Source organism: Thermobia domestica, chromosome 1 (genome assembly GCF_964235325.1).
Source record: "Thermobia domestica chromosome 1, izTheDome1.hap1.1, whole genome shotgun sequence".
NCBI classification, from domain to species: domain Eukaryota; kingdom Metazoa; phylum Arthropoda; class Insecta; order Zygentoma; family Lepismatidae; genus Thermobia; species Thermobia domestica.
In genome coordinates this window covers 231,442,017-231,565,718 of record NC_137454.1, presented here as the reverse complement: position 1 = coordinate 231,565,718, position 123,702 = coordinate 231,442,017, and the positions used below count along the sequence as shown (strand labels likewise).

The 123,702-nt window shown below is 35.3% G+C and overlaps 2 protein-coding genes across 3 annotated transcripts; both read left to right on the top strand.

Moving 5' to 3' along the window:
• The first annotated feature begins 16,975 nt into the window (after positions 1–16,975).
• On the top strand, positions 16,976–83,536 carry qm (geranylgeranyl pyrophosphate synthase quemao). 2 transcript variants are annotated; one of them, XM_081770941.1, is made up of 9 exons: positions 16,976–17,184; positions 51,556–51,585; positions 59,776–59,851; positions 62,300–62,454; positions 67,537–67,681; positions 78,841–78,961; positions 79,294–79,433; positions 81,578–81,680; positions 82,548–83,536. In XM_081770941.1, the coding sequence occupies exons 2-9, from the start codon at positions 51,563–51,565 to the stop codon at positions 82,757–82,759; spliced, it is 975 nt and encodes a 324-aa protein (XP_081627067.1). In that variant the 5' UTR covers positions 16,976–17,184; positions 51,556–51,562; the 3' UTR covers positions 82,760–83,536. The 2 variants fall into 2 exon arrangements, with proteins under 2 accessions (XP_081627067.1, XP_081627076.1); XM_081770950.1 differs by lacking the exon at positions 51,556–51,585.
• A 31,331-nt stretch (positions 83,537–114,867) lies between these two features.
• Positions 114,868–115,287, top strand: LOC145678962 (uncharacterized). Its single transcript, XM_081749568.1, has one exon. The coding sequence runs from the start codon at positions 114,868–114,870 to the stop codon at positions 115,285–115,287; it is 420 nt and encodes a 139-aa protein (XP_081605694.1).
• The last annotated feature ends 8,415 nt before the right edge of the window (positions 115,288–123,702 follow it).

Sequence of the window (123,702 nt, the reverse complement as noted above, 5' to 3'; positions counted from 1 at the left end):
GAACTTGGGAATCCTTGGGCCAAAAATATACAAGAGAGCAATATAGGCCTATAACTCCTTACCGTCAATGGAAATGGATCATAACTGATCAAAATCCGTATTTATTCGGATCTGCATTACCGCTCCCAAAATCTGAAGTTCAGGGTAGGGACGGATGACCTCTAAACGAACGCTCCTTGCTAGCGACAATTGTGTAAAATTCTAGACTGCATCTTGTCATATATCTTTTCATTCTTCCATCTCGGATTCGTGGTTATGAAAATATGACGTTTTCCTTCGGTGTGTTCTTTTGGACGGATCCTGCATTTATTTAACGTAATTATGCATCATTGACTATGGCATTCGGAGCTTGATTTGTTAATCATTCCCACGCGGCAGCGTACACAATATAATGTTGATATCTTAAATTTATGAGCAAGAAGGGGGAAATTAGCCCTCCTCCCCCATTCCATCAACGCCCTTGTCTAGCAGTTGTCCTATGAAACTCTGGACCACACCCTTTCACGTGGTTTTTGTTTAATTTATTTCGTACCCTTGGCTACGAAGTTACTACGTTTGCTAACCAAAAGTGAACCTTTCTGAAAATGGACTTGGATCCCTTGTGATCTGAACGCCCCATATCTAAAAATATTTTATAAAAACTGAGTTGGAGCCAAATTTATGTTGGAGCCAAATTTTTTGGATCAACACTTTTACCGTTTGGGTTTCCAGTTTTTTCACTGCGTTGCAGTTTTCATAATGATTCTTCATTCTTTGAACTAAACCAACCTTTTCTTTCTTACACGTTTTGTAACGAGCTCGTATGGTCGTTTCCTTATATGATGGAGTTTGAGTTACTTTAATAAATTTGCTCCAAATTATGTCCTTTTTTTTTTCTTCCTGTAAAACTCATGTTAAACGATTCCAAGTTGTACGGAGACTGAGAACCAAGATGTATTGTATCAACGAATGCTTGCGATATCTTAATTTCAGAACCGCAATTTAGCAAATAAGGCTTTATTTTCTGAGCACAAAAAATTGTTTCCGTGATAATTATTTTATTTAATTTTTAATATCTGTTCTGCAAGTAATCCAACCTTCGACTACGACACTTTCTCACAAGTTAGCTGAGAAGCATTTAAACAATACAATATACTGTACATTAAAAATAAGGGTGAAAAAGAGACAAAATAAATTGTAGATCGCCACATTGACCTGTTGTAGCCACGAGAAATCAGAACATTCACATGGGAAGAAAATAGTCTTCTGAATGGGATCACTTTTTTGACAATTTTCTATCTCTGGTAGATTTTTTAACAAAAATAAAATAAAAAATAAAGCATGTTTAAAACAAATCTTAAAAAATACACGTATTTGAAACAAAATGTTTAAAACGTATACAAAATTTGTTTTAAACAAAATCAATTGTTTAAAACGAGTTTTAATCATTTGTTTTAAACATTTTGTTTTAAACAAAAAAAAAAAAAAAAACTCTGGTAGGTGTATAAAAAATTAGAATTCTTGTAATTAGACGTAAGATATTGCGCCATAAGACTTCTGTACATTTTACAATTTTATTTCCATAAAAAAAAATTAAAAAAATACGCTGTTTATGGGCAAGATACGTTATCAAAAGCAATAGCTAAAAGATTATTCAATTGCCTTCCTTCTGGAAATTTATATGTCCAAGGTGATTCTAGCAGTGGGCAATGAATTACAGTAAAAGTGGGTAATACTCTGGCAAAAGTCTAGCAAGACCGGCATGTAAGCCATTATAATACAACCAATGACACGTATGAAAAATGAAAACTATCAGTTCAACCTCAGTCGATTATCCTCTTTCGGGTAAAGAAGACTCATGATTAAGGCAAGTGAATGATGATGGAACAATTTGTGGATTGAGAATGTAGGAGGAAACGGGAGTCTAGAGAAAACCCACGGGCATGATGTTGTCCACCACAAACTCACTTGGCCGTTGACAGAACCAGGAACCCCACGGAGCAGATGTAAGCGCTCTACCACTATAATTGAAACAAATACTTAATAACTGTCGTTAATATTTAAAATTTCATAATAAGAAAGAATATATAGTGGCTAAGACTTAGTTCCTTATTTCTTTCATTGAAAGATGCTCAAAGTTTATTTAATGTAATAATGCTCATTAGTTATTTTCAAATCACTATCTTGTTTCACTAATCGCGTACATGTGTGAAAAATAGCTACAATATAATCTGAATAATAAAATAATGTAATAAGAAAAAGGTTCATATCATTAACGAGGCATTCATTATACTGAAAGTTCCAAATTTGTGAAAAAGTAATGTTTTAACATATGAAGTATGGAGAAGGAAAATAATTTCGTAATTCTGAATATTTCATTGTACTAGCATTCATAACAGATTTAATTGTAATAGTAATTTTTCCAGTTTACAAAACAAAACTACCATCATGTAGTCCTATAAGAGAAAATATTCTTAATTTTTGATAATTTGAAGTTTATAAGCCTAAGAATGCTCAAATATGCGAACACGAGAGTCATATTAAAAGTAATAGAGCATTCATGAAACCAAAATTTTGTTTTGTTAAAGACAAACATGTTACATCTTAATTTTCAGACTTTTCTTTACTTCCCAACTAAGTCTCCATTTCTTTGCACAATATCGTCCACTTTTCTGGAAAATTTAAAGTATTCTTGCGACATAACTCCGTTCCAACTGCTGACACTGAAACGTTGCTTTACATATGTTCTCCGTCGATTGGTAGCATTGGTCTAGCAACTGGTTCTTCATAAAACTATCCATGTAATAGTTAAAGGTTAGGCAGAATTATTCACTCTATTTTCGCAATTCCATTCCTAGTGAACTGACAAGGAACGGACATGAACCTGTCATCCGAACATCCGAATCAAACCTAGTCCATTCGATAAACAGAACAAAGATATGTTCATGCACAAAAAATTAGGTGCCATGGACAACCGAGTAAGCCCTTGTAGCCCATATAGTGTGGAGTGGCCCAAAGTAGATATACAGACCAACATCGATCAAGTATGACATTTTATTAAGATAATGACTGTATTTGCTTTGGTTTGTTCCGAGCTTAAGGTATAAGTGAAAATAAATTAAGAACAGATAAGAAAGAAACTAAGTCAATATCTGTATGGATAACAATAAGTAAATGATATAAAATGTTATGACCGATCAGTACGGGATTGTATACCTACTTTTGGGCCACTCTGTAGTATAAACAAAATTGTAGACTCGCAGTGAAATAGCTATTGCATCAACACTGTTCATTAAGTCGTGGTTTATAATTAATTTTCTTCAGCATAAAACAAGCTTTCCAGAGGTGCTAGGTATTGGTGCTCATAACGTACCTGAACAGGGGAAATTGGGAGAATGTGAAAATTCCTTCCAGAAATCCCTCCCAACACCCAACCACTTTGACCCCCTTCTGGAGTGGCCCCGGGTAAAAGCATCAAATCGTAACTTATCTCGAAAAATACTATAGGCGTTAGGAAATGGATGTACCAAGTGTCGTTTTGATAGACAATAGGTATGAGGGGAATAAACAGAATTTGCACTTTCGGGCTAATAATAATTCATGATTGTTTCGTGAAAAAACATAATCATGGTCTGAAGATTACATATGGGTCGCAGTTTCCATCCATGAACTGACCAGATCTTTTTTCTTCGAAAAAAAAGATAAAAAGTTAGCAATACTTGATTATGCTACACAATGACTTTGTTCCTCAGCTGCTTAATCCATCAATACGCAGTAGTTTATGCAGGATGATGCAAGACCATACTGTAACATTACGATGGATTTCTTACACAATATTTTCAACATGTGGATCATTTCCGATTTATGAACCCAACACGAGTAATAACAACAATATATTTCAAGTTATATAATTAATAATAAAGATTTGAAACAAATTTTAACAATAACTTCCGAATATGCTAATATTAGTGTTTACACTATTTATAAGTTAGATAAATCATGTACTCTTCATGTAGGTAATCTCCTAAATATTTTATAGTTCTCAAAGTAGTTTTATCGATATTTCCTTAAGATAATTCATTAAAGCCTTATTTGTTGAGTTCTAAAATTTCGGTGAATACAACACTTAGGCCTATTTAGTCATAAGAACTTCTGTAATTCTTATGTAATTATACACCTAAACCACGATTATAGTTTTAAGTTTGATGAGTTGCGCCTTGCCAAGTGCTTTTCGGGAACAATGTACACAGCGTAAATATCATTTAGTTATGATTTTGTGGCGGCACCTACAGGTTTTTTCTGTATAACAAGTACAACATAATTCGCTCAGTACTATCAAGTCAATAAGATTTATTTTTGAGATGAGTTTTGGATTTTTTTACTGAAATATTTAATTTCGTATGAGTCTTAATGATTCTCTGATAGTACATACCACCTCATTGAATAAAAAAATATATAATCTACAGTGGTCTAGTATTTAAAAAGTTTTATGTTAGTGAATACAATCCCTTTCTGGAAAAAAATATTATTTACCGATGTAAATTTTTAAGTAGAAACATGTTCAATCCGGAAGCCCATTGGGAAAAGCACTATTGCTGACGAAAGCTAGAAGATGTATTGGATTGATAATGTGTGGTCAGCACATAGAATTCAAATTGTACTATTTGCAGTTTCTTAGATTGTAGTATTCTAACTGTTTATGTATCCAAATTCCAGCATCTCACTTTGGGGGATGAACCATTTTTTTTTTAAATTTTGATTCAACCTGGAATCACGCTTACCAAAAGCAGCACAACATGGAAGCTTATACACAAATAATTTATTTATAATTATAAGAATGATAAAACTGGTTGTGGTTTTTCCACATATTTAATGACTCTTCATCGCCTATAATGATTAAATTGTGCTCATACATAAATCAATTATGATTACTAGTGAGAATATTTTGTGTACAGTTTAAATAAATAAATTCAAATCTCTCTAATTCCAGAGGCACATAAGAGGCGAGTAAATCGTTCTTAGTATTTTCACAAAGTAATTTATATAAGTAGTAATGTTCAAGTATATAAACTGCAATTTTCATTTTTTCGAGTGTAGAATTAAATATAATCTTTTGAAATTAACTTGCGTACTTCTAATCTCAACATCATATGAGAAGTGATGATTTTTCTTTAAAAACAAATTGGGAGTGAATCCTTAGGTTAATGTTTACAATTTTTAGATTTATCAATGTTTCTTGGACGCAAAAAAATATACACACTCCTTAAATATTAGCGCTACTACTTAAATGTTTGCGGTATTAGGCCTACTATTGTAAGTACTATCTCATGGTAGCATTACACTTCTCTGGTGTTTATAACATGAGTAACTTGGTTATTTATATAATTTTAATAAATAGCTAAACGAACTCAACCATATTATTCAAAATTTCATCCGAAATCTTTAAACTATAGAGATAATGCTATTCTTTTGTTTAAAAAATTATAGTGCTCCATCTAAAAAAATGAAAAAATAAAAAATAAAAGCATACCTGATGATATACTCAGCACTTTATTTTCTGGCAGTACGGCGTATCAGCAACTTTCTGACATTTATACATACCTAAAAAACAAGAAGAAATTTACAATTTGATGCTTTTTATTGAGAAATAAACTCATAATATGTTAATTCAATAAAGCTTGTATTACAACTGTTTAGCATATATATTGCAAAGTATGAGCATTAGGATGCACCCTTTTTCAGAATGAGACCACAATAGTTAACTCTACTTTAGCTCTAGAAAAGAGTGCTTCTTACAAGTGTGTAATTCTATAATTGGAACTACGTTATGTTTATGATTTAAAACATGGAAATATTATTAGTTGCAGGATTAATAGAAAAAAAATATTAAAGTATTATACAATATAATTACATTTTTTTTCATATAACTGGAATCTTGCTTTCCACAGTCAGATTGCAACATTTCAAAGGGTTTATTAAAATTCAATTTCTGAACATTCACAAGAGATTTTTCTAAACTGTTTGAAGTTTTATAGTGCATAAAAAGTGTCATCTTAAAAGAAAACCACTTGATGATATCTTTCACATATTAGAAATTAAATTCTAAGAGATTTATTCCCATTTTGTCCTATTTTAAGCTACACTGGGATTGTGTAAAAATAATTCTTATATTTTATATTTTATTGTTCTATATCAGTGGCGTATTTAGGGGGGCTTCCGGGCTTAAGCCCCCCCGAAATCTTACTTACTATAGTAAGTATATGAAATATCTTGCAGAATTTTCACATTTTCAGGCAAAGCCCCTCCCGAAAGTTAGCAAAGTCCCCTCGAAACAAAATCTTAAATACGCCACTGTTCTATGTAAACCTATTTTGAAAAGAATTTTCTTATTTCATTCTTACCGATACCAAGTTACTTCGTATACATTAATGATTAAACGTAGTAGGCTGTTCATACTTTGACAGTTCAGGAAATAAAGTCATATCACAGATCACATAGCCTAACGGCTATATTACGGTCATATTACGATTACAACTAATTACTATGGAGAAATCATTTTATATGATTGTTGTTGTTTTCCATTTACATTTAATTAATGTTTATTTAATTCAAATTATAATTGTTACATAATTTGACAATATATCACAGTATGTTTGAAAAAATATCTCAGCAGGAGATGTGATAATTACTTTATAAATTATTATTATTATTTTATTATTACTATTAAATTAGCTAAGCAGACTTCTCCCTTCGCAAACTTTCCTCTGCTGTTCTTCGGTTTCATCGATGTATGTAATTGACCTTACTTGTACAGTATGTCGTCGAGTTGTATAAATGTTCAGTGCTGTCCTTTATGTTAGAGAAGAAACATAAACGTCTAGTTCCTTTCCATGTGATAAGGTGCCAAGAACCAACGACATGTTGTCAATTTCGATAGCAATAGCTATGCGTAGAATGAATGAATATAACAGCTATGATTGTTATTATTGCTGCTGAATAAATTTATTTTTCATTATTTAATGTATTTTTAAACATTCATAATATATTTTGACCAGGATATAAAACTCCAGACCCATTTTCAAAAATTTATTTCCAGCAACCTATGAAAATTATCACCATCAGGAACAAGGTCGATCTGCTAGGTCGACTAGTCGGCAATCACCGAGTGCTTTTGATCCTAAAGGCTCAAGGAAGGACCCCTCGAATTGAGAGATAAAATAAATAAATAAATAAAACAAGTGAATCTCGTTTCACAGTGTGGAACTACGATAGACTTTTGAACTACTGGCACTGGCGCAAATTCCGGGGGGATGAGGGGGACATGTCCCCTCCAATCTTGGAACTGGGGGGACTATCCCCCAATAATCCTATTTAAAATGTGTTTTTTGGGGAGATATGTGATGATTTGTGTCTGATTACCACAAAGGAAAGTGAATGAAATTGATGTCCCCTCAGAATAAGCCTCAAATCTAATCTCCTCCCAATGTTGAAATGAACTCTGCACTCCTAATCCTCCACAGCATTTTCTCAACTTCATAAATATTTTTAACATTGCTAAAAATAAAAAATAAAAAATGGAACTGTCTTATATATACACACATCGTTTTATTTCTAAAAGTAAAGGTGCCGGTACGCTAAACATCAATTTTATCATGGTTGAAAAGTTGCATATTTTTCAGGATATTATTATTATTATTATTATTATTATTATTATTATTATTATTATTATTATTATTATTATTATTATTATTAACGATAATACTTGTATTGTCTAACAGCATATCATTGTACCCTTGGAACTAAAAGTTCTTACGTACATATATATAAAGATGCTTTAAAATGTCTAATTCTTACATCTTAATTTTATAATATAATAAACATAATGATAATACTTCTTGGTAATTTGTTTCTTGCTGTTTCTCGTTTTGTATACAGGTGAAAGTAAGCTGCTTTGTTTTCAAAAGGCATCAAGAGTTCCACAAACACTAAATTTTAATAACAACACACATACGGTACATTGTTCACATAATGTTCTTCAGAATACTAATCATGCTACCAAAATGTTTTGCGAACCTCTACTAAATTAATGGATAAATTTACGAAAGAAATCTAGCAGATGTTTCACTTAATCCTCTTCCTAATAATGAATAAAATCAATTAATTGAATACATTAAAATAGGAACTGAGCTAAGCCTCCTCAGAGGAGAAAGTACAGAGGTGGAGTCCCATCATAACTTTTATACTGGGTTTCAGTGTAGCCCAAGTTCAGCGACAGACAAGTTTATTGGAATTATTTCCTTGTGGGCGGTCAGTCTTTTCAGAAAAATAAATCTGGTTGGTTCAGAGTCTTTATGGTTTATATTATCGTGAAAAAAAAAGAAAAAGAAAAAAGAATGAAAAAGAAAAAAAGGAGGCGCAAGGATGTGCCAGCTAGCGAGAGACAGAAGGGCCCAAATATTTCTAGTCCCTGAATGATTAAAATGATAACAATTTCCTCTTAGTCCTAAAGTGTCAATATCACATTCCTTCACATCTTCTTTATTTTCAACTGTTAAGGCCATTTTCAAGTTTTATACAATTCGATCTCTGCTGTGTTTTTGTTTTTAAGATCATGAATGTTGTACAAAAATCCGAAGATAACACATACATCATTTAACTGGGAACTGCATTCATAGACGTGTCTAAAACAGCAAACTGAAAATGGAGCTTGAAATTTTTCGCAGGGTCAGCTACATTTGCAGATTTATCTATTGATTCATAGTCAAACGTTGTCTTCTTATTTCGAAGGCGGGTCTTCTCTTTCTCAAAAAATGCTTGCGTTCCAGCTTCTTCTGCTATGTCACGAGCATTAACCAGAGTTCTCTCTCGAATTTCAAATCGCTTCTAGCACTGTTTAAATACTGTTCTATTCTTTTCAAGTGACTACCTGCTCTTTGGAGGGACAAATTCTTTTCTTGTAGTATGCAAATTCTTTTCTTGCTAAATTGACTTGAAACAAAATGTTGTGCCATGTGACAGGAGCAACTACAAACTTGAAGTCTGAGGAGCTTCTAAGTAATCCAAGTGCTTCTGCCTTTGTTCTAATGCCACTGGAGCCTGTAAGAAAGGTATCTTCAGACATTTTTTACAAAGCATCACACATACTTGACAACTGATAACGCAGAGGAGTAAGTGCATCAATTCGACTGGACCATCGTGTATCACTCAGGATTTTTAGAGTCAAAGGTAGCAGGTGACGCGTAAAATCTCTCATTGACGTGTCGATGCTGAAAAGAACATATAAATTCGTTGACCACATCAAAAAAGAACGTTACTTCCAAGCAGCATGAAGCCTGCGTCATTGACCACGAAGTTTAGAGTATGCGAACAATATAGAACATAGAATGCACTTGGATTAATATTTAAAAAATCCTTTTCTGAACACCACTTTACTTTACTTTCATATTACTGCCATTGTCGTAACCTTGTCCTAGAAAATTCTCAACACGTAATGATATACCTTTTAACTTTTCAAGAATTATCTCACACTAGTGAGTCATAGATGCTCCAGTACTTTATTGCAGGGGCATAAATAACAAAAAAATCTCTTTCACCAGAACTTGATTAAATTCAGATTCGTATTTTTAACGTTACCTCAGAAGAAGAAATTATTTGCACGAATTTAATGATCATAGTCATTTGCTCTGTATGGCTAACGACTGGGTTGCAGTCCAATATGATGGGAAAATATATAGCTTTTTAAACTGAGGACAAGATCTCTCTACATGAAAACGTACTATGGCCAGATAGATGTTTCTCCACTTCATATAGGTGAGCAGTAATCGATCTTGGGTGATCCCACTTTTCATTAACTTCCTCTTCCGAACTGTGTAGGGCGCTGGCACACGTACGTTTTGGCTGATGTTGAAAAAACCGCACATAAAAAAAAAAAGCCTTTTATTTCGCACCTAAGTGTTTCCGTCCTAGGCAGCTGCCTTGGTTGTCTATATGGACGAGTCGATCCTGTGCATATGAATATCCGAAAGCTGTTTTGTACGCCTTGTAAATTTTTGAATTGTTCCGCTCCGTGACTTATTTCAATTTTATTTTCTTTATTACTTACAAACTCATTGGTGCAACCAGGATTTTATTTCGGGAGGGGCCAAGACTACCTAGTACAGCAATCTGCAAACGACGTGCTGCACCATCTGATACGGACAAGATTGACACTTTGAATTCCCCACTTATAATAAATTTAGTTATCCCCCCTATTATTAACAAGCTAAAAGGCCTTAAAATTCAAATTCACTATTAATAACGGCTACAAATTTTAAAACTTGCACTGTAGTTAGTGTTTTGTACATCTTTATATTTACATATGATTACGCACTCTTTACTAACATTTATTACTACAAGAAATTAATTTTTTTTTTTTTTTTTTTACTGGGTTTATCCTTTTATACACTGCTTTGACTTAATTCAATATTCATTTATACATTGATCTATTTTAGGTTTATTGATGCATTACAAACTTTGCAATACAACTGAATAAAATTTACAAAAAATATATTTTACAATTTAAACGACGGACTTATAAATGTAGTCGTAAAATAATCGACATTTTCAAATCCTATGATACAGATGCGGTTACTTTCCAAGATCAAACACTTTAATAGTTATGAAAATACAGTAAAATGCTATAATGTTATGAACAACCAGGGCCATGCCGTGGGAGGGGGGGCGAGCGGGACAACGGCCCCCGGGCGCCGAAGTAAGGGGGGCGAAAAATTCGGGAGAGAAAAAAGGAAAAAGATAGGAAAAATTGCTTGGAATATATGTATGAGGGCGCTGTCGTATTTTCCACAGCACGGTCCTGTGAACAACCTACAGGCTATCAATTTCAATTAGGAAAATAAAAATGGATAGTAACTCTATCAAGTGTTAATATGTTATCATCATCCTCTCAAAAAACTTAATAGCCTATTCGAATTTTCAAGCATAAAACTTTATATTGATTTTTTTTAAGGGGCCTGCTAATATAAGTTGTATTAGCATTTTTTGGATCCAGTATACGCAATTGAGTTCGCCGTTCGCGTTTTCATTCGCATTCGCATTCAATTCGGATTAGGATCTAATGAAGACGCAGATTTTGTCGGATCATTTGATGCGTGGGATAAACCCTATTTCTACAAAAGTCTATGACATTATGGACAGCAACTATATTCTACATTTACATGTTTTTGGTTGCAACATAATTACAATGGCTTATTATTATTATGGAATAAAAACGTTCTTCGGAACCACAGGAGTCCAAAAATATTACGATGGTTGTGGCATCTGATGGCGAGAAAACTAACTTCAGTCTGTATTGAATGTGTGAATGTGAAACAAGCTTGCCAACTATAGATAATTAATTGTGATATACGCAGTGGTGCTATTCAGCCGGTTCGCTGGAACCGGATGTTAAAATATTTCGAGTTCGCAAAACCGTTTGTTATACCCAGACAAACATACACACGCACGACCTAACCAAGAGTGAAAGAAAGAAGTCAAACAAACTAGTGAAAACACCTCTGTTCTTTTCCCGCTCGCTTGTATTGTTGTGAAAGCAAGCAACTTTGAACTCTTTCAATTCAATGGGCAGAGAGAAATTTGAATATGAATTCCGGGACACTGGGATTTGTGAGTGTAATGAATGTGATACGTATTTAAGGGGTCGTCCACATATTACGTAACACGGCAAAGGGAGAGAAGGGGTTCGGCCTTGGGTTACGAAATATGACACGAGGGAGGAGGGGATTAACGTCTTCCTTACGTAACATGTTTTTCCTTCGTAAGCTTTATTTTTATTCTCAGTTTTATATGCAATCTTTTAAACAAAAAACTTTATTCAGCTCTTTTCATTTTTATAAATAAATATTTATATTGTTTTGGAAAATTGAGAACATACAGTCTGTATAAATTTAATCATACAGAAGGGATTTGAAGACGCCACTGGACACCAGCACGACTGGTGCCGAACCCTGCTTGTATTACAATACAATAAAGCTCTGTTTTGTGGCTATCGCCGTAATGCATTTACGGTACACGCTTTTCTGGTGTTAGTTGTTAGCGATCGTAACTACCACTTGAAAATGACCTCGCGTTCCCACTCGAATCGCTATTTCTGATAATAGATTTAAAGCTTTTGATTTGAATCATTGCCCACTCTATTCTTCCAAGGGGTTTAGTATGTGAAATAGAAGAAACTCTTTTTCGTGAAATAGTATTTTCGGCGACAGAACGATAAAAGCAAAATAAGATATTAAAAACCGAATTCGTCCGATATTCATCTCATACTGCATTTTTAATCTTTAGATTTGAATTTTCCAAGAGAAATCAAGTTTTTTTCGTATTCTGGCACTGATTTAGGACAAGAAGAATTTGAAAAGGGGTAAACTGAAGTCCAAAGAAAATGGCCGAAAGCTTGTTTACAAATGAGATGTTCCTGCTCCTTTACGTGTGCAGCCATCGAATCTGTGGGGAAGAGAACTTCTTTGTATTGTCGACACTGGGAAACTTCAAATACAGGATTTCAGAAAAAAGAGGTCAATGTCAATTCTCTATATCCTGCTTCATCTGCATCTTCCTGTAGCACTTCCTCCTTGCCTATCATCAGTGACCTAAGAGATTGGGTGCGATCTTTTTGGGAAAACGACAGTATGGAATTTCGAAGGATTAAGACTGGTTAATTAAACAACCTTATGGGGTTAAAATATTATTACGGTATTACCATTTTCTAATACTTTGATTTATTGGCGAAAAAACACTACAAATATATTCAAAATGTAAGCATTTTGTAATGAAAAGTTCTGCCATTGAAATTGTCTTTTTTATTATGATAACCCCAATAGGCTAAGCAAAATTGGTGAAAAAACAAAAATCAAGAAGCGTTACGTAACAAAGGGAGAGGGATTCAGCCTTGCATTACAAAGTGTGACCAGGGAGACTGGGCGGGTAAAATTGATCAACAACAGCATTGCGTAATATGTGGACGAACTCTAATGCCTATTACAAGTGCTACCTATCTGCAACATGTTTTTGAATGACTCCAATGTCTTCATTAGTTCTCGAGATATGCACCTTCGAAGCAATGTGTACCAAAAAAAAAAAAAGTGTCTTTTCATCGATATTTCGATCGATCGATTGCTATCATGACCAATACTATCATTCCTCAAAATATGGCACTTTCTTGGTTCGACAGAGAGAGAATCGGTTGTTAAAAGTTTGAATACCACCACTGGATATACGATAATTTAAGCCTTAATACTAGGGTTTCTCAATCTTTTCAACCGGCGTACCACCAAAGCATATTGTTAATTAAAACTACCATAAGTTGTACGTACCAGTGTTGCCACAGTCCAATCTCTGGAGTGGGCTGAAAAATAGTACCAAATTGAAACAAAAAGGGCTGAATTCATTATTTTATACCACTGTAATACATGGCTCTATAATAACACGAGACTAAAAGAGGTGAAGTTCTAGAACACTCCCACCCCCCTCTCCCAAGAGTGCAAGTCGAGAAAGTACTCTTTAAAAAAATACTTTTTAAAAACATCTAAATAAGAGGAACCCGAACAACCTTGGAAGTAGAAGAAACTTTTGTTGCGCATAGGAAGTATAACAGAGGCCGCAAATTAAAAGGAAAAACAATTATCATCTTCGGTATGTATTGTAAAGAAACCAAACGCGCCTCTATTTCAAAGTGACCAATAAATCAAAACGGTATTATAGCCATATATGAAAAAATATAAAACTAGGAACAAATCAATCATCTCCGAGTTCGAGTGTACATTGTAAATAATAAAATATTAAAATATAAATTATTGCACTTTATTCTCGCCTGTTTCACGACCGAAGGAGGATAATAGACTGTAAGAAGAATATAAGGTAAGTAAACTGACATTTGTTAAAAGATGTACAATCGGTCCAGGGTCCTAGAAGCTTCCCTGAAAGACATCAAAAGGAAGAGATGTAGAGAAAGTCTTGCTGACACTTTTGAATATGTGACAAGTAGGCCTATTTTTAAATGGTGCTGAATTCGGTAGAAATGTACCAAATTTTTCACAAAAGGGGCTGAAAATGCCAACGTGGTACCAATGACGAATGACAAAAAGGGCTGAATTTGGTACAATTGTACCACGTGTGGCAACAGTGGAACATACTACCAACAGCGTCTCGCGTACCACCAGTGGTACGAGTACCAGGTTGAAAAATCTTTGCTATATACGATAGTGCCCTTGCAATACGATAAATGTAGAAAGCACACATTTTGCAGTTTTTGAATGTGCAAATAAAGTGTAGATTGCATTAAATAATTATAAAACAGACACTGAGTTTTTAAACAGTCATTCCCGCTATTGGCAAATGGCAATCCCGCATCCATTCATTAAATTCAATTACGTTTTACGAGGGGTCGGAGATATTGTTTTGTTCAGAGTAGTGTTACTAGGGTGACCAAACGTAGGCTTACTGATTTTCGCAGTATAGTACTGTTTTTCAAAGAGCTGTCCTGCGTGTTGCGAAAAAGTCTAGAAAATCGAGAAATGTCCTTTTAAAAAATGTCCTGCGAAATGCCCTGAGTTAATTTATTTGCAATATTTTAATGTTTCATTCTTTATTCACAACATTGTGAATCACATTCACTCTTTTCCTGAATGATCAGTGTTGGGTAAGTTACTTGTAAAAATGTAACGCGTTACAAGTTACTTTACTTTCTCTTAAAATGTAACGCGTTTTCTTTGAAACTCGATTCGACTAGAAACATACATCTTTGAGCTTGACCCAAGAACTCGGCTCGAAACATTTCCTCCAACTCAACTCGAATTGGAGTCGAGTTTAGAGTCGAGTCGAGCCAAATCTAGTGTGTAGTTTCGAGTTCTCTCTTTAAGTATATTACATAGACAATATAATTATTATCAATGACACTACTACTACTACAACTTATTATTATTATTATTATTATTATTATTATTATTATTATTATTATTATTATTATTATTATTATTATTATTATTATTATTATTATTATTAATTATAACAACACTCTATATAAACATGAAAGATAGGCGGTTTGTATTTGAATACTAAAAACTCGTTGATTGCCGACCTCGGCAGTCGTGAAGTCCAGAAGTCAAGGATATTGTTCACGAGATTTTGAATTTGGGTTGAAGGTCTATGTTGAGTATTCGAGCTCGACCCAAACACTGTTAAAAGTTATAGGGCACTCTTCAAAACTGGTCGGCCCGGGTTTAGAATTATCAAAGACTCAAGCAGCTCGGCTCACAGCTCATTCACTATCGACCCGAACCGAGAAGTGAGCCGAGCCAACAGATCACCCAACCGACTCGGCTAGAGCCCTCGGCTCAGTTAAGCCGAACCGAGCAGATGGCTCATCCCAATCAAGCTAGCTCGAATCGATGGTTCACCCCAAGCGAGCCGGCTCGAGCCATCTTCTCAGTCGAGCCGAGCGGAGCTGAGCTTGTTATAAAAAATCTCTTGTGGTCTCGCTATCGAAACGAGACGAGACGGAGATGCGAGCAGTTCCCCTCTCGTGAGCAACAATAAATGTATTGCACATTACTGCTTAGCTTACATTTCTTATGGCTTTCGCTTCCCAGTGTAATCAGGCCATGATTTCAAGACGAGTTAAAACGAACAAGCCATTTATCAAACTCGACTGGACTCAAAACTCGATGCGAAAAACTGAATCGGCTCGGAACTTGACTCGAGAATATTACCTTTGACTTGACTCGAAACTCGACTTGAATTCGAGTCGAGTCGAGTTTTATCTTGACTCGTGCTCATCCTTATGCGTTAGAAAAAGTGGTTGCTTATTATTATTCTGCTAAACTAATTATATAATACTAACAATGTTGTTATGTAAAATTAAAAATACAGAATATAGAGAAACATTACACTACAACTGACAAAATGATAACACATGAACTGGGGCTGAATCAAAACTTGCCAGTAATTCTAAAATCGATACGTGCTTTTTAAAGCTAGTTTCAAACTCTATAATCATCGGGACTCTAGGATAAGCAAACTGATCTGAAAGAACTCCAATATTACATACCATCAGACGTTAGGTCCTTGAAACTGTAACACATTGTAAGTATAGTTTTTAATATATTTCATTCTGCTCTGGTCAGAACTGTGTTTTATTTGTTACGAAGTTTCACTGTACGTTCATAAAAATAACTATACTTACAATGTGTTACAGTTTCAAGGACCTAACGTCTGATGAAGAGGACGTTAGGTCCTTGAAACTGTAACACATTGTAAGTATAGTTTTTAATATATTTCATTCTGCTCTGGTCAGACTGTGTTTTATTTGTTACGAAGTTTCACTGTACGTTCATAAAAATAAACCATTTTGTCATTCACCAAAGCATTTGGAGTTGTGTTGAATTATTTCAATACTTTTGTTCAGTACTTAAAAAAAGAAGAACAAAAGCGAATGATTAACTTAACGTTAAATGAAATCAGGGGCGGATCCAGGACCGACTTCTGGGGGGGGGGGCGGTGGGTTGTCATACTGCTACTTTTAAGGATTCCAAACTTTGGAATGTGTTTTATTTATATATATAAAATAAGAAAGTTTCCTCTTCTGGGGGGGGGGGGCGATCGCCCCGATCGCCCCCCTCTGGATCCGCCCCTGAATGAAATAAGGACATGCGTATCCGACGCGGTAAACTATCATATATACTATTATATTTGTGTCCTACTTTCCGTTTATCAGAATCTGGTCACCTTAGTTAATCAGGATTAAAACATGATGAGAAGAGTGACACCGATTTGGAGTTCGAAACTGTAGACTACTAGATACGTTTATTATATATTATTGCTATTATTAGTAGTACTATACTTGTTTCTATAATTATCATATGTATAACGAATATACGATATTTTGTAATATATAATAATTTCAAAGAAGAAAATCGATAATTTTGTTCTCTGAAGTTGGCAACCTTGATCTGAAGGCCGGCAAGTTGTGATGGGTTGTGATTGTTGTAATGGTTGTCAGCAGAGCGTGAGTAAGCGTGTTATTGCGGCAAAATTTTAATGCTATTAGTCATCTCACATGTTGTGAGTTGTGGATAGCACAAATCGTATTGTCTTTTCTGCTAGTCAATAGTTTACAAATTTGAAAAGTGTATGTGGACTCCATTAAATTTGTGCATTGTAAGTAATGTAATCGCTTTGTTTACATTTAATAAGTATCAATATAGTAAACTGTTAATTTTGACATTTCATAAATGATTCAATATGCGATGTGAGTTTTACATTATACGAAACTTGATAAGTTTAGTGTACGAGCACAGAAATGAGAATATCAATATTTTAGTCTATATAAGCCTTGTACTAAAAGTAGCATTTTGGAAAGCAAATGCACGTCATGCCTCAAAAGCAATATAGATAATGCATTGATATATTTGATGAATAAAATTATGGCCTATGTTTAGCAGAAGGGGTCCAGCTCTTTTCTCTAAAAAATGTTACAATTTTGGTAATTTCTGCTCACATTCGGTTAGTTTGGGGTAGGGTTGGTTAGTTTAAGTTAGGTTAGGCTAGTTTAGGTTACGTTAGGTTAGTTTAGTTTATGTTATATTAGTGTAGGAGTCTCGCTTATTTTTCCAAAAAATGATAGAATTTTCTACTAATACGGTATTACGTTAGTTTAGGTTAGTTCAGGTTAGCTTACGTTAGTTTATGATAGGTTAGGTTAGATTTGGTTACGTTATGTTACGTCTAAGTACTTGTATCACTCATTTCTCCTGTAAATTTTGCGTTTTTTACGTGCTTCTGGACCCCTTGTACTAAACATACCCCAAAATTATTGTGGCAGTCCGTAGTTTTGGTGTTGTGAAATATCAGTTACAAATATTCTTGTAGGTACTAATCAATTGCAACTTGAGAATACAATGTCATAAAAATTCTAATTTTACGGTTAAAATTAGTGAGTGCATATGGAAGTGGTATTAAGTGCTTTACGATGGTTAAAATAAGTGAGTGTATATGAAAGATAACTCTATTAGATGTTATTTTCCACTGGCAGTGTACTTTTGTACAGTGTACAGAAGCTATATTTTATGTGGTAATTGTTTAGAAATAGGGGGCTAAAATTAGTAAAATAGTATTTACAAGTGTAGGATTACTAGTGTAAAATCATTACAAGTGGTGTACGATGCTTTAAAATGAGTGAGTGCATATGAAAGATGACTGGATTGAATACTATTTTCCACCGGCTGAATATTTCTTCACAATGAAAAAATCTATTTTACAACTATAGCATTACTAATGTGAAATCATTACAAGCACTATTGAAGCTCATGTTGTTGTACAAACCTACGTTTTTTCACTACCCTCTCTTACGGTATACCCACCGTCGCTCATGCGCCTCATCACTTCGGACGCGTCCTGCGCTCGCCAGCTTCGCCCTACCTTGACTGTTAAGGATAGCATTCGTACTTTCGTGTGACCACCTAGTTTTTTACGCTGTAGTTTTTATGGCATACGTCCGAACATGTATTTATATTCGAACTGTATAGGAGTTGTAGTTTTTTAAACAATTATTTCTAGTGGTTCCCTTTAATTTCATCTATGCAAAGTTGGATAATGTTATGTCACCCGGAGCAAATCTTCTGGTGGAAAATAAGAAGGTAATTAGTAAAAGAATTATAATTTTTCAACAATTATTTCGAGTGTTGTGCCTAAACTTAACGGAATCATTTAGAGAAAAAGAAAGCTTTTTTTTTTTCATTTTTTTTTTTAATTGACTGTGTATTGTCAATTTGCAAGATCATTAAGAGAATGCGTGAAACTATATTCACTATACATCAACTTTCAAACTACGTCACCAATTTCCAATGAATTTGAAAGTTTAAACGTACCTATGTGTTCGCTCTTTGTCAGTTTAATTGAAAGTACATGCAAGAACTGTACTTGAGATTTATACTACATAATAAAGCTCACGATTGGCGAAAATAATTTTATAATGCGGGAGATGTCATTTGGTATGAGGGCCAAGAACATTTCCTTGCAGAAAACTTACTCAGTTATTCAGAAGTAGAACATTCGAACTATTATGCAACAAGTATTTGTCTTTTTCTGTGATTTTTTTTCTTTCTTTCTTCAGGTGAAATTTGTTTTATGATAAAGCAGCCTCCATCGTTGCTTAACCCTTGTTATCATTAGGTATATTTCGAACAAACCGGGAAAGTGGGTCCAATGTAGTCCTAGAAAGTTATGAGGATAGTTATTTATTTGAATTATTAATCCCTGAAGCTTTTGTACTTTCTTCTAAAGATTCAGTTGGAGCAATTTAAACATTTTCTGACATCAAATGAATATTCAAAACACATACTATATTTTTCTTACGAATGACATAAGTTTGTCTTCGCAACAAACAGTCTTTCGGATATCACAGGTAATATATTTTTCTTTAAGTTGACTTCTTTTCATCAACACGTGAGACAATGACATTTCACAATTCTTTATAGGATGTTCAAGTGTACTACTTGTCGTTAGAACAGGTCTCTGCAATCCAACTTTGCACCTTCGACAGATTTGTGGAAAAATTAAGGGCAAGGTACTAGAACATAGGTCCTCCTTTCCATTTAGCTGTAATAAAGACAGAAAGAAACGTGCCCAAAGTTTTATTTATTTATTTTTGTTTATTTGTTTATTTTAGCTAATGTGCTCTGCGGGTCTCTAACCCGCCTTGACTCGCTAAAGCTCGCTCGGCAATACTATGTGAATTAAATAGCTAACTTTGGCACGGAAAGGAACCAACCTAGCTACTAATCTATATGGGAGACCTGTGTTCTAGAACCTTCCCGACTTAAGGATTCTGCCAAATCAAGAGAAAAATGTGACGACGTCTTTTTATTTTTATTTTATTTATTTATTTATTTATTTTAGCTAATGTTCTGCTTAAGATTCAAATTCTGCCACACAAACAGCAGCACATGCTGCGTCAGCGAGATTTATATATATAGATATAGATATATAAAAGTCGAGGCCATCAGTTCTTTCTTTTGCATGAAAGGGGTACCACCTTTGTTTCATTAGAGTCAGGGTTGGCAAAAACCATGGTTTTGAACACAAACTATTTGCTGAGCAAAACAATATATTCACATAATAAACTGTAACACGTATGTAGTTTATTATGTGAATATATTGTTTTGTTCAGCAAATTGTTTGTGTTTAAGTATATACAAAGCAAAGCTTCTACTTATGGAAAATATTACGGCTTTTTTGGTTTAAATCATTTTTTAAAAAAAATATAATTTGCTTTATGAATTTATATCACAGATGTACAGAATAAGTTTGTTTCGCCTTGGTGTTATTATGCAACAACCGGGTTATGCTGGAAGGGGTAACATAAGCTTAAAGCGGAATCTAAATGGCTTCTCGACTTACATCCGAGAGAAATTGTTCTCCATTTGAACTAGAAACCGGGACTAATGCGATACGTCTGCCGACTCACTCACGAAGGATTCCCGATAAAAATACGTTGTGGTGATCTTTACGTGCTTATTAATATAATTGTCAAGAGTCATTTCAGAAGGACAAAAAGATAAACAATTGCACAAGTGAAACCATCATACACAATTACATATGGACAGTTTCAAAGTACTGCAGAGGACAGAACTAATTTAGTCCAAGTTAAAGAAATACAACGACTTACTTGGCATATCAGTAAGAAAAGTGAATAAAGATACGAATTATTTGAGTCAATTTTGGCTCTGACTCCATTTATGCATAAATAGATACCAAAGATACTTTTGATTTCAATAAGTGCCTTTCGTGGGTTTGTATGAACCTCCCTCCCAAAAAAGTACGGCATTTCAATTTATTTTATCAATAGTAAACACAGGGGTGCCCACAAGGGGGGGCTATGACGCAAACTGCGTCATTGAAATATTTGGGGGGGGTTAAAATCTATATAAATGTTTGATGAGGGGGGTAAAATTAATCGAAAAGAAGATTTTTTCATGGAAGAACACCTACGGATAGACAATTAGGGGGGGTGCGTCATAGACATAAGGGGGGGTGGGCACCACTGGTAAACATTATTGAAACGAAACAATATTTGGAATTTTCTTTGATTGCAATTGCATAACAATAATACAAACTATTAAAAATCACAAGAAAAAATCATAAACTTGTTAAAAAAAATGTGCTTTTGTAGTATGATCTCTTTGAGTTATGAATGGAGAATGTAGGTCTGAATACAATACGAATAATATACAGGAGTGAAACGTGATAACCCACGAATGTGTGTTCATCAAGTTCTTAGGAAGACTTACACTTTTACGAGTATTTTTCGTTTCTTGGTTTTTCCGTTTCTCTTTATTTGACTGTAGTGTATACTACACAAGAGGATTACAAATTATTTTTGAGCTTGGAACTAGAGATGCATGGGGCTCAGAAAAAATTCGACTTAGAACGCAAGGTTTTTTTGACTATCTATTTTGGGCTTTTTAAACATTTCAAATTTAGTGAAGAAGTAAGAGAGCTTTTCCCATTTTAACAGGAAAAAACATTTAATACCTGCTTTCTGAAGAAATAAATAGTGAAACGTGAAGTAATCAAGAATAATAAGTCACTTGATGGACGAGGGCAGTGTTGGGAAGTAAAGTAACGCAAGTAACGCGTTACATCTTTTCCAAAGTAACTGTAACGGTAATGCGTTACAAATTTTTAAGTAACGTACCTAGTTTGCGTTACTTTTTCCGCGTTACATTTCGGATGAGTAACTACAATATATGTATATTTTTTTCGGAAACAAATGTTTCTTTCCTTTAAGTGAATTTCTCAGAATGAAACAATCAAGTATGAACTACGTATGTCACCACCGACAGTCACAGACACACAGAGAAACACATAAGTTCGTAGTGTCACTTGCTGTTTTCTGAAGATGAGGACAGCCTTAGGGAAATCACGTGTACTGATTGCAAGCACCTGGAAGATTTTGTCGTAGATTTTGACAGCTCCAAATCAATACATTCAGTGAGTGAAATAGGAGTGCAATGATACTGGTAGTCTATTTTACTTTGATTGGTGTTTTTTTTTTATAAAGATGGAGAACGAAAATATTTTACTGTTCGAACATTTGAAAGAATACTTTTTCTTAAGAGCTGAGAATGATGGTAGACAGAATTTAAAAGTAAAGTGTCTGAAGTGCCCCGGCGGAAAATATTTATCCACAACTAGGGTGCCATAATTAACGATTTACAGTCAGGGGTTAATATGAATAAACTGTGTTCTGATGACCAGGCCTACTTTATTACTAGAAAATAGTTTGCTGATGGTATGTAATATTGGAGTTCTTTCAGATCAGTTTCAAGTCGAGTCGAGTCAAATCAAGGGTAATATCCTCGAGTCGAGTTCCGAGCCGATTCAGTTTCTCCCGTCGAGTTTCGAGTCCAGTCGAGTTTGATAAATGGCTCGTTCGTTTTAAGTCGTCTTGAAATCATGGCCTGATTACACTGGAAAACGAAGCCATGAGAAATGCAAGCTAAACAGTAATATGGAATACTTTTAGTGTTGCTCACGATAAGGGACACTGCTCGCATCTCGTCTCGTCGGGCCTAGGACAAATCTGCCAATTACCAAATGCGCCAATCGTGAAAATGGACAAATCTGCCAATGGACAAATCCGCCAATGGACAAATCTGCCAATTGACAAATCTGCCAATTACCAAATCTGCCAATTACCAAATGTGCCAAACGCGAAAATGACCAAATGCGCCAATTGTGAAAAAGGACAAATCTGCCAATTACCAAATCTGCCAATTACCAAATGCGCCAAACGCGAAAATGACCAAATGCGCCAATTGTGAAAATGGACAAATCAGCCAATTGACAAATCTGCCAATTGACAAATCTGCCAATTACCAAATGCGCCAATCGCGAAAATGACCAAATGCGCCAATCGTGAGAATGGACAGATCTGCCAATGGACAAATCTGCCAATGGACAAATCTGCCAATTGACAAATCCGCCAATTACCAAATCCGCCAATTACCAAATCCGCCAATTACCAAATCTGCCAATGGACAAATCTGCCAAAGGATAAGTCACCGAACTATCATTTTATTTTAGATGTATTCTTCAATCATCATCCTACAATATTACGAAAAAGAAGAAGAATTATTTATGAAAGAAAGCGGAAAAGAGTATTTTAATTTTGATGTGTTTTACTTTAATTAATTCGCAATTATGTTTCAAAATAAATGTTTACTGATGTTGGTTGTTGGAGTTTAGTATCCCATTGCTGTACATAGGTTATATGAGACGTGAAGTAACGCGTTTGAATTTTAATGCCCTCTTACTAGGAATCGAACCCGAAAAGACTAATGTTTGTTGTAATTATTCGATAGCCAACAAATAATTTTCAGAGTAAGTTTCTCTTTATGTAGTTAATACGTTTAAAGTGGATTGAATATGATCCAAGATTAGTTCATATAAAAGGAAAATTAGTATAATTGAGTTCACTTCGCATCTATTAGTAAATACACATTAGTAACTGGTGTTTTGTAACTTGTATGCTTAGTGATTTTGTAATAATTTTGTGATCCTGATTACAGATTTCTAAAGTGAAAAATATTAACTGTTAACAATCGGATTGTACCTTTTGTTACTTGATTTCCTCTTAACACTGACACACATATTTCCAAGAATGAAACGCGTAGTTCTAACAGTCTTCCAATGACGAGACATATATCATTCCATTGATAATATTGAGGTAAACAAAATGTTATACATGCGTGTAAAAACCCATGTAAACTTTTCTAGAACATGTAGTAAAATATCGTATTCGTAGATATGAACATTGATGCTCTGTTACAGCTACTTACTGATATAAAAGTGAAATTGAATTACATCGTCATTAACCATGCACACTGATCTTGGAGATTGGCCTCCCTGAATGTAGATATCTTTATTCGAATTTGTGACAAGGAAATACACATATTTCAATGCCTCCCCAAAGTTATACAGAATTCGTCGTTGCTGTCATTAAGATCTTTATTACATCAATTCTAAGATTACATTACTCAGTTAATGAGATATAGTCCACACTGTTGATTGATTTTCTTCCTTTAAAAATACCATTGTCAAACACATTATATATGTATAAATCGATAAATCACATCGAACCAAATAAAATGAGATGCTCGAATACAAGTTTAGTTTATATATATATAAAAAAAATATGCTGCACTAACAACTGTATCTTTCGTTGTCAATAATCAGTGACAGCTTTCATTCATTGTCCTGGCAGTAGTGAACTAGCAGTTTCCTTGTCTTTTCGTAAGGTGACAAATACAGTTTTTCGAACATGATAGCTAGTTGTAATCGTAGGTAATAACAATCAGGTTAATTAAAAAGTCTTGGTAATAAGTATTTTCAAATTGGTTAAAATGAATACGAACCTGTTTTCGGAACGGGTAATTTGAATAGGGACATCAAAATATAAGCCGTCACTTTAGAATCTTTTTAAAGAAAATTACAAAAGTGTTTACTTAAAATATTTACTTTATATTTTACAAGGCTATGAAAATATTTCTTCACATTCTTTCAAATATTCACAACTTTCACAATTACAAACTAGAATTTCTCACCAAGTACAAGATCGTATAAAAAATAAATACCAAAATTTATAGTTGTAAAAGAATTTTTTCTGTTATAACTTTCGATTTTAAAATTCACGACTGTAAATCAGGTCAACAGGACAAAAGTTACTTGTAATATGGGCAAAGTTCCTACAATCTAAGAACCCCGCAAACTTGACTTAATAAATTATATATATAAAAAAACTATATATTCTAAACGTTCTAAATAGAGTACTCAAAAAAGATCTCAAGATACGTGTTTGCAAACAAGTCATGATTATACTAACTACTGCCTACTTATTAACGATGTTATTATTGCTAAAATAATTGCGTTTCTTCTTACTTTCCTTATTCATTTTCTGTTAAAGATTAAAGCTTCTTGTTCAAGACTTTTTATTATTAACTTTTACCGACTGTATTTTTCTACTTATAATAAGGAATACATATATTGGTTTATTTCGAAAATGTAAAAAAGAAGCAGACATCCGCTTAATGAATTAGGTCAGCCATAGCTCGTAGATTTCATGGTCTTTCACACAAATTCTATGCGAGGTCCAACCAAACTTGTGAAATCTCCATCCCCGTAAAGGTCGTCAGCACAGTTGCAACTTCGTTTTTGTTGAAATAGTCAAGTAACAATATTTATATGGTTCAAGTCCTTTTTCTTTATTATTTCTTCTACTTCTTTTAAATTTGAAAATTGAAAGAGCTTTTGTGTAAAGTGTATCCCTCTCATAGTGGGCTACTTACATGATGATGCACCACAGGCACTTCGTCGGTAACTTCAAACTTGAAATACTCATAACGGAATAAATTGAGTTGAGTTGATTTTAGTTTAGCGTCCCTTTCAGCAGCGAGGCTATATGAGACGTGGACCTACTGATTAACGTGGAATCCGAACCACATGAGCTCCCGCCGGGAATCGAACCCGGGTCTCCCACGCCAAAGGCGCGTACGCTAACCGCTTAGCCACGGAGGATCTCTCATAACGGAATAAACAAAATAAACAAAGAAAAGAAATAAACTGGCTCCCCAAAGACCACAATATTAGCCACGGTTACCCCCTTTGTGGTCATATTAGTAAAGAAACGCAGTTTGTCCTTTACAAGATAATATTTCCTCGACATACATTTAGATTCTTTTTAAGAATAAATAATATACGATAACCCAACACATTACTCACATATTTATCTTCGTATTCTCTTGTATTTCTTTCATTATAATATATTCATGGGCATATATAGATTGATTCTTTGGAACAAATGCTATAACTTCAATAAAAGTATCACAAATTGCCTACTTATAATACAGCATATATAAAGTATATATATTCTCTTATTATTTGTGTAGGTGTTATTCTCTTACATACAATTTTTACTTTATGGTTTTCAATGAATAGGTTAGGTTCTCTAAAATAACGATGTGTATGACATGTTCCCTTTTCTGTACTTATAAATTTATTCATACAAAACTTAACATTTCGACTCATATTTCTTTGATTTACTAACTAGTTATATATTTTTCATTATTCATTTCGATAACCTGAGAATAGTTGTAAACTATAAATTTATAAAGTAAGTAGTCATAACTTCGAAATCAACATGTTTTCTTCTTCCATTTCTCATTCAGTCACTTTCTTTTAGAAAAATGTACTGTGTCTTTTTTACAATTGCAAACGTAATATAGAGTTACAATGATACAATTTAATGGCATATAAATATTATAATGTCTTATAAATGTTCGTTAAAATGTCATACATTAAAGCTTATACATACCACGTTTTTGATAAAGTTATTACAACCCATTATGTATCAATAGTGGCGTCTTAGGAAGAAGGGCAATGCATTATACGACATTACATTAGAGTTGGGGAACCGGTCAAAACTCCCACAGTCAAAACACCCACACTCAAGAAATGTCAAAACGCCCACACAAACGGTCATAACTCCCACACAAATGGACAAATCTCCCAAATACACGAACGGTCATAACCCCCACAGCCAAAACCCCCACACTCAAGAAATGTCAAAACGCCCACACGATCGGTCATAACCCCCACAGCCAAAACCCCCACACTGGTAATCGGTCATAACCTCCAACGGTCATAACTCCCACACAAATGGACAAACCAGTCACACATAGCAACGGTCACAATCCCCACATAAATGGACAAAACCCCCACACAAATGGACAAAACTCCCACATGCAGAAATTGTCACAACTGCCACACAAATGGACAGAACCCCCACACAATCGGACAAATCTCCCACACTCTGAAATGATCCTGGTTGTATGTCTTGCCCTTGTACTTTTTAATAACATTTTTTATTCCACTTAAACTGATGTTGCAACTATTCTTCTTGCACTGTTTTCTAATGACAGAAACACTAAAGTGGGCGTCATAAAGAGCCGCAACAAAGACGTGCAATCACGATCATTTCAGAGTGTGGGGGATTTGTCCGATTGTGTGGGGGTTTTGTCCATTTGTGTGGCAGTTGTGACAATTTCTCCATGTGGGAATTTATGTGGGGATTATGACCATTGCTATGTGTGGCTGTTTTGTCCATTTGTGTGGGAGTTTTGACCGATTTTGTGGGCGTTTTGACATTTCTTGAGTGTGGGGGTTTTGGCTGTGGGGGTTTTGACCGTTCGTGCGTTTGGGAGATTTGTCCATTTGTGTGGGAGTTATGACCGATCGTGTGGGCGTTTTGACATTTCTTGAGTGTGGGGGTTTTGGCTGTGGGGGTTATGACCGTTCGTGTATTTGGGAGATTTGTTCATTTGTGTGGGGGTTATGATCGATCGTGTGGGCGTTTTGACATTTCTTGAGTGTGGAGGTTTTGGCTGTGGGGGTTATGACCGTTCGTGCGTTTGGGAGATTTGTCCATTTGTATGGGAGTTATGACCGATCGTGTGGCGTTTTGACATTTCTTGAGTGTGGGGGTTTTGGCTGTGGGGGTTATGACCGTTCGTGTTTTTGGGAGATTTGTTCATTTGTGTGGGGGTTATGACCGTTTGTGTGGGCGTTTTGACATTTCTTGAGTGTGGGGGTTTTGGCTGTGGGGGTTTTGACCTAGACCCATTAGTTGCATCGCTTTTGGTGTTCTTTTAGGTACCTCATTGGAACCACAACCTTGAGCTACACCACGAGATGTAGAAAGAGTAGAAACAACATTCTAGATAAGTGTGTTAAGTCTGGTGAAGATACTATTATAGTATTGAAACTTTACATTTTATAGTGTTTTTACTAAAAAGTGCTGTACCTTGTCATGACAATTGAGTTAAATATAAAATTTATTTACAAGGTCTACAGGTGGTTTATTTAACGTTAGAAATATTCTTTGAACATATCGTTGTGCATGTTAAGGAGATGCAAAGAATTTTCACCTATACAAAATTAAACATCACTTTCATTATTGCTTACAGTAACTGTTTACATATACTTAATTTTCAACTCTTTTCATCTCTGAAGCAAAAAAAGATAATTTTTCTAGATATATTTATTTCCTTTCTACAGAAAGTAATTTATTACTTGAATTATTAAAGGTAAACTAAAATATTGCTCTGAATTTTACCACTATTTTACGTATTTATTTATAGACCATTCTCGTGGGTAATGATGTATATAGTTATTCGCTGTAAGTCGTGAGTAAGACACGTGCGGATAACCATAATTGATAGGACGATCACTACCAACTTCATTGGAACATGTGTGGGCCCATGTGAACGCACGAACAGTAACCAATCTACTATTGAATCGCACGTTTATGTTTTTTTCCTACGATTTTTCTCCATCTGTTCATCGCTTACAGGATCTTCGTCATTGACTAGGCACATAGAGGACGCTGATATTTCGATAATATTGTCCTTTTACCCTTTAACACAATGGCGACTATTAAGTGTGTATGAATTTCGCATATAGGATGAATACCAAAATTTTACTATAGGGCATTAAGCTACATATCTCACACATCTGTTGTTCCGCTATGGGTACTTTGATCCTCAATTGTCATCTCTATAAATATTTGAACAACTTTTTGCGATTTCATCTTCGAAGAGGGTAACACATTTTCATAACATGAATCAGGTGTATTCTAGTCACTGTACACCTTCTACTCTCGTTTGATAACCTACCCTTGGTTCATCAAACGTAGCCCTAGCATGCGATTCTGACAGATACATGATTATGACAGCATTTCCTACGACCACCACCTAGCTACTTTAAGACTATATACCTGCTCAAATATCAGTTTGTATTTGTGCTGGAAGGTGATATTAACATGAGTACTATGCGTTTTTTTACAGCCTTTATAACGTATGTCTGATGCGAGCAAGTGATGCAGTCATGAACACCAAGTTTTCCTTCTTCTTTTGAGCAAGCTTTCGTATAGATGAATGAATTCTTATTCTAAGTACTTATCTTGAATGGGGGCAGACATCAAAGGGTATAAGAGTTAAAATGGTCTAAAGCAAATATTGTAATCCTCGGAGTATATAAGAGTTAAAATGGTCCTAAACTAATATTGTAATCTTCTGAAAGTCCTTTTTGCACATTTATCTACAATATCTATAAACCCTCCCTTTGAGCTTTCGCGTTAATCTAGTCGCTAGTACGTGAGCATTTTGTATAGGGGGTCCCGGCCTTGATTCCTGGTAAGAGATACTTTGTGATTTGGACTGTCCGTTATATTTCTGTTTGTCACTAACGTGTATGCTTAAGTTGAATTGCTACCAAAAAAGATGACTACACAGTCGGGTGTCGCTGTTGCAACTAATTAAAGGAAATTAAGCTGGTATAGTGGCTGGTGGGTGGGTTTTTGGTGTATGGGTCCGAGGTTTCATCCGCAGTGGAGATTCTCTGTGATTTTAACTGTCCTCGATCTTTCTGTGTCCGTGTCTCTGTCATGTCTCATTCAGTACAATTAGAATTAAAAGATAATTACAGAGAATATTGTCTCACTTGGGGCGAGTTAAGAGACTGACAGCTGCTCAGGAAATGCGAATTGCACATTTAAGTCTACCATACATTGATGTATTTTTCGGTCGTAACCATAAAATTTCATACGCTAGTCTTGTTAGCAGCTGTCAATACGTTAGTGTATGGGACCTGGCGTAAGTTTACGTAACGAATTTTTATACGCTGGAAAAGTCTGTCTGCTTTTAACTTCGGGCGTAAATACGGCGCGTAAAAACGGCTCAGATGAAAGAGTTTTCAAGCAGCAGGTGGTCTCTTGCCCTTTTCATGCCTTCTCCCCGTTCTGGTTGTATTGTTTTCAGAAGAGAAAACCTGTTCTTGTGTTGTCCTCGCGGATCGTTGCTGAGGTTTGCTAGCAGACTCACCAGAAATCATCATTCCAATCTAGTTTCAGTCTTTCTATACAATACATGATTTCGGCTAAATTAATATTTTCTATTGCACAAAACGAGATATTATTTCCTAATTAAAATTCATAATTAATTTTCAGTACATAGAGAAAAAGCTATTTAAATCCAATACTTCCTAATCAGAATTCGCAAATGATGAGAGCTCCTCCGTGGCTATATGGTCAGCGTACGCTTCTCTGGCGCGGGACATCCTGTTCGATTCTCGGCAGGAGCTCATGCAGTTTGGATCCCACTTCTCATATAGCCTCGCTGTTTAAGAGGTCACTAAATTGAAACCCAATCCAATCGAACATGATGTCTTTCGATTACAAATTTAACATTAAATTTAGTATTTGCATATTAGTCCCCCCCACACACACAGACACAGAGTTCGAGATGGTTATAAAGATGAAGTCACACCTTTAGAATTGCTCATGTTCTGCTATTAAAAAGAGAAGTATAACATGACTTTTAATAGGGTGTGACCAATTCTCGGCAAACTGAAAATGTCACGCTATTTATAAAAGAGAGAGAAAGCAAGAGAAGGGAAAGAAGGAAGGTTAGGGCAACCAACAGCAATGTTACTTCCAGATAAACTTTCGGGCACTTGGTTCTCTCAGTCGAATATGAATAAAAATGTCCCCAGTAGCAAAGATAAATTACATTTCACTCTTGTGAAGAACACTTCACCAAATAATGTCCAAGTGCAGCTTTCTGATAGTTTGTTTTGTCCCACACTACCCATACAATACTTTTAGAAGAAATCATCACCAGTATAGAGGCTAGAGGTACCTACTAGGTATATTTAAGATAAAAAGTAGTAATCCTGACCTTCAACAAGATACTATCTCGATATCTGCCTGATAACACTGAGCAAAAATTTGCGTTTGAGTATCGAAATTCGATAAAAGTTTTTTGCTATTTCGACCACCTGCTTCTTGTTATTTTAAGTACCTTCTCAATCTTACAAGAACTTGTAGCAAAATGGGTTCAGAAAGTCACTATTTTTTTTCCACGTGACTTTACTCGTGAAAAAGAAAATGTGATAAACCACAATACATAGCCTAATGTTTCTTTCTTTGAGTATTATTTCAAACCTCAGAATGTATACATATTTAAATTTAATAGACCTAATAATCCTATTTCTCTATTAATGCTCACATACTAAGTATAAATAGAAAAATCATTGTACCGCTTGTTTTAGTGTGCTTGCTTTCCAGTGATAAAAGTTCTAGTTCAATCCAGGATACCAGCTATGTTGAATATTTTTCAACATTATATTATATCTCGTCATGATGGGGACTACCACCACTTACTTGAAAACTTATGTAGGTTCAAAACTTAACATACCTAACATCAAAATTTAAATGACACCCATTTGCAGGAAATAGGAATACACTCATAATAATTCATGTTAACTTGTAGTATTCCATTAAAGCATTTCTCAACCTTTGTGGTATGGTTACTATCAATCTTTCCCAGGCAAACGTTAACTTAAGGTATATTACCACAAAATATTAAATAACAATGAATACCTGACACTTAAATAATTTCTTTCCTGAACAACTCAATCGTTTTACTGAGCTCCTATGTCACTAAACGGTTAGCGTACGTGTCTTTGGCGTGGAAGACCCGGGTTCGCTTCCTGGTGGGAGTCATGTGGTTCGGATTCCACGTTAATCAGTAGGTCTCATATCATATAGCCTCGCTGTTGAAAGGGACGTTAAACTCAAAATCAACTCAAGTTATATCGTTTTGCTATGTTTGTAAGTAGCATGTCCATCACTGTCAGGAGAATTGATATAATAATTGACGCAACTTCCTACTTAATAGTGTGTTATTTTAGTGGTATTTTAACTACTAGAGCTTCGAAATTAATTGATATTTAATTGTTTTCAGTTTCGTATAACATACAAGTTTGTTTACATTTTTCTTTTTACTTTCTCCTTAATTCCTTATAACCACGATTTCTTACAGTGAAATATGCCTTATGTAATGAATATAAGAACTATGAGTATTAAAAACATACAATTCGACGGGATCTTTACACTGAGAGAAATGAAAATTTAAAATAAAACAAACCTGTTTATTTTCTGAACCAATATGGAAACTCTTTCGACTTAGATTCCTTCAAACTGATTGGTTCATAAGTTGTGAAACAAATGTAGTAAAAAAATAAATTTAAATCAACGAATGGATTTGGTTCAAAGTGTCTTTAATGAGTTAACAGTTTAAACATTTGAAAGAAAAAATCTGAACCAAAATTGGGTAGTTCTCAATTCATTTAATTAAGCAGTTAGATGTTTGTACCAACATGTAGTAAAATTTAAACAAACTAGTAGTTCAGAATAGTTTAACTTTGTTTGAAAATAACCTAATCTGAGTTGAATTGTAGGATAGAGAGTTGTGAATGGCTAATGTTTGAACGGAATTTGACTACTATAAATTCGAAATTAAATAGGCCCTAAATTAAGGTCTATATTATGGTAAAGCTTCGTGATAATATGCCAAATATCATATCTACGCCAAATTCATGAAACAGCTCCAATGATTTGTAACAACCCTACATTTTATTATATGTTGTTCCCATATAACATACACGTGCAAACCTCTCTTTTTAGAAAAAATCAATATATAGTATACTAACTTACTATAACAATTTTAATAAAGTGTTAAATTTATCTTACTTTCCGTGATCGATTGTAGTTGCGCAAAAACAGATCCATTCACTTGTAATAGAAAGTACGGCAATTGGGTATGAACACTAAAAAGGGGGACAAAACACTACTAATATAAAGGGGCCATGTAATTAGGTTATAGTGTAAAGCTAAAAAAATGAGAGCAGCAATTACCTCCACGCACCTAATCGCCGATGGACAGCAAACTTGTTAATATTATTCCCAATTTAACTGAATTTTAAGACATTGTTGAGGAATAATTTTAGTAGTATATAATTATATCTATACGCTTTTATTTGAATCACTTCACTTCAGATCTACAATTAGTTTCATTATATTTTCATTAATTGATAGTCATCCAACGATGCGTTCAAACATAGAATATTCACTAACAATCATTGCATTGGCCAACAACTTAAATTAATTTGTTTACAGTTAACTAAATAATTTTTAAAAAAAACACCAAATTTGTTATATTTAATTTGAACATGTGGTTTAGTCCAGTCATTTGAATTAATAATTTTTCAATTTAAAAGTTGGTTTACATCGATCAAAAGTGTCTGCTTACTGTGTCAAAATGTTTTCAGTAGACCTTATATTGAATGCTGTAAATTTCTTGTATCTTATACACTAACATGAGAGACGGACATAGGGCGTATTGTGAAGTTATACACTCAGAAAAAATGTATGTGGCGTACGTAAAAACGTAGGTTACATGTTTAAATCCTGTAGTTTTTGGACTTAAGGTAGAACTAAAAAAACGTATAACTAAAAAAAGTATAACTAAGACATACTTTCCGTATAAATATTTCGAATAAACGTACTTTCTGTACGAACGAAAGAACTGTATATAAGTGATCAGGATGTCACATACAGATATACGCATGTAACATACAGCTGGCGTATGTAATATACGTATACGTATGTGATACATGGAAGACTGTTAGATGTCATACATCCTAAAACGGCATTATGTAGCATCTAAGTGAGGAAAATCTGTAGCATATGGATAACGTGTGCTCCTTGCAGATTCCTGTAGTAAACAATGATTCCGTATATTTGTACAATGTATCGCTGTCCGGATAACCGACTTTTCTCAGTGTATTAATTAATAAGAATTTGCGTCCGGTGAAGGGGAATGTTAAATGTTCGAAAAATTTTCTATATATATATATATATATATATATATATATATATATATATACAACAATGAGGAATATCACAGTCGAATCGATAAGTGTCAGTAAACTAGACAAATGTTTAGAAGGGAGATGAAAAACAGAGCCGTAGCTATAGACTTCGGCGCCCCTACACTCACCTTATCGAGCTTTTCGTTTTTTTTTTTTTTTTTTTTTTTTTTTTTTTTTTTTTTTTTTTTTACAAATAAGACAAACAGCTGTTGTCTGGTTGTCTGGTTGCACAGATTATTGCAACAGCCAAAAGTGATCATTCTCTATTCTTTTACAAATAAAAGCTGTTTTCAAGAGGCTTATTTTGGACTTTTTGTTGAACTTACAAAACTGCCTCTGGCTGTACACATCCACCTTGAGAACAGTTATGAAAATTTACAATGTTTACGTTTCATACTATCTAGAAGAAATGAAATTTTAATATGTTTGAAACTATGTGTTTAAAAAGAAATGTTCGAAATGGGTAACAGCTTCAATTTCCAGTAATAATTGTAAACTTTTGTAAATTTATTCTGTATGTGACCACATAAAGAAGATTTTAATTTTGATTGTTTTACAGTAAAAAATATTTTGTGAAATGTAACGGAAGCTCTGAATGGACCTTCTTTGCGAATTTCTTAATATTGATTGATAGAGGTGAAGAATAGTTTAATGTTTGTACTTGAAATCCAAAATATGGTTTGGCTACTATATACATTTAAAATTATAGTACTTACTTAATTTCTTAATGACTGAAAATTTTGAATTTAAGGTTACTTATTATTAATAAACATACAAAATATCACACAATTAGATACGTAAACACACACACACACACACACACACACACACAAAAGAAATCCTGGCGATACAAGTGGTTGATGGGGAAATGATCCCAATCGTGTCTTCACTGTTCGCGTTTTCCCGTTTTGCTTTATGATTCTTATCACAGGAAACGTCAACCAAAAATTGGTACTTAATGACTTGTTATCATAAGGCAAAATGGGAATTCCCCTTTCGCCTTACAATAATTTTCATATATTGGTAGCCCTGTTTTAGCAAATATAAATGTAATTAAAATGTTCAACAGAAGGATACTGAAAAACTGGAAAGAAGTAAGTTGCATTGAAAAAGAAGGTAACAATGTAATGGATTCGAAATCAGAACTAAGAATTAATTATCACAGAACAGGGGTGGACTGGCAAACTTTGGCCCACCATCAAAATTTTGACCCATGAATCCGACCATTATGGCTCACGAATCCGGATTTTCGACACCCTACTGCAATTCATGGGAACAAAGTTATACCTAATTACAAATAATAATAATAATAATGATAATAATAATAATAATAATAATAATAATAATAATAATAATAATAATAATAATAATAATAAATAAATAAAAAAGAAAGAAAGAAAGAAAAAAGAAAAGAACAAAGAAAGAAAGAAAGAAGAAAAGAAAAACGGCATAAACATAGTCCTACAAGTTCTGGAGTGCGTAAGTGTTTGTTTTTGTACGTAAAACAGTAGAATCTCTTTTAACAAGGGCGGATCGAAGGGGTGATAAGGGGCTATAGCCCCCCTTGACGCTCAGCTTTACACTGGATAAAATGGGCTTCAATTCTGCTTTACACTGGATAAAACGGCAAATTATGGTTTAGCCCTTCCCTTGATCATATCCTGGATCCGCCACTGCCTTTTAACCTTACATGTATCCACCTTACATGGATTTTATTTCTTTTACCTCAATATAAATCGTTTATTCTGCCTACAGAAATAGAATTGTAACTCCTCGAAAACAACTTAATTTGGATCAGGAACGCAGAAAATTTTTGAAGAGTGAAAAAAGTCTTCACCGATGCTCAATGCTTATGTGTAAAGAAAAGAGACAAACTAAAATGATAGTTCTCATAATCATGTTTCATTTATTGCGTAATGAAAACATTTTTGCACAAATTCCGATTCAGAAAACTTCCCAGATATCAAACAGTCTGAGCCTAACGTTCCATATAGGGATGCACACGAGACGAGTCGAGACAGGATTTTTCTGACAAAATTCGAATCGAGACACGGCTCTTCCAATGAGAAATATACATTTTTCGAGTCGAGACTTCACTTTTACAGCACATTTTCAAGACGAGACAGCCACAAATCTTGTCTCGTGCGCATCCCTAGTTCCATAGTATACAAAAAATTTCAAGCAAGAAGTGTACAACTATACTTAGGCAGAAAAAAATATAAATGAACTCTTTCACAACCTAAAGGGAGGATAGGTTTATTTGGTGAAGTTGACATTAAAAAAATGCAACAAGGAACTTGCAATAGGAGTACAATACAGAAGGGTAACCAGAGAGTGGAACGAAGAGCTGGACCTTCAAACCATATCCTGCCAAATAGAGTTCGCTTATATTTAATTAAACTTTTTTAATACTTACATACAGCCAGGGACGTGAGTGAGCAGGAATTCATTTCGGGGGGAAGCTGTCCAAATTCAATATGAGGACAAATTGTATTAAAATTTGTAATATCGCCCCTAAAATTAGACAAAATTTAAGAAAAGTCGTGATTTTGGGGAGGGGTTTTCGGATCCCCAGGCACACCCCCTGCCTACAGCAAATGAAGAATATAGTATAAAATGAAGTACTTTTTAAAAATATGAACAATGCTAATACGTTAAAATAGTTGAAAGAAATGATTGCCGGGTAGCCAGGTAGGCAAGTCCGCTCTTGTCAGTGGGATAAATTATTGAAAAGGTATAAGAATTAATGTTTATATTCATGTAATTAGATTATTTCTATGTATTTGCGAAGGTAGAGCAGGAAAGGGAAGGGATTTTAGAATTTTTGTGTAACTTTGTTTTCTGTAAGATTATTGATTATTACGAGTCAATCAGGCAACAGGTTTCAGATTAGATGTCACATTTAAAGATCTGTACGTTGCTCAAGTAGTTTCACACTGTGTATGATGAGTAAAAGTTCCTGATTAGTACTGAGTTCGTCACTGGAAAGTGTATAAGTGCAAGTGTGTTAAAGTGTGTTAAATGGCTATATCTTTCATTGCATATAAACGAAGGGGAAGGTTACTGTGTTAGGAAGAACATATTTATCGGATAAACTATTGTCGTGAGTCAAAATAATATTGCAATTGTAGTGAAGGGTGTAAGGTTACTGTTATTCTAATTTGTGTTGAATTTAAATCTTTATCTGGTGAATACACACATCCTCCAAGAAATGAGCAGATTGAAAGTTCTCTCATACGAAATGAAATGAAAGTTTTACGTCCCACATTTATGCCGGCTAGGCTAAAGGAGACGGTGATGATCAGAAATGAATGAAATGATGAAATGAAGAAAGTGGGAGGAAACGGGAGAACCTCAAGAAAACACACGCACAGGGTGTTTGTCCACTACAAGGCTCACTTGGCGTGAGCTGCGATCAAACCAAGGATCCTACGCACCAGAGATGAACGCTCTACCACTGAGACACCAGAAATAGAAGTGAAAACAATTAAACATTCGCCTGCGTACTTTGAAATGTAGAATGAATAGTAAACAGATTTCTCTAATGCAATACTTAGATGCTGTTGCTCATTGTATATGTACCGAAGATAAACACCATCTTGTATAGGTGTTCTGTACTTCTTGTAGTTACTGCACTTATTTTGTTATATGAATAAACAAATTAAATTATATCTATGAATGCACTTGCAAGCCTACCAACATAATGTTCGTAAGGCGAAACGGGATAATTCACATCGAGATTTCCCGTTCCGCCTTACATGAAGATAGAAAGTGATAACAGGTTTTACATGTAAATTCCATTGCTAGAGGTCATAAGGCGAAACGGGAAAAGGCGAAAAGTGCAGGAATCATCCCAATAAATTCCTTGAAATTGGAAGCATTTCATATGCAAATGAAATTTAAAAAATCACTGGTAGTGATCAGTCTTTGAAAAAGAGGCAAATTCAAGAACGTTATTACTCCCCTTGTTTACCTTTATTTTTAATATTCCCGAGCAAAGAGCAACTTGCGTGTGTCTCTTAACTCCTTTCATTTTTCATACCTTTATTCTCATCGTCGTGATTAAAACAATTGGGTAGAAAAACGTGATTAACTAACCAAATTCATCATCAGCAAAACGCCAAATACGTTCGTATTTAACACTTTGACCGTTTCTGATTTTGAAAACGTTCTTGTGTATACTGTAAGTCATTACTTGGCAGCATGTATGTAACATCGTCATTGATAAATCATATATAATAGCTTTTTTTAAAGTGATAAGTAAAAACTTGTGACTCTTATTGAAACGTTTGGATTGCGAGCGTAGCAAGCAAGAAAATTTTTAACAACTCTATTTCTTTCCATACCAACAACAATATTGATTTAATAGGGCGCCAATACTTTTTCGGGGCGACGCGTCGTTTATTCATTTCCAATACCTTATCTTTCTTCTTGCTCGTTCGGCACCCTCTTGTTATCAGCGCCCAGGGCAACCGCCCCGCTCGCCCGCACCCTAACTGCGGCTCTGATGAGAACTTTTCTAAATATACAGCAATCTATTCTACAGTTGCTAAACGAATAATAGATAACACAAGCACTTACACATTTAAAAATTAGTTGTATTTAAGGTAAAGTATTTTTTTTATCTTAAAAAGATATTTTACTTCCAAGGAACTTATTATTATGAGCAAATGTACTATCCAATGTAATGTAGCATGGTGCATTTATACCGTCACTGTTAGAACATGCTTGAAAGATTGGGAAAGAAAACAGGAGAGTGAATTAGTTGCCGCCTTTCATATTAGTAAAGTACAACAACATAATTAATATTGTTTTGATTTGGTTATGTTGTACTTCAGATCAAGTGATAGTTCGTTTTCTATATATTAAATTTTAATTATTCTAAATGTGCTTTTGTAACTTTTAAATAACTTGTCAAGTCACACTTCGAAATTAAAACCTTAGTTTGTTTGTACTTAGAGACGGTTGACTTTCCTTCTTTTTCTTGACCCTTTCATTAAGGACTAGATTCTACAAGAGCAGCAGATGCTGAGCATATATTACCCAAAAGCAGTGCGCGAATTAGGTTGTGTATATTTGAAGGGGGATAAAATAGTTCCTAACAGGATAGTTGGTTGCTTTGTGAAGAATCAATGTTTCAGTTTGTTGCTTTTTGAAAGGGATTACATAAAATAGAAGGAAATTCCGCCCCGGGATTCGCACCCTACCCTAAAGACATGAGTGGCATAAGCTGAATGGTAGGCCCTGTTTCCATGAGATATGTGACGCCACAGAGGGTAGATTTATTTGTTTATTCGAGAAATCTAACAAATTTAGTGGAAAAAAAAATATTAAATTCAATTACTGCTTTCGCAAAATCATGCATTTAGCTTTTGTTTTTCTTTCTTTCTTTTTTTTTTAAAAAAATGTCTGATTTAATTTTGTTAAGACATTTTACGGGAATTTCACATTCCAATACTATGAAAAAGAAACAAAAAGTACTCTTACGTTTGAATATCATTCCCTAGTCCAATTTTCTTTTATTCTTTTCTTCTTGCTTTTTATTCGTTTCCTTAATATCATAATGTTTATAGGACCTGCACTTAGGTCTCTTTCACATTATCCGGCGATTTGCCGGATCCGTTTCCGGCTGTTTGCCGGATCCGGTTTCGGCCCCTTTCATATTATCCAGCGTTTTGCCGTGGATGAAAAATATGCGAGCAGGATTGCTGTGCAACGGAAGAAACAAAACTCTGTGACTCTTGTCGTGTTGTGGTGGTTGTAAGGGACAGACGCAAAATGTGTTTTCTACTCGCCTTGTTAAGACACAGGCAGAAAAAAAAAACGTCAGAGACACATATGGGTTCACCCTGATTTTTCTATACTGTTTCCACAATTAAGGGAAGACGAAGGAAAATTCTTTAATAATTACTTTCGTATGTCTATCGCATCAACTATTGTCATTCATTAGTTTTGTTAACGTGACTGCAGTGGACAAATGCAAAATAATATGCATTTTATTCGCTTTGTTACAAGGCCCGTAGCCAGCCCAAAAATTTAGAGGGGTCCGGTAGAAGTTAGGGGGGCCCGACCCAATCATAGTATACCGGTACTTCATCACCATATTATAGTTCATTTGCAAGCCTACCGTGAAACTTTTAGGAGGCCAGCCAAAGTTTAGGGGGCCCGGCCCCCCTTGCCCCCTATGGATACGGGCCTGTTTGTTACCGAAATGAGAGAACATGCCACATACAGAAAACATGTGCACTTTTTATTAGAGAAGCGGTATTTTGGAAGAGATTTTTCTATACTGTTTCCACAATTGATAAACTTGGGCAAAATAGCGGCCCGGTTCTGGATATTTAAAATACCGTTCCGGTATTCAACTGTTGTGACTGAGAAAACCAGACTAAAGTCCTCTCGGGATAGTCAACCGTTGAGGTCTATCCGAGAATCTCAAGCCAACATTCAGTCACTGACCCCAAGACAAATTCCGGAGAAATGGGGAGACATGTCCCCCCCAACATAGGAACTAGAGACTCTCCCAATAATCCGATTTGAAAAGTGCTTTTTGCAGATAAGTGTGATGATTTGTGTCCGACTGCCACAAAGGAAAGTGAAATTAAGTTTGTTTCTCTTGGCTTTTCCATTTTTAATGAAAATGAAGGCGTGCAACTGTGTGTGACGTAACCTGATATGAAATCTTATCTCCTCCTCTCCCCTAGGCCCTAGCACGGGAAGAGTATAGACTATCCAATGTCAGTAGAACCCATCTTTTCAGTAAATGCGTATTTAATCTATTTGTAGTATCAGCCTAGGCATCTACTCATGCTTCGTAAGCTAACTACCTCTGTAGCCTATGGAACCCGGAGGTTCAATGCTGCGTTCACAAAAGCTCTCCACTGACTTCTATCCTTAACCAACTGGATCCAGTTTCTACTTTGTATTCCTATTTTTACGAGAGCCATCTTAATATTGTCTTCCCATCTGCGCCTAGGTCTTCCTAATAGTCGTTTTCCGATTTGTCTTACCGCTAACACTTTGAAAGCGTTCCTACTTTCTTCCATCCTGGCTATATGTCCTGCCCACCTGAGCCTCTTAGACTTGATGACCCTAACTATCTTTGATAAGAAGTATAATTTACGTAGTTCCTCGTTATGAAGTTTCCCATTCCCATTCCTCTTGGGTCCGAATATTCGTCTGAGCATTTTGTTCTCAGATACTTAACGTCTATGTTCTTCCCTCAGAATAAGCGACCATTCCTCAACAGAATTCGCGACGACAAGAGATTTTGAACTGAATAATAACACGAATTTCCTGTTTTTAGTCGACATTTAATTTCTTCGTGAATAGATTTTCGTCTGTTAATATTGATCCTAGATATTTTAAAGTATCCACTCTATCAAAAGTATTATTTAATATTTTAACGCATTCATAATTTCCCGTATTACGGTCCCGACGCACTTTCATGTATTTAGTTTTCTCTGCATTTACTTCTAAACCCTTGTCCCTGCAAGCGTTTAATAACACCTCTGCATTTCTTTCTATTGTTCTCCTATCATCTATTAAATTTACATCATCAGCGTACGCATAACCTGGTGAACACCGTTCAGCTCTAGGCCCTGGTTGCTATCTTTGATTTTCCTTGTAGCGTATTCCAGGACAAAGTTGAATAATAATGGCGACAACGCATCTCCTTGTTTCAGGCCATTCTCGACGTGAAAGCTCGTGGCCAAAAATTTTCCTATCCGGACTTTATTATGGGGTTTATTTAAACATGCTTTAATTGATCTAATTAGCTTTTCCTGCATTCCAAATTCTGTAAGAACGTTGTACAATGTTTCTCTCCTAACCTAGTCGTAAGCCTTTCTAAAATCAATAAATAGTTGATGTACCGGGCTACTGTATTCCCACTTCTTTTCGAGTATTTGGCGAATGGTAAATATTTGGTCGATAGTTGATCGATTTCTTCTAAATCCACACTGATAATCTCCAATAATTTCATCTGCGTATGGGGTCAATCTTGCTAATAGAATGTTCGAAAGGATTTTATAGGATGTTGACAGAAGAGAGATGCCTCGATAATTATTACAGTCAGTTTTGTCGCCTTTCTTGTGGATTGAAACAATGATTGATTCTTTCCACTCTTGTGGCAATTCTTCCTTGTTGTAGATAAGGAGAATGAGTTTGTGTATCTTGTTCCACAATTTTTCGCCTCCAGCTAAAATTAACTCTGCCGGAATTTCGTTTACATCCGGAGATTTGTGTTTCTTTAATTTCTTTATATCGATTTCTACTTCTATTCGGTTGGGTTCTGGAATATGCGGTTCTGCGGTGAGTATCTCCCTTTCTCCACGCACATTTGTTTTTGACTGGGTGTTAAGCAAATCGTCAAAGAAATCTTTCCATCTATTTAAAATGCTATCTGTATCAGTGAAAACTGTTCCATCAGCTTTCTTTAATGTATAAGCACGAGGTTGATAGCCTTCCTTAAATCCGTTGATCTCTTTATACATGTCTCGAATGTTTTTATTTTTACTATTATTTTCAAGTTCTTAAATTTTAGCTTTCAAAAAATCGCGTTTCTTTGTTTGGAAGTTTCCCGCCTGATATCGACGAAATTTTGTGTAGTTATTTCATTCGAATTTTTTAGCCAACATAATTTTGCCTGTTTTCTCTTCTCTGCTAGATCGAACCATGGTTTGTTCCTACGTATTTCCGTGTACCAATTTTACTTTTGAGAGAGGATGCTTCGTAAGCAAAGAAGAGAATTCAATTGCTGGAATATTTTTCTCCATAACCTTAAGATTACATCTGTTAACTAAAGAGTATATGACATGCGTCAGATTTCTGTAACGATTCATGTAGTGTTATTGAGATTATCATCATTTTGCTCAAACAGTATTGTTGCGTCATACATAATTGATATTCTTTCTTCATAGTTTTGGGGAAGTCATTTATATTATTATATTATTATAAAACAATTTTAACGTTGATCTTTGTGGATGCCTAATTAGAAATATACCAATTATAAATATGCGTGTATTCAGATTTAAGAATGTGTTCACGGCAGTGATTTGTAATACTGATATGTACAACTACTTCACCTACATCGCCTAATATATAATATACTCCACAACAGTTGATCAGATTCATCTACCGTAATATGAGTTTCATCTCCCTTCTCTAGAATAAGGCGTACTTAGTATTTTGTTTCGAGGGCTATGCCCAACACAAGGAAGGAAGTCGGAGTGCAATTGCCCATCTGAGTTTGAGAATTAAATATATTTTAATTTATACATAAATTGAAGTTATAGTGGCAAGAATTGCAGACCGATAAATCCTATATATGATATGATACAAAAACTTATGAGTGAATCTAACCCTTTATTCTATTCATACAAGAAAAAGGAAGCATCCTCTTGGCCTTCCCCTTCTTTTAAAAATAACTAAACGATATATTTTTTCCTTTATTATAATAACTAAAGTCCTGTCATGTTGATATCCGCGCAAGTTGGTGTGGAACACCAGTTTCGCTTATCAACTCCTCTTAGTTTTGGTGTTACCGATGACGGCCGACTTGAATCACAACTGACAACGGTCGATAAAGTATGATAGGCGAAATGAAAGAAAATAACGTCCAGAAAAAGAAACAGAAAACTAGAAAGAACGAAAGAAAGAAGAAAAGAACGCAGTTCTTACATGGAATGAAATTTGACAAATACAGTATTATTTCTAAACAAAGAGCATAAGAAAATGGAAAGTCAACTGCATTCTTAGAAATGGTAAGAAGGATTATTGTTGTACGTGGAATGCGAAAAACTAACAAATTTATTTCGGGGGGGGGGACTTGAGCCCGATAGCCTCCTAAATACGCCACTGAAGACAATTCTGCTCCTGTGATTCTTCACAGCATTGTTTTTCAACTTCATAAATATTTTGAACATCGCTTATATATATATATATATATATATATATATATATATATATATATATATATGAGAACGGTGTTACTCGTCCCAACCAATGTTGAAGACAGATTTGCGCCGATGCGTCCTACCCTTATGCCGTGTAAGCTAAAGGATATGGTAATGATAAGAATGAATGAAAAATAGTGTAATGAAGCAAATGGGAGGAAGAAGAACTCCGAGAAACCTCAGACACACTGTGTTTGTCCACCACAGAATCCACTTCGTGCGAGGAAATTCTGAAGTTCAGGAAACACAAATATAACATCAATTTATAATTTTTATTGTGAAGATCCGAGAAAGTAGCTGCACAGAGACTGACTTATATACTTGTTTCTCTTTGACAAAATTACAACTGAAGTCATCAGGGTAGATTGTAATTAATTTCTTAATTGTGACACTGTCATCCAAAGTGTTTACTCTGAGAATTGCTTGAAATGTCAAGTAAATATATCTCATTTCTGTACACCGAGAATCCACCTGAGATACGATCTTGTGTACGATTACATCAAAAAGCCAATATTTTAAATTGTTCTTCTCTGATTTCTTCTCGGAGTGGTTCAGTATCAAATGCGGGATTCAATTTCTTACATTGATATGATCTAGATTTTATCTTCAAACGTCCGGAAGAATTAATGGTTGTAACTTAGAGAAATGTAACCTACCCGTTTCTTCTGCCATAGGTTTTATAGTCTTAAATCGTACACAGGGCTCCCTTGTGGCTATGTGGATAGCGTACGCGCCTTTGGTATGGGAGACCCGGGTTCGATTACCGGCGGAAACTCATGTGTATCGGAAACTATGTTAAGTTGTAGGCCCAAGGCTCATAGTCTTCTGCTGAATGGGATGCTTAACTCAAATCCACTCCAATTCGTGTACATTCCATCTTGTTTCAGAAATGCTATGGAGGGATTGCCGACCCTTGTATTTTAATAATCTCTGTGGGACAAATTTGATTTTCAGTCTTAGCGTCCCATTCATCATTGAGGCTATATGAGACGTGGACCTACAATTTAACGTGGAATCCGAACCAAATAAGCTCCCGCCAAGAATCGAACCTGGGTCCCTACGCTAACCGCTCATCCACTAGGGAGCTCTTTGTGTGGACTTGAAAATACCCCAGTAACTATACATAAGTCACTAAATTTTTGTATTACCAATAGACTAAATTTTTCTCCTTTCACCAAAGGTGTTTAAAAGATCGCTAAATCCAGATTTTTAAATCTAATTTTAATTTGATCTCTAGAAAGGTTATGAAATATATACATATATATATATCTCGCGTATCGCGCTCCCTCTAGAAGGTTTGGGTCCCCATTTATCGGGATTCCTATACCCTCTTATTGTTAGTCCTGATGATATGCCTAGATTTAACGTTGGCTACACAGTCGAACACAAACAAATTGTAGGCAATATCAATTTTGAAAATGCACTTGGAGAGTTTCTAAGCAAACAAATTATTATATTGAGTGCTTGAACTCACCTTGAATAAATTTAACTGTGTCGTGAACAGCTGATAGCGTAGTAACCCAATAATGTGCTTGGGGCAATTCGTATTGTATGCATTCTGTTTATAATATAATAGATTTGATCATTAAAATATGCTCATCTGGCAACCCTTAGCTTATAAGTCGATTTTGTATAAGTCTTCACGATTGTGGTATAAGATAAGCAAGAGAGAACAATACCGTGGCAAACAACACCAAAATGGAGTCATGGCAAACAACACGTAATAGCAATTTGATATTTTACATGGTTTAGGAGATGTGATAATGAATGTTAATGTTGGCAATACTGCTAAAAGTCGTGAAATTAGGAGAATATGTAGTAATCACGACTCCCAAAAACTGTTGATCAAGTGTCAAAAGTACGAAAACAAACAACGATCGTTTTAAAAAATTTCTCGCAACTACGTCATTTTAAGAAGTATTGCCAACTGTAACAAGTATAGTGTAATGTCCAAGAGGTCGGGCACCCGAAAAATATAACCTCAGTGCGAGAAATGGGGCAATCACTCCAGCAAATAACAAGAACATTCATTTTTAACAGTTATAAATTCATCAAAATTAACATATAAAAACAAACAAATTATCTCATTGCGTTAGAGCATGTACGATTTATTAAACTTTTACATCATGTCTCTCCGGTCTTCATAAAATAACCAACTTTTTTTTAACATATACTGAGTAAACGTTAATGTTATTTTAAATGGTTACCTCGTTCAAATCCTCAAATATCTGGGATATGATTTGATTACTTTCTATTAATTACTTTTAGTTTGTTGCTTGATATTCATAAATACTTTCTTTCTATATGCTTTTTACTAGACTATCCAGTTATTTGATGATAATACAAACAGAGTTCGGTGTTTTCCGTTTGGCAGATTTGTCAATTGGCAGATTTGGTAATTGGCAGATTTGGTAATTGGCAGATTTGGTAATTGGCAGATTTGGTCATTGGCAGATTTGGTAATTGGCAGATTTGTCATTTGGCTGATTTGTCCATTTTCACGATTGGCGCATATGGTCATTTTCGCGTTTGGCAGATTTGGTAATTGGCAGATTTGGTAATTGGCGGATTTGTCAATTGGCAGATTTGTCCGTTCTCGTCATTGGCGCATTTAGTCATTTTCGCGTTTGGCAGATTTGGTATTGGCAGATTTGGTAATTGGCAGATTTGGTAATTGGCAGATTTGGTAATTGGCAGATTTGGTAATTGGCGGATTTGTCCATTGGCTGATTTGTCCATTTTCACAATTGGCGCATTTGGTCATTTTCGCGTTTGGCGCATTTGGTAATTGGCAGATTTGGTAATTGGCGGATTTGTCATTTGGCGGATTTGTCCGGGTCCCGTCTCGTCTCGATAGCGAGACCACAAGAGCTATTTTTATAACAAGCTCAGCTCGGCTAGACTCAACTGAGAAGATTTCTCGAGCCGGCTCACTTGGGGTGAACCATCGCTCGAGCTGGCTTTGTAGGGATGAGCCATTTGCTCGGTTCGGCTCAACTGAGCCGAGGGCTCTAGCCGAGTCGGTTGGGTGAGCTGTTGACCCGGCTCACTTCTTGGTTCGGGTCGATAGTGAATGAGCTGTGAGCCGAGTTGCTCGAGTCGTTCACAATTCTAAACTCGGGTCGAGCAGTTTTTAAGATATTTGGCCAGTGCCCTATAACGCTTAACAGTGTTTGGCTCGAGGCCGAATACTCAACCTAGAACCTCAACCTAAATTCAGAAGCTCGTGAACAATGTCCTTCACTCCTAGACTTCACGACTACCGAGGTTGGTAATCAACTAGTTTTTTAGTATTCAAATACAAAGCGCTCCTTTCATTTTTATATACAGTGTTGTTATAATTAATTAATTAATAAGTAATAATAATATAAGTTGTAGTAGTAATAGTGTCATTGATAATAATTATACTGTCTATGTAATATACTTGAAGAAGTACTCGAAACTACACACCGGATTTGGCTCGAGTCGAGTTGGAGGAAATTTTTCGAGCCTAGTTCTCGGTTCGAGCTCAAAGATGTCTGTTTCTAGTCGAATCGAGTTTCAAAGAAAACTCGCACGTGTCCATCCCTACAAGTAACGCAGTATGGCATTTTATCAATGTTACATTATATTGAAATGTTCATCTATCAAGTAAAAATTTGTCCTTGCATTTACATAAAGCGATTCAGATCGTGCAATAATAATAATAGCGGTAGTAATAGTAGTACGGAAAATTGTCATATTTTTCACATTTTTAAAGTTTCGGACCTAAAAGTAACGCGTTACTTTCGAAGTAAAGTAACAGTTACTTTTTGGGGGCAAGTAACGCGTTACATTTTAAAAGAAATTAAAGTAACTTGTAACGCGTTACATTTTTGCAAGTAACTTACCCAACACTGGACGAGGGAAATATCAAATCGGTGAACACAATGAGTTTTCTAGTTCGAACGAGTTGTTTGTAGAGCTATTAGAGTAATGTTCTACGAGAAGAATGTTTTAGTGAAAATTCAGTAGTGTGAGGAATATCTATTCTGAAAAAGTAGTAATTAGACTTAGTGAAACAAAATTGTAATTTAGAATTTATACATGAACTAAAACTTTAGTTAGTAACGTTTTTGGTGCTGAAGACATTTTTTCATGTCTGCCAGTTTGAGTTTAAGTAACCAGCAAAATAGCTACATATCAAAGTTTATAACTTTAAGGCACTTCGTAAGATGGTTAGGTAACCAATATGTCAGTTGTAGTGTTTTGGGTTGCATAATTTATACCTGCTGACTACCAATGATATCCCAGTCGACCTCGGCCTGAACATACAACTCATAAATAATTAGTGTTTTAAATACATTTTTTTAAATTGTAGAATTCCCAGTATAGGAAAACAAAGGTGGTATTTGATTTGAAACAGTGAAAAGAGCTAAATTTCAGTTTTTCCTTTGGGTCAGTATGGTACTAGTGTAAGATTCTTTATAAACTTAGAAATAGGTTATTCCACTTGTCTAATCTTGTTTGGCTTGAATTCTTCAGGAATAAATGGCTTTCTTTTCTCACGATGTCTATCATTTTTTAGACCATTCGTTAATAAGATTCTTGCAAGTTTCAAATCTGTACGAAAGAAGTTGTCACATGTAATATTCCTGTTTGTACGACAATACGTTTCAGCTAAACATAACACCACCTTCAGAAGATAAGTTTGTTGCTCGCCCCATAGCAAAACATGCCGCGATCTGCGATGTGATCGCAGAAAATTTGCCGCGCCCGTGCAGAAAAATTGCCAGAGGAGAAAAGAGTAGTCAACAGAAAAGTAAAAAAAACATGCCTGCTATATGTAGATGTCTTAAATGGACGGACTCCTTTCATAAATATAGTTTGAACTGTTATTTACGTCGTGTAAAGCGTATTCTTAAGAATCACAAGTATTTCTTCTGCAGCAGATTTTTGCAGAATTCCTGCAGCAAACTTTTGACTTACAAAAGCTCATCGCAGAAAGACAATGAAAGTTCCGTCATCGGGGTTGCTCATGTTCCTCCTTCTTTGCCTAAGTAGGGATGAGTGACATCACCACCATATTCTCATGCTATAATTATCTGGTTTATAACGTATTACTTCAAGGAACAACGTTCTCTGGACGAAACAGGTTGTTTATCGACTGTTCGACAACTTGCAGAGAGATAATGTTTCATTAAGTTAGTACAAATTTTCTTGCAAATACTCCGGATTAGAGCTATTTTTGTATTTTTTTTTTCTTTCTTCTTTCTGACCTGGCTGTTTTGTTCTTGAACCACATAAAATATAGCAGATTTACAAATCTACTGTAATCCATAGTAACACGAAACAGCGGGGGTCATAGTTTTTATTTTAAAGAGACTCAGCGTTTAATATTCTTATATCAAGGGTCAACTGTAACGAGTAATCCTATAAATACCAAAATTTCTTCAATATTTTCAAGCCTTCCCATTGTTCTTGTTCCGTTAAGCACGGTTAGCTTTTGCATTTGTAAGTGTAGCAATGTCATATTTTTGTAGTTTGACAATTAGCCGGAAGTACTACTTCATGCACGCTACCTCTGACAATATTTCGCGCCATGATTTTAGTACTTGTCTGTATCTTCATTGATCTTTATTTACATATTAATTAACACTAGGCACAGACTATTTTTTTATTTTATTTTCCAGGGTTGGTTGGTTTAAACCAAAGTACGAAAATGTACGTGAAAGGGTACCTATTCGTAAAATCTTGATGAACACACATTTGTGGGTTATCTGTTTCACTCCCGTATATTATTCGTATTATATACAGACCTAAATTTCCCATTCGTTACTCAAAGAGATTATGGTACAAAAGCAACTTTTTTTTATACGTTTACGAATGTTTCTCTTGTGATTTTTTTTTATCAGAAGTATATTTGGTATCTATTTATGTATAAATGGGTCAGAGCCAAAGTGAACTCAAATAATTCGTATCTTTATTCACTTTTCTTACTTATATGTCAAGTAAGTCGTTGTATTTCTTTAACTTGGACTAAATTAGTTCTGTCCTCTGCAGTACTTTGAAATTGTTCATATGTAATTGTGCATAATGGTTTCACTTATGCAATTGTTTATCTTTTTGTCCTTCTGAAATGACTCTTTGACAATTATATTAATAAGCACGTAAAGATCAGCACAACGTATTTTTATCGGGAGTCCTTCGTGAGTTAGTCGGCAGACGTATCGCATTTGTGGTTAGCATGCGCATCGCATTAGTCTCGGTTTCTAGTTCAAATGGAGGACAATTTCTCTCGGATGTAAGTCAAGAAGCTGTTTGGATTCCGCTTTAAGCTTATGTGACCCCTTCCAGCATGACCTGGTTGTTGCATAATAACACCAAGGCGAAACAAACTTATTTCTGTCCATATGTGATATAAATATATAGAGCAAATTATTTAAAAAAAAAAAAAGGTTTTAAGAAAAACGGGTTTAAACCAATAAACCGGGATTTTTGGTTTTTTCAATAAAAACCATGGTTTTTGCCAACCCTGTTATCTTCACTGTTAGAAGCAGTTTCTTCATTTTCATCTTTACTTCCAGTACTCAAGTGATCTATTTCATTAGTCATTTTCACTTACTTTGCCATGGTTCTTCTGAATTTATACTACAATTTGAAGACGAAACATCATCAGTAAGGATATGTTCTATTTCTGTCTCGTTCAAGTTTCTTTTCACCATATTACTATTGCACGATCACTACACTGTCAGATACGTGAATCAACTTTTTCGTAGCACAGAAACTGGTAGCATGTAATACTTACATATTTTTTAACCTATTCATTCTAAGTGATCTAATAAGTCTCGGGTTAGAAAAAAAAAGTGACAGAAGTGACAAACAACGAACTGACACAGAACATAACATAGGTGAACAACACAACATGTATCATATAGAGCTTCTTTTGCTCAGCTCAGAAGTTGGACTAACCACATAAACCTTTCTTGTGTGTGAAAGAAGCACATCAACCTCAAACCTGGTCATGTTAAGGAACATCTCCAACTACGATGTTTGGTCCAAAACTTTTATCCAGACTGAAATAGGTTAAAAAATAAAACTGTTGCTGATTTAATTTTTAACACAGATAAAACTTTAAACCACGATGATAGTATAAAACGTTCTTATTTCAGTGTCCGTTAAGAATTAAAAAGACGTTAGATTATTTCGTCATTTTTTTAATGTCTTCATCAGTAACACGTAGCCTTTTTACATTATGCTCCTTGAAAAAAAAGATCCTAGTGTGAGAATATTGTACAAGAGGACGTGAATTATTGGAACATAATTAAGGTTGAGCGACCATAAGTAAATGATGATAGTAAGCTAAATTGTATACATTTGACAGAAGGAGAAAAAACTGTTTTATAATATGCTGATAGTGGTCGTGTTATTGTGGGTAACATGCCTCACCGACCTTCCCCCCAATTATCTTATTTTAAATTTAGTTATATGATAGTATGCTTTTGCTTGTTATTGTTTTCCAGAAGTGAACCCATCTGGTGTCGTAATATATATATATATATATATATTTAAATACTTGTGTTGGCATTTGTTGGTCATATGAAGTGTGTGTGTGAATGTATTTAAATTGGATTGATGTATAAACTTAAGACGTGCGTAGTTGATGTCAACAGTTCGTTTATATAGAGAAATATCTTAATGAAACTATTCATAAAGTAGTTGTGTTTACAGAAGGTAGTCTGATATTTACGCATTAGTGTTATGTTAGTATTATTTTAACTTATAGGTCTGACATGGCTGAGGAATTTTTACTAAGGTTAGTACACCTATTTTAATTACAGATGAGTACAGTTGTTATTTTTAACATTTTGACGGCATTTTTGTAATATTTAAAATAGGGATTGTTGATACGAATGTTTTCCTTGAACATCTAGTACAGTTGTTCTTGTTAAGCTATGTTCTTCAGTTAATGACAGTCGATGGTAACAGGATTGGTTACCGAAATAATTCCTGGAAAGTAATCATCATTAGATAAGGATCACCCGGCAACATAAAAGAAGATTAGTAGTTGCTGTCAGTGGCTTATTTAGAATTTTGTTTCGGGGGGTGGGGGTAGGCACAACACAGGGAAGCGGGGGGGGGGGCAATTGTCCATCTGAGTTTGAGAATTAAATATATTTTAATCGATTGTCTACTAATATACTAGAAAAAACGTGAAATTTGTATGTCGGTGGAGGATCTTACTCCCAGGCAAATCTGAAATGACGCTCCTGCAAACACACGTTGAATATTGTAATCTCATTTCAACTTAACTAATTTCATTTTAGAAAAAAATGGAAATGTTTAGTTTAATCTGTGTACGTTTTTACCTGGAAGAAAATGTTGAGACAAGTTGAAACTGAAATAAACTGATTGCAGTTTTAATGGCAAGATTTGCAGACTGGTGAATCTTACGTGATATTATATACACAAAAATTTAGCAGTGAATCTACCTTTTATTCTATTCATAGAAGAAAAGGAAGCATCTTCTTGGCCTACCTAATTTCCTGAGCTACTTATTCTCCCGTCTTGATTTTCTTTCAGTTTAAACATTTAGCTTCCTTTATAACTAAACGATATAAATATTCCTTTGCTATAATAACTAAAGTCCCGTTATGTTGATATCCGTGCTGGTTGATGTGGAACACCAGTTTCGCTTATCAGCTCCTCTTAGTTTTGGTTACTGACGACGACCGACTTGAATCACAACTAACAGCGTTCGAAAGTATGATAGGAGAAACGAAAGAAAGTAACAGCTACGAAAAGGAAACGGAAGAATAGAATGGACGAAAGAAAGAAAAAAGAACGCAGTTCTTACATGGAATGAAGTTTGACAAATACAGTATTATTTGTGAGCAAAGAGCATAAGAAAATGGAAAATCAATGAAATTCTTAGAAATCGTAAGAAGGATTGTTGTTGTACGTGGAATGCGAAAAGTAAAGCCCTTCCCTTAAATATGCCAATGAGTACTGTGTATTATTTTTGATGATTCTAAGTGTACTACATACGTCCCGAAATAGAAGTAGTTCAGATTATTTGTCTACTTCTGATGTTTTAACATTATTTTAGATGTTTAGTATGTCAGTTTTTTTCGTAGAGAAGAAAATGAAATGGATTGAATACAGTAAGCACATATTGTAATATAAAATCTAAACTAAACCTAAATGAATGCTCCAACTATTGATTGAAAGTTTAAGACTACATTTTTGAAGAATTTTCTAGTTGAAAAAATATATCGAAGCGTACTGGATAATCCTAAAGCCTCGTAATATGGAATGTCCCTTTTTCTTGACTGTACTCAGAAATACTTTTCATGAAGCATGCACAGATTAAGTCAGTTAAGTAACTCATGTCTTTTGTTTAAGTGTCCGAAAAAATTTATTAATTCTACCTTTGTAGTATTGTACGTACACTAAGCAGCCATTTCTAAATGGGTGTTCTGTGACGTCACAGTGCGCTGCTCCCATTCACGGAGAGAACCAGGAACAGATTGGAAACGTGGCGTTGAGAAAGAACGTTGGTGGAAGGAAGCAAGAAAATCGATAGCGTATTCTATTGTTTTCCAGGCATACTACTCATGGCTACAGGACTACTTGTACACTGCGAATACCTTTTTATTCGATTTTCCTACCTCGTCCTCTCCCCTTTTTTGTCCTGCATGTTCTCCCTTCCCTTTCTCCGATCGTAAGCGCGTGTTTCTATGCCATACATAGGCCAATTGGAAAACACTGATTAAACGATCAAGCAGGAAAAAATATTGAGATACACTTCTTCAAATATACTACAAAATTGTATACAAGATGTCTATAGTTGAATTGGTGCATAATTTCTGTCTATTGTGCATCGTAGGTGTAAAGTTTGGCGTTAACTTGAAGTATAAACACAAACTGTGAAGGCTTTAGAAAATAGCCTGAATAAAACTTTCATTGCAAAAAGTTATGAACAAGCCGGTAAATGCAGATGTAATTTATTTATTTAGATTATATATGGATACGAATATTTCTTTTGGCTTTAACGTCTTTATACACAAGTGGAGTTATGAAGGACGGGATCTACAGCTTAAAGTGGATTTGAACCACTACTCGGTTTGCTCCCGTGATAAATTGTCTACCAACTTGTCAGTGGATGACAGCTGAAAGAAGTACGTTCACTGATCTTGCGTACTTATGAATATTTTAAGAGTTATTTCAGAAAGGAAAAAACTACAACTGCACAAGTAAAATTACTGTACAGAGTTAAGCCCATTATTAAAATAAATTGAGAATATCAAAAGACTATAGAGTAGAGATGATCTAATTTAGTCCAACTTAATTCTTTGAGCCAGAAATATAGCAACTTAATTCAATTTGGATATCAATAAAAGAAGTGAATAAAGATACAAATCATTTTAATTCACTCTGACTGTGAACCATTCATATATATAACTAACTAACTAACTCTATGGCCTATGGAACCCGGAGGTTCAATGCCGCGTTCACAAAAGCTCTCCACTGACTTCTATCCTTAGCTAACTGCATCCAGTTTCTACTTTGTATTCCAATCTCTGCGAGATCCATCTTAATATTGTCCTCCCATCTGCGCCTAGGTCTTCGTAATGGTCGTTTTCCGATTGGTCTTCCAGTCAATACTTTGAAAGCGTTTCGACTTTCTTCCATTCTAGCTACATGACCCGCCCACCTAAGCCTCCTAGACTTGACGACCCTAACAATGTTGGGTAAACCGTATAAATTAGGTAGTTCCTCGTTATGAAGTTTCCGCCATTCCCCATTCCCGTTCCTCTTGGGTCCGAATATTCGTCTCAGGATCTTGTTCTCAAATACTTTCAGTCTATGCTCTTCCCTCAGAGTAAGTGACCATGTTTCGCAGCCATACAAAACAACAGGCATGATTATCGTTTTGTATATTTTAAGCTTCAAATTCCTCGACAGAATTCGCGACGACAAATCCTCGACCGAATAGTAACACGAATTCTCTGCTTTTAGACGACATTTAATTTCTTCGTCAATATGATTTTCCTCTGTTAATATTGATCCTAGAGATTTGAAACTATCCACTTTATCAAAAGTATTATTTAATCTTTTAACGCATCTATAATTTGCTGCATGACGGTCCCGACGCACTTCCATGTATTTAGTTTTCTCTGCATTTACTTCTAAACCCATGTCCCTGCAAGCGTTTAATAAGATCTCTGCATTTCTTTCTATTGTTCTCCTATCATCCCCTATTAAATTTACATCATCAGCATATGCCATAACCTGGTGAATACCGTTCAACTCTAGGCCCTGGTTGCTATCTTTGATTTTTCTTATAGCGTATTCCAGAACAAAGTTAAATAATAATGGCGACAACGCATCTCCTTGTTTCAGGCCGTTTTCGACGTGAAAGCTCGTGGACAAAAATTTTCCTACCCGTACTTTACTTTGGGATTCATTTAAACATATCTTAGTTAATCTAATTAGCTTTCTCGGTATTCCAAGTTCTGTAAAAACGTTGTATAATGTTTCTCTCCTAACCGAGTCGTACGCCTTTCTAAAATCAATAAATAGTTGATGCACCGGGGTATTATATTCCCACTTTTTTTCGAGTATTTGGCGAATGGTAAAAATTTGGTCGATAGTTGATCGATTTCGTCTAAACTCGCACTGATAATCTCCAATAATTTCATCTGCGTATGGGGTCAGTCTTGCTAATAGAATATTTGAAAGGATTTTATAGGATGTTGACAGAAGAGAAATGCCTCGATAATTATTACAGTCAGTTTTGTCGCCTTTCTTGTGAATTGGAACAATGATTGATTCTTTCCAATCTTGTGGCAATTCTTCCTTGTTCCAGATAAGGAGAATGAGTTTGTGTATCTTGTTCCACAATTTTTCGCCTCCAGCTAAAATTAACTCAGCCGGAATTTCATCTACACCCGGAGATCTGTGTTTCTTTAATTTCTTTATAGCGGTTTCTGCTTCTATTCGGTTGGGTTCTGGGATATACGGTTCTGCAGTGTGTATCTCCTTTTCTCCACGCACACTAGTTTTTGGTTGAGTGTTAAGCAAATCGTCAAAGAAATCTTTCCATCTATTTAAGATGCTATCCGTGTCAGTGAGAACTCTACCGTCAGATTTCTTTAATTTATAAGCACGAGGTTGATAGCCTTTCTTAAATTTGTTGATTCCCTTATACATGTCCCGGATGTTTTTATTTTTACTATTATCTTCAAGTTCCTTAATTTTAGCTTTCAGAAAATCGCGTTTCTTTGTTCTAAAAGTTTTGGAAGTTTCCCGCCTGATATCTGCGAAATTTTGTGTAGTTATTTCATTCGGATTTTGTAGCCAGCGTAATTTTGCATGTTTTCTCTTCTCTGCTAGTTTTATGCATTCCTGGTCGAACCATGGTTTGTTCCTACGTATTTCCGCGTGTCCCAATTTTTCTTTTGCTGAAATTTTAATGCTATCTCTAATTTCAATCCAGATATCCTCAACACTGGTGCACTCCGAATCTTCTAAAGCCGAGAATCTATTCGACACTTCAATCTGGTATTTCTCTCTTACCTGTCTCTCTTCTAATTTCTTTAAATTGAATCTCTCCGTTTTCGGACAATGAATATTACCTTTATTCAACGATAACCAATCTCGTATTATCGCTGCTACGAGGTAATGGTCAGTGTCACAATCATCCCCTCTAAACGACCGGACATCAATTATGCTAGATTGCCTTCTTCTATCTACTAAAACGTGATCAATTTGATTGTGTGTTTTTCCGTCTGGTGATGTCCAAGTGTATTTATGAACGTCGCGATGTGGGAATTTTGTACTCTTCACGATTAGGTTTTTGGATGTTGCAAAGTTCACGAGTCTAATACCGTTGTCATTACTTTCCTTATGCAGACTTTCGTTCCCTATAATCGGTTTGAAAATGTCCTCTCGTCCTACCTTCGCATTGAAATCCCCTAATAGAATTTTCATATGGTATCGCGGGAGTTGGTCAAATATCCGCTCCACTTCTTCGTAAAAACTGTCTTTTATATCGTCATCCTTATCTTCGGTTGGGGCATGTACATTTAAAACAATAATATCACACCATCGTCCCTTGAGAGTAATGAAAGAAAGTCTGTCGGTAAAAAAATCAACCCGTTTAATTGCTGGTAATATACGTTTATGAACGAAAAACCCTGTTCCTAACTGGTGATTTTTATTTCCTTCCCCGTAAAAGAACGTAAAATTTCCGGAATTCACAGATCCATTTCCATCTCACCTAACTTCCTGAACTCCTACTACGTCCATCCTGTATTTCTCTAACTCACTCGTTACGGATTTTAACGCGCCTGCCCTATAAAGACTCCTAACATTCCATGTTCCAAATCTCATGTCCATTTTCTTTTGCTGAGGGCGTGCCAAGTTATCAGTCCTTGTCCGAGGCTTTTGTGAATATTTCTGAACAAGTGCTTTTTTTTTTTTACAGGATGAGGTTGTTAGCCCTACCCAAACCCCCAAGGTGGAGGACCACTCCTAGTCGGCTGTCTGCGACTGCTTATTCAGTATATTCGCAGCTAACTTCTATATCTAGAGGCCTTCTCCTCGATCCGCAACCTGAGAACGCGCCATGCCGTGGTGACAGGAACCCATGTTACACGGATTCATATATATACAAAATACAAATTCATACATATACAGAAAACACAATTTTAACACACACATATAAGACATAGCAAATTAACAAATTTTTATGCTGATCGGTGTGCACCACATGTTGCCCTACAAACGTCCAGATGAAATTGTATCTCACGCCATGTAATTTTAAACATCTGCGATATTATGGTTTCTCAAGCACCAACAATCCTTTTGACACAAATCAACCAAATCGAGTACTGAATTTCTATAATCATTATCCTTTATGTACGTCCAAAGAAAGAAAAAAATCAATAGGAATAGATCAAGGGATCTTGGAGGCCATGGTACAGGCACGCCACGTACGATCCAGCAATCATTGAAGACCTATTTAAGCGACCCCTCACGTAAGTTGTATAATGTGAGGAATCGCATACTTACAGTGTTGCCTGTATGAAATCTTGTTGAGTTACTTTGTCTTTAAACAAAACTGCAATGAAATTAACTTATTATTTGTTGAGTTATAGCATTTTTTTTATTTTATTGATAGTGTTAGTGCCGGACACCCTTTATTTAAATTTATCTATACACCTTCAATAAATAGAAGTGTGAATTAATTGCATTAGAGAAACTCGCAGCATCCAAATATTGTAGGTACCTACCAACTTTGTAACGGACTTTTTCAAGAAGTCAAGTCTTACACAGTCCTGAGAACTGAAGATTTCATTTTACCTATCTCTCTGAAAGATTCTACCGATGACCGATACAGATGACACCGGTCTTGGAAAAGGTATTAGTTAATACCGATGCAGTTTAAATTAATCTCGAATTAGTTGTAACAAGTAAGATTTTTCTTTCTTTTAGATATTCAATGTGCATCCTATAGCATGTATGAGCGAATATGATCATGTTGTAGAAAGTACAGTGACATATTTAGAATTTAGTATTTATCAGAATTTCTATGTATATACCGAAAATAAATTATTTGAAGACAGAATACCGTCGACAAAAATTTGGAAGAAAAAAGAAGTATTAAATTTTAATATAATGATAGCACAAATTCACCTATGTAGTTAACGTGAACCTTTGTAGTTAGCGTGTGTCATGTTGCTTACAGCTTCAGTGGCTCTTCTAAACTATCACTATTATGAAAGGAATTCAGAAGTGTAGATTAGAGAATTTTAAATAATACAGAAGGCAGATTTTTGAGAAAAGAAAGTTGTTTGTACCTTGTTGTTGTTAGGTGCTTAAAGAATTAGTTACGTTATTATACCATACGCCATCGTGTAGCTTTTTTTTTTTATTTACTGAATTTTTATCAGTATTCTTAGAACATCAATTATTTTAATTATCTAAACTGAAATTGTAAGTATCACACTTGTGTATTTTAATATAATGGTCATTATTATATTGTATTTATTATTAAAGCTCTTTATTATAAAAGTATCTCAGTCTTTATTTAAATTTTGTTCTGTTAATGTTAAGATTGGAGGTTTTAGGGAATAAATAATTTTTAAAAAATATATCAAAAGTGTTCTTTTCGATATGTTACGATGACTTATGTAAAATATCTATGGTATGACCAAACATATATAGGGTATATCAAAATTCCGGGGCCATAGGCCAACTTTGTTATGAATAAAGATATGAAAAATGGAAAGAAAGAAAGGTTGTTGGAAATAGGTGGTTTTCAAAATCTAAAACAGTGGAATTTTTTCAATTGTACCAGCCATTTGGGCTCCACACTGGTAAGGCACCCTATATTAAATGAAAAAGCAACGTTGCCATTTCGACTCTATCCTTGGATCCTCATCGTACCAACAATATATCATAGTTGGGAAGCGGATTCGAAAGTGTTTTAGATTTCTTCACATACCTCGTTCTCCATGTCATTTTTGGGAGCTCTTACCGTTACCGTTCGAGAAAATGTTAAACTGCAAACATTGCGATATATCATTTGTTCTGAATAAAAGTTTTGATAAGACTGAGACTTTTCTTTTGGGTTTAACGATTAATTCTGAATTGCACGTTCTGTTAATACTAATGAACTTCAAATAAAAGAAAGTTCAAAATGGTATCATAACAGAAATGATTCTTTAAGGTCAGGATTGTGATTAAGAATTTAAACTCGTAAGGTAGGAGCAATTTCCTTTTCTTGTATATTTGGTTTTTGTAACCTCCTTTCCTAATTGCTCGGTTGGAAGTGATAGTTCAGAAAAGTCACTGAAATTATAAGCAACGTAAAATGGGTGTAGAGTATGACATATGTGAGTTTATAGTGTTGTTTTTTTTTTGTACCATAATGTACTATACTGCTAGTATGTTTTATTTCCCATTAGTATTTAATAATTTATTTTTATCATTTCAGACGAGTGAGGATGGATAATCAGGCTAACGGAAATGGATTACCTTACAGTCGGACTGGTACCAAAGAACAGGATGAGGTATGAGGTGCTATTTATTTACATTAAGAGTTGCGTTACTACCTTGCCAAAAGAAAGGGTAATCATCAAGTCAGTATATTTGAGATTTATGTATTCCCATCCTCGGACGGACATACACAAATCTCAGATATACCGTCTTGTGCTTACACATTGTTTACGAAACATAGACTGACATATATACACAGATACTTATCAATTTAATGGAAGCACCTGAAGGAAGCGCAATTTACCAGATGAATATGATGCTGGACCACCTTTCGCCCTCAGGAAAGCTCTAATGTGACGTAAAATGAAGTCACAGAGGTCGTGAATGCTATCAGGTGGAATATTGGACCACTCCGCATCAGGGTTGTTGGAATTTTCCTCTCAGAAATCACCAGCTTTCCCAGCGCCTTCCAATATTGTACATAATATGCAGGGTTCCCACCTGTCCTGGAAAACCTGAAAATAAAAGTGTGTTGTGAAAACGCCTGGGAAAAGTCATGGAAAGCAAAAAAAAAGGGTGAAAATCCTGGAAATTATTTTATAAACTGGAAAATGCCTGAAATTTATGTTGTATAACATTTGTTAGAAGTATATATATAATTTGCAGAGTTATGATGTATGAAATTCTGTTAAATTGAGAGGGAAATACGTTGATCATTTTTCCTTCATCAGTAAATTGTCATTTATGTTAATCAGATTCTTTTTCCCAAAACAATAGAGCAGGTCTATTAAGTTTAAAAAGCAAAAGGTTATATATACTCTTATTCTGTATTAATCTAAATCTTGTTTCCAGTTGCTTATTGGGATGAAGGGTGGCCTTTTCTTACAATACATTTTTTATTTTATTTTATTTTTATTTATTTATTTATTTATTTGTGCTTCAGAACATAATATTCTGTTGTATAAACCAAACTGTCCTATATTTTTTCAATGTCCTGCTGGGACCGACTATATCACTTGTTTCCAATTATCAGCAGTCATGCTGCATGTTCACTAAAGCGCTATGATCCCTGATCAAGGGTTTCGCCCGTGCAACCTGACCCCGTATGCCCATGTCATAGAACTTGTGGCAAACTGCGATTGTCGACACAATCTGTGGGAGATGCTGTTTGAATCCTTCGTCACTTGCAACGCAATTGTATATCGGTTATAAGTGAAAATTCGCTTTAATCTTCAGCGAGACCTGTCACGGAGGGTTTTCTTCTGACCACTGTTCCTCTTTGTCGATGTGGTGGTATCGTGTTTTCGTAGACCATCACCACCTTGGACGCGGTCTCCATGACATATCCAATTCACTTACCACTTTCGTCACGCTCGCCCCACATAACTAGGACCAACAATGTACCCTCCTTGGAAGTCTGCGAGGTCATCTATTTTACAGTTATCACCGCCTGCTCATTCGCAGCACATTTCTGTTCTACTATTCCTCACCAGTACAGAGTTTGCCCTAACACACCATCACCAACAGCCAGACGCTGCAATCGCCGCCGCCTGACCGTTAATATCGATGCGTTCCCATTAAATTGATGAGGATCTGTATTTTCTCTCTTATGTTTTGTTCTCTCTCTCTCTCTCTCTTTTTTTTAAATTTTTAATTATCTATCAGTACACAGAGCTGTTGTGGGAAAATATAATTTTCCCGAACCAAAAGGATAAAGTAGAAAAATGGCTGTCACTGTTTTCTCAATACCATTGTCGATTATTTCAAGTTACTACCTAAAAAAATAAACTATTACATATCTGATCAGTTACTACTCTGTTTGGTGAAGTCACTTCTATTGTGATTGCGTAGAGTTGTGTTGGAAAGGGAGCCTAATTGTTTTTCTGTATTTCTTTAGAAAGTTGTCAGAATATAAGAACAATAAAAGTCAGTAAACTTAATTCATTTCTTCTTTTCTGTATACGACTTTTGTTATTTGAAAAGAAAAATGGAAATTCCAAAAAAAAATTGTCTTATTGAAAAACTGTGCAGAAGTACTCAAATTCTGTAGAGAAGAAAACAAACACACTACACTGTTAATGCGTTTTGAAATATTCTTTAATATTTAAAGTTATTTAAGTTAGCAGCCATCTGAATGATTTATTGTGCGATCCATGTTAATATTAAATGATCCATGATCTACATATTCAAAAGTATGCACATGACTGCTCCAACACAATTTTGAGTAGGTTTAACTTATCCTAAATTTAATGTAAAACAGACCTCTGACAACACTGTCACACTTAATTAGTTCGCAAGCTTGCTGTCTGCACAAATATATCAATCAAAAGTGTAATAATTAGCTTTCAAGTATTTTCTATGCAATCATGTTTCATGATGAAGAGTTCTGGACTATTATAATGAAGTTTTGTATGTGCTTACTACATAATTTAAGAGCTCTTCATACTTTTAGTAGTACTTATATTAGTGCTTTAAAAAATCCATATTCAAGGTAGTGATTATTACTATTATTATTGTTACAGAAATTGTTGCAGCCTTTCGCATACATATTGCAGGTTCCAGGAAAGCAAATAAGAAGCAAATTAGCTCATGCTTTTAATTACTGGTTAAAAGTTCCCAGTGATAAGTTAGCTGTGATTGGTGATATAATACAAATGCTTCACAATGCCAGTTTATTGTAAGTATCTAGAAAGTTTCGTATAATTGAATTTTTTTTGTTATTTTAGGCGGAAATTTTCTTTGATTTCAGTGTTACGGTAAAATATTATCATATATATATATAAAACTTCCGAGAATAGAGTCGAGTAACTTTCAGGGAAATAGATAAAAAATCCATGCAATATTTATTAATTCTTGTACATACTTAATCATTTTCCATCAATAATTATACAATTGTAATGATTTAATTATAGTGGTTCGTCTCATTAAAAAAAAAAAAAAAAAAAGTTATTTTCCTGTGGGAAAACTAAATATTCTCCAGACGCATCGGAACAAGCTAGTTCCGTCTTCAGTGGTAAGGTAAGAAGAATAGAAACGGATGGGAGAAATATGGTATGGAAATAGGAATACATACCACCATGAGCGTAACGTAAAAAATGTGATACTAAAACGAACATGTAGAGCACAATGGAAGGAAGAAAGAGTTGAGTTTGAAACAAGCGTAGTGTTGCGAAAACCTAAATACACATCAAAATTAGATAGTCGGATTTTATCAATATTGCCAGAATCCAGATTTAAAGCCGTTTATACTTATGAAGAAAGAATGATTCTTTAATATCTCGAGAGAAGCACGATGGTAGAACGCGTACTTCTGGTTCGATTTCTGGCCGAGTAATCTTGTGATAGATAACATTGTGTCCGTGGGTTTCTCGGGGTACTCTCGTTCAGTGACAAATTTTTTGCTCGCTGAAAAATTTGCCGGAGCGTCTTTTCGCTGAGTAACGTAGGACGGCAAGTGGTAGCAAGTCACATGAAAGGTAAAAAGCATATGCAGATGGCTAGAACAGTTTCAATATTAGAATATTTATGCCTATGTGAATCAAGAAATCAAGCCAGTACCTTCTGACTTGGAGTGTTATCCTATTTGTACTTCATCTGTACAGAGCTTCAAGGTTTCTGGTGATGTTACATGCTCAAATGTGAATTGTACGATACAAATGGGTATGAGTTTGGGGACGAAGCAAAGTATTTTACAGCATTTCTTAGTAGAAGATAGCATTATAAAAGCAGAATTATTAGGGTGTATTCTAAGTGTAGCCTTTTTCAACCGGGGTCCGCAAGACGATCTCAGGGGGTCCGCAAGCCAATCTGAGAAAGTCACAGATCCAAAAAGCGTGTGGAGACTGATGTATGTGTTTGTAAAATATCTCCTTTAACACAATAGGTGACTCGAAAAGGAAAGAGGGAATGAGAAATTCTTGCTCGGCATTTTTTCACTTGTCAAAGACCCTTGACTAAGCTATTTTCTGTGATTTATTTATATATTTGCAACATCTTAGTCAAGGTGTCGGGCCCCAAGTTTGAAGTTCAGGACCACCCGATTACGGAGTAGGCATCATACCATTAATATGATTATACAACTGCAAAGAAAAACAAAACACTTACCCCTCCCTTCCCCCATATATATATATATATATATATACAGTGGCGGATCCAGGATATGATCAAGAGAGAGGCTAAACCATAGTTTGCACCTTTATCCAGTGTAAAGCAGTATTGAAGTCCGTTTTAGCCAGTGTATACCTAAGCGTCAAGTGAGGTGGCTATAGGCCCCCCTGGATCCGCCTCTCTCTCTCTCTCTCTCTCTATATATATATATATATATATATATATGGGGGAGAAATATAAATACTAACCGTATATATTGCAAGGGGTCCTTCACATGTATTGTAAAATCTAAAGGGGCCGTAGTGTGCAAAAGGTTGGGAAAGGCTTACATATATCAATGCTCACTGCTGCTAAAGATGTTAAAGTATTCCATTTATGTCCCCAGATAGTGAGATTGCCAGGAAAATGTAGCTTCAACGTGGCAAAATAGCAATTACTTTAGTTCATGGATATTACCATACTTTAGAAGTGAACTAATTCAATTGTTAAAGGAGTAAATGTGCGATTCTGAAGTATCGTGAGAGGGCAAGTGTGCATGTATTATTTGGTATTTTTTGTTTTGTTTAGGGATTTCTACAGCTTCTGATCTTTGAATCACTTTTAAAGAGATGCTTTCACCCTTGAACCAAAAAAGAGATTATTAAAATTCCAATGGATGGCCCTAATGTAAACTTGATTTTTCTGCATATCTTCAAGTTCAAGATATTTTAAAGGTCGCCAAATGAATCTGTAATTCTTGATATAAGAAGCTATGCGTCACTTACTTTGTGTGGAGCATTTAAAGTTGCAATTGAGGTAACGACTGGAGAATCGTTGAATTTGTAAGAATGCTGTATAACTTTCCAGTGAAGTTTTGTTCTGTATTGGCTTGAAAATAGTAGTGTTGCCCAGCGAGTCATTGATATTTATCCGTATATTATGTTGTATATTATGTTGTATATTCAACATGCCTGGAAGGATAAGAAAGTTCCGAGCTTTTCAAGCCATCAGATCATATCAGGTATGTTGGAAGAAAATGAAATGCTTATATGCAATATTTTAAAGCACTAGCTTCTAAAATAGAATCTTTCCTTACTGAATTTCAGGTTGACTCTTCTCAGTCCATTTCTTTACAACACTTATCAGATGTGATAAAGAATGTGATGCAAAATAGGTTTGTAAAACCAGAAGTTTTTAGTTCTCCGAGTTCACGTATACGAATTGATGTGGAAAATGAAGAAAATATTCTTCCTGTGAAAAACGTTGACATTGGTTTTGGTACATACACTACCTTTAGGAAATGTCAGCCCATAACGGATTTGGACATTTTGGATTTTTGCCGAAAGTTGCAGAAAATATCTGCAGAAATTCCTTCTTAAACTTCTGGAGAAGTCATCTTTAAATTTTAAATTGACTATCACTTTCTCGTGTTTAGATCTTAATGTTTCTGCAGGATCTGATGTTGAAGTGAATTACATGGAGTCTCTTTTAGCTGAACTAGTTAGATAGCAATAGAGCAGATGGAAGTGTGAGAGAGTTCAAAGAGTTTTGTTCGAATCCAAATTGTAAAACAATTATGAGTCAGTATTCTAGAACTGACCAGTGTTTGGATGACTTTTGTCTGAAGCATTTTGCATACTTCAGAGCAAAGTGATTTAAACGTATTGTTAAAATCATCATCTTTCTTACCTCAACCATAGGTTGGTGGTCAACATGGAAATTTTAAAACTTTTCTCCTCCTTGGGAGAACTGTTTTATACTTTGATAAGGTCTTATGGAAAGGAAACAACATAGAAAGAAAAATCAGAAAATGTTAAAATGATCTTGATTTTTTCTCATGAAAATTCAAATCAAGAAAGAGAATTTCTATTAATTGTTCAATGTGTAGCAGACAATTTAAAAGAACATACTTTAGTAGCACTTAGGGACTTGTGTAAGATTCAGTAGCTTCTTCTGGTGGCCTTGAGAAACTGTCCAGAAGGAAATCCATCATGATTCATTATCTACGAAATGCTCGTACTTGTTCTGTAGAAACAACAAATGAACGACGAAAAGAAGAGAAAAAGAAACAAAAACAAGCTGAAGAGGTTAAAATAAAGATCATTCTGAACAAGCTTCAAGTTAAGAAGACTAAAATAATGAAAGATACGCGCAATATTGATGAGAAAATAGAGAGTTTTGGAGAAGTGAAATGAATTACGTAATACTATTGCTTTTTTTTTCTGAAGGTATGTTGTTAATACACCGCAGCCAGTTTTCTATACATACATCCATCTTTTCTTCGATGAGTGACTCACTGTAACTTCTTGCTTTCATATGTAACGAAATTTTCATAATTTGACAAAAGCTACAGATTAAAATTTCAGGGAAGATGTTTAATTTCGTGCATTGTGCAGGAATTTTTGTTAGTTTTTTTAGTTTGTTTGTTTTGTAGTTTTATAATAAAATATATTGTGTTTGTTTTTATATTAGTCATTTTTGTAGTTGATTAGGGAAAAAACCGTATATTACTTGTGTATCATCGTTGTTGTGATTTCTTGTTCTTGTTTTTCCATCAATATAGGAAAATCTGTATGGCTAATTACATATTAGTAAAAATTTCGAAAAAATGTTTTGGAAAACCGGGAAAAGTCACCAGGGAATTCTTTCCTGTAATATTTGTTGGCACCATATAGTTCTGAGCATTGTTGCAGCCGCTGACTGATACAATGTCTCAAAACTGATTTTGACTAATTATTAAATGCTTTATGATTTTCAAATTCTAAAATTTCGCCATACAGCCTATAGGATTGCGTGACAGCAGTTGGGAACCCCGTAAAAGGGGAGATAATTATGAGCACCTTTTAAGCCAAAATATAAGTAGCTGAAGTTAATAAAATTTTATTCATATAATCTATTGAAAATCGGCGCACGCACTGTGGCTGATACAGCAATATTTTTTTTTTAAACGGAATTTCTGTATTTATTTTTCGTTTTATTTACATCTGCTTTTTAATTTATGTGCATATTTTTAATAACGGCAACCAAACAACGGCCAAATGATTTATGTAACCCAAGGAAATCAGATTTAGACTAAAAGCATAGTCTAACGTTATCTTCGGCATAAGTGAAAAGGAAGTCAAATAGAAGTAACTCTCATCCTGTTCTATAAAACGAGAAGGTACAATGTAGCTCCTCAAAAACGTGCATGTCCGTTCAACAGGATAGCAATCGTCAAAAATGTTTGCAAAGCAATGGTTTCCATTGAAAAATGAAAAATTGAATGTGGTGATACATCTTCTGAAGATGTATCATATTCAGAGATACATCTTCTAAAAAAAAATTTTTTTAGTTGTGTTTGTACGAATTCAATATGGATAATGAAGTCGGACGAAGCGCAGCGAAAAGGGAGTGCGTAAAATATTGTCTGCGGTAACACACAGGGGCATTTGCAAATAATATATCACGAACAAAGCAAGCAAGCCAGTTCGGCGCTGTAACCGCGTAAAAGTACCGTTTCTTGTAGTTGATAGTTGGAGAGAAAAGAGTATTAAAAGTACAAAGAAATAACGTGTGTAAATAATAAGCTTAATAGTTCACAGACTAACGTGTAAAAATAAATTATTGTATTTACAGAGCATTTTAGTCAGTTGCGTAAGTTATAAAACTTACTGTATATATTCTTTCATTTTAGAATTGACGATATTCAGGACAACTCTATTCTTCGTAGAGGCATTCCAGTTGCTCATTCTATATATGGAGTAGCTAGCACAATTAATGCTGCCAACTACGTGTTATTTCTTGCACTGGAGAAAGTGCTAAGTTTGAATCATCCTGAGGTAAGTTTTAATTAGATTGTGGGTATGTATGTTAAGGAATTCAGTGAAGTATGAATATGTGTATTTACTGATAGATGCTATAGGATCAGTATTCAGGGAAAAATGAATAATGTATATTCTACATAAAAGTGAATTTACAGTTATCTAGAAATTTGATCCAATTTAAGTGCACAACGAACAAAAAATTTTTAAACTCAATGGTTGGCGCTCGATCTGTGCATCGTACTTTTTTTTAACATGTTTCCTTTAATTACAGGAAAGTAAGAAGAGTAACTTATCTTGTGCGTCCATGTTCTTTACTTTAATTGAATATTTCTTTCCTCTCTGGAAACGTCTTCAGCACCATTTTTATTTTTCAGAATACTTACGTCGCTTCAAAAGTTGAATCTGGCCACATTAACCCAACTTCTAATTGAATTGTAAGTTGAAGACAATTTAGAAATTTCATACCTGATATCGACAAAAAATGTAGAACTTTAACTTGCTAGAAGAAATCTCCTTGATATATTACACACAACCAAAATAACTGATCAACCACATAAGTCCTAAACTTCACAAAGTTTGCGGAGTGTTGAAGTTATCAGCGAAATTAGTATTTACAACAGCCAAAAAGTGAATTGAGGGACAACCACGTTAGATCAATAAATTAAGGATATAGTATGGAATTCCACATAAATATTAATTTTAACATTTTTTTCCCACTAGAAACGGCAAATTTTCTGTGAACACAGAGACAGTCATTAAGGGTAATTAGAATCGAAATTAAGCCTATGGAATACTCTGTACACATTGTTTTTTAAAATAAATTTAAAAATTACGATGAGATTTGAGATAAGAATGCGACGACGATGAATAAAAATACTGTTGGTAACGTTCGCAGAGAAGAAAGAAATATTCAGTTAAAGTAACAAACACGGATACACAAGTTAAATCACTTTTCTTATGAAAATGTGCCCTATAGCTTCTGTAAGTAGATAGTGGAAAGAATTCGTTAGTCGTCTAAAATTTCGATACTATTTTACTCAAGGAAGGATAATCTAAGACCGTAGATAAACATTGTTGACTGTACAACATACGTTTTGTTTTTCAAAAAGAAGAAAAAATAAATAAAATAAGAAATAAAAAAATAAGAAAAATAGAAATAATAAAATAATTACTATAGGTTTTGAGAAGAGAGGCTATTTATTTATTTTTTTTTCTCAGAAGAGTTACACAGAAAAGGTGGAACCTTAACAATGCGTACAATTTAGCATTTCGCACACGTCAGCGAAGAAGATGTCAGAGAGCACTGAAACCGTATGAATAAATGACAGAAATTGGAGATAATAAGGAAAACTGTTGTTATATGCATACAGACTACTAACATTGAATTGTCGTACTCAGATGCTGATATATATTAATGATGCTAAAATAATCGCATTTCTTGATAGTGTGCAAAGAAATCGATCTGGAAGTGAATGCAAATAATAAAACTAAGTAAATGGTGACAAGACATTGATTACTGAAATAAGAACACCATAATAATATAAGGAAGGTGAAGACATTTTATTCTTACACACTAGGTTTAACTTATACTTTAGGACAATATACTTTTCATTTGAAAACTGCTTATTAGAGGTCTGAGTCCAGTAGTCAGACCAGATTGTTTGGTCGGCAAGAAAAATGTAAAAATATACCAGAATACACTAAATGTCTATTGCAAAACTAAGATATTTTATTTGGTCCTCGGTGGTGACCTGGCAACAGGAAGTTTTCTGCTCTGACTCATTTCATACATTATGTTTATTATTATTATTATTTGTTTCGTGTACTTTCGTTATCATGTCATTTATATTTTAAATACTAGGCTTCAGTGATGTATAGATATGTGTTTCTGTTGATATCGCAATATGTTATTTCTGCGTCTCAGAAACTTAAGAGAAGCAGTTCCTTTTTTTTTGTTTATAGTTCCACCAGGACCATGATGCAAAAAATAAATATGCATTACATATAAAAGCTTTTACTACATTTACAGAGATTCAAGTTGTCCTACTTGTCATACCTTTTAGTAGGAAAGGAACTTATAAAAATAAGGCATACTTTTCAATGAGAAATAAATATATGCATGTAATATTTTCATGGAGTCGACGCTGTATTTTTGTTGAAATACGGTGATTGACCTTGGTGCGAGCTGCTAAAATGGTCATAACTCAGTAAAAAACAATAAAAAATATTTTTGTCGTAGAGCTTCTCAAATAATACGAAGGTTACGACATCGGCGTAAATGGATACTGCAGTGTGTAAGATTCTCCTTTGAGAACTCTTAGCTGCATTTTCTAGTACATTCGTCATTATCATTTTAGGAATTTTTTAAAAAGGTATTTTAGAAAGAGAAGTCTCTAATTTATGTACTTCATGGAAAAAATTTGTACTCTTGTCAATAATTTATCACTTAATAAACATTCATGAGTTCAGAGTCTGTTAAAACACTTATTCAGACTAAATTTTCAAGAAGCTTCGTCGTGACTATGACGCTTCGTATACATTTTAGACGCTGGAGACCGGGATCTAATTCTGCTGTTGTCAAGAGAAGTAAAATGCCGTAGGTCCCCAAGCTGTGAGCTACAGCGCCCTGGTGCGTCTTACCTGACTTACAGTGAATGATACTTAGCTTTAGAAGTGTAATATAATGATAATTGTTTGGATTTTAGATCAACAGTTATCAAAGGTTATTCATGAAGGATTATTCGTGAATTTAAAATATATTTCATTTTTCACGTATGTATAGTCATTGTCAAAAATTTGAGCACACTACTCATTTTTCAGAATATCTAGATCTATGTCTATCTATCTATCTATCTATCTATCTATCTATCTATCTATCTATATATATATATATATATATATATATAAGGTGGTCCGGAAGTGGGCGTACCCCCCCCTCTTTTAGTTTCAACAGTATAGGTTTAGTTATGGTAGAATGTCTGTACACAGTTACCGTGAAGTCTTAAGAGTGATAAACAGCGGTATGATCACCATCCATGTCGTAACACAGCTGGATTCTGCGCCAAATTCTCACGGATGTATGTATCTACACATATGTATATATTAAAAAGATATCAATACAAATCCCAGTTTGTTGGACTTGTTATGTAAAATAAACATCATTGCTTATATAAAAGAATTAAAACATATACTCCTGTTTTCACTGAGACAAATTTATTGAATATGTTTACTTTCAGTGAAATGCCAACCCTTAGCCTTGATCAGAGCGTTACGACTTCCAGGAATTTGATTAATTTGCCAACTTTTGCGAAACTGTACTACTTCAGTAGCTCTGAAAAGTCTTGCAGAGACCGTCAGTATTCGTTGGCATCTATTTACGGACTATCTAGTCAGGTTCATCTTACAAGACCTAGCTGGGTAACAAATCTGATGACTGTGGTGACTGTTCCATTTGTTGGTGATGTAAGCCTCTTCTTTGCGTTGAAAATAATTATTACATAGCTTGGAAGAATGTTTGGAATGGTAATCCTGTTGTAGTATAAAGCTACTGCTTCAAATCCACGTTCCTGATGTAATTCAGTGCCTCACCTAAACGTTTTGAAACACATTTTTGTCCATTATATTATTAGTTTGAACTGAGCTATCAATTTCGTAGTTTGTAAAGCATGCCCAAACAGTGACGCTACCTTCTCCGTGCCTTACTGTAGGTATTACACCGTAGAGATGAAAGCACCGTTCGGGATAACGACGGAGGAACTTCTAGCAGCGGAAGGCAAAAAGTTGTAATTTAGATTCGTCCGTCCAGAGTGCCCTCTTCCATCGTTCATCGCTCCAGTCTTCATTTTGTTCTATTTATTTAGTTTTAGGAATATCTTTATCTAGTGTTGTATGCTTGAAGGAATGTTTTTTTCTGCAGTCATACTCCAAAGACCATAAATTTGAAGGCGCTGGGCCTCCGTCTTAATTGATACCAATTGAAAATAGCTCTTCCGAAGCAATTAATGTGTATTCCGTTTGCTTTCTTTTCCCAGTAAACTTGTCCTTAAGAGAAGTTTTTATCTTTGGAGAATCAGTACATTTCAATGCAATATTTACGCCACTATGTGACTATCTTTCAATGAGTCGTTTATGACTCTTTTATTTAAAAATAACAACTTGAAGACCTTTTTCGACTTTTAGTTAACAGTTTCTTTTCTACATTTTATAGTATTTGCATGTTCTTCACACAACCCAACGGGTTCGCGCGAGTGATATCACATGCCACAGATTTGCATCCAATTTTGTACAAAATACGACACGATTGAGTTGAGTTGATTTTGAGTTTGACCCCCTTTCAGCAGCGAGGCTATATGAGACGGGACCTACTGATTAACGTGGAACCCGAACGACGTGAGCTTCCGCCGGGAATCGAACTCGGGTCTCCCACGCCAAAGACGCGTACGCTAACCGCTGGCCACGAAGGAACTCTACGACACGATTGATTAGCGCATACACAACTGTTCGGTGAAGTATAGAGGCAAGTATTGAAAAGAGTTCATACACACACGAACTAGATGTCGTTGAAACGATGCATTATCGAACAAAGCGTGACGTTAATTATCTGTTCATTAGCTATCTTTTATTGACAAGCAACTTCCCTCAATAAATTCGTCTTGATATCAAGAAGACCATGGATTTTCCTACTCTTATATGAACAACGTTTTTTACTTTTAGAAACGAGTCCAACAAACATGGTCTTGTATAAACAGTGTCTTTTATTTGATAAATTCTGAAAAATCAATAGTGTACTCAGTATATAAAAGGTTGATTCATTTGTATTGAGTCGAAGTCAATATGCAACTGTACCGCGCATGCGCAACCCATAGCCGTGGGATTGCTACATGGCAAGCAACAATATCTCGTTAGTCACATAGTAGAACGTTGCGGTCGAACGTAGTCTGATACCACCGAAACAGAACAGATTTTGGGAGAGGTTCATTGTGGCCCTTTCCGACTGTAAGTTCACGACATAGTCCATCGTAGGAATGTGTCGAAATGCGTAATTGTCGTGTAGGTCATACCACTGTAAATAGATTACTCAGAAATGTGCGGCACAGAGTCCTGCGCGACACCATAGGGAAACGAGCAGCTAGAAACCGGTTTCCGGTGAAGAGGACCCAGTCGCTATTGCGTGTGGTTTGGCGTATGGCGACCTTTGAAATTCTCCCCCCACTACCTGCACGACCAGCAAATGCCACACTTTGCAGGCAACATCAACTGCCCCGTCTACAGGGATTTACACCTCATGGTTCGCAAAAGTAGTGTGTACGTCCTAAAACCATGTCATGAGGCTGAATGAAAAAGAAACTGCAGTAGGCAAGGCATCCAGCCACACGATGAAAACATCGCTGGAATTCTATCGCCTTATGAAACAAGAAGCTGGAATTTCAGCATTTCCCTTCTTTGACATTCCTGTCAAGAGTCCAGTTATCAGCCCAATAGAGTATTGTGCTTTGGGACTCTACAAGCGGAGCCTGTCCCGTCGTCGAGTCCACACTTTCCGGCCCGTGGAAAGCCTGTAGAGAAGAGTGAGATGCAATACCCATGGTCCAGCTGCAACGCAATCTCCTGTAATGGAAACCGATACCGAGCAACGGTCAGTAGAAGTGGTCTGCATATCGAACGCAACCGGTGATGGAAACATGGCATTTCCTAAGTAAATAACACATTCAAATTCGACTCAGTATAAGTGAATCAACCTCTGTATATACCGTTCATGTATTTGTGTATTGTGGATACGCGTATGTTATGACTGTTATGAGGTGCTGTCGAAATTCGCGGTACATTAAAAGCACCGTGAGTCGTAAAAATCTTGGAATACTGCCGTAGATAATCAACAAACATGTGCTTCATTACTAATAAAACGAGCTATGATTGGTTCTTGTATGGTATGAAACACAAATGCGCCCTGAGCTTCCTCGTAACTTTCAGGATAGCGCGTGCGTGTCTTCCACACGGGAGACCCAGGTTCGATTCCCGGCAAGAGTTCATGTGGTTCGGATACCATGTAAAACTGTAGGTCCATGTCTCATATAACTTCGCTGCTGAAAGGGACATTAAACTGAAATCACATCACATCACAAATAAAAGTAAAAAATGTCCCCTGAAATAATGTTCCTTATCTTCGGAACAGCAAATGCTCTTCAGCTGAAATATGGGTATCATATTCCATATTAATTAGAATATTTTCGAGATTTCTTCCACATTTCTTAACTCGAATATGAATTCTATGCAAATAGTTAGAAATTTCGATAGAAAAATTGGAAACAGGTCACAGACGCGACATGACATAAAATCAAAAATCACCTCACAAAAATCGGTCATAGAAGCCATTGCACATAGAGCCAACGGTCACTGCAGCTATCTCTTATGGTGCCTTCCATTTCAATTCAGGCAGAGCATGTACCATCATCATCTCAGATATTGTTGAAACTTTTTTTTTTTTTTTTTTAATAGGAACTAGACATGTTTTTGAGAGACCCATACTTTTTTTTTGTCGAAAAAAATTTTCCCGCGAAGTAATAGGCCATCAATGACGGAGAGTACAATTTATGAATTGTAGAAGACATGGAAAATGGTCAATTTCGGAGCCCAACCATTCAGCTATGGAGACAGGTAGAGTTATAATTCTTGTTGTGGTATGTACATAGGGATATAAATAAACTATATTTTATTATAGTTTGGTTTGTGCATGCGTATCTTTTTCTACATGAGTTAATAAATGAATGTCAGTTTATCTGAAAAGTCGAAGTTTGCGATTTTTTTTCGAGCACTTCCATTTCGAATTTTAAAATTCTGTTTTCACGGTTGGTAAGACCTAGTTACCCGCTTTCCGAAAAAAAAAAAAAAAAAAATGTATCGCTTCTGTGTGCAACCGTTTTGTCGCAAAAAATTCCCGAAATTGTAAAATTTTCAGAAATCGCCATTTTTGGGCGCCATTTTCTCGAAAACACCATCTTTTAAAATTCTGAAATTTTGTCAGATGGTTCAACTTTACATGAATAATAAATACACCAAATATCATTCTCGACCAGTGCTTTATGAATTAACTATAGCCTTTTAAAGTTAGCGAAGTTTTGTTAACTTTGATGTCACAGTTAGCAACACTAGAAACAGTAAAAGTGCAATGATTTGATAATGTTTGTGGTTCACATTTATTAAATGAAGAATACAAAGTTTTCTTGACATATTTTTATTTATTATTTTGATAAAAAAAAAGGCTCTCTGAAATAGTAAAATGAGCCTCCCCCTTCTCCGTTTTTTTATTCCGAAATAATTTGAGATGGAAATTACGATTACGAAACACACAAATTTTAAGTTTACTTGAAATGGCCATCCAATAAATTCTGATCTATAAAAAGCCTAAACTATTAGCTCAGTGATGATTTGAAATGCTCCAGACAAAGTCTCAATTAAGTGCGATGTCATTACAGTGATCGAAAAAGGACAAAAAGTTTAAAAAAAAATCGAAACGTTTTCTTGTGCGTTCCATCAAAGAAATTTACGGACTTTTTAAGCAGAACAATTCTAGCATAAGAATGGGTCACTCGGAATTTTATAGTATTCGACTAAAGTGGATCAGTCCGCAACCTACGAGGGAAATGTGTGTGTATTGTGCAAATTTTATGTTAGCTGCTATTGCGTTAAAACAAATCAAAGGTGTAGCCTGTATTGAAGCTGTCGTGAGTGATCTATTTCCTTTAGTAGTATGATTCGTAGAAAATGACAGCTGTCTTCTTCAAGAATGTGGTGAAGTCCTGGAGTGAACGGAATAAGTGTGGAGTTTGAAAATGAAATAAGAGTGAGAAAATGAAAATGTTACGTGTGCCATTTGGGAAAACAATGATCTTAAAAAAAACTGTGCCACTTTCTGTTTTCGTATCGTACATTGCTGGTTTAACTTTAAGAATTGTAATTCATAACCACATCAAGAAAATCCAAAGAGAATTAATTCCTACCGAAAAGAATCGTATAAAATTTCAAGATACAAATTCTATTTTACTTTATGTGAACTTCGTTGAAAACTGGACTATTATTCTGCAAAGTGAAATTCAGAGTTATTACCGGAATATGAAACAACTGACAGTTTTATTGTAATAAGCGATGGCAAAACACACGATTCGGCTCATGTATTCATAGCCATATACAAGATTCTAAAAATACTCAAAGAAAAGCGAAATTGTAAGTTATAGAAAAAGGTTTGAATACGTGAAAATAAGTAAACTCCCTCGTGGCTAAGCGGTTTGAGTGGGAGACCCGGGTTCGCTTCCCGGCGGGAGCTCATGTGGTTCGGATTCCACATTAATCAGTAGGTTCACGTCTCATATAGCTTCGCTGCTGAACAGGACCTAAACTAAAATCAACTCAACTTAACAACGTGAAAATAAGTGTCTACAATTTCCCAAACCGTGTCAGTGATTTCTGATGGTGCTGCATCCCACTTTAAAAATCGTTTTCAGATGTTCGAGATGCAGACAGGTCCGATAAAGCAGTGTTCTTGCAGTGAAACCGGCAATGCAAGGGTCTTTGCGACGGTATTGCGGGGAAGGGGGTAAAGAATGTGACAATTCAGCATAACCTTAGGCAAAAACAGATACACAGTATTAAAACCGCAGAAGAATTCGTGAGTATAGCGCTAGTACAAACTCTGGGTATTACTGTCGTTTTGTTGCCTGGAACTGAATTCGACAACTTCCGAAAAAAAAAAGCAAGAATGGGAAAGTGTGCGACCGGCAACTGGTATTCAACGAAGTCACCTTTAGCTTTCGGTAAATGGCGAAGTTTTTATGGCAGTAAGGGGTCACCATGAACTAACCAACCCACCATGAACTTCCCCCAAACTCGAGCTTCTGCAGTTCAAAGTGTAGATTTAAAAAGTGTAAAAAGGAACTTTTGTTACATACATGTACGTATGATAACCAGTGGTGCGTAGCAGAAATATTATGAATAAATCATGAATTACGTGAACTTGAAATGCTGTTTATGCTTCCACATGGACCTTCAGCAGGGTACAGGTTTCCAGAAGAGCATAAGAGAGGTGAAAAGTGTTTTGTGACTATCGACAATGTGCTACGCAGGGGCGGATCCAGGACGGACTTCTGGGGGGGGGGGGGTTGTAATACTGCTACTTAGAGCTACGTTTAAGAGCTAAAAAAAAACTCGGGGATGGGTTTTATTTATATATAAAGTAAGAAAGTGTCTTTTTCTGAGGGGGCGATCGTCCCCATGGATCCATCCCTGGACGAGTTGTGAGTGCATCAACACCCATTGGAACATCTGCACGGTTACATGCTATTAGCGAAGAAGACACCAAGCAAGCAAATGATTGGTCCATGTGAAAAAAAAAAAAAAATAGTGAAATTTTGTTTCCGAAGACCATTTTAAGTAAGTGAACTTGAAATTTGTGTGTTTCGTAATCGTAATTTCCATCTCAGATTATGTCGGAATAAAAAAACGGAGAAGGGGGAAGGCTCATTTTACTATTTCAGAGAGCCTTTTTGATCAAAATAATAATAATAATAATAATAAAAACAGTCAAGAAAACCTTTTATTCTTCATTTAATGAATGTGAACCACAAACATTATCAAATCATTGCACTTTTACTGTTTCCAGTGTTGCTAACTGTGACATCAAAGTTAAGAAAACTTCGCTACCTTCAAAAGGCTATAGTTAATTCATAAAGCATTGGTCGAGAATGGTATTTGGTGTGTTTATTATTCATGTAAAGTTGAACCATCTGACAAAATTTCAGAATTTTAAAAGATGGTGTTTTCGAAAAAATGGCGCCCAAAAATGACAATTTCTGAAAATTTTACAATTTCGGGAATTTTTTGCGACAAAACGGTTGCACACAGAAGCGATACATTTTTTTTTTTTTTTTTTTTTTGGAAAGCGGGTAACTAGGTCTTACCAACCGTGAAAACAGAATTTTAAAATTCGAACCGGAAGTGCTCGAAAAAAATTCGCAAACTTCGACTTTTCAGATAAACTGACGTTAATTTATTAATTTATGTAGAAAAAGATACGCATGCGCAAACCAAACTATAATAAAATATAGTTTATTTATATCCCTATGTACACTCATGTCCAAAATGATTGTCGCATGTCTATAACCGTCTTCTTGTAAGAATATAATTTGATAATGATTTTGCAGGGTACTTTTAATACTGATACTATGTGTATAATCGGAAAATGTATATTTGTGGTAAATTTCACAGGAAAAAAAATTATAAATACGAAAATTAGAATGAGTAAAACAAAATGTTGCTAAATGGACAAGAAAGTTTTATTTTCGTTTTATTGTTCTTATTTAATGCTCTTTTGACACGAAATTTGCCACATACATGTCTTTGCCGATTATACACATACTAGCATTATAAGAAATACCGGGCGAATGCGTTATCAAATTATATTCCTACAACAACATATTTATAGACATGCGATAATAATTTTGGACATGAGTGTACATACCATAACAAGAATTATAACTCTACCTGTCTCCGTAGCTGAATGGTTGGGCTCCGAAGTTGACCATTTTCCATGTCTTCTACAATTCATAAATTGTACTCTCCGTCTTTGATGGCCCATTACTTGGCGGGAAAATCTTTTTCGACAAAACAAGAATATATGGGTCTCTTAAAAACATGTCTAGTTGCTATAAAATAAGTTTCACCAATATCTGAGATGTGATGATATATATATATTGCCTGAGTTGAAATGGAAGGCACCTTATACAAGCTATGTGTACATATACATCCGATCATAGGAACATTTAGTATGTATGCAACAACGCTGTTAGTACTAAGTAAATATTCAAGTTTGAAGAATATTACTAAATTTATGAGACAAATCACTCAAAATAGTAATTATTTCATTAACTATAATGCTTTCCACATCGGAAAAAGAAAAATAAATTTCAAATTTTGATAATATGCTCGAGTTAATATACTTATCAAGCTTAATATCCGATGAATTCATAAGTTGATGAGTCATGATGAATGAACGTTGCTTCAAATTAAATAAATTCTGTGGATATTTATAATTAAATCGATCTCTTATGTAGAAATATCTTTCTTACATTAAATTTACGATACGGATTGTAAAATGTGATATTTTCTTTTCTCTCCTTTTAAAGGCTACAACCGTTTATTGTGAACAGTTGTTAGAGCTTCACCGAGGGCAAGGTATGGAGATATATTGGAGAGATAATTATATCTGTCCCTCGGATGAAGAATACAGGCAGATGACGATTAGAAGTAAGTATTGTTTTGATTAGCTATTTCAGTAGTGAAAGTAGTTTATACTAAAGACTTTTTCTCCAATTTATATTGGGGATTAACGCTGTATTTTTATACAAATTTAATACAATTCCAGCAACTCATCATGTTAAATATTGTGTACAGTCATATTCATATAAAGTATTTATGTATTGAAATTTGTTTAACACATCGACATATACTGCTGAAGCATTGCTTTTTTTTTTTTTTTTTTTTTGTTTTGTTTTGTTTTGTTTGCTTGTATTTGTTGATGATATTGTCTTAGATTAGTAGACTTCAAAATGGATAGATAATATTTCGTACTTTTACAGAAACAGGCGGCCTATTCATGCTTGCTATTAGGTTGATGCAGCTATTCAGTGAGAACAAAGCAGATTTCACAAAACTGGCAGGTATTTTAGGACTTTACTTCCAAATCAGAGATGACTACTGCAACTTGTGCCTCCAAGAGGTAAAGATGTACTTATTTTCTTCTTTATACTTTTTAGAACTTTGAAAACGAGTCATCTAAGCATTATGCTGCATACTTTTCGAGGTAATAAATGTGGCTTTAATAAAAATTACAGAAATATATCTACTACTAATTGCGATATTAATTTTAATGAGAATATTTTAGTTTACATTAATTTACGTTGGTGATTAGTACTGATTTCTGTGATGTTAAAAAAAAAAAAAAATCTTTTATATATCTTTAGCGTCTGAATAAGAATACGAACTAGTACAGATGTATTTTCTTTTGAATGGCATATTAATTTGAATTGGCTCATACATAGAACCATTGTAATTCTTGGGATAACTGAGAATATAAAAATGGACGAACCTTTTAATTGTAATTTATAATCGTCATATAATGATATTCCTTCATTTTAATGAATTCTTGAAAAGTAACTTTAAATATGAATATAATAAGTATATAAAATAATTAATAACTGTAATCTGAATATGATAAAACGAAATATAAATGTGTTTATACTTTTATTTGAGGGTTATTCATTAGGTAAGCAAATTTATATGATATGATAGTTTTATCACGTTACGGTCCAGAGTATTTTTGTTAATTGTACAGAACAACTTAACAAGTTCCATCTAGGGCAAAAGGCGCTTTTAAATGTTGTATTAACTAGAAGAGAAAGAAAAATAAAAAGAAAAGTAGTTTAAAAATGTACTAATTACAGGATTTCTACTGGTCAGGGAAGTCAAGGAAAACTCAGGGAAAAAGACTGAAAATCAGGGAAGGTCAGGGAAAATTTTATAAAATATATTTTTTCTGTCATTAATTGTACACCAATTTCAGCTTAGTCAACCATTATATAGGACGTTGCTAAGATTTTTATGGGTGGTAAATGGAATGTACGTATGAACAATTGATTACTATTTGTCCCTATAGAGTAAAAGTTCTAATATATAAATATTCACCGTTATTTATTTCTTATTTATATGTCAATGTCATCCGATACCTGTCATGAAAGTCAGGGAATTTCCTGCCAAAGGTCAGGGAAAGTCAGGGAAATAGATTTCTCCAGATCAGTAGAAACCCTGAATTAATACTGATTTGTTCGTTGATTATTTCAAGTTTTTATGTTGATTTATGTAATTTACTTGTCGTTACGTCAACGAATTGATGTTGACTTCGGTTGCTAGGTAATAATACGGTATCTATGTACCTAAATATTAACACAATGAATATGTAACAGTTTAGAACGCAGAACTAAAAGGACATATGTAAGTTTCTGTTATATATACGTCAAATATCTATAGTAGATTGAATAGTAAGACTACTACAACTACTGAGTACTTATTTATGTTGTGAATAGTCTATAGAGGTGCGAAGAATAATTATTCCAAAAATAGGTTATAATATAACTTATTCAATCCCGAAGTATTTTTGCGGAGATAAATGTTGGATCCAAATCGCAAATCTTTGCCCATTAACCATTGTGATTTCATGAGGGTTATACAAGAAGGCGGGGAAAGAACATAGTCCTTCTAAAACTTGCTCAGTACAACAAAAAATTTTAACTATCATAAAATCTCTACATGAAAAAAGAGAACTGTTTAATATACAGTTTGAATTTGTTTCCTTGCTCCTCTTTAATAATTAAAACGTAAATAGCAAGCCAAGTTACCGTACTCTAACATAATATTCTTGTAAGATTGTTTCAAACAACTATATTTTCCAATCTGAGCACAGCTTACAGATATGAATTTTCTTAATACGTACAATATTCGTAAACATTTATTTTATATCTTGTTATAAATGTTGAACTTACAAAATAAACTGTACAGTGTTTTAGTCGTTTGTAATTCGTCCGTAAACAGTAGAAAATATTTTCTAAGTACATTTAGCACTTTGAGCGTTTTGTATGGCGCTGTTCTTACATATTTTGTAAAGAGCACGGGAATTGAAAAGTGTATGCTGTGAAAAGAGAAAGAAGGAGCAGATAGAATTTTGCAGCAGTTTTGTTTATTCATAGTTGCAGTGTGTATTTGTACTTGTTGCAGGTTGAACATCAACGTATCTTTAACTTTTGTACAGCATTATTAAACTTACGTTCTCTCTTTTTTTATTTTTATTTATTTATTTTTTTGTTTTAGTATGCAGAAAATAAAAGCTTTTGTGAAGATTTGACTGAAGGAAAATTTAGTTTTCCAATCATTCATGCTATTCATAGCAGACCAGATGATTCTCAGGTAATATGTATCCTTTTGTGCCAGTCAAAATTATGTACCTGAGTTTGTTAGTAAAGTAGTTTCTGTAAATTCAGAAAAATAATATAAGTTGAAATGTTTAGTGAAAAGTTCTTATTTAATGCAGTATTGATGTTAATTATTGAGCAGTTTCAGTGAACCAGGTTAAAGGTAAATTGAGTTTAGTAAAGGACGATAAAACTAATGTGATGGGTGAGTCGGTAAGAATGCAGGGTAACGAAGGAATAATAGATAAAGAGAATAATTTATATAATGTAGGGAAATGTATTGAAAAAATATATAAATTAATGAAAAATAATATATAAATAATACCAATTCTAATATTGTAAAAGATAAAAATGCAAAGAAATTAGCAAGATAAAAAATATATTGGAAAGAATGTAATGTGATGAAGTAGAGTAGGTAGACAGTTAAGATGAGGGCGATGGTTCGCTGCGGATAGGATGGTTAATACAGGATGGTCATGGTTCGGTTTCCCTGTTTCATGTTGAAATAAAACACAGACTTCCGTAGATAAATGAATGTAATTATATTTGATAATTACAATACTTACTTGGATTTTAGTTGAGGTGTTATTTTTTTTTAATATAACATCTTTTGAGGGTCCCTCATCCCTCTGAATGCAACTGGTCAGTCGTTCACGGAAATTGCCCATTACTGGGTGTAAGAGATCCTGAGGACCCTGTAAGAGATCCTGTGCGGAGAAATGACCCAATTTGCTCTTAGCAATTTACTTTATTTTTCATCTTCGTTGCGTCATAAAACACATCTAAAGAATACTCATATGTACGTTTTGAAGATAAGCGGAAGACAGTAAATGTATGAACCTTTTATTGTCCCTTAACTCTTACAACAGATATTCTTCGGCAGCGGACCACAGATGTAGAAGTAAAGAAGTATTGCATTAAGCTGCTTGAGAATTTTGGTTCTTTCAGCCACACACGAATTACCTTGGAGCAGTTGGACAAAGATGCCAGAGAAGAGGTTGAGAAACTCGGTGGTAATCCTCACTTACACGCACTACTGGACGAACTTTTAAGTTGGAAGAGAGATAGCAAGGATCTGTGATATGACATGCAGAGATCTGAGAGTAAAATAACGGAACACTTGTGACTTCGGCTCAAAAAAAGCAAGTTGGAGAAAAAAGGATTTCCATTCTTTTTCGTACCTCAGTAGTACAGATTTCTGCGTGTGTGTGTGTGTGTGTGTATGTGTGTGTGTATGTTTGGAATGAGAGTGTAGAGAAATAATAGTCATACGTTTTGTGATAGTTCAATTGCATGATTTTTACTATAAGAGTTTATTGCTAGTATTTGGCAGTTGCTGTCGCACTTAAGAGTAAAAATAAGTAGTAACTGTTTCTAATATATGTGAGTGAATATAAAGGATATGTAGATTTATTAAGTTATTACATGTATATGTACATACTGAAGAATGGTATATTTTATGTACTAATATTTAGTGCATAATAATATTGGTATTAAAATTTGTATCATAATTATGTTAATTCTAGTCTTCAGTGATATATATATAAAGATGAGTGCTTTTATTTTTCACATTATATGTTTTCTTCATTTTGACTTGTTATTTTTTCCCCACTCTTGATATTCGTTGTTGATGATAATGCCGTTGATTATTTTCAACTCGGTCCCTCTCTGCTTTATTTCCATTTTGTAAAGTGAGAAAGTTGCTGATCACATTCAATCGTATTGTGTAATTGTACAATTAAAATTCAAAAAAGTTTATGTACGAGGATAAGTCAGTAAGTATCTGGAATCAGTTTGTATTATTTATTACCACACGGGTACAGTGTTTTTATTCGTATCAGTTTTCAACATAATCATCCTGCTTTTCAATGCACCTGGTCCATCGTTGCACAAACTTTCCGATAGCCTCTGCAAAAGAAAGTTTTTGGTTGCTCAGCAAACCACAAATACATCGCTTCTTTCACCTGTTGATCGAAGCTGAATCGACGGCCTCTGAGAGCATCTTTAAGTGGACCAAACACATGGTAATCCGATGGGAGCGAGATCGGGATTGTATGCAGGATGCACATCTCGAGACACAGCGTCTGAAGAGTTTGAGGAGTGTGGGCGGCGGTTTGGGACGCGCATTGTCATGCAACACAAGAACGTCTTCCGACAATCGACTTGTACGTTTATTACGAATTGCAGGCTTCAGCTTGCTTAGCAGCATATCACTGTATCTTTTACTGTTTATTGTTGACCCCTTTTCCAGGTAATATTCCAGAATTGGTCTTGTGAGTCTCAAAACACTGTGAACATCACTTTCCCTACAGAAGGTTGACTGTTGAATTTCTTCTGAAGGGGAGATCCGGGGTACTTCCATTTCATGCTCTGGCGTTTGCTCTCTGGTTCAAAGTGATGATTCGCCAGAGAAAAGCTTCACCTTCGTTACCATAACGGTCCTGTAGGCACTGACATTCTCACACGGTTTCGCTTGTGATCTTCATCGAGTTTTTTCGGAACCCATTTGGCATAGACTTTGTGAAAGTTGAGCCTGTTATACATGATGTTATATGTAGAACCATGACTAATCTGCATATAGGTGCCACTTCATCAACAGTCACTCGTCTTTATTCAGAATCAAGGCATGGACTCATTTAATAATGTCATCAGTTTTGCTGTAGCTGGACGCCTCACCGTTCACGCTCGTTCGACCACTTTTGAATCGTTCAATCCACTGGTAAACACTTCGCTGTAGCAACACATTATCCCTGTATTGTGTTGAAAGTCTGTTATGAATTTCCGCTCCGGGTACACCTTCAGACCACAAAAAACGGATGACAGAACGCACTTCTTCTTTGGTGCACACAGAGAGTGGCGCACCTATCTTTAGTTTGAAACAGCGCAAAGCGGAATGATGTGATAACTCTGCAACGTACCACAGGCGAAGCCAACGGTGATACCTAGCGTCTGGTGAGCACAACGCCGTAGAGCCAACCTGAAAAGAAATAGAAAAATATTGTAGTTACTTATTGACTTACTTTCGTATTTTATACTAGTAGACGTGTACTTTATTTGTATGAAATTTTTTTTTCCTATGATATATCATCAGAATGATGTTAGTTTTACATTTAATATATTGCTATATAATTTTGGTCATTTATATCGTAACAGTGTGATAAATTGATGTGTAAAGTATCTTTTGAGATATTTATAGAAGAAGAATCAAAATTTAAGGAAAATTTGTTCTGCTTTTAAGGATAGGCAGTCAGGACATGACATGAGAATTCTGATTCCAGTGTTAGGATTAGACATATTAAAATAACAAAGTTAAAAGAATGTAGAAATACATAGTAATGCGAATATATCTGTAGTAATTCATTTAAGCTTCCGTTTGGAAACCTTCAAATTTATCAGATGAAGGGTGACAGGTTGAAAAAATATTATAAAATTAGAGGCAAATAATAAAACATCGACACGAAATTTTGCAGCCAATAGCATAAACAAGAAACTAGGACTACACTTCCATTTTTAGATCCTAGACCTAATCCACTTATCTGTCAACGTAGTATTTTACTTTGTTTATTCATGTTGAAATAAGCATGTTGCCAGTTACAACATACACGAAACTGAAATGCTGTTACTTGAAGAACAATAGGATCACTTATATATATATATCTTTTTAACACTCACCTCTATGTTCCCAAAGAATGTATATTTATGAATAATTATCGACTTTAAATTAAAAAACAAGGTCTTATTCTTCTTGTAGCAGCAGACTGGAAATTTCATATGTTCCTATCTCTTCTTACATTTTTGCTTTATTGAAAAGCCTTAGAAGTGCATCTCTTCTGCCACACAGAAAATAACAATGACACGATTTAAATATTCTGCATAATTTCGTTCATTATAATTTTAAAATATGTAGACATATTTCAACGAAACTGCTAAGCTTAATCAACGGGTTTTGTACATAAGAGGTTGTAGAAGGTTACCGGTATTTATTGAGGTGCTGCTTGAAATGGTCGAAGTTGTAAATCTATTCTATAGATCTTTTTTACGTTAATTTTTTTTCATACTTTTAAGTTTGTTTCGTAAATTTGGCAGAAGGTACACACTTTTAAGATTTTCAATAAATCAAATGAGTAAGAGGAGATAGGAACATTTAAATTTCTAGTAGAAAACCGATTAGCCTGAAATACGAGGTCGCAATGTAACAAACTTTTCTTACGTTGTTGATACTGAGCTGTGTCCTCTTTTATTTTATTGTTATGCTGTTGTGGTCATGCTATGAAAGCTTCATCCTCATTCGTCCATTTGTCTTCCTTTTGTTGCAGATAGATCATGGCCACTCCAGTAGAAGTTTGCACCCAAGAGAAACAACGAGTAGTGATCCATTTTTTGTGGTCGGAAGGTATATCAGAGGCCATAATCCATCAAAGACTTTCAGGACAATACGGGAACAATGTCTTGCCGCAACGGAGTGTCTGCGAATGGATTGAAACATTGAAACCATTCTTCCTCGCGCGTAACAATTGTGCGACCATTTTTGAATTTTTCAATCCATTCGCAGACACTCCGCTGCGGCAAGACATTGTTCCCGTATTGTCCTGATAGTCTTGGATGGATTGCGGCCCCTGATACACCTTCCGACCACAAAAACCGGATCATTTTTCGTTGTTCCTCTTTGGTGCAAACTTCTAATGTAGCGGCCATGATCTATCTGCAACAAAAGGAAGACAAATGGAGGAATTAGGATCAAACTTTCATAGCATGATCACAACAACATAACAATAAAATAAAGAGAACAGAGATCAGTATGAATAATGTAAGAAATGTTATAGCTACATTGCGGATAATTTTTGACTTCCCTCGTATATAGCAGATATCTGTTGGTTGGCTAGTTGGAGTTAACGTGGACCTATAGTTTAAGGTAGAACCACAACCATCAGAATGCGTTTAGATTTCAAGGTTCTCCCACTAGTAATTGAACTCCAAACCTCGCACTAGCCAGTAGACCAATGGGAAGGTCACAAATGTGTGTCCTTAGGGAACATGGAAGTGGATAGTAAAAGTATCAAATGCTGGTATATATATATATATATATATATATATATATATATATATATGAAATAAAACAAGAAGATAATGTATTATTACCTTTTTTGTTTACTAATATAGCAAACTGCGAATTTCTTGTATAAAATTTTTACTCTAATTCTTAAACCATTGTAAAAACTATAAAGAAGCGAGGAAATGGCGTGGTAAAATGTAATGCGAGCTTATTTGCTAAACGATAAAGATTAACGAAATTTTTGAATTTCACACGAGAATTGTCAAATTAATTGGGAATAGATATCCATTTAATTATTAATTAAACTTTCTGAGTTTGAAGAATATAAGGCTGTTTAAGGGTTCGATATTAATAAAAAAAGAAGTCATATTTTGGCACATTACGTTAAAAAAATATAGGAATAAAATTATCCTTTACTTCTTTATTATCTTGACATTGTTTCAGTTAAAGCAAAAACTCAACAAGAGACTTTTACTTTGTGTAAGGAAGTTTGGTGTTCTCTGACGTTGTACTTAATGTTTATTTACTCATAATTAAAATGAATACATTTCTGAACACTTGAACATGTCTTAATTTATAGTAAAAATCTCAGTCAAAATAGAACTGCTCTTGTAGGTAAAAATACGTAGCATATTTCAGTAGTATTTGTAGACTTTCATAATTTTTAAACTATTATGCCATAACCCAGAGAGGAGCAGAAAATTATGCTTGGAATACTTAAAGAACATAAATGTGAATAAAAAGTACTGAAATCTAAACCTAAATTAGGCTTGGAAAATAGTTCGTTAAAACGATATACTCATAAAATTGGTAATTAATGTTCACCTAAGGCAACATTCGAGTAAATTTTTGGTAGCACTTACCCATATATAAGTTTGTGGAGGATAGACTTGGGTCCATGAGTTAGCTTGGGATTCAGCTCTTTCCTTCCACATTTTTAATCTACCAGTTATTCTGTAATTATTAGCTGCCGTTAATCATCCGTTTTCTTTAGCTTAGAAAGGGCATAATCGTGGGTTGTTCAACGAAAGATTTCATTTCATTTCATGTGTATCACCTTCAAGTCAAATGACATATTATGTAGCATCTATAGCCAACTCAACATGAAAGCACTGTCAGTTTTTCTGTTCTGTAGTAGGTTCTTTGTAATAGAGAGACATTTTACGCTACAGTACGTTTCACAAAGACAAAAGGTCATTTTACAGATACCAAACAACGTAAGTATTTCATTTTTATTCAAATACAATTTTGATGAACTTCGTATTCTATGTCATAATAGTGCGTAATTTGTAATGGAAACTCTCTGCAGTCCATAATATAATGTTGCTTTCAGAATTCTGTTACCACTCCGGAAGTATAAATATATTTGATTCCTTTTATGAATATAAATAAAGTTGGTACAGTAATAATTCCAAAGGATGAGTTGAGGTGAACCCCACCCCAGGTCATATATCGGATCGTACTCAAGATGTGTTACCAATATTTTCATATTAGTACTTTCACCTCTTATGCACTAAAATCTCTCCAGAAAAGTCTCAAATCGTCACCGATTCCGCATACATTAATCTTCCGAGACTCAAGATTGAGTTTCTATGTGAATTTCTAATATAAGTTTAATATTCTTAAGTTTAAAGAGAGTAGCTTCTTTTGAAAACTTATTTCGTTTCTCTAGTTCCGTTACTGAGTATATGATACATCGGGACTCAGTGATAACATTGTGTGCCTCGTAAGATTAGCTGCTACACGTAACTGTTAATAATCATACTTTGTGAAATAGACACAGCATAGAGGCAAGTAAATTTGTATTTTATATACGGCATGGCTAATTAGTTTTACTGTAAATACGTTTTGTCTGACCAAAGATTGGGAATCGACCTTAGCTATCACCTTGGTTATCGATTATTTCCTATTTGCACTGGAACATACACATACGACCAGAAACATTTTTCGGTCTTCAAGATGGAGTAAAAAGATAATGATATTTTTAGATCTACCACTAATATTTTCTAGATGTACAAAATAATATTAATATAAAATAATGTCATTCAGATGGTCTCCATTATGTCACAACTTCATGTAAGTCGTTTTATAAAATTTACCACTACCTGTTCAACGTATCTTGTGGGATGTTTTCAAATTCATGGATATCTTCACAGATAATAATAATAATAATAATAATAATAATAAAAAGTGTCGGGTGACATAATTGTTATATAAGTCTCCAGTTCGTGAAGCAACATGCTCTGGCAAGAAGTTACGTACAGCAATCATACTTACACGTGCTAAATATTCTTGTAGCCTAATAGCTGGGAGACGAGTGCTACGGAAGAACATGCAGTACGTGACTTCCATAAACCATTTCTCACTATTTCTTTTCACATTTGGTTCATCTTGACGTGACGCACTTACCTTCACGAATTAAGCAATCAAAATGATAAGTAGGTCTCATCACCAGTAACTATCTTCGAAATATTCTTTGTTTCCACTTCAATTTAGCAAGTCTTTGGTTGCAAGCAATCAGCGAATTGATTGGATACGAAACCACCACTAATGTAAGTTCTTGTAAAATTGCATACATTGACGAAGATATAATATTTAAAGATCTCTTCTCTCGTGGCGTAGGTACATTTTTGGATGTTGGAAACCTGTCTTGCACAGCAATCACACTGTTCGCTGTTGTTGCATATCGGGGTCTTCTTTCAAGGAGTTCATTTTTCAGAGACGTGTGTTCGTGTTAAAACTCATTGTACTACCTAAAAGCTTGTATGTGCTGGAGCGTTATCTTCTCAACCATACACAGAAGTCCGACGTACAAAATATATGATAAACATGAATAAGCATTTATTTTTGTGTAAGTGGTAGACATATATTGACATCGGAAAAGTCGCAAGGAGGACAGGCTTGAAAGAGTTCGAGAAGAGTAAAACAAGTTTCACTTGAGTTATTCATTGTAAAACGAGGACATTTGTCTACTATTGTATCAAACATGATGTTTCCACGCCTAGTTTTTACAATGATAGATTTAATTGCTCTGACAACACAATAAACTACCTGCTATGTCAATCTAACATTGGGTGGCTAAATGAAAACACAATTATTTATTACATTCTGAGAAACATTAGGTTCATATAACATAATTCAGTTGCTAGTAAGTCTTCCCCGCTGGCTAGCGCGAGTCTTTGATGTACGTGATTCGGTTTAAAATATTTAACAATATTATAGTAATTACAATCGTATTGCTACAATTGAACAACAATAGGAAATTCGGGTTTAAATAGATATGCATTAATTATAATAAATATCACATGATAAAATAAATTTGCACACCTTGGCAGACAATATTTATTTGCTGTTAATAGACTTGAAATCAATTATTTCATATTTTCATTTCATTTTTAGTTTATTATTTGTTGGTTGCTTGTGTTAAATGACTCATTTTGCGAACTAGATGGGTACGGATTCAGAATAAATAATAAATACTATTATTATCAGCGCTTCTCTCTTCCTCTCGGCACTTCGTTAAGGAATCGTGTAGACAACTTAACTTTGGAGTGATATAATATTGGTATCTACTATCTAAGAAGTTAAAAGAAATGAAAACTTTCAGTTTTATCTCCCACGGTTATACCATCAAGGCTAAAAGAGACTGTGGTAATGAGAATAAATGAAATGGTGGAATGATGAATGTGAGAGGAAACGGTAAAACCCCGAGAAAACTCACGTACATGATGATTGTCCACTACAAAACTCACTTGGCGCGAGCTGGGATCGAACCAAGGACCGCATGTAGCAAAGGTTAACGCTCAACCACTAAGCAACCGAGGCCCCGAAGTTAAAGAAATATTTGTAGTCATTGCCAGAGGCTATTTGCACTGGAAAATTTACTTTTAAACATGTGGTTACTTAAAAATTCACGTTCTTAATATATTTTTAACCTAATAATCTGCATAAAGATAAATAGTTCTTTCTTTCTTAACTCAACCAGGGATAAAATACAACAGTTTTTACTAGTACACGTACGAATTGCTCTTCAGGAAATAAGATGAACTTCAGTCCACTCTACTAATGATGGATCTATGAAATAGGTCTATTCTATACAATACCAAAATATCACATCGATTGAAATCTACATCATATACTAATTCTCCTCCTCATCATCACAATCTTCATCAAAATCACTATCTTCACTGTTAGAGACACTATGTGAAATATACTAATAATCTGATATACTTGTAAAAGTGAAAGATGGAAATATGAAATATTGAAACAAGTAATTTTGTAATTTAAATGGAACTATGATAGTATATGTAGCTAAGATACATTCTACGTAAAGCCTATTAACACATCAGGTTGTAACTGCCATTCCTAAAGTTTGTGCAAAGAAAGCATACACTTACTGTATAATTGATTGATTGGTTTGATTATAGTTTGGCATCAGTTTCAGCAGCGAAACTTTAGGACATGCGAACCTACAGCTTAACGTGGATCCGAACTACATGAGCTTTTACTGGGAATCGAACCCTGGTCTCTTCCATCAAAGAAAGTGTCTGAAAGATCGACATTAATTTAAAATTTGTTTCAATTTCAATTTGAAACACTAATAAAAGGCATAATTTTATTATGTAGTATGTACTGAAAAACATCAATACATTTTATTCACGGAATCAATTGGCTTACTCCCCTAATGAGCAATATTGTACCTGCAAAGTTTGGCAACGGTGTAGACGTCTTGGTATTCTGACATAAGTAATGCGTGTAACGGACGATATATAAGTTTAAGATGGATATTCTAACTAATTATATGGCTTACGGAATCCGGAGGTTCAATGCCGTGTTCATAGAAGCTCTTCATTGACTTCTGCCCTAAGCCAATTGGATCCAGTTTCTACTTTGTATTCCTATGTCTGCGAGATTCATCTTAATATTATCTTCCCATTTGTCCCTAAGTATTCCTAATGATAGTTTTCCGATTGAATTTCCAGTTAAAACTTCGAGAACGTTCCTACTTTCATCCATTCTGGCTACAATACCTGCCCACCTGAGCCTCTAGACTTGATGAACATAACAATGTTTGGTAAAGGTATAAATTATATAGAGTTCTTTGTTACGTAGTTTCCGCCATTCCCCATTACGGTTCCTCTTGGGTCCGAATATTCGTCTCAGGATTTTATTCTCAAATACTTTCAGTGTGCGTTCTTCTCTCAGAGTAAGCGACGATGTTTCGCAACTATACAGCATGATTATCGTTTTATATATTTAAGCTTCAAATTCCTCGACAGAATTCGCGACAGCAAGAGATCTTGAACTGAATAATAATACTAATTCCCTGTGTTGAATCGACATTTAATTTTTTCGTGAATGTGGTTTTGGTCTGTTAACACTGATCGGAGATATTTAAAAGTATCTACTTTATTGAAAGGTTGATTTGATATTTTGACGCATCCGTAATTTGCAGTGTTACGATATACTTGAGACCATGTCCCTGCAAGCATTCAATAAGACCGCTGCATTTCTTTCTATTCTATTGTTCATCCCCTGTTATATTTACATCATCAGCATACGCCATAACCTGGTGAACACCGTTCAACTGTAGGCCCTGGTTGCTATCTTTGATTTTCCTTATAGCGTATTCTAGGACAAAGTTGAATAATAATGGCGACATCGCATCTCCTTGTTTCAGGCCATTCTCGACGTGAAAGCTCGTGGACAGGAATTTTGCTACTTGGACTTTAGTTTGAGATTCATTAACACATCTTAATTAATCTAATTAGCTCGTTCGGTATTCAAATTCTGTAAAAATGTTATACAATGTTTTTTTCCTAACCGAGTCGTAGGGCTTTTTAAAAGCAATAAATAGTTGGTGTACCGGGGTATTTTATTCCCATTTCTTTCCAAGTATTTGTCGAATGGTAAATATCTAGTAGAGAGTTGATCGATTCGCCTAATAATCTCCAAAAATTTCATCTGCGTATGGGGATAATCTTGCTAATGTTTGAGAGGATTTTATAGAATGTTGACACCTCGATAATTATTACAATCAGTTTAGTCGCCTTTCTTGTGAATTGGAACAGTGGTTGATTCTTTCCTCTCTTGTGGCAATTCCTCCTTGTTCCAGATAAGAAGAATGAGTTTGTGTATCTTGTTTCACAATTTTCCCCTCCACCTAAACTTAACTCAGCAAGAATTTCGTCTACACTAGAAATTCGTGTTTATTTAATATCTTTATAGCGATTTCTACTTCTGTTTGGTTAGGTTCTATAATATACGGTTATACTTCATGCATATACTTTCTCCACGAACATTAGTTTTTGGCGGTGTGTTAAGTAAATCGTCAAAGAAATCTTTCCATCTATTCAAGATGCTATCTATATGAGTGAGAATTGTTCCGTTGTTTTTCTTTAATATATAAACGCGAGATTGATAGCCTTTCTTAAATTCGTTAATGCCCTTGTACATGTCCTGAATCTTTTTGTGTTCACTATGTATTATCTTGAAGTTCATTAATTTTAGCTTTCAAAAAGTCGCGTTTCTTTATTTTAAAAGTTTTGGAAGTTTCCCGCGTGATGTCAACGAAATTTTGTGTAGTTACATCGTTCGGGTTTTGTAGCCATCGTAGTTTTGCCTCTTTCCTCTTCTCTGCTAGTTTTGTACATTCCTGGTCGAACTATGGTTTGTTCCTATGCATTTCCGCGTGCCACATTTTTTTCTTTTGCTGAAATTTTAATGCTATCCCTAACTTAAGGTATTCTTAAGTATCCTGAACAGTAGTGCGCTCCAAACCTTCTAAAACCGAGACTCTATTCGACACTTCAATCTGGCATTCCCCTTTACCGGACTCTCCTCTAATTTCTTGAAATTAGCCCTCTCCGCTTTCAGATGTTGAATATTTTCTTTATTGTCGAATATTTTCTTCTCTCTCATTATCACTTCTACCAGGTAGTGATCAGTGTCACAGTCAGCTCCTCTGAACGACCGAAGATCAATTATGCTAGACTATCTTCTCCTATATATTTAAACACGTTCAATTTGATAAGTTTTTGATTATGAGAATTATCGGAAAACATTAACGAGATTAAATCACTCGCATCACTGAATGATTTATTTGATGCATGACACAACACTTTATAAATTGCCCATAGGATTTCGGCTTTTGTGACATCATCTTTTATTTAAAAACAAAATTCCCTTTGAAGTAGCTGTGGCTGAACATGCAGGCAGAACATGTGAAGCTTCATTAAGTTCTACTTTATCTTGACATTTTTTTCCCGGAAGAGTGGGAATTCTTTGGAACGGAATAGTTGTTTGCATTCTTCTCAGCGACGACTCCCGTTCTTTGTATTTTTTTTCCTTTTGCATGTAGTTTAACAGCGCTAAACTCACTGTGATTAACATCGAACTTCAATTTGCAGAATGTGCTGAAAATTTGTCATCTGAAATGGCATGCAGCCATTTTGCGAGATTTCCATTGGCCTCATCTGTTAACCATAATTCTTGAAACGAACATCTATCAGGCTTCTTCTCGGAAGTTTCCTGTAAGATAGAAATAAAATGTGTTTACTACGTGATATTTTATAGATACATGCTGTGCAAAATAAGTAAATAAAAAAGTGACCACCTCCCCCACATACATATACATACTAATTTCTGAACACCCGGAAACTCTAATGATTAGCACTCTCGCTGAATAAACTTTACTTTTGGGACTCTTTCTTCTTTTGGGATTCATTCCCTTGTAAATAATTCACAGAGAAACTCCTATAAACAGCTATTGACAACCAGCAATTAAAAAAATAATAATAATAATACAATTAAATAAATAGAAATATAAAAGACACTAGGAAAATATAAAAAGACACTATTTTGCTATATAAATCACGAACACATGGTCGAAGTAGGAAGAGAGGTTAGAAAATGAACTGAGAATAGTATATTATTACTATACTATTATGTATAATAAGAATGATGATACATGTAACTCATTTCAGTTAGATTTGGGAACGATTTTCGAGAAAAATATGTTAAAATTTTATTAATTTCCATTATTTTTTGTTCAAGCATTTGTTATATTGTATTTTACTTTAATGTAGGTATTTTGCTTTAATTATAAAATGTAAACAGATATACTGTAAAAAGAGAATAACAAAAAAAAAAAAAAATGCGTTCATAACAAAATTACAAGAACATGTTCCATGTATGTTACATTCACGTAAATGGCTTGGACAAAAAGAAAAGAAAAAAAAATACATGCGTACATGACAAAAATACAAGAACATGTTCCATGTATGTTACATTTACCTAAAAGACTTGTACAGAAAGATCACAAACTTGTTTTGTCACATTGAAAGTCTTAAGTAATTACTGTTACTGCTATCAGCAGAACTTGAAACTTCATCACTTGCCGTTTCACCAAAAGCATAGCTACTACTGTCTTCATACAGTAAGTCGTCCTCAGAACCATCCGTATCGTTACTGATTCCACATTCTTTAACTGATTTTATGACAGTTTCCTGTTTCACTTCATCCCATGATGCTTTCACCCATTCGCATATTTGTGAAATACTGGATTTCTTTCTTCTTCCTGTGAGAGTGACTTCGAAGTCAGTAGAGCTCATCTACGTATTCCATTTCTCTCTCATGAATCCCTTAAAAGGTTTGTTGATAGAAACATCTAAAGGTTGAAGCTGCCTTGTCAATCCTCCCGGTATTACGGCTATGTGCGTTTTCATATCATACAGTTTCTTCTTGACAGCCTCTTTTTTGTGGGCACGAAATTCATCTCAAACAAGTAAGGACGGTTTCCTTAAGAGTTCTCCAGGGCGCCTGGACCACATTTTCTCTATCCACATCTTAATTCCGTTTTCATCCATCCAACCCTTTTCATGAACGTGAATCACTACATCATTTGGTATTTGTTCTTTTGGTAATGTTGTTCTTTTAAATACAAAGAATGGCCTCAATTTAATTCCATCTGCACAACGTGATAACACAACAGTGAAACGAGTTTTTTTCCTGACCAGTGGTTTTCACAGTAACAGATTTTTTTTTCCTTTGAGTCCACTGTTTCATTTGAAGGTACATCAAATGTGAGAGGTACCTCATCCATATTGGCTATTTGCGAAAGTTGAAATTGTTTACGTTTTCTGATTTTTAAGACATATCTGTGAAACTGTACAATTTTGTCCTCATATTCAGCTGGCATTCTCTCTGCTATTTTAGTTTTTACACGCATAGAAAGGCGATTTCTTTTCATGAATTGGGAATACCATGAAGTTAAACCAGTGAAATCAGTGATACCTGTACTCTCTGCCATAGATTTTGCTTTGTGGATTTTCATCTTTGTAGACACTGCAATCCCGTCCTTCCCTTGGTCCTCAACCCATTTTCTTACATCCTCTTCGAGTTGTGGCCATTTGACGACTCCTCTGCGAAGATTATGCTTAGATCGTTTTGCTGCTGAAAGTTAATTTTCTTGTTTTCGCCAGGTGCGAATCATCTTTTCTGTAGGGGAAGGGCCAAAATGACGTTCTACGGCTCTATTCCCATTAGCTTTTGCATATTCTATAACCTGCAGCTTAAAAGCTATGTCGTAGCTGTGCCTCCGCGACATTATAACAACTTGCCAAGATAACGAAGATTAAAGAACTGAAGCAGAACACGATGCGAATCTTTCTTAGCCTTTGTTATTCATCAAGCTATTCATAAACATTGCAAAACATGAAAACTGTGGTTATAAGTACTAAATAAAAGAACACCGTCATCCTTTCAAAAACAATGCAGTGAAACAACAATCGGCGGTTACAAAAGAACACGGACTGTTTGGTCTTTATTCAGCGGTTTATAAGAACCATACCGACAAGTTTTGCAGGCATATTCCTTTCGGAAAAACAATGTTATCGGTATCTTTGAAATATTCAACATTATGTCAGTACTTTCTTGGACCCTGATTTAAACAACACAAAGGAGAAGCAGAGGCAGTGAAACATAATGTCTTCGAATTACCGTTAGTTGCATAAGACGCACCGGCGTATAAGATGCACCCCAATTTTATCGACCATTTCCAGGGGAAAAAAGTGCGTCTTATACGCCGGCAAATACGGTATATATATCATGTGCAAGGATTCCTTAAATGTTAATTTGAAGTCGGCAGTGCTAATCAAAGGATGACGAGAACTAAGTACCTTCATTTCTGGTCTACTTGTTACATTTCGTATACTTAACCAGTGTTTCTTCCAGACCTTTCTTTTTTTTTTTGGGGGGGGGGGGTACTGGTTAGTACTAGTGAGAATAAACGAGGTTTTGTACTATCCTGCTTTAAGGTAACAATTATTATGCACCCTGTAACCACTTACACGAGACTGACTTTGTCACGTTTCACCACACTACCGCAAAATACAATATATTCTCTATAGACAAATGTGCTCCCTCATCGTGTTCTTCGATTCAGTAACTCATGTCTTTCATGTAATTTCAGCAATTCTTCCTCTTTATTAGCATATAAATTAGAAAAACTATACACTGAAATGTCACAACCAATACAAATATCAACTATTTTCACAATACAGAAACTACATTATTTCACTTACTAAACCGGTGGAAGCTCATGTAGTTCGAATTCCGCGTTAATCCGTAGGTCCGTCTCTCACAGCCCCGGTGCTGAAAAGGACGTTAAACTCAAAATCAACTCAATTCACTTCACTACACCGCGACCTTTATTATCACTACTACACCTTAGAAATTAATAATTTTTATAAACTTACCTTCTATCATACACTTCAATAACCAAATTTATCTATTTGAGGTATCCCATTCTATTAGTTAACCTTTCGCGGCAGTTGAATAAACTGGTTAGATGCGTAGGTGGTTTCGGTGATGCGATGCGATTTGCACCTCCCGTGCTCAATGATGCCAACTGAAGGACAATCTCAAGAGTGAACTTGGGTGCGAATTGGTCGATTTTTCATGCATGCGACAGAAGGGTGCTTTATTTGCGATTTGGTAGCGTCTAAAGCCAATCATAGACATTTTTGGCGGTGAATTTCGACGTTTTATAGAACAACATTTTCCAGTCTCTACTTAAATTTGTACAGATAAAACAAAGTCGTGACTCAAAAGCTAAATTTCGTGACCGTTTTCTGATTTCGTGACTCGTGACTGATAGACACCCTGTAAAATAACAAGGATTCCGCATTTCTTAATAAAAATAAATTTGGATATATCAGTACATATTTCCGTTATTCTGGTTACAGCTTCGATATTAAGTAGAATCTTCTAGTCCTGATTATGTCTTAATTTTTCTTGAGATTACGCCTTTTAACCTTGGAAGATTTAATGGTAATACTAATAATAATCGAGAATTCTGTAGAATTAAATTTTGACACTTGTAACTAGTCGTATCTACCGGACTCTTTCAACTATAAGAAGTTCTCATATAATTACTACAAATAAGACATATGTAGTCAGAGAAGATATAAAAGAACTCGATGAAGATTTTCCACTCAATTAGAACTGAAGAAGATACTAGCTAATACCGAAATTACCCACTATAAAAGAAACAATGTAGCGGTGGATAAATGTAAATTTATATTATTATAGTAGTCACCACAAACGAAGTCTGATGGCTGCGAAGATAGGGAGCTAGATACACTGGTTGCGTTGTTGTTGGATTTGGGGTAGGCTAAGCAATTAACGTTGAAGGACTTGGCTATCTTCTAATACTGCGTGATTATCAAAGAAAATAGATTAGGACTACAGAAACAACTGAATAATATTAATATAATATATTTTTGCTGTTACTTACCTATCTGCTAATCTGAAATTGAATACAGATTCTCAATACCGGTTAATCACTTGTGCTATTTTCAGTGTCTGAGTCCTTTATGTTAATAATTGGCTCGACAATGACATCTGTAGCATATTCCTTATGGTAATCGTCTTCTTGAAGCTACTCAGCATGACGAACACAATCAGCCCAGGCAGCCACACTTATCGAATCTATTGTTTCGTGGGTCAACCACTCGACATCGGACATTTTAAATGTGTTATTCCTTTGTGCCTTATATCCCTTCACATGTAATCACACCAATTCGATAGGGTTATATTGTCAATGGTACGGTGGCAAACGAACAACGGTGTGGCCACATTCAGCAGCTCATATGTCTAAGTCGTATTGTACTTTTTATGGCTTACGTAATTTCAGTATTTCAAGGAGTTTGGCAAATGTTAATGTCCCATCGTGGAGGATCTTATTGTCTTTTAACCATTCAAGTATGTCAACTATTTTAGACTGGATGCTTGGATATTTATTTACCACAATGGAGTGGTATTTTGCATTATCCTTTACAATAACAAAGTTTGGTCTCAGAAACGGTAAAAAAATTACTAGAAATCACTCCTTAAAAACTTGAGAATTCATGTCATTATCCCAGTATCCGCTGAACTAGCGTGACAGAATACGGCGCCGTTCCTTCCCTATTGGGACGCGGAAATCTCGCCGCTTAACTGCCAACATGATATTCTATTATAGTTTTGGTTGACCCACGTTTCATCAAGGTATTGTGGATGCTTTATCCTGGCGAATGTTATGCATAATTCGCAAAAACTTCATTCTGGCAGCGGTGATATCACTACGTTCCAAACAAAATTTTCTCCAGTCTTTGCACCTCATATATTTACACTCAATGCCTGTGAGAATCCTATGCATCGATCTTACACTTCCCGCTAACCCATAGCTTGTCTCATTTCAGTAACAAATTGTGTGGAAGTGGGAAATTCACCCTTGTCGTACATATCAAACACTTTTTTGCGTAGCATCCTTACCAAACGCATCTGTGTTTCTCACAGGATTTATCCATTTATAGTGTTTGTAGGAAGAGTCGAATTTAACATATCCACATTTGTTCAATGATAATCTAACTTCGCGAGCTATTCTTTCGACAGTTTTCACAGAAATTTCACCACAAGCCTTCGCAGTCTGCTTTTGACACTTGGCAACGTCGATGAGAAGCTTTCCACCGTCTGCTTCGGAAAAAAAAATCAAACAGAATGAACATTTCTTGCCTGCTTATGCAGTGTTTGTTTCTTTTGTAGTCTCTCAGTCATAATTTTGTATCAAATATCACACAACGCGTTTATAATGCACAACAATAAAACAAAATATATATTAACATAAAACGAACGCCTATTACACAGAACATCTGTTCGTTCATTGCTTCCCGCTCCACTGACGCTGATTGGTGGAGATGATCACGAGACAGCTCTGTGCTACAGCGCATGGAAAGCCATCGAACTTTGTTCGTGGCGGATATTATAGTAGATACTCAGGAAACTTAGAAGAATATTGGAACTCCATAGTTGGCGCTTTCGGGAACCCGCTCATCCCGTGAACACAAATTGGTACATTTTAAGGCACTGCTGATAACTTGAGGTTTAAATATTTTGCCAGTATATCCTTGAGAAATGAAATGAAAATTCCCCCATCTAATACGTTTGGAATAAAATTTCCTGCGCTTGTAAGTTACCGGAAGATGAATCAACGAACACAATTGTCAGAAGTTTGGGAATTAATTATAGTAATTCATATTTAATTAATGTATATTTCGTATATAATTAACGGGTATGTGCCCAGTATGTATTCTTAATTCGACATAGTTAAATAACTGTGAGTGTTCAAATGTGTGAACTCTATATTGAGTGGCACCTTGATAGCAACATTTTCTCCGTGTACGGCTGTCGCTGTTTCAGTGTGCTCAGTAACTAAGAACAGGACTTAAAGAGGTTATAGAATATTATTTGTTTAGATAAATAGAAGTAGAGAATAGTTTGAGTTTTTAATGGTGCTAGATTATTTGCAAGTGAATACTTGTCAATTGACTTTTTCAGTCGAATATTTTGTTGAGTGCGAGAACTACACAAGCTCAATAATGGCTTTGCATTAAAGACTAAACGCTGTTAGCGTTTTAATTGTAGATGATATGGCATTTAGTTATATAGTTTCTAGTGTTAGCCTTTTCTTTATGTCAGTTTGTTGATATGTGCATAGCTAGTTTTTTAAAATTAATTTCACTCGCAACTGTATTAGTAAATCATTCACCTAGTAATTTAATGAATAAATGGGGAGAAAGAGTGTGTGTGAGAAATTTTTCCACTCAAAATTAATACTTTAGATATATTACAATATTGAAATAGTATAATGTACATAAGAGTGTTTAAGATATGCATAATGTCTCTTAAGATTAACACCGCTAGGAAATTCTTATACACAATCCGAACTGTATTTTTTTAATCCCTGTCATTCTTTTCTCCAGTGCGGTCATTGTGTGTTTGTAAAAAAATAAATGACAATAATATGTGACAATATTTGTAAAGCGGAAAAGACTATTTTTTGCGATTGTTAAGAATTAAGTATTATTGTTTAGTGCAATGTATTTGTTTTACATTCAAAATTAAATCATTTTTGTTTTTATGTGTTACAATACATTGGATTTTCGTTACTAGTTATTTTGTTTTATTTTTTCTATTATTATTCTTTTTCGCTCCCTTTCTTGAATGTGACATGTTGAACGAGAATCTTGTAAATTCAAAAGATACGTCATACAGCTTACATTTGTATTTAGTGTCATTTCCTTTCACCCTCAGAGCATAACTGTAAGACATAAGGTTTCATTTCATTAGTCAAGGAATGAATGTTGAGAATTAAAAATTCGATTTCATGGATCATCATATAGCTTGGTTAAAGGTAACAGTTAAAACAAAAAGGAGAAAGAAAAAAGCACACATATCTATCTATCTATGTAATATGAGGCTTACCGCAAAAATCATGGAAACTTTTCTTTCTTTGAAAATGGTAACAAATAAAAACATTCTGCAATTTATAAATGGTAGGTTAGTCCATGTGTAAAGTTACATGTAGGGAGTTAAATAAACACGCATATTACCATCAAAATATAGCAGGAGAAAAATTATTAAAAAATATTGTCGTTTTACTGTTAATTGCAACATTACAAACTATACGTATTACATGGCGTTGAAGAGACGCCACAGTTAATCAGCGTTTGAGGACAGTTATCAGTAAAAGGAATGCGCGACAATGTCACGCGGAGCTTGTGGAAGCTTTATGAAATGTTTCTGTACCGTACCGAACGGTTGCGCGGTGGATAGCAACATTTGACCGTGGAAGAGCCGGAACGGCTGTCATGCAACGATCCGGGCGGCCTGTCAGTGAGTATACTGACTGTTCGTACCCTTATCACCCAATGCATGAAGATGGAAGCTGCAGGAATTAAGGTCCATACTGGTATTGAAGAGAGAACTATCCACAGGATTTTACGCGGCAATCTACACATTCGTCAAGTTGCGGCGAAGTGGGTGCCCAATGCACTAAGTGAAGTAGAAAAGTGATATGCTATGAAACATACCGTGTGCATCTAGCGCGTTACGAGGAGCAGGGAGACAGTATGGGTGGTGTAGAACCAGAGTGAACCAAACCCCATGAAGTAGAAACGTAGAGGTAAAGTTTCTACTCTTATGAGCTTCACTATAAGTTTCATTTTTTTTTTTTTTTTAAAACGCCAGTACACTTCTGTATAAGTGCTACAGCCCGTCCATTCTACCAGCATAAACAGTGTGCCAGCTCCACGACACAGGCTGAAATTTGGTCGAAATCCCTTCCTGTCAGGTTAATGGTCATCACAGCATATTACATTATGGGTATGATCTTGTGCCATTTCGCCCAACATGGGAAAACAGTGAATGCATTGTACTATTGCCGCAATTTCCTGCAACAACAGGCTGTTAGGGAGAAACGCCTTGAACGTCTATACGATGCCGTTATTCTTCATGGCAACATGACGGCACATAGGCAGCGTGTGTGCAGAATCATCATGCGCGATGGGAATGGGAAGACAAGCATTACTATATTCGCCAGACTTATCTCCCTGCGATTATGACCTCATATTAAAACTGAAGGAGCCATTGCGTGGAACACGTGAAGACATTTCCACAGCAGTGGGCCGTGAGATCAGAAGATTCGCTTATTGTGAGGCCAGGATATTTGGTGCCTTTCACAGCATTGACAATGTGTGGTGGATTCTTGTGATTCTTTGGGAGATTACTTCGAGGGACTCTTGAGATGTCATTGGTGTGTGTTTCTTCCCTATAGTCATAAGTGTATTACGCGTAGTATGTAATGTTGCAATTTACAGTAAAACACACATGAAACAATATTTTTTGGTAATTTTTTCGTGCTATATCCTGATTGTGAAATGTGTGTTTATCCAACTTGCTACGTATAACGTTTACATAGGGGTTAACCCTCCATTTGCATATTGCAGAATTTATTTAATTCGTTACCATATTCGAAAAAAAAAAAAAAGTTGGCATTACTTTTATTGTAACCCTTCTGTGTATATACACACAAGTACCCAATTGAATTGAATGTTGTGGAAAGAATGTGTTTCAGCAGGGTATCATAGGAACTTTCAATATATGTTACAACATTTTGCCGCTATGAAAATTTGGTCTTTACGTAAGTACTAGACAAGGGCATTTGAACTTGCTAACCCTAGAAATATTTAGCAGTATTTGATTGCTGTGTTCTCTATACAAAACCCATCGTTCAGTTTAACGTCCAACATTTATGGCCTCTAGGAGATGGAAAATCATGTCGTCATAGTCCAATTGTAGATAACTTTTGTTTTTAATAGACCAAAGTATCAAAAACTTGAAAAGTTGGCCATCACTTCGACTAATTCATATTGGGAATTACATAAGTTTCCAAATAATAAAATTGATAGTTACCGGAACCTGCCCCCTATGTAAATAGTTTCAATAGCTTTGATACTATTTGATTATCGCTTTTTTGGATTATTTCTTTGCATATGTGTCAAAAACTGTATTTAGATTGACCACTTTATTAGGAAGTTTTTGAGAAAGCTGAATTTGAAGATGGAGAAGCAATAATACTGATAATTGAAAAATCACATTCAAAACGGTTTGTAATCTCTGGTATTCATACAAGTTATATTTATGTTATTAATATAGAACTGCACAATTGACGTGTTTTATATTCTTTGATACTTTAAAATACTTATGCTTAGGTGTGTGTCCCAGGTATGTAGAAAAGATAAGAATGTCCAATGTTACGATCATAATTCTATAAGAGTATTACTAGTTTTACTCGTATATGGCGATTGAAATCGATTTTCATAATTTTGAATACAGTGTATAACGACATAAATATATTGTATGTGTAGGTCGGAATTCATAACATCAAAGTAAATACATTTTGATACATTAAAAATGTGATTTTGAATGAATACATTATGTTATATAAAAACATTTCAAGCAAATCGTTTTTCGTTCCCGAGTTTCACAAGTGTTTAGGTTTTTATGCGGATAGGATGGTAACTGATAATGCATGTCAAATGTGCGATTAATTAACACCAAAATGTTCTTTATGAATAATAGAATACGTAATGAAAACTTATAGTGTTTGATGCTATGGTGCTGATAATTCAAAATTGAGCAATTGAATATGAGGACGTCCGCAGTCATTTTTCTAGGGAAATACAACAACGAAAGTTCAGAATTTTGCTCAAATTTCGAAAACCGCGTCGCGTATATAGCAGATTGCTTTTTACTATTCTAGCATTTTCAAAAATTTTGTTTTATTTGTTTTAATTTAGTCTAGTCTGTAAATATTAGAACAAGTAAGTTAAAAGTTTACAGCAAAAACAAAAGAAAATCATGAAATAATAACACTGAGTTTTCTGTTGTATGTAAGGTTAACAGACACGATATACAAAAGTTAAGAAAGTATTGCAGCAGGTTTTTTACTGTGTATGTACTCGAGAATATAAAGCAGAAAAATAAAAAGAAATGTAAGTATGAATGTTCCAGAAGAAAAGAATGTACTTTTTTTTTTCTTTTCAAACTGATATTATTGGATGATAAATTATTACACTGTATAATTGGTCTAGAACCAAGAGACAGGAGTTTTGAAACACGTAATTTGAGTGTGTCGAATAAGCGAATTATCTTTTAAAGGAAGAAAAAAAAAGCTATTTTTGCAGTGACACTTAACAATTTTCATATAACGACCATAAATAAAAGTTTTGTTTACTAAAAACAATTTTTATAGTTCAAGTTTTAAAATTAGAAGTATATTCCAAATACAAGGAAGAAGACAACGCAACAAGTATGTAAAAGGAACCTTGATATTTTTGTTTTCGGAGGTCTACTTAGATAAAGCTTCCAGTGTAAGGAAGGGAAATATTGGATCATAGTCAAAAATTAAAACAACGCAGGAAGAAAAAAAAAAAAAACTTTTATTTCTATATGATGTATTTTATTCATTTTGAGGCAGTTTTTAAGTCTGAAACGGTACAACTTGTTCTTACATTTTTTTTAAATATGTGTAGCGTGAACTTTTTCTACTTTTAAGGTTTAATAATAAAATTTTATACTATCTTTTCTCATAGTTGTGTAAAAGCTGGTTGAAAAAAATGCAATTCTGAACTTAACTTTTGTGTTAAGATTTGTAAGTATTAACACTACATTAAAAAAAAAAAAAAAAAAAAAAAAGTATTACGTATGGAGAACAGAAAATACAGGTTCAGTTTCTGGGGAAGGTAAAAGATATTGTGGAAGGAGAATTTAGACTTGTTCAAGAGTTTTACCTTACCTCTGAAACTATAACGCACTATTATATTTGAGATCTTACAGTTAGTATATATGAATATGAATAATCTTATATAGTTCCGAAATTTTCGTAAAAATAAATGCATTCATAGGCAGTTGAAACTGTATTGAAATGTGGTTAGTTAATTGTAAGACCATAAAATAATTTTAGAGAAAATATCTTTAGAAAATTAGTGTGACTTTGCTGAACGTCAGGAATAACTCTCAAAAAAATATTTGCATTACTTTTAATCGTCATGAGAGGGTTTCAAGATTACAAGAATCTTACACTTCGAAGTATTTACAGACTAAAGTATGTATGTAATTGGACGGAAGGTTGAAATTTTTACAGGTTTTGTTTTGAGTTCATCTCAAAAGTACATTATTGTTTATTATATTTATAAACATCTTGACATAATTCCTACTGCGATATGTTATAAAAATGAAAGGCTACAAATATTGACTTTATATGTAAAGTGCAATTATAATCACATTATTAACATTATAAGTGATCTATAGGCAGTTGATGAACTTAAATATTAATTCAAATATGTATATGTATTTTAAAAGTGATATATATTAACGTTTCCTGATGTTTGTATCAAAATTTAAGTATTTCGTATCAAGTATTACAACTCTAAAGTGCGTATTTTTCCAGCGTATAAAACACGAAGTAGAGATTTAATGAAGGATGTAGATTAACAAATTGTCCCTACTAAGTAAATTCTTGACGAAATTGCGTAAGTTATTTAAGTAAAACTTTGTATCATGTGCAAATTAAACTATATGCATAGTTTGTACTTTAAACTTATAAAGATAGATAGAACAGTTCTTTCCGTATCATATTAAGGAAATGTCATACAAAATGCTACAAGGTTAGTGAAATAATGTGCATATAGCGCATTATGTAATATATATTCCTGTGTAATAATTGTGTAATGTAAGAATAAAATACGGTATGTGTGTGTAGAACTGGATTGAATATATTTTGATCTTTAAAAATAACAGTATTTCTTACTTTTCCTAATATTTAAAAGTTACCTTACGCTCTCATTATTTATATGAAGTATGAAGTGAATGAGGTATTCATATTGTAGAATTACCTGAACGAAAAGAACTTGCGGCAAGGATTCGAGGCAGTGATCACGAAAGCAACAAATATAGAATAGGTTAAGAAATTTAAGTAGAAGATACGTTGAACACCAAAATTTCCATTGAAAAGTGATCAACTTACACGAAAAAAAGTTTATTTTGAACCAAAAATTACAATGATAATGAAGTATTTACAATACAACAATTTATTATACACATATTATTTGGCATTTTATAAATAATATATGCGGTAAATACAATTTCAGCAATATAAAAATGCTTTTTCATATGCATATTATTATAATGTTGAAAATTCATCTGGCTTACTTCCACCAAAACGCTATGGAATGTGCATTAATTGTGTGTGATCTCATGCATCTAGGACGATATGTATACTGTGCAGCGTGGCGTTCGTTATTTCCTGTGATCTATTGCAAGTGTTCCCCAGAAGGAGATTATTTTCAGTGTGAACGAAATAGCATTCTTCAACTGTTTCGATTGAATTACTAGTGGTGAGATGCCTTGAGAATTGTAGGGAATGTATGAAAGAGCTTCATTGAAAACCCTACCACACCTGCATACAATCCGCACTTCGCGCTCTCCGACTTTTTTTTTTTTTTGCCCTATGAGAAATGGACTATAATGGAAAACACTTTTCTGATGCGGATGCTGTCATTGCAACTGTAAGAAAAAAGGACTACCTCTGCTCGTTCCGATTTTTTTATAAACGTGTCGTGTCTGCTGGCAAAACTATATAACGAATGGTGGTGACTATAAGAAGCTGGAACTTGCCTTATTCTATTGTGTAATTAAGTTTACATAAAAAGTATTACTTTCGGAATGATCCTCGTAAATAAATTTAAAGTGCCTTCCTTCTTGCTTTTTGCCTAGTGAAGCTGCCTATTACATCATCATATTGAATGTCTTGAAGGGCTAAATATCTTTTACTATGACTTTAATCATGTTCTTTATTAAATTTTCGTTCAATCTGCGCCCCTAGGCTCGGACAGTGGTAAATCCAATCTTGGATATTAGTGTCCATAGTTTTCAGTTTTGCTAAAATGAATAGTAATTTTCTCGATGGCATTTAAGTCCAAGTTCAGCTCCCATTGTCATGGGGGTAATAGATGGAAAGGGGGTGGCATTACAGTTTTTTGTTATCTTTCATTGTGATGCATATTCTAAGGGGGAAGTGGTTCAAATACTTTCCATAAACAATTTTCCCCCGTTAGGTAAAGGGACGTTTCAGTTAGTTAAATATAAAAATGAAATCCATACGGTAGTTGGAAAATAAACAATGAGAAATAAAAAGAACGAAAAGAACAGTTAATTCTTTTTTGCAAAGAATGTATAGTACATGTAACATGACTGTTTTAATAACGAAACAAGAACTTGTTCACACATTCAGCTTTATTTATTCTAAAAGTTATGTAACCGAAAAACAATTTTACAAACGGCCATGAAATGGAAAATAAAATGAATCTTTAGTTAATATCCCACGATAATTCAAGTAAGGCTAAAGACGATAATGTATACAAGTGACTGATGATCGATGGAAATAGTGGAATGATGAAGTACGAGAAAATGGGAGAAGATCGAGAAAACCCATGGTCACGATGTTGGACCACCACCAAACTGATGGACGCCCATCGTGACTTCTACAAATGTTCATGTCATTGTGACGCAAACAACAAAATATTCTTGTTTAAATTTAGTGTAATTACTGCGTGCTGCAATTCAGCACTAAGTCACTCCTGCATGTTTACAATAAGTGGAGAAGATTAATTAGGACTTTCGCGATAGTACTGCCATACGTCTGGGACATGGGCTTCTAGAACCACCTGAATTCTATCCACTCGCCTCTCCTTCCACTCCTGCGCCATGAAAAAACATAGATGTTTCATTCGGTTTAGATAAGGAGATCGTGGGGACTAGTTCATGTAGAAGGTTTGGGTGTTTTTTGTTGCCATACCCAGGTATATCTGGACTATTCACAGCACTGTTGTCGCATTTGCTCCGGCACTGAAATCACTTCTGGGACAGCGACTGACATATAGCCCCACAAGTGTGCTACAATCCATCCAGAATAACCTGTCTCCATAATATGTTGAGACATTCACCTTGTTCCTCATAATCTATAGAAAGTGAGTCTTCCTCGTTGATCAGACAGAAAATCTTGTCACTCCATATAATTGTCACTCTTCTTGTCACTCCGAAGTAGCTCAAGTGGTAGAGCGTTGGCTTCGCATTCGGAAGGTCGCGGGTTCGATTCCCGCTGCCGTCCATCCTGACTGAGGTTTTCCAGGGTTTCCTCAGTCCTACCAGTCAAATCCCCGGATGGTACCTACTAAACTGGCCCTGGCCGATACCTTCCCAAATCCTTTCCGTTGTTGTTGTTAGATATCCAGTGTAAAATGGCCCCGGAGCTGTATCTGGTGATTGTTAAATAAATAAATAAATAATTATATCCCAACATGTCTTTGGGAGTTCAATATCCCGCTGTGTCCATTCTAATTATCTCGTTTTGTATGCCTCTATAAGAAGGGTCTTGGTTTCAGGATAATAGTTCCTGAGGCAGGCTGGCTTTAGTATTGGTCATGTGATTTCGTAGGAAGAGCCGTACTCTTCAGCTCTGTCCCACAAAGATGGATCTGTGTTATTTTGGATTGTTTCGGACGTATTCTTTCAATACTTCCATCTTGAATTGAAGTCATTGCTATAGGATTACCTGATCAGGGTGAAGATTTGGCCCAGTTAGCTTCATCATCCTGGTGTCGATCTAAGCATTTGTGAACAGTTCACAGATCATTACAAATGTGCTCTGTCGATTTTAGATGCATTCTGGCATTGTGATACACGACCCACAATTTCACCACGTTGAGCTACTGTCAAGTCTTGAAGCATGCTATGTGGCTTTGCTTTTAAGAAGGAATGTTTTGAACAATTTGGTATAAACAACAAACGTTACTGCACATGCTTCTCGACAAAAATTGAGTAGTCTCCCTTATTTTTATCCCTTAAACAAACATTTCTGTTTCCATGATCGTACAAACTTAGTTATCATCGTCAAATTTATATTATCAATGATAATGCTAGTTCTATTTTAGAATAATACATTGAAACTATTGGAATGTGAAGAATTACAAAAGTAAAGAAATATGGAAGAACACTGAGTGAGTTCGAATTATGGTTCTTCAGATTGGTATTCGGCTGTGTTAACCATTAGACCCGATCACGTCGCCCTAAATGTGTTCTCATTAATATACTATCTTTATGGCAATTGAATTATGTAACCCCACTTTGAATTTTCTGATTTTTTATTCGTTTGTTTCTTAGTGTCTTTCGTATTTCTCTAATGTTATCATCACTTGTTTACACTTCAACTTCTGCTCTGTTACGTAATGCATTTCAGACTTTCAATGCCTTTCTTCACAAAACTATACCTTTGACTAATTTACTGCTCAATTTTCCACACCAGTTAGTTCCGGAATTACAGACTCACAAACAAATATACATTTACTTTCTTTATATTTAGTAAGTTCTAAACTTTCACGTGCGTCAACAAATTGAAACCGTAGTTCACAAAAATATTCCGTCAATTAAATTCCGTCCTATTAGTCAATTAAACCCAAATTTGTGAGTTACTTAATACAAGGGCGGTAAGATAATACACCGACAAGTTGGAGGTGATGATAGTAAACATGAAATTAAACAAGAAAATTGAAGTTCAAAAGAATGGTTCGAAAGCGCCAAGTTTGCATATGAGTGGCAATGGAAGATCAGCGAAGGTACTAAAATGATGCCACTCACGAACTGGGAAGAACATTGCTGTCAGGTATTAAGATTACAGAGAAACTCGCACCATAAAAATGGAATAATGTACAGATGAGAGCGGAGCGGTTGCCGCGAAACGGGGAGCTCCACAAACAGGTAGAGAATCTCCAAGAAAAAATAGATATTAGAAGTAAAAAGGCAGAGAAAGGGCAATACAATGCCTGTTCATATCTACAAATATAGACAATGTACGAACAGGAGCGCATGGGGGTATGAGATATGTTGAGGCACAAACAATTAGGTGTCATGGAGAACGGAATAAGCTTTTCCCTCATATCTATTGCGTCTATCAATAGAAACTTTGTACACTCATTTCTTATCCCCTTTTTAGAGATACATTTGAATTGTGTGTTTTACCCGGGGCCACCCCAGAGGGTCCAAAGTTGATTCTAGGAATTTCTGAAGGGGATTTTCCCGACATTCTCCAAATTTTCTCTGTTAAAGTACGTTATAGGTCCTAATACATAGCACTTCTGAAAAACTTGTTTCATGCTGAAGAGAATGGACTATAAACCATGAGTTTCCAATGAACAGTGTTGATGCAATAACTATTTCAATGCGAGTCTACGATTTTGTTTATACTAACAGGGTTAATGTGTACCAGTAACTTACTCCGTTGTCCATGGCACCTATTTTTTGTGCATGAACATATCTTTGTTATTAATTAACAAAAAATTGGCTCTTACCAATGAATTCTCCCTTGAAAAATTTAAAGGTTTTGACGTTTCAGAACTCACAGCTGAGAGTTCCGAAACGTCAAAACCTTAAAATTTTTCAAGGGAGGATTCATTGGCAAGTAGCCATTTTTTTGTTAATTTTGAATATCCTCCCATGCGCCCATGTAATTATATCTTTGTTATGTTTATCGAATGGACTAGGTTTGATTCGAATTTCCGGATGACATGTTCATGTCCTTTCCTTGTCAGTACATTTGAAAGCCGGCAGTAAGTGTCTACAAAGCAGTAATAAATGTGTTTTGTGTTGTGGAGGTAATTGAATAGAGGAAATTGGAACATGTGTAATTGGGCGGATGGCCGATTAAGTTTTCGCAAACAATAGGGAAACTTCTCGTGTATAGATAATCAAACAGTAATGGGAGACAGACCGCACGAATGTACCACGTTACAAATGCCATCAGGGTGCAGCCTCATCTTATACTTGCTGTGTATCATTACCATAGTAATACTGGGACGTTGAAATGGCAACTCTGAACCGAAGACGACTGACTATGTGCGGCACGAACACGTGCAATGGATGAAGGTATCATCCGTGACGTTCAAAGAGATCATAGTGTAAGCTCAGGAAGCGTGCTGTAACATGAGTTACGTGTACTTTTTCTTGTACTTCATAAAATAATTATTTTTCGTATCACGTACATGTTAAGGGTCTTTTGCCGCGTAATTATGTACCACGCAAGGCATGTTGTCGTTGGTTTCAACAGCAGGCCAACAGTGAGCATTCGAATCATCTATGCTTTTCACCGATGAAGTGATCATTTGTCGCAATGGCACCATCAATTTCCAAAATACTCGTCTATAGTGAGGACAATCCGCATGCACTACCACCAGGACCACCACCACCAACACTTTTCAGGGTTCCTACTGATCTGGAGAAATTATTTTCCTGACTTCTCCCTGACCTTCAGCAGGAAATTCCCTGACTTTCATGACAGGTATCGGATGACGTTGACATATAAATAAGGAACAAATAACGGTTAATATTTATATATGAGAACATTTATTCCGTAGAGACAAATAATAATCAATTGCTCATACGTACATTCCACTTACTACCCAGAAAAATCTGAGCAACATTCCAAACAGTGATCATTAATGGTTGGCTAACCTGAAATTGGTGTACAATTAATGTTAGAAAAATATATTTTATAAAATTTCCCTGACTTTCCCTGGTTTTCAGTATTTTCCCCTGAGTTTCCCTGGCCTGCACCATTATCCCTGACTTTCCTGATTTCCCTGACCAGTAGGAACCCTGCTCTTGTATTAATGTGTGGGCCAGTATATTAAATGATACTTTACTTGGACCATAAGTGTTATCTGACAGATCCTAGTTACTTTCAGTTTCTGTAGAAAACTCCACCATTTCTTCTGAAGGAGACGCTGCTGGATGTACGAAGGCTTATATAGCTCATATAAATACTTTACCAGGTTTGTTCTCTGGTATTTAGATTGGGACCGTGGTGGTTCAGTGGTAGAGCGTTCATCTCTTGTGCTTGGGTCCCTGGTTCGATCCCCGCTCGCGCCAAGTGAATTTTGTGGTGGTCAAACACCATGCGTGGGTTTCCTCGGGGTTCTCCCGTTTCCTCCCACTTTCTTCACCATTTCATTCATTATTTTTCACCGTCTCCTTTAGCCTAACCGGCATAACCGTGGGACGTAAAACTCATATTTCATTTCATTTTCATTTTCTGGTATTTAGAATGAACTACTCTGGTAGTGGGTAGTTCAGAGTGATCCTCCTTCATGGCTTGGATCAATTTAATTATTATGTGTTAGTTTATCTGAAGATTGTCGTATACGCCCAACCTGTTCTAGGTCAGCAGCACCTACACCAACGCGTGTTTGAGAGTGTGCAACTATTTGAGCGCTTGGTACGAACGTGTACACCTGACTCGGATGCGATAAATCATTGAGGACACTTCGATCATTTGCTGTGATACCTGTATCTGTATGTCTGTATCTTGTGTACCTACACCATGTCTGTATCTTCTTTTTTTTATTATTTAGTGTACTATTATACTTTCTGTTGTGCAATGTTCTTGAGTCTGATTAACCTTCACTGTAGTGTTTCTGTGCGTCGCTTCGACGCGCCAGATCTCATGCCATGTCCCACTCCTATCATTGGATTTCATAGCCACATTGGTCGCGTTGTTATATCGTGCCCCTATCCGGACGTACTTTTTCTATATGCGACTGGCAATGAAACGCTCCTTGTGATATACCAGTGTTGTATTGCTCCTGTTGCGTATAAATTGTTGTTCAAGGGGTGGTAACATTCCGCATTTCGGTAACATGATCTCTCTCTGTGCCACCGTGTGATTTTGTGCGTTTGTTAGAACTTTTGTTCGTACATTGTCGCCGTTTGTAGATCTCATCACGCGTTGTTCGCCGTTTTTATGACTAAAAACTATTTTTCGTTAGAAATTCTCCACTTGTCTATGGAAATCTCCGTTGGGCGGCGATCATTCGGTTTCCATCTGTACGTCATTGGATTTGTCGGGTGTGCTTTCTGTCTAATTTTTTGACCCGACGGCGATAACTTCCCCAATTTGTGAGATACTTGCTATTATATCTGCGCCGTCTCGGGCTTGTCAACGTATATCACGTGGAAACGATGCCACTCACGATCCATGTTCGTTAGACATATTTTGGGTTTAATTTCATGTTTACTATCACCACTCCCAGTTTACCAAGGCATTATGCTTCCAGCTTGCATGTAAAAAAATGAAAATGAAATCTTTAAGTCAGTGGTACCCCCCCTCATGCCCATGACGCACCCCCTCAATTGTCTATCCGTAGGTGTTCTTCCATGAAAAAAATATTTTCGATTAACTTTTACACCCCCTCAAACATATTTATATAGATTTTTACCCCACCCAAATATTTCAATGACGCAGTTTGCGTCATAGCCACCCTTTGTGGGCACCCCTGGTTAAGTTTTACGTCCCACGATTATGCCGGTTAGGTGATGATGAGAAATGAATGAAATGATGGAATGAAGACAGTGGTAGAAAACGGGAGAACCCTGAGTAAACCCACGAACACAGAGTTTGTCAACCACAAGGCTCACTTGGCGCGAGCTGGACCTGCATATAAGGATACAAGAATCTACCCTAGATATGAAAAATATGTTTCACCTATACTAAATTATTTATTGCATTGTTTAAAACAATAATAGTTAATGTTCTTTTGTGTGTTTTTAAAAATAAATTTATAGACAAGAATATAGTTTTATCAAAATCAGTATCAGAAATACCCTATATTCCGAAAAGGAAAATGCGCTCGCTTTTACTAATATACAAACCATTATAGCATCCGAATGTATTAGGTACAGTCAGAAACAATATTAAGTATAGGTTTTAGTTATCATTTCGTATACCTCCAAACTATACTTAATATTGTTTCTGACTATATTACCCATTAGAATATGAAATTTGTGTAACTCTGTCCAAACATGACGTCCTCCAATAGATACATTTGATGCACAAATAAAACAAATTTTGAACATGTAATTTAGCATATACCTAGGTAAAAGAAAGATTTATGAATTATAACCATATAGAAGGGGTGTCCAAAAATTTTAATTATGATAAAGAAGTTATAAAGATATTTACATGAAACCTTTTGTGCATAATCAGTGTCATTTCTATGCATACTTGTGCAAATATGTGTCTAAAGTATTTTTCTTTGCACAGCCTGTAGAACACATTAACCTGCATGATAAACAAAATTGAAGCCCGAAGTGTCATGAAGTTCCTCCATTTCAAGGGCAACAACATACGCCAAATTCACGACGAAATGAAAGCTGTCTATGAGGATGAAAACCCATCATATGACACAGTTGTGGGGTGGAAGTGGAACTTTCGAAGTGGTCACATACCCCTCACAGACGAGCCACAAGCGGGGAGACCCTCAATCAAGGATGATCTTACTTTGGTGAAGAAAGTGGAGGCCGTTATGCTCGAAGACAGAAGATCGACCATGGAAATAGTGACTGCGGAGACTGGACTAAGTTATGGAAGTGCGTGGATTATTCATAAGGAGCTGCACATGAATAAGGTGTCTGCACGATGGATTCCTCGCTTGTTGACACCTCTTCAGAAGCAAACTCACCATGACTTTGCCCCGACCCACCGGTTAGGCTATACATTTTCGCCACATCTACCTTATTCGCTTATTTCCCGAGATGAAGAAATCACTTTGTGGTCAGCTATTTGACGACAGAGATGATATCATTTGAAGGAAGTGGAATGGCGGTTTTCGAGCAAATTGGAGGACTTCTACAAAGAGGGCTTGAAAAAGGTGAAGAAACGCTGAGGAAAAAAGTGTGACTCTGCACTAAGATACGTGGGGAAGAATTAACTTTGACCAATTACAGTGAGTATTGTATGTTTTTCTTTCATGGTGATAGTTAAAACTTTTGGATAGCCCCTCGTACATGTATACTGTTAAACATTATCAATAAGTGTTTACATATTATGTTTAATATACAATAAAATAAATGTATCCACAATAAAAAGAGCCGTGAGTACATTAGTAGGAAGTGGTGACTTAAATTTGTCTCTAAGTGACTGGATGCAATATTTATCTTGTCTACAAGATGACGGCAGGGCGTGTGTTCTGATTCTTGTCTTGTAAAGATGCCTTGAAGATATACCGCAAGAGCATTTGATTATTTTGAGTAGAGGAGTATAGTTAATGAGAACGAGATTATGTTTGTATACTTGTTGCATAGTTCATTGAAGCGTTTCCAGTAAACAGTGCGTCGTTTGTGCTAAATGATTATAGCAGTATTAATAGTCTACTGCTATAATTATACACATGAAAGGACGTTTGGAAGGATCGCATTTATTTTACAGTAAAGAAGCCATGGAATGCTTTCCTTTCTTTTCTAATAGAATGAAATGAACTAGGAACTTCCATCACATTTTGAAGGAAAGTATTGCGTTCCATTTCATTCCTTTTGCAGTTATTTACTATGTAAATATATTTTCTCAATTAAAATTAATTAAGTTGAAAATCGCGTTAGAAAATATGTGTACATTGTAAATGATAAAATAGTAAAATTTGAAAGAAATATAAAATAATCTTATATAGGTTGACGCGGAGCCTACTGACACAATTGAAAGGGTGTGATAGTGTTGTGGTTGGCGGATAGGACACCATTTCATAAGAACACTGTAATAGTTACAAGGCTCCTTTGAAGCAATGTCAGCTAACAATGAAATATCTGTACAATTGTTGCACCTTCAATAACAGATTTAGTTTGGTTTCAAGTATATGAACACAGAAAACATTGTTCTATGTTTCAACGATGTTCATGGTAACCCCTGTTATGATGTTTTTACGAAATAGCACCCCATCCTCTTCCGGTATCAGGACATTTGCGGCACTAGACATTTACGGCACAATGAGAAAATCAATTTTTCTGTTACATTTGCGGTACTGTTCAAAACTTTCCCTTAGATAGTGGGACATTTGCGGTACACCCTGAAATGTGTGTACATTCTGACGATAGATGATGAGACCAATTTCCTGTTTTCAGATAACACCATAGAGGAAGGAAGAATGCTAATATTTTGCACTGCGAAGGAAAGACAGTGTACAACTGAGCACGCTACGCTTTTTTATGGACGGAACATTCAAGTATTGTAGTCAGCAGTTTGCCCAACTATAGACAACACAAGCAGACATCAAAAGTAACTTGGAGGAAGCAAACATTGTCCCTGTGATGTTCGGCCCCTTACCTGCAAGAGATAGTAAGACGTATCAGAGATATTTCAGTTTGATAAAAGCTAATATTAATGATTTTAATCCAAAATTAATCAAATTGGATTTCCATCAAGCTGCGATAACATGTCTAAGAACACTGTTCCAGGAAACGCACATTAGTGGGTGTAATTCCATTTTAACCAGTGCTTGTGGAGTAAGGTTCAGGAATTAGGACTCACAAATGACTATAAATCAGTTCCAGAGGTGAGGCTCTCCTCAGAATGTGCTCTGCCCCAGCATTTCTCCTTGTAGATGATGTCGATGTTTGACGACTTTCCATTATGGAAGATACACCCCATCACGAAAGACTTAGGCCAGTTTTAGACGAAAGCATTTATCGTAGCATTTCTCGTAGCAGATGTGCTGCCAAAAATTTCGTATAATATTCTATGGCATCAAAAGTATATTGTGCTTTTACACGGTAGCATTTTGATCAGCATTTTGTCGTGACGTAGCAAACAAATCACTGGAGAACAACGCAATTATGGCTCCAAAACTAAAAACAGATATTTCAGTCACTATTTCTTCTAAAGCCCTTTTTCGCATATGCTTATTATGATACAAAGGAATTTTAACGGTGCAGGTATACTATACAGATCCATAGATTTTAAAATTTACAGAAGAAATTTCTAATATTTTAATAGAGTAGTGTACAAATAATGGAAATATGGTGTGGTGTGATCTGAGATGCGTATTTACGTAGAAATATAGAAATTAAAGTCGAACCTAAAATGCACGTAATCTTCAATAAGCTGCTATAAAATTTTGGCAAGTCTGTAATTTCCCCATTTTGTATCGAGAACAGAACCCAACCAACCTCTTCGGGGCTTCTAACCCGTCCCACTACTACACTATTATTATTATTATTATTATTATTATTATTATTATTATTATTATTATTATTGTTATTATTATTATTATTATTATTATTATTATTATTATTATTATTATTATTACTTACTCCTTCTACTACTAATACACCTACTACTACTTATACTATGGATCCGTATACTAAAACTACACGTTGCCACCTGTTAAAGTGAACCTGCACCGAAGAATGCAAGAGCACACCTCAGAAATGATTGCTGAAGGTACAATAAATGAAACGAGAAAGTTTTTTTAAAAATGAATTTCTGTGTGGATCCGTATAGTGAAACTGCAAGCTTTTAACTTTGTACAAACAAGGATGTTCCTCATATTTTTTAATCAACATAATAATAGTATCCCTACTCCAACTCATTTTTCTTTACTACAATTCAATTTCCCACACAAAACAAAGAGCATGGATATTTGACGCAAAATCTTTCGCTTCCTTTTAACACACCACGGCGCTGCAATCGGAGCAGAAATGCTGGCGAAAATGCTACGAAATAGAGCACGTTCCATCGACAAGAAATGCCATAGGATATGACATGGTATGGGAAATGCTATAGCATTTGCTACTTTACACGGTAGGATATCGATGATACGATTTTTGTTACGAGAAATGCTACGATAAATGCTTCCGTCTAAAACTAGCCTTAAGAGGTTTTTAGATTAGCCTTAGAGGTCCACGTGCAACTGCTCGAATTAATAGCACAGAACGAATAGGGAGATTGCACCAGTACCGGATTGTTCCTAATGCCGGACAATAGTAGTTTTAGCATTCTAGTGCTAGAGATCAGTAGTTATTCTACATGCATCTGTAGCATTTATCAATAGGTGTAAGTGCTTAGCACCACTTGTCTGTCGTGTGCTCCAGTCTCAAGTAAATCGCTGAAAATTGATCCTCGCTGCTGTCTTGCATTACGCATATAACTTTACAGATTTTTACTCTCTTCAAGTAAGTGAAATAAGTTTATTTTACTCTCATAATGTTTCTCAATAATTAAAGAAGCGTACAGTGTGGAAGTATCAACTAAAATTTCCAATGGTAATATATATATATATATATATATATATATATATATATATATATATATATATATATATATATATATATATATATATATATATATATATTTGTTTTTTCTAATAGATCGTTTGGTCCCAGTAGCGGACACTCCGTATGTTCCCAGTACCGGACAGAAGAAATTACCTAATTAGTCTTAGTTGAGAAGATATTTAGGCAGGGACCCAGACAACACGTACGTGTACGACACGTGCCCTATCCATGCATAAGCCGTTCATGTGCACATGTGCATTTGTGTGGATGATGAACACATACATAACCAGTGCATAAGCCGTACACGTGAATTTACGTGGATGAAGCACACATACATAACTCGTGTATGTGCACATGTGCATTTGCGTTGGTTATGCACACGTATATAACCAGTGACTAAGTCGTGCATGTGCACATGTGCATTTGCACGGATAAAGCATACATTTATATAACCCGTGTCTAAGCCGTTACATGCACATGTGCATTTGCGTGGGTGAAGCTCACGTACAGAACTCGTGCTTAAGCCGTTATGTGTACATGTGCATTTGCATGGATGAATCACACATTTATATAACCCGTGCTTAAGCCGTTATGTACACATGTGTATTTGCATGGATGCAGCGCACGTATGTAACCCGTGCTTAAGCCGTTATATGTACATGTGCATTTGCATGGATGAAGCACACATTTATATAACCCGTGCTTAAGCCGTTATGTACACATGTGTATTTGCATGGATGCAGCGCACGTATGTAACCCGTGCTTAAGCCGTTATGTGTACATGTGCATTTGCATGGATGAAGCACACATTTATATAACCCGTGCCTAAGCCGTTATGTTTACATGTGTATTTGCGTGGATGCAGCGCACTTACACAACCCATTCTTGAGCCGTGCATGTGCACATGTGCATTTGGGAAGATGAAGCACATTTAAATTACCGGTGCTTAAGCCGTTGTGTGCACATGTGTAATTGCACGGCTACTGCACGTGTGTATGAGACGTCCATAATACCGCGCAAGTGTATACTTTTACTTTCATTCTTTTACTCTCATTTTCATCAAAAATATAAAGTAACCTCCAATTTTGGTAGGTGTCGTTTTTCCTAGGCGGTGTTACAGAAACTTTTCGACGAATGACAGCTGAATGATTGTAGAAACTCCATAACTTCCGCTGAGCTAGGATACAAGAACAACAGGTGACAGCACTGTACTGCTCTAACTACTGTCGGACAATTCATAGCTTTACAAAATTATTTTCGTGACCGATTACAGCAGACTATGTTGCGTTATTTGTTACTTGGCAAATACTTAACGAGTTTTCGTAACCATTTGGCTACACCTTTGTTTGATCTTGTGTATTGCGTTTGAAGAGTATCAGGTATTGTTCGTTATGATTATTTGTGTACTTACTTTCCGCGATGGTAGCAGTTATTGCCCCTGGTGACAACTCTGGTAAATTTTTCGCGGGAAGTTGTCTGTGGATATGTTGTTTTGCAAACAGTGCCAGAAGCAGTGAACCGTTAAGGGTTAAAGCTTTGCTCGTTGCAAGTAATAAACTCCAAAAGTAAAAGTCTCACTGACAAATATTAGTTACTTGTGATATACCTTGAAGGTGATGTCTTTGGTGTTATACATACTTTACCAGCTGGCGCAGTACAGCTTTCGTAACAAGTCTAGACTGTTTTCTTTGCGTACGTGTGGACGCACGGCGATCGGAATTCAGTTTCGGGCGACAGGTTATGAGAGATCGAGGGTTTCACCCAAGTGGAAGCCTGCTGAAGTACACTATTATTGTGTATTTTTTGCTCATCAATTCTGAATCCTTCGTTTCGCTTCGCTTCCATCACTTCACAGTTAGAAGTGTATAATTTCACATCGCTTATGGTATCTGGCTATGGATACCGGACAGGCTTCAGGACCATCAGCTTCCAGACCTTCTACTATCTCGACGAAGACGGAAAAGCGGAAGCCTCGTAGGGAAAAGTCTACAGCAGAAACAAGCCCAGATCGATCTCGCTCACCTCTTAGCTGCCCAATACCGTCGTCAAGATCGCCACCATCTAAGAAATACCATACAGATGCCCACAGCATCTCTAGTTCAGACAATGACCGTCTCATCATTGACGAGGAATTTCCTCCTCTGCCTCCTCCAAAGCTGAAACCGGACATTTATAGCTATCTTCTTCAAAATTACGATCCGAAGTACCGGAATTCGAAACTTCTTCTTCAACAAATTCTGAAATACCGACCACGCTCTGAGATATCACAAATAGTAGAAACCAGGAACGGCTTCATCATCAAGTCATCATCACCAAATTTTGCTACAACCATCCGAGATAAACATAGCTTCGAAATCTTCGGAAAAACCGCAACACTTTCTCCACTCGCTAACAATAAGCAGAAACAGCGCCCACCCCCACGCCAACCACCTACCATGTCGGTAGTGGTCCGCGGGGTTGATCCGTCGATAACAGATGCAGAGATTGAAGATGAACTACGAGAGGAAGCCTATTCCTTCAAAAAATGTATCCGTATTCGGAATAACCAGGGGCCTACCTACATGGTCCGGATCTTGACCACTTCACAAGAAACGATCAACGATCTACTAGATAATGGAGTATTCATCTTCAAAAAGAGACATCGTGTAGAACCGTCACGATCACCAGCACCACTTCCTCTTAGATGCGAAAGATGCCAGGAATACAATACGCACTCCACTGATCGCTGCACAAACCAATTCAAATGTGGCTATTGCTCTGGACCACATCCAACTCGCACCTGCACTAATCTTCAACAAGCTCCTACTTGTAATACTTGCCACGAAAGATCTCATCCAACTTACAGTTATAAATGTAAATCTCGGCCTACTCCAGAAGAGACTAAACCAGAGCTAGTAGTACCATTACGTACTCACGACGCTCAGAATCAAACAGTGGATACACCACTGGAACCCAATCAATATGTCACCCTTCATCAATTATTAGCATTCATCACTTTGACCCTTCAGAACGTCCAACCTTTTGCACGGCCACTCATGTTACAGCATGTTCAACATGCCGCTCGCAACCTTTTCCATCTTGACTTCCATGCTACCTATAATGGCCCCTACGTACATTTCCATGCAACTCCACTTACAACTGCTGTCTAAATCTATCTTCACTATGGCTTTTATCATGGCTCTCATATTCTTATTCCTCAACATCCGCTCATTTTTCACTCATAAAATTCTGTTTGAACAACTTCTATTAGAAGAAAAAGTCAATACTTTCCTTCTGAATGAAACTCATCTTACACCAAAGCTCACTTGCCGCCTTTCAGGATATCACATTCTTCGCCATGATAGTACCATACCAGCCCGCCGTGCTAATGGTGGCGTTGCCATAGGTTTTTCACCTCATATACCTCATCGTACTCATTCCGCTCCGATTCAAAACCTACCAGAACATCTCATTACTACTCTATATTATAAGTCATTATGTGTAACAGTAGCCACCATTTATGTTCGTCCCGGTCACACAATTCCACTATCATTCTTTCACTACATCTCTAACAACTTCAGTCATTACATCATTTTAGCAGACATTAACTTTCACAGCCGCTCTGATAGAGATAAGACAACTTTCACGAATTTCATTGTCACAACCACGACCGGTATAATTCATCCTTTACCTAAACCCACCCGCCCGGAATCCAATACTACTCCTGACGTCGCCATAACTTCATCCTCTTTATCACACCGTATTCACATCGATATTTTAGATCCAATAGGAAGCGATCATGTCCCAATTAAACTCAGCCTCCGAGTATCCACTACCTCTATCACCAACACACCACCCCCTCCCAGACTAATCCCCCGCTATGATAAAGCAGATTGGTCGAAGTATCGAACTTACTTAAGTCACTCTCTTCAGCAATGCGTTCCTCCCACTACGGAAGATGAGTTATACTCTATCCTAGATCATATCACTAAACATATACAAGTTGCCTCCGAACAGTTCATTCCTAAATCTACCTATTCACCCCATAAACCTAAACTACCCCCACAATATCTTACTCTCATACAGCGCTCCCGTCAGTTTTATACAGAATATGTGCGATCTGGTAACCGTGAAGCTCTTCAACATCACCGAGCCCTCCACCGTACAGTTTCAAACTATGTTAAAGCTTATAAATTACGACAATGGATCAAGGCTTGCAATTCTCTTTCTGATACATCCCACCCTACCAAATATTGGAAGCGTTTCAACGCCCTCACCGGAAAATTCACCAGAACATCCTATCCACTCATTCATCATGATCAAGCACTCCACTCAGACCAAGATAAAGCTAATGCCTTCGCTACCTATTTACAGGATATCTTTACGCCTTTGTCAGCTACACGTCATTTTCGTCATCATCCTACAGATCACTTTAACTTTTGGTCTCCACATCTTCAACCAAACGTGCATCACACAGTCTCTTCTCACAAAGCTCTCACTGCCCCCATCACTCCTATCGAGATCAAGCATGTAGTTACCCGCAAACGCAACACAGCACCCGGCATCGATAACATCTCTTATCGCCATGTGAAAGAAAGCCCAACTGTTCTGATAAATATTCTTGCCCTGATCTATACTTTTATCCTTCGTACTGGCTATATACCCGCTCCGTGGAAAACGTCTAAAGTTCTTATATTTCTTAAACCAGAGAAACCTCCCGACCAAGTATCCTCTTACCGTCCGATTCAGCTAACCCCGGTTTTCACTAAAATTCTGGAAAAAATCATAGTACAACGCCTTCATCTCCATCTTTCACGATACAATCTCTTGCCAGTCCACCAAACAGGATTCCGCCCACAGTTCAGTATTAACGATCAGCTCATGCGTCTTCTAAACTACATTACTAATCACTACAATACGGCAAAACCATCCTGCCTGGTCCTTTTTGATCTGGAAAA

Bases quoted from the DNA above. Each gene is read 5' to 3' on its own strand.
- LOC145678962 (XM_081749568.1), top strand. From the start codon at position 114,868: ATGAAAGCTGTCTATGAGGATGAAAACCCATCATATGACACAGTTGTG.
- qm (XM_081770941.1), top strand. From the start codon at position 51,563: ATGGCTGAGGAATTTTTACTAAG. The intron at 62,455-67,536 runs GTAAGTATCTAG...CTTTCATTTTAG, and splicing joins CTTCACAATGCCAGTTTATT to AATTGACGATATTCAGGACA. The intron at 78,962-79,293 runs GTAAGTATTGTT...GTACTTTTACAG, and splicing joins CAGGCAGATGACGATTAGAA to AAACAGGCGGCCTATTCATG.